The sequence below is a fragment of the Sarcophilus harrisii genome, chromosome 4 (genome assembly GCF_902635505.1).
Source record: "Sarcophilus harrisii chromosome 4, mSarHar1.11, whole genome shotgun sequence".
NCBI classification, from domain to species: Eukaryota; Metazoa; Chordata; class Mammalia; order Dasyuromorphia; family Dasyuridae; genus Sarcophilus; species Sarcophilus harrisii.
In genome coordinates, this window is record NC_045429.1 from 259,947,882 (window position 1) to 260,092,060 (window position 144,179).

At 34.6% G+C, this 144,179-nt stretch overlaps 1 protein-coding gene across 1 annotated transcript; it reads right to left on the bottom strand.

Moving 5' to 3' along the window:
- Positions 1–20,013: 20,013 nt before the first annotated feature.
- On the bottom strand, positions 20,014–97,695 carry TFAP2D (transcription factor AP-2 delta). Its single transcript, XM_031964733.1, has 7 exons — positions 97,190–97,695; positions 93,789–93,849; positions 81,477–81,642; positions 81,166–81,284; positions 57,105–57,246; positions 47,131–47,244; positions 20,014–21,742 (listed from the first exon to the last, which is right to left on the bottom strand). The coding sequence occupies exons 1-7, from the start codon at positions 97,652–97,654 to the stop codon at positions 21,523–21,525; spliced, it is 1,287 nt and encodes a 428-aa protein (XP_031820593.1). The 5' UTR covers positions 97,655–97,695; the 3' UTR covers positions 20,014–21,522.
- Between the last annotated feature and the right edge of the window lie 46,484 nt (positions 97,696–144,179).

Sequence of the window (144,179 nt, forward strand, 5' to 3'; positions counted from 1 at the left end):
GGCATTTCTCTGATTGAATTAAACCTTAAATCACTGGAGAATCTCCTGGGAAATATTTGTAACCATTTCCTAATTGATAAATGGTATACAGATATAAACAAATAATTCTCAAGGGAAAAGACCCAGCCTATCTATAGTCATATGAAAGCAAACTCCAAATTGTTATGAATTTGAGGAATACAAAGTAAAGCAATTCTGAGATTCTACTTAATAACTATGAGTGACAATTGTAACAAAAAAGGAAACAAAAAATGGTGTGGAGCTGTAAGGAAACAGGCTTATTGATACATTGTTAGTGAACTTGTGAATGGGTACAATCATTTCAGAATAACTATTTGGAATTATACATTAGAAGTTTCTAAATAGTGCATACTCTTTGACCCAGCCATACTACTAATAGGCTCTTATACCCAAAAGAGATCAAAGAAAGAGGAAAAAGAAATTTGTGCATAAAAAACATTTCTTTTCATGTTTTCAGAATTCCCCTGGAAACTAAAGTGATGCCTATCAATTGAGGAATGGCCAAATTAGTTGTGTTATGTTATTGCAATAAAGTACTGTTAAAATGAGGAAAGATGATTTCAAAAAGACATGAACATATTTAAATGAATTGATGCAGAAGAAAATAAAATCAGAGCAATTTGTACTAAAACATCAATGTTATAAGTGAATAATTAAAGGACTTTTATAAACTGATGAAGAATAAAATGAGAACCAAGAAAAGCATTTAAGTAATAAGAATAACATTGTGAAAACTTGGAAAATAGTAAGAAATATGATCAGTACAATGATCGTTCATTATTCTAGAATTGATGATGAAATGTGTATCCATTACTGATAGGTGATAGATTTGGTGTGTAAAACGAGATATAGAGATTTTGTATATTGGCGTATATAATATTATGATATTTTAGTTCAATTTAGGGAATTTCTTTTGCTTGGCTATGCATATTTATTAAAATAATTTAATATTATTAAAGAGACACACATTACTAAAGAGAGAGAAAGACACACAGAGGGGAGGAAGGGAGGGAAGAGGCAGAGAAGGAGAGAGGGAGGGAGAGATGGAAGATATTACAGATGTGAAATGTTTCTTGTACTTTCAGATGAGATTGGTCTGTTAGTCTTATATAGCTGCTTCATCTTGTTCCCCAATATTTCTTTCAAAGTGAGAGTAATCTGTAAATGTTTAATAATATAAAAATGAAACACACCAACATTTTTAATAGTTTGGCTTAAACATTTATAGAAAAGACCATATAGATGGAAAATGTTGAGGCTTCAGTTAATGACATGCATTTGGATGGACAACAAATAGTTTATCTATCAGTATGTACATATGGGACAGCAATGTACATGTAGGCCCAGAGTTAAGCAGAAAGATAGTAAGCTTGGTTGCTTCCAAAAATGGTAAATCTCCATTTAATAACCTTAGTTTTTTGAGGATCTTTTTTGCTTTAAAAAAAATACTGCTATTCAATGAATCTTATTTCATGACTTTGAGGCACTGAACAAATAATATTCAAAGAATTAAAAATGAATATAATACAAAAAGACAATAAAAATACATAGGATGAACCTAAGTGGGATATAGAATATAAATAATGAGGATCTTCAAAGGACAAGGGTCCTTCAAAGGACAAGAGTTCTTTGGACTTGTCCAAAGGACAAGTCATTATCAAGGAATAGACTGGTCAATTTGGAATAAAATTTTAAGGCATAAAAATTTAGCTAACTGTTTTTCCTTTTCTTTTTTTTCTAGATTTTATTCTGTTTTGAATAGAAAGTACCATGTGGGTTACAATGTCAAGCTGAATAATATAATTCTTTCCATGGAAATTGGACCAAAATTCATAGGATTATAGATTTCAAGGTGAATGAAAATTCTCTTAAATTCCAATTTAGTGTTAAAAATGAGTGAGTTACCAAAGAGTTCAACCATATACCATGAAATCTTATGGCTCACAAGTAAAGGATACTAAAAATGTTTTCTTCTGAAAAATGGAAATTTTTTAGGGGGAGGAGGAACTGGTTTTTGTTCAGACACTTTGAATCAAAAGTTTCAGGGGGAAACAGCTAAAGAAAAAAAAAAGTATTATTTTGTAGGATCTCATTAAATGGTGGCTTACAACCAAGGATGCAAACATTTTGTAGAAGGAAATGTGGTTGAAATATTATAACAGAAAGTTCAGAAGCAATGAAAATAGCTGAAATTGACCAGAAGATTATCTATAGCAAAAAGAATTAAATTTACATTTCTTCTTTCTCCCCACTCCCACTCAGGTTCAAGTGAAGAGAAAGGGTTAATATTTTACTTGTCTTAAGCCTTTAGCTGGAAATACGAAAAACTTTAGATTGTATATCCCAGAGGTAGCTAAGAACTACCTTTTTGCAAATAGTTGTTAATCATATGTTTAAAATTGTGGTAAATTTTCTTGAATGAATAAAAGAGAAAGAAGGAAGAAAAAAGGGAAAGAAACAGATAAACGAGAGAGAGAAAAGATAGCGACAGACAGAGACAAAGAGACAGAAAAAAACCAAGACAGCAAGAGAAAAAAAGAGTAACTCAGTTCCAAAGATTGCATATCATATCAAAAATTTCCCTGAGATCTCACAGATGCCAGAACTAGAATTTCATTCACTGTCCTTCTCAAATCCCAATTTCCCTTCATCATTTCAGGTTTCTGCTGATCTTTGAGACCTGGATATTTTTTTTTTTTTGGTATCTGTTCCTTCTCTATGAAGAGAATATTTGTGGACAGTCTGCTGACTATAGTTTTTGACAGAACATCAAGGACAGAGAAAGGATTAAAGCAAAGAATGTGGGAGTGAAGTAATAGTACTGTACTTTTTTAAAAAATGTCCTTCCTTTTCTTCAGATTGGATTGGATTGTGTGATCAGTGGGAGTGGGGATGTGAATTTTTTTACACTTTTCCTATTTCTATGTGTAGAGGGATTTATTTGAGATTACTTTTGGTGAGTACAAACATTGCCCACTACTTAGTACAGTTGTTAGAAGGGAATAAAGAAGGGTGAGAATAATGAGCAAAGTGATTTCAGCTCTTCTTAATGAATATTATATTATAGAAATATCAAGCATGGCCCAGAACTCATGCACTTCCCAACAGTTTAAAATACTGCTCCAATTAAATTAAAATGTAATTGGGCAATATTTAACAAAATAAAAATACAGTAAAACATAGATGACACTAATATGTGGTTTTCTAAGTCAATTTAACACCCGCAAAATCAGTATTTATGGTTTAGTAGCTCCCATTATGGTACTGAATTGGGAGTTTAAAAAAAAATATGAGTTTTAATCTCCTCTTGTATGTCTGCTGTGTGACCCTGGGCATTAAGATGTATGTTTCTTAAATAAAAGGCTATTAAATAAAAAAAAAAAAGATGTATGTTTCTTTCCTCATCTGTAAAATGAGGATAACAACACTTTTAGGATCTACTTCATAGAGTTGTTGTGAAACTTAAATGAGTCACATGAAACATTTGGAAAATTTTTTTTGTGGAATGCTCCATGGAAAGGGCCCTAGATTTGGACATGAAAGACATAGACTCAAATCTCAGTCATGATCCTTGGTACCCAACTAAGATTGGGCAAGTCATTTATGTTTTCCAGGCCTGTTTCTTATCTGTAAGATTAAGTGACCAGTCTCAATGACCTTAAATATCCCTTTCCATTCTAGAGATATGAGCCTAGTCCTTCAAACTGTGGAGAAAGCCAGGCGGCAGTTACTTCCTGACAGTGCTCCATGAGTCAGCTATAAATATTTCCCATTGAGTAAAATAAGCTTCCCCCCTTTTTATGTTTAAAGGTTTCTATTTATTCTGGAATTTAGCAGTGAAATAAAAAGCAATGAGAACTATGGCAGAAAAGCAAAATAACATAATATACATTTAGGCTATTGCTGAAATTCTCTCTCCAGGGATAAATTACATTTTTCTAAAAATCTGAACTTATCAAACACCAAATATAATGAGCATTTCTGTGTACAAAAAAGATGGGAAAAAAGATTTTTGCATGAAACCATGAATTATTATCATTCATCTTGCTGCTTCTTTTCAGTTTATAGTAAATTACCCAGCTATGCCACTACTAGGAGTATGTGCCAGAGAAATCAAAGAGAGAGGAAAAGGGTCTATTTATAAAATAATATTCATAAAAGTTCTTTTCATACTAATCAAAATTCAAAACTAAAGGAGCATCTTTATTGCTCCCCCACCTTTAGTGAGGGTTGGCTAAATAATTGGTATATATGAATATAATTGACTCTTATCATGTCAAAAGAAATTACAAAATGGACAGTTTCAAAGGAAACTGGAAAGACCTCTACAAACTAATGAGTGAATCAAACAGAGCTAGGAAAAATTTATTGGATGACAACATCGTAGAGAAAAACAACTTTAAAATACTTTAGAATTCTGATCAATGCAAATAACTGAAGATGAAATAGGCCACTCATCTCTTATTAGTGAATCGGGATAATGGAGAAATATGTTTTATTGAATTATGTATATTTATTATGAGGGTTATTATTATTTAACAGGGGATATGGTGAGAGGAAGATATAATAAATTCCATAAAGTGGAATAAATAAATATGGAAATTAAATATATAACTTTCCAAACTGTCTTGCTTTTCTGGTTTTTTTCCTGGTATTCCTCTCTTCTCTTTTATGATTTTAAATTATGTGTTAATGTCCCTCTTTTATTTTATTTTATTTGGTGGGGGGGGCAGTAACCCTATCACTAAATCCTGAACTCTTTACCTTTAGGAGGAAGGAAGGAAGGAAGGAAGGAAGGAAGGAAGGAAGGAAGGAAGGAAGGAAGGAAGGAAAGGAAGGAAGGAAGGAAAGGAAGGAAGGAAGGAAGAAGAAAAGGAAGGAAGCAAAAACAAAGAAAAAATAAGAGAGAAAAGAAAGGAAGAAAACAAAAAGAAGGAAGGAAGGCAGGAAGGAAGAAAGAAAAAAGGAAGAATAAAAAAAGAAAGAAAAGAAGGAAGGAAGGAAGACAGAAGGAAGGAAAGAAAAAACAAGCCTTGTATAATGGAATATATGTCAAGGAGACTTTAATCCTGGGAACAAATGGATGTTTGAGGATCACCTGTTTGCCAACAAGATTCATAATGCAAGGCTTTGCTCATTAATTCCCCTGTTCCTCAGTTTCCTTATCTATAAAATGAGCAGAATGGACTAGATAATCTCCATGAATCCTTCCACCTTTTGTATTAAGATCCTACATTTCCTTAATTTAGTGAAAGCCAGTTAGTACATCGGATAAAATATTGGACCTGGAGTCAGAAAGATCTGAGATCAAATCTGGCGTCAGACACTTATTAGCCCTGATCCTTGACCAAATTACTTAACTCTTTTTGCCTCAGTTTCCTCATCTGTAAAATAAGCTGAAAAAGAAAATGGTAAATCACTCTAATAACTGTCAAGAAAACACTAATTTAGGTCATAGAAGAATTAGACATGACTGAAATATGATTGAACTACTTTCCTCAGTTTAATAAGGGTATTAATCCTTTCCCAAAGTAATATCAAGATAAGAACTAGTCCTTACAAAAGGAGACATGATTCAGAAAATTTTGAAAGGATATTAGGCAGCAACTTTCCATCCTTGCCTTTTCCTCTGAGATATTAGATACTTCCTTAGGTTTGTTTTTTTTTTTTTAATTAATTTTGCTGAGGCAATTGGGGTTAAGTGATTTGCCCAGGGTCACACAGCTAGGAAGTGTTAAGTGTCTGAGATCACATTTGAACTCAGGTCCTTCTGACTTCAGAGCTGGTGCTCTATCCAGAGCTGGATGTACCACCTAACTGCGCCTAAAAAAATTTATTAAAAGAAAAAAATTATATTCACAAACTCCAGGTCTCTTCTGGACTGGGAAGAAGGGGGATGATTGGACTGGATGTTGGGACTGATTCTGCTATTAAATAGCTGAGTGACCTTGACCCAGACACTACACCTCTCTCAGCTTCCTCTGTAATAATCAATAAATATTTATTAAGTGCCAAACTATGTGCCAAACTGTATGCTGTGTGCTGATAATGTAAATAAAAAGAAAGACCTCTTGGAGTTTACAATTTGATGTAGGTAGAAAGTACACAAAAAGAAACTTAAAAATATGTGTGTGTTGATTCAGATTGAATATAAATAGCAATCATTTCTGCTCAGGCCAGAAACTCTAAGGGTTTTCCCCTTTCAAATCTATTTATTTATTTATATATTAAAAAAAAAAAAAGAAACTAGGGAATAGAGGAGATTCTTTGCCTCAATTGCTAGCTAGCCTTAATCACTGAATGAGTGTGACTTCAGTCTAACTGAGACTAGTGAAAGACCTTAATTTCAAAACGCCAAAGTCTCCCATTGCATCCAGGGCCATCTCCAGTCGTCCAGATCTATTATCTGGCCACTGGACCCAGATGGCTCTGGAGGGGAAAGTGAGGCAGGTGACCTTTTACAGCCCTCCCTCACCTAAGTCCAATTCACTTGCACATTATGGCATCACCTCCCTGATGTTATCGCATCACCTCCCATGGTTCTCTTCCATAACGAAGGACAAATAACAATCTCTAGGTGCAGAGGGAGTTACCAAAGAGTACCCAGTATCAGGGCATGATGTTTATGGAGTTGAAATCAATCTGTGCAGCTAATGAGAAATAATGAGCTATCTGGAAAATTCTTTGTCTTTTACAAAGTGAGGTTTTGGAAGAATTAATTTCTCCACCTTCCAGTCCTCCAATCAGATGGTAGAGACAACTGAAGTAATGATGAATCAGTCTCCAGTATGAGGACACTTTAGGTGGTGAGCTTATTCTGAAGGAGTCATGATGTCTTCCTTGACTAGGAAACAAACAGGACAGGTGATGAGAAATTAAAATAAATAGAATAATATATGGACCTAAGAGCAGTTCACTTTAAGAGCTATAAAATCCTTTGATTCTATTCTCCATGTAAGGAAAGATCAATGATACTATGACTGGGTCAAAACAACTATATTTATCACAGATTTAAATCTAGAAAGGACTTTATAAAACATCTACTGCAGATGAGAAACTGGAGCCCTGTACAAATGAAGTGACCCACCAGGATCTTACAAATAGAAGGCAGCAGACTTGGCATTTGAACTCAAAGCCTCTGACTTTGCTACTACATAATTCTGCCTCTCCTTGTTTCATAAATCTGAGAACATTAAGAACAGTGTCTTCCTCTTAGCACAGTGCCTGACACATAATAGGCATTTAATAAATGCTTATTGAATTGAAAGCAGGGGGAAGGTGATATAAAATTGAAATTCTTGTTTTTCCTCTTGGCTGCCACTGAAATTTGTTTATGTATGACCATAGGTTTCCCCTTTCTAGAATTCAGGTTCATCAATTGTAAAATGTGAAGATTGTCTTAGATCTTCCATAAGGTTGTTTCTAACTTGAAATTATCAGATTCTTTACTGCATTTTGGAAGGAGGAGAATCTTAATACAACTTCTTTGCCTCCAGTTTCAACTGGGGGTTTGGAAGGAAAGTCCTCTTGAGAGTCCATCTAATCACTTAGTCATAGAGAGGGGGACACATAGGGAAATACAGTGGTTGCAAAATCTATCATCCATGCTTCTGCTTTCTATTTTCTCAGCCTCAGCCTCTTCTGTTTTCTCACTCTTCCCCCTCCTTCAATCATGGGACTCCATTCTTTATCAGCTATATATCATCTCCAGTACTTCTTCTTTACTGCTAGGCCCTCCTCACTCTAGAGCAAAAGTTGAGGTATATTTCTTTATTCCCAGGTTTATATCCTCAATTTTAAAGAGCATTGGCCAGAAGGAGTGCTTTTTTCCAAGTGCTTTCTTCTGGGAAGTCTCTTATTTCATTTACCCTCTTTCACTGGTGCCACATGTTTGTTTATTTAAATGTTCTAAGGATAAGGTCCTTTTGAGAGTTGCTCTGCTAAAAACAAATTACAGCTCTCAAATTGAAATAGAATGTAGGGTCATATAATCTAACCCGTTTTGTTTTATAAAAGAGAAAACAGAGGCCCATTATGGTTAAATAGTTTGTCGAAAATCACACAGTTAATAAACATTAGAGGTCACATTTTATTCCAGGTTCTCTGACTGTAGACCAGTTGTCTTTCCAGTAACATACTATGTTATATTTAGCTACTATAGCTTGGTCCTTGAACAAGAAACAGCCAGATCATTTTTGCCCTGTACTTGAAACCTTTCCAGCTTGATAGTATATGCTAGGGCTTATGTTCATCTGGCAAAACCTCCAAGAACCCAGTGTCACCTTCATGCCTGCATGAGTCATTTTAGAAGGATGTTAGTAGAAAAAAAATGTGTATTATTAATCGGGGGGGGGGGGAACCTGATGTTTCCATGGATATTTCTTTACCTTAAGTCCAGGCAGGAGTTATAAACTGGGATTCTAAAATGTCATGTCTCAAATTAAGGCAGCAGAATGAGTCACTCTTCCTTAAAAAATTGCATGGTAATGTAATAACATAAATACTCTAGAAATGGAGTAGGAAAAAAAAAAAGAAAAGGAGGAAAAAGGGGAGGGGAGAGAGGAAAGAGGGAGGGGAGAGAGAGAGAGAGAGAGAGAGAGAGAGAGAGAGAGAGAGAGAGAGAGAGAGAGAGAGAGAGATCGGAGAAGGAATTAGATGGAGATACAGATAGAAATATAATTCTCATTGGAAATGCTGGCTTTAGAATTATCCTTTGCTGCCATCTATCCACCTTTGCTCTTTGCTCTGAGTTTCAGGGTAGTTTTCTTCAAAACAAACAAACAGGAAAGAGAAAATTGGAGTTAGTTCTCTTAGAAACAGGAAATCAAAATAATTGATGAATAAAGGAGAATGACAGGTTGCTGCCTGTACTTACCTGACTTTGAGGTATAATAAAAGTATAAGAAAACAGTTCTCTTCCTCACCACTTAGAGTTGTTGAAAACCAGGATGGGTATTTCTTTTTTCCTCTAAGACTTATTATTTTTTTTATTAGTTATTGTTGTTGTGTAAGAATAAGACATCTTGATTAGGGGATCGGGACTTACTAAATAGTGAATGAAACTATTTGGGATTTGACTCAAACTGGAGAAGTTTTAGCTTTCTGCTGAGAAAGGCTATATCTACAAAAGAGACTTTTTGAAAATATTCATTTGGAAGCATAATGGCTTTCCCTTCTTTGCTAATGTGTGTGGTGGGATTATGGATGTGGGGATCCTGTCAGATTTTATTGATATATGTTTTAGTTTTGCAGAACTTTTTTCTCTCTCCCTCTGGTTTGTGTTTGTTTTGTTTCACAAGGCTGCTTAGTGAATAAGGAATTAGAAAGGATATATTTGGACATAAATGTGATGTAAAATGAATAAATATCAAGTAAAAATTAAAGATCAAATCCACCAAAATTTGGTGGAATGGTGGGCATGAAAATCATACTGAAGAAGTTAAAATGGGTAAATCAATATCTGGCATGGGCTAAACAAATCAGGGACAATTTCTAAGCCATTCATATTTTATAGAAAACATTGACAAAACTGAGAATATATTCATCATCTAAATATGATATAAAATCATATAGAGATCCTACATTTTAAGAAATTCTAGAGTTCACTTATTCCCCCATTTTTCTCCAAGAATTTCTCTCTAAAGAAATAGAAATTTTTAGTTTATCAGGTAGAAAACTGAGGCATAGATTCATGAAATACTTTACTCAAGATGGTATCCAGGAACTAGTCACTAGTTCTCTTATCTTCTTATCTAACATTTTTTATACTAAACTGTGAGACTTCCATTTTTCTATGTAGTTTGAGAATAGTGAGAATGACTGGATTTGTGATTTCATTGATATATGCAGGAAGTCCTGTATATGAAAATTCCCTGAATAAATGCATATTGACATCTCTGTAATTTATAGTCTTAGAGAATTATAGTACTGAGAAATTAAAAGGCTTTCCCATCTTACAGATAGTATTTATTAGAAAAGGGACTTGAATCCAACCATTCCTGACTCCAGAGCCAAAAGTGAGAGAAAGAGAAGCACGCAGAGACAGAGAGACAAATATAGAAAAAGATACAAAAAACAGAGACTGCCATTTAAAGGAAAAGCTTGAAAAACAGAAAGAAACAGATTGAGACAGAAACAAAGAGAGAGCCAGGAACAAAGAGGTTTTTTTGGTGGGGGGGGGAGGTACAGGAAATGAAATAATACATTACTGTTTATTCTAGATCTGTTTTCAATTGTAGAAAAGTTTAAATTAACTTTGTAATTAGTCCCTTTCTTGCTACTGAATAGATGAACTAAACTTCAGATAACTTTCTGTATGTTAAAATGCAGCATCGTGACTCTCTCCCTCCCTGAAATGAAAGGCCTGTATTTACTATACAGTGCCTTCTTCACAAAAGATCCAGAGTACCATTAAAAAAAAAAAAAATTGTTCTGCAGAATTTCTTGCACAAGTTGGTCTGACATTCATGATATTCCAGTAGAGGGCAGTAGAATACACAATGTCCTTGACCAACTTGTTATAAATACACATTTCATGTCTTGAAAGGAAATCTCTGCATTTTCAGAGAAAAGCATTAAAAAAAAAAGTTGCAATGTTAGATTTTTATAGAATTTAATAGAAAGAAAGAAGGAAAGAAGGAAAGGAAGGAAGGAAGGAAAGAAGGAAGGGGAGAAGGAAGGAAGAAAAGAAAGAAAGAAAGAAAGATAAAAAATTTTCACCTAAACTCTGCTTAAGTAAAGTTTAATATTCTTTTGTTTCTCTCTAATAGTTTGGATTTTTTTTTCTCATGGAATTAAAATATTTCTACCTGTAGCTACAATCTTCTGTCTAGTTTCAATGGGGGGGGAGGGAGTAATGAGAGGAGGAGGGTGTCAAACAAGCTAAGTCTAACTATTCTTCCATATGACAGCTCTTCATATAATTGAAAATAAGGGTGATACGTGTATACCATTCTCACTTTGTCCTATTTCTCTCCAGTTCTCTAGACATGCTTTTTCAAAGCCATTCCCCAGTCCTTCAACATTGTCTGTTAGGTGAAGGTATAGCTTTGAGTAATTTTTGTTTTGTTAATTGTTTGGATTTTTTGGGAGGGGATCTATTGATTTGGATTCCTATTTTAATTTGGGTGGCAAAAATTTTCATTTTAGGGTTTCCTCCCTCAGAGAATTTAAAAGAAAGGAGAAAAAAAAGGAAAACTGAGGAAAAAAAAGAAAAAGAGAGAGACAGAGACAGAGACACAGAGAGAGAGACAAAGACAGAGAGACAGAGACAAAGAGAGACAGAGACAGAGAGAAAGAGAGACAGAGAGAGACAGAGAGAGAGAAGGGAAGAAGAGAAAGGGAAAGGAAAGAGGAAGGGAGGAAGGAAAGAAAGGGAAGGAGAGAGGGAGGGAAGGAAGAAGTGCGGTTACTATATAATTATAATTTCTGTGTCCCCAATTGCAAAGCACTATGCCTGGAACATAGAAGATACTTATTAAATACCTGAATGATTGAATTGAATCTTTTCTTCACCCTTAACATTTGTTAGATGAGAGAAAGGCCAAAGGTCTTTTTTGCCTGATTAGGAATGGAATGATAGGACAAAGATTGGATCTACTGCCAGTAAAGCAATGTTTCCCAATACTCCCAATAATACGACATCTTTATAGACTCATCAGGACTTTTAAAGAGTTTTTTCAACTCCCTAATCACCCAAACAGCCATTCAATTCAAGGAAGATTCATTAAACACTAAGTACTGAAAGTTTTGCCTGGAGGCTCCATTGATTATTCCACCCACTTAAAAGGAATTACCTTTGTTAGGTAAGAACATATTCTACATTGATTGAATTTATCAAAACCAAGTGTGAATGGGATCAGTATACCTCCTTGAATCAATCAAAGTGCTTTAGTGAAAGACTTGGTCATTCTCTAAGAAATAAAATGGAGGACCTATATCCAGGTCATATAGAATTCCAAGGGTCAGAAAGTGAGCTAAGTGAAGGAGCTGAAGAACCTCTATGAAAAGAAGAAAGAGAAGTGCAGGAGCGAATTATAGTAAAGAAATGAGATATCTCATTTGTTCTTTCCATTTGCACTGATTTAATTTAGTCTTCCTGTATCACTTTGTAACAGATCATGCCTCCTTGAATTATTCACTTTACTTTTTAATCTAATTTTAACAAACACTAAAAAAGAATATTTTCCCATATAAAAGAACAGAAATTCAGATTAAATGTGAGAATTCAAATGTTATACAAAAAAATATACACACATATAAAACACATATAACACATTCAACAAATTATTTTCTAAAGATATCCTACTTGCTTGTTTTTCCTCCTAAACTTACTTCTATTACTTTCTATGAATTTGCCAGTTACTAGGGGAGTGAAAGAAGGTTGTGTGCTTACTCCCAAGGCATATTTTTAGCAATGTTGGCAGACACCTTCAATGAGAACGAACACAGTATCAAGGTCAGCTACTGTACTGATGGAAAATTATTTAACTTCAATAAGCTACAAACCAAGACCAAAGTGGAGGGAGAGTTAATGCATGATTTTTTTGTTTGAAAATGATTACGTTCTTAATCCCAGTTTCCAAAGAGGAAATAAAACAAAGTATTCTAATTTAGGCTGCTTGTGCTAATTTTGGCCAGACAATTAACATCAAGAAAACACAAGTACTCCTCCAGCTAGCACCACAACATTCTTATGTGGATCCATCAGTTACAGCAAATGGAGAACTTTTGAATACTGTGGATAAGTCTGCTTACCTTGGTAACACACTTTCCAGGGATGTATTCATAGATGATGAGGTTGTTGCATACATTGCCAAAACTAGTTCAGAGTTTGGATGGTTCCAAAGGAAAGAATGGCAGAGAAATATTAGACTGATTCCCAAACTGAAGGTCTACGGAGCCATTATGATGAACTAATTTTTGTATGTCTATAAAACTTGCACAGCATACCATGCCAGGAAACTGAATCATTTCTATCTGAATTGTCTTAGGAAGATTCTGAAGATCACCTGGCAGGATAAGGTTCCAGACACTGAGGCCCTTTCTAGAACTAAACTGCCAAGCATTAAACTTTACTTCAGAACCTGCAACCCTGATGGGCTGGACACATTGTTGGGTTGCTGAATGTATCCTCGCCTAAAAGGTTATTTTGTGAAGAATTCACAAAAGTTAAGTGTTCACATAGTCAGAAGAAATGATACAAAGACACTCTCAAGGTCTCTTATGAAGAACTTTGGAATTTATACAGTGATATGGAAGACACCAACAAAGGACCACCCAGCATAGTATGTTCACATCAAAGAAAGATCTCTGCTCCATGAGCAAAGCAGAATTGAAGTAGTTCAAAAGAAACATGAGATACACAAATTTAGAGAATATGCTCCAAATGTTCACATGTGCTTTTTATGCTCAACTGTGGCAAAAATAGTCCACAAACAAAAAAGGAAAAGTCTGGGTGGAGTTAAGGGTAAGAAATTACAAAGGTAATGGGAGAAATTGGAGCCAAGGAAGAAGAGGGAAAAGGAACAGAAGAGAGGTAAGAGGAAAACCAGGACAGGGCATTTTCATTGAATCCCAAAGATCAAAAAGTATCAAGAAATAAGTAGTGATTAATAGTATCAAAAGTTATTAATGACTGGAAAAAAATTTGGTGCAATGGTGGGCATGAAAATCATACTGAAGGACTTAAAACGGGCATTTTAGAGGTTGAGTTGGAGATTCTTTCTAAGGAATTTAGGAACAAGGGGAGAAAATACAAGAGGATAAAGGGGAAAACAGGATAAAGGAAAGGTATATATGTGTGTCTATGTATACATATGTGCCTATATGTGTGTAGATAGAGAAATAGATATATAGGTAAGTAGATGTAGGTAAAAAGAATATCTGAACATATTGTAGACAAAAATAAAGGAGTCAAAAGAGAGGAAACTATTGGAGATAAGAAAAAGGTCCTATGATGTGAAGGATTTGGTTGAACAGAAGAGGATTTCATCCTGCAAGAAGTACCTTCTATTTTTTCGCATCTTTTGAGGATCATGGACTTGTGAAATGTTAAGACCTGAACGGGATCTTTGAGATTGTTTAACCCAGCTTTGTAATTTTACATATTAAACAAAACCCTGAGATCCATGTTTGGGACAAAAAAGACCTACCCAAATTGACTACTACTGAAATCACTCATAGAAAGCAGAATTATTTATTAGCATCTTGAGAAGCGGACCCCATCCTGGTGTGTGAGCCTAATTCACAGCAGAATAACGCCAGAGCCTTGAAAATGCTTGCAGCTTTTTTACATTTCAGACAAAGAACCTCCAAAATCCCACCCTCTATATTTTGTGATTGGTCACATAATTCTACTGTTCCCCTATTTGGTCAGTGGAATGTACTAGACAAAGTGATATACAGCCTCTTCAGCCACGTAATCCCTTTGTTGGACAATGGAATGTAGTCTAGGCCTTATCTAAAATCACGTAACTCCGGAAAAGCCGAAACTGAGGCCTATAAGGCTTGATCTACTTTAGCTAACAGTCTCTGATCAATAAATGCTTAATCTGTAAGTTCTTCACCTTTCCACACATCCAGATAAGCAGAAAAGAAGTGGGGTCAGTTCTTAAATAGACAACCCTATTGGTGCATATCTTTTCTCCAACACTCATTTAAAGTCACACATCTATACTTATACAAGAACATCATATTATAGATACAAAAATCTTTACCTTGAATTCTATTAATTAAATTAGAAAGATGTTAAAGATTATCTATTTATTTGTTATATTCCAAAGTCTCTCTTTGATATGGTCAGAAAAGAGCTTCTCAGATAGAATACTGGTTATCAATAATTAGTCAGATACTTTTAGGTCTTACAGAAAGTAAGGGAGCTGTTGGGTGGTGGGGAGGGTGGGAAGAAATGATTGACAGAAAGGACTGAAAAGAGCTGGGACTCAGTCTAAGTTCAGGTTTAAAATAAATTTTAAGAAGCTCTCTGAGTAAGAATTTGGTGTATGATATTTATCTAATCTGTACCTTTAGTATGATATTGCATAGCACTTTATCTTTGAGAAAGTAAATGAATTTCAGGAGTTTGGATTATTTAACTTGCAAAGAACACTCCATAAAGTCTTCCATATAGGTTGTAATTTTGTAATGTATACATTTTTTTGAGGGATAGTGTCCAGGGAGGATTTTCTCTCCAGAAAGATGCTGTGGGTAAATTTTACAGGGGCCATTTTAAATAAGTTTTGTTGTTTTAGGTAGAAATGTAACTAGATTGGAATGACCAAGGTTTGATTGCAGAGTGCAGAAATTTAGAAGTTGCTGAAAACATTTTTACTCTTTCTCAGTTCTTTAAATAACTCTTTAAAGAATGAGTTGTGAAACAGGTATCAATACCTGATCTGAATTAGTAGAAGCAATTACCTCAAAAGGATTTGTCTATACCAATGAATCCTAGTGAGAGAAAGGGAAAGAGAAGGAAGGGAAAGGAGGTGGAATGGAAAGGAAGCGGGAGGGAGGAAAGGAAAGAGAATTGCTACTAGTTTTTGGCATTATCTTAGAAAAATGTTGACTTTTGACTATGTTCATGAATAGAATTCAAAAGAAGTAAGTAAGCACAGTCACTCATTTTAGTGTTCTAGTTAGCATACTTGAAGATTTAGTTATCTGTATTTTAATTGAATAAGAGTATATATAGTAGGTAATCAATCTTGTCTTGTAGTTAGGAAGAGCTGGTTTCCCATCCTGCCTCTGTACCAAGCTGGCCTTGTGTCTGAACAGATGAAAGTCATTCAAACCTCTCACTGTCAGTACCTTGATCTTAAAGCAATTATCTAAGTTATAAAGAATTAACAATTTGCAACTGTCAAATGAGTGAGACACTTGCAACTTCCTGTGATGAAATCACCTATTTGAACCAAGAAAAATCTTCTTTAACCGAATCTATAATGGTGATTTTTAGGCTATAGATTAGAAGTTCCACAATCTCTTTTATACTTCAATTACAAACAAATAAGCATACACATACATGCACACAGGGCTGCTTATCTACCTTTGGTGTCCAACCTTTTACTCAACTTTCATTTGTGGATCCAAGAAGCTATAGCATGCACAGAAGCCACATTCCAGTAAAACTGTCTCAGCAGATTAGGGCTAAGCCAGGTTGAGGGTAACCAACAGATCTCAAATGCATCAGTGAGTTACGGGGATGTGAATGTGAAGCATGTAAAGACTTCTTCCAGCATACTGGATGGATGAGAACAATTCATTCCAATGGCCATGAAGGAGGCTGAAATAGGTGGTGAAGAATGCTTAGAGCTTGGTTATACCTTTAAAATGCCAAGGTCCTCTCCAGTTGTCTTAACTTTACTATTGGATTTTGATGCTTCTGAAGAGTGGAATGACTTTGTGCAAATCTACCTCACTTAACACTCAAGTTAAAACCATTCTGTGATGTCATTAGTCTGCTTTGAAAATAAAAGACAAACAACATTTTTGTGTGTATGTGTATTTGTGTGTGTGTGTATGTGATGCCATTGTATAGCAATTTATTCAAAGAACTGACACACTGGGAATCAAACTTCTAAAGGTTTTCTATGTCAATGAAGGAAAATTCCTCTTGCTACCTTTTACTTTACTACAATTAAAAAAAAACACACACACACAGAATTTCTAATATGTATAGGACTTTAATGTGCAAGAGACAGTCCCAGGAAGATCATGATAATAATGGTAACAGCTCTGAAACATGAAATAGCCTAATTCCAGTTTGAAATAACCGTTTTCTAGCAGTGTAAATCTTTTCCAATGCTCTCTACTGTCATCAATATGGTGAGACTCTGGAGACAGGAATGGGATGGCAAGGGGTGCTACCAGATTGCCTAAGGAGTGTTATATGGACCTAAATCAGAAATGAAGCAGGTCCAAGCTTCTGCTCCAATCAGCAATGGGATCAGCCTCATTAGTAATCCCTGCACTTCATTTTGGGTGATCTCCTTAGATTAGTCTTAAAAATGCCTTCATGATAATAGATAGAGACATAGCTATATGATATGGATATGATATATACTGTGCATGCATGTGTGTGTTTGTGTCTGTGTATCTATCTACTTATAGATAGACACACAGATCTATATGTATATATGTGCAATGTGTGTATAGGTTTTTTTTTTCTCTGTGGAAGAAGTAATTAGTTTTATCATCTGTAGGTGAACTAGATAGTGAATATGGCACCTTGAAGGTTCTAGGAATTGATTTTTATCAGTCAAAAATTTAAACAAATACAAAGAAAAGACAAATGGGCAAATGTTGAATATATTTCAGGAATTTTTTTATCTCAAAATATTCTTGCAGTCAATGAATGGGAGGAAAGAATTCAGGGAAATATTTTATTAATTCAATTATTCATAATAATGATTGTTATTGATACAAATGCACATGACCATTTGATCTTCAAATATACAGGGTAACAAACAGTCAATTTCACACCTTGAGCAGAAATCTTACTGCTATTAATGAGACAAAAGTCTCAGTCCATGTTTGGTGAAGAAAACTTATTCCTAAAGGAGAAGAAAAGGAAAAGGAATCAGGATGCCAGGTGAAATTGTCTTTATTATTATTATTATTATTAAGGCATTTGAAGGAAGGGAGATGTATAGACTGGTCCTCTGTCTAGACCCCTGCTTGTTTCCAACCAAGAACAAATATTTAATAATTTTAAAATTTAGGTTTTCTTTTCTTTCACCAAGCATGTCAAAATGTATCAATGCAGAGTACCTGGGACAGTGATTTCTAAAATGAGTACTGAAGTATTCTTAGAATAAGCCACCACCATAGATATTCCTACACATAAACATATAACTAAGGAATATTTCTTGACTTTTGAAATAAGTAATTTAGATGAAGTGATATTCATTTTTTTGTATTAAGTTCACGTAAGTATGATTAGATATCTTTTTTGATGGACAAATGATAATTGACCTTGCAAAAATTTACTTAATGTTTATATTAATAAAATATTTTTTAAATTGCCTAATGCAACTATGAGTAGAATTTTATGTTTTTAAATCTTTTTTCTTTTCTATTTTCATTTGTAGCCTAGTGCCAGAATCTGTTCCTTTACTTCTGCTAGTATCTGTCTGTATATTTCTCTGTGTGTATGTGTATTTCTTTTTGTTGGTCTTCCTTGAAGTCTACTTGCAATTAATGTGCTATATTTCCTTACTGAAGAAAATTAATTAAATAAATTATACATATATATGTGTGTGTGTATGTATATATATATATATATATATATACTTATATATGTATAATGGAATAAGCAGGTTAGATATATTGAAACTATAAAGACTTATAGAGTTAAAGAATCTTTTAGTTGTTGTAGGATAGGAATATGACACAAATAATTGCCCAAATGTGAAAAAAAAAAAGAATAAAAACATCATGGCTCAAATTCATCAAACAACATATTTCACTGGTTTGCATGGCTAATTAATAATTCCTGTCCCATTAGGTATTGTCAGCAAAAATGTCTGACAGGTAGATCTGTATTTATATTTACTCTTTTGTACCAAGGCTAATACTTTTTTTGTTCTTTGAAATGCTAAGAAAGGGTAAGAGCAGTAACCTATAAGTTCATTAAAGAAAGCATTACTGAAAACACATGTACCATCATAAGTATAATCTGTTAATTTATTGTCTGTTAACGTATAATTGGTGGATATTTTAAATATGATATACCTATCAGAAATTTTCTTTGTATTAATAATACCAAATGCCTACAAAAAAAAATTAACAGAGTGAGCAAGAAAGGGAATTAATATATGTAATGATACTTAGCAATCTACTTTATACATATTACACTGCATCATTTATAATTTTTGCTTCACGTGGGAATTGTACATTTTTGGAATGCCTTTTCTGCATGGGAAAAAAATGATAGTCTTTACTTTTGGATTGAAATTTAGGACGGCAATAAAATGTATTTACTTTTTTCCATTTAATTGGGAAAAAAATAATTCTTCTTAAAGTCATAACGTTTTTTAAGCCACAAAATTAAAGAAAAAGATGAGAGTGAGAATGGGCAAAAGAACAAAATAGAATTATACTTAGTGGAGTCACACAAATATTTATTTTAGCATTTCTATATTTCAAACTCCCCCTTTTTTGTATGACTCTTGGGGCAATTGGGGATAACAAGATTTCATTTTGTTGTGTGGCCTATTTTCAATTCAAGACTTGAATGTAAAGGGCTAAATATTTTTAAGAATTATTTGTGTGTTCCTGATGTTAAAAATGCTGATCAGTTTTTTCCTAAATTATGTCAAGAACTACTGGTGTGGTAAAAAGATCATGAATTTTTGGAGGGAGCTGGGAAGTGGACAAGTAGAATGAAAAAGGCTCTGACTTGGAAAACAGAAGCCCTGATATTTGTTAGTCAATGAGCAAAGTGTTTGGCACATAATAGATGCTTAATGAAATGCTTGTTCCCCTCTCCCAAATCTGAGCCTTACCTGTATCATTAATTAGATATCTGACCTTGGTAAATGACTTCCTCTGAGTCCCCAGCTGCTATGTTTCTAAGTCTTCTTTCTTTTCTATTAAATATACTTTTTTTTTTTTTTTTTTTTTTTTTTTTTTTGGTGCCCAATCTATTCTGTATTTTTGGCTAGGAATAAATGTTCCCTTCGTAAGCTTACCTTAATTAAATGGCAGGGGCAGGGGCAGGGGCAGATAAAAAATCATGTAATCTCATCTTTAAAATGGGTATAATACTTTTTTTACCTACCTGACAGAATTGTTGAGAAAAATCAAGTGAGATAACATGTAATGGTAAAGTGTTGTTTAATTATTCTACTTAAAAGATGTCCTTGGAACAGCTAGGCAGTGCAGTGGATAGAGCATCAGCCCTGAAGTCAGAAGAACCTGAGTTCAAATCTGATCTCAGACACTTAATATTTCCTAGCTGTGTGACCCTCTGCAAGTTACTTAACCCTAATTGCCTCAGGAGGAAAAAAAAAAGATGTCCTATTTTTTTAATATTCTGTATGCACTGAAATAGATATATTTGCTGATATAAAAAATACCCTCCATACTCATTAGACTGGAAATCTCCAAAATGTTCACAGCAGAAGAGCAAATATATTATTAGATTTTTCTAAAACCTGGTTTTATCTAAACTAGATTTTCTTTCTATTAGGTGAAAGATCCTATCATTGCTTTTTGGTGTTGAATTGATTGAGGAATTCAGTTCTGAGTTTTGTTTTGTTTTGTTTTTAATTAAAGGACAATGAAGATTTAGAAACAAACTGTGAAAAAGAAGGAAACATCTTAAAAGTAAAAGATCTCTCTAATCATTTTGTTTTTTACTTTTCTGAACACAGACATGAATATTTCTGTTCTTATGAAAGCTGGGCAATGTTGGAGCTCAGGTATTAGGATGGAGGTTAGAAGGGTGGAGGTTAAAAAAAGATGAATTCTCATCTTGATTGTATGATTTAAAGTTACTAGGTTCTAAGAGATTTCCAAAGGTGACCTTTTGTCACTTGCATTCTCCTATCTGTCAGGAGTTGCCTCTGCATGTTTCTTTATTATCTATTACATTCCTGAATATTTCTGGAGAAGGGGAGGCCAGGACTTTCCACTTCATTGTATATTAACTCTTGAGTATAGATAGGGTCTGTGTTATCCTTTATCCCAATCCTAATAGCCAAGAATTTTCTTGACTTCTTAGGTGCTGATATGAAGTAGTGTGGGAGAGAGGTTCTTTTTTCACTTCAGTGTTACATTGTGGGATTCTCATGTTAAACCATTAGAAACTCAACCTGACTTTGGGGCAAGAGATAAAAGGGACTAGATTTCTGGAATTTAAAAATACCACCAAGGCACTGATTGCTGGAGGTAACCACACTTTTCGAAAATATACTATTATTACACAGGACAGAAAACGGCATGACTTTTCCTTTTTCAGGTTTCCAAAACATTTATTGATGGATTGATTGCTGGCTTGGTTTGTTTAGTGGAATGAGGCACTCTTTTGTTACAAGATTAAAGTCAAGAGAATTGGTGGAGCCATAAAGCTGGTGGTGGTTCCCATTTTGTACATGCTTCCTGATCCCTAACTACACATTTGATTGAGAAAGTGCATCAGTTACCTTGTGAAAAAGCACATGTTGCCTCTCCAAAGTCCAGAAGTGCTTGCAATTGTGATGAGGATAATTTGGAACAATAAAATACGTGCACAAAAGGAGTTTATTGCAACATAAAATTAAAAAAAAAAAAGGTGACAATTTCATCACACGATTACACTGCTGTTTTCCTTTTTTTGTTGTTTTTTTGTTTTGTTTTGTTTTGTCCTTTTTTTTGTTTTGTTTCATTTCCTTTTTTTTTTTCAGAGGGGTAAGGGAGGGAAGAGATTTGGTCCACTGAAGATTAGTCACCTTCAATGATATATATATTAGAAAAAAATATCAGCAGCAAGACTCTGGAAATAGATTCTGTTTGATGTAGCTAGTCTGTCTTTTCTGTTTTGCCCTCTTTCACGGCAGCCTCTGAAGTTTTCCGCAGGGGGGCTTTCTCCGAGTTGGCATGTCCTTGGCCAGAATCCGCTGCTCCACCATTTTTGTGTGCCGTGTGTTTTTCCAGGTAGTTCAGCATTTCACTAAGGACAGTTTGGAAAGTGCTTAGGGCTGCACATATTGCTGGAGTCCCAAAGCCATGAGTGATCAAGCTACAAATGAAAAGAAGGGAAGAAGAAGTAAGCGTTTCATTAGGATAGTGGATAATAGGTCTCCCTTTTAAATTTAACACATCCAAATTAATAAATATTTATTAGTCAATTTACTTATTTTTCTTTTAGCACTCATTAGTGACTGTGATAAATAGAAAAATTCTGAGACTGCACCCTGTTCTTGAGAAGTGTATGATCTATTTAGACAATAGGAGAGCAGCTATATTTAACACAAAAATGCAATTTTTATCTGGCTACATATTTATCTTTTTTTTTTTTATTTGAGAAGATACTAACAACAACAACAAAATAAAACCCTTTCAGACATGGAAAAAGTGAAAACTCTCCCTTAAACTTGGACAATACATTGATCTTTTCTATATGAATAATGCTTAAATATACAATACACACAGAGCAGTAAAAATATTAAAACTATTAGTGGACATTCTTTGGAGGATTTATGGAAGCATAAGACAAGAATTATACTAGTTAAGATATGGATATATTGTAATCTGCTATGATAAAAGGAATATACACATTGAGAAGAACATGGACTCAAGGAAATATATGAATGCAGATATGACTACATGTATGTATGTGCCTATGTGTGTATACATACAACACACACAGACACTCACATACATAATATACATATAAATATGTTTTATATAGAGATATTTAAACTTGTGTATATGTATATATGGGGCAATGAGGTGATGCACTGGTTAAAGTTCTGGGCCTAGAGTCCAGAAGACCGCTCTTTAAGAATTTAAATCTGGCCTCTAACACTAACTAGTCATGTGACCTTGAGCAAGTACCTTAACTATATTTGCCTCAGTTCCTTATTTTCAAAATAAGATAAAGAAGGAAATAGCAAGGTACTTTGGTATTTTTGCAAAGAAAACCCCAAATGGGGTCATGAAGAGTCAGCCACAACTGAAAAACAACTCAACAACAATATTTATCCATGTGTGTATATGTATATATGTATGTGTGTGCATGGTTGGGAGCTTATTTCTCATTTCTGTTGAATACTTTTTTAAATTTAGGAACCTGAAATATTCACATAGTATATTATATAACCAAAGGGCTAATCTGTTACTTCCTTCACTGATTCTCAATTTGGTTATTTGGACTCTAGGCCAAATGGTAAAATAGGTAAATTCTGGCTTTGATACTCATTCTTTCTTTATTCATTTGCCTCCTTTTTTTCTGGTCATTTTTCTCCTTCAACTCCTATTGCCCTTTCTTTGGCTGCTTCAGGCTTCCTTTTGGAAGGAAAGGATCTTACCAATCCTCCATTAGAATGTAAACTCTTTAAGGACAGCAGCCCTATTTCTGCCTTTCTTTGTATCACCAGTGCTTAGCACAGTACCAGACATAGACTATGTGCCTAAAACATACATGTTAAGCAGTGAGGAAGCTAGATGGTATACAGATTAGATGAATGAACTTCTTTAGTTCAACTTAAGCCCCAGATGCTTCTTAACTTTGTGACCAAGTCACAAAGGCAAGTCATAAAACTTCTGCCTGCTTCAGTTTCCTTAAATATTTAAAAAAAAAAAAGGATAATAGCACCTTCCTGCCAGGGCTCTTGACATTTCTAAAGCTCTTAGCCCACTGTCTAGTATATTATAAGTGCTTTAAAAATTCTTGGACAGCTAAGTGGTACAGTGGATAAACTGCTGGGCCTGTAATTCAGGAAGACTCCTTTTCCTGAATTTCAAATCTGGTCTCAAGCATTTATTAGTAACTAGTCACTAATGTGACCCTGGGCAAGTCACTCAACTCTGTTTGCCTCAGTTTCTTCATCTGTAAAAATGAGCTGGTAAGGAAATGACAAACTGCACTAATATTTTTGCTAAGAAAACCCCAAATGGGGTCATAAAGAGTTGTACTGGACTGATCAACAAGATAAATTCTTGTTCTCCCTTTCCCCAGATTTATTATTGACTAATTGATCTAACCTCCTTATCTACCTTATTCTCTAAATCATGATTTATCTGCTAAATTGCAATAAATCATAATGGTTTTTCAGGAGATAATCTAACCCCTTTCTAAAAGTTAGCTAGCTAATTTGTTAATACTTTCTCCTTAAATAATGTTAAAAAATCAATTTTTTAAGGAGAAGCCCGTAAGCTAAGAATTTTAAACACTTCAGTGCATAAGATATTTTTGGTCAAGATACATAAAAACGTCTCCTCTCCTAAGACCCTACACACAAACACAGAGCACATAGATAGCAATCTGTATTTTAGGCTCTCTCTGAATCAAATCTAGAACATGCTTATTCTATACATACATCTCTATATAACCTCCCAGTTTCAGAAAGTAAGGATGTCATAGATGTATTATACTTCTTCCCCTTAGAAAACAATGATAGTGAGATATTTGGGGTTACACAGAGCAGAGATTAGTGAAATACTTCAGAGCTGAATCGGACATGTTTTTTTCAAAATGTGGGAGAACTGGCCCCAACCACATTTACAGTTTGGGATAGTGAGTCTAGAATTCCTAATATAGTAAGTGGTGAACCTAGACACCAAATAGATTAGTCAGATTTCATGAGCTTCAGAGGAACAAACTTCATGATGTGTTGTCTGTTTCACCCTTCAGACTTAGATCTAGTTCTCCACATTAAATGCAGCCCAGAATCAAAATGTTACTCTCTGGAAATGTTTATTTTCCTTTTTCCTCCACCTCTCCATTTCTTCTTCTAGTTGTGGAACAGTAAGCAATCAGTACTGCCACTATTGGGAAGTACAAGTCAGTCATTTGCTTTATGGCTCCTTTCACCATCTCTATGACTTCTCAGAACAACTTCTCAACAACTCAACAACTTCTCAGGGAGGGTAGTTATCCCTGACTACCACTTTTGTATATGTGTTGCCTTGCTCTATTACAAGCATTTTTAGCCCTTGTATGTTGACAGTTTAATGAAGAAATAGAACCCTTCTCCGAATAATGTTTTCTAAATAAAGAGAGTGGATAAGATGTTATTATTTTCTCATTTAAATTCACAGACCTTTCTGAAATCTATCCATAGATTCCTTTCAAGCCTATTGTCTCCTAGATTATTAGAACATAAGCTCCTTGAGGACAAGGACTGTTTTGATTTTCTGCTTTTAACTCTAGTGCTTAGCACAGAACCTGGGAAATGATGTTTAATTAATATTTTTCATTCATTTATTCATTCATTCAAGAAAGGACGCTGGATGATGGTGGCATATAGCTCTTTAAGATTGGCAATGTCCTTTTACATATGTTGTCTCACTTGATTCTTGCAACAGCCTTCTGAGGTAGGTGCTATTAATATCCCTGTTTTACAAATGAGGCAGAGGGATTTTAAAATGACTTGGCTAGGGCTATGCAACTCATTAAGTGTCTGAAGCAGGCTTTGAAATCGTGTTCCTATTTCCAAATTCAGCACTCTAGTCAGTGAATCATCAATCTGTCTTTTTTTTTTTTTTTCTATTATGGTGAATTTTCTTTCCTTCTAGGTGGTACAGTACATCTAGCAGTCAGGGAACCCTGAGTTCAAATCCAATCTCAGATTCTTACTACCTTTGTCTGCCTCTATTTCTTTATCTGTAAAAATGAGGATAATAATAGCACCTACCTTCCAGGGTTTTTGTGAACGTCAAAGAAGATAAAAATTCTAAAGCACTTAGTCAGTACTTGGGACATAGTAAGTGCCATATAAATGCTGTCATTATCACCATCATCATCATGATTATGTGATCCCTTTAGTATCTTATAGTTGGAACACTAAAATATTACTCTTCTTATTAATGCATCGTGTTTATATTTTCATTTTAAGGAATTTTTAAGGAATCTTTTACTCAGCACTGTCATCTCCTTCCCTTCCCCCGGTTTTTATACCTCCTGTTCCCAGAACCACCTTGCAATTCTACCACACAGTAATTTCAGTCTGGCCCCACTGATTTCACCTGGTTCTGAGGACAGCTTCTAAGAATTCGCATAATATTTGGGAGGGCATAAAATTGTTATATAATTGGTGTGAAAACTTCTGTCAAGGCACTCCTTTTATCAATACAGAATTGAAACTGCTTTTCAATTTATATAGTATTAGAGATTTGCCAGGAGGCAGTATCAAGTCACACACATTCAATTCTGGGCAACCAGTATTGGTCAGAGATGGCACTTGAATTGGGGTATTCCTAATGTCATGCCTACTCTGTGACTACTACATTGTGCTGCCTTACTTATTTCCCCCTTGTATTCATTGTTAAGTCTGGCATCATATTGGACTTATCAATGAATATTAATGATATTCTGGCATTCAGAATCTAAGATAACTAACAAGGAATAGGGCTTGTAATCACAGTTTACATGATCTTGGCCCATTTTTCCATTTTGTTTTAATATTGTGGGTCTAATCTTGAAGTACAACTTTGATTTTCAGATAGGTAAATCTTGCTATGTGGAAGTTACAATTACTGAGAGTTATAGTTGTCAAATTAATGATACGTGCAACTCTGTATTTGTTACTAATGCAACGGCTTGGAAGCTGGCTTCTATTTTCTATATTCCTGCTGACTAAAAGGGTACAATCCATTTCACACACTTGGGTCTCAATTTCCTCATCTGTACAATGAAACTCCTTTCTAATTTGTTCCTTTTGAATAAGATGAAGTCTTTTTGTGTCATATTCCATTCATGAATTTCATACTACCAAATTTAGAGGCTTCTTGCATTAAGATTTAAGATTGACACTCTTTATTAACTATCCCCTTTATTAGAAACATTATGCCATATTAGATAGAGAGCTGTCCTCAGGATCAAGAAAACCTGGGATTAACTTCCACTTCTGACATAATGGTTGTATGAACCTGGGTAGGTCACTACTTTCTGGTGCTCTAGGTAGTCCCTCTCCAAGATTTTAGATTGCACATCAGTTGCTGATTTCTATTGGTAAGGGAAATTGCCACAATATATCATACAGCAGTGATGTTACTGAAGTCAGCATGATATATAAATAATTAAATAATCAAATGAATGAATAAATAAATAAATAATCAAATAAATGAATGAATGAGCAAACAAATAAATAAAAGGAGATAACATTCCTACTGAAGGATCAGCCAGCCTCTACTTAGACACTTCCAATGACTGGAAATTTCACTGACAAAAGCAATTCATTCCATTATTACACAACTGAAATTATTAAGAGGTTCTTATATTAAACTGAAACCTACTTCTCTAACTTCCATGTAGTTCAAGCTTTTTTCTCTGGAGTCATGGGAGAGAAATCTCATTACTCTTGATAGCTTTCCAGATATTTGAAGATGGTAATCTTGTGTCTTTGCTCTGATATTTCCTATCCATCTGGGCAAATCAGTAGATCTCTCTGCCCCTCAGTTTCCTTTCCTATATAGTGAGGATAACAATTGTTCTATGTATCTAACAGGGCTATTTGGAAGGAGAGTTTTTAATGGGCCTGTAATACTTTAGAAATATGGTGTGTGTTATGATTATAAGTGATTCTTATATATTCCCACTAAATCTTCTCTTTTCCAAGCTAAAGATAACCAGTTATTTTTAGTTTCTATTCATACAATATGGCTTTGAATCTCCCTATTTTTGGTCTCCATTCTCTTAACACATTTCAGTTTGTTAATGTCCTTGCTAAAATGTGGCACCCAGAATTGATAGTATTCTAAGAGAATTCTGAAAAGTCTAAGAAGAAAAATGGGATTATTTTTCCATTTGGGGGGACATTTTTCTATTAATAAAGAATACATCATAAGGATACATCATAAAGTGAACAGAGTCAAGAGAACAACTTATACCATACAAACACTTTTAAAGACCTCTGACCAATACAATAACAGCCCACTAAAAAAGTTATTAACCTCCTGGAAGAGAGGTAATGGATTCAAGATGCAAAATCAGATATACATTGTTAGACAGGCATAATAAAGAGGTTTCCTTTATTTGAATATTATGTACATTTTTCCAGAGTTTTGTTTTTCTTTTTTTCCATCTTATTGGGAATAATGGTGAGAGAAATAAAAAATAATTTCTAATTTTAAAAAGTTCAGAAGAAAACAAAACTGAAATCAGAAGTTTGCCTTAGTTTCTTTTGATTGATTTAGTACACTGTTATGCCTATATTGATATTATAGCCATTTAAAGAAAGAGCCATGTGGCTCTTTCACATGAATTGATGCCTAGTTATGACTTCCCACTCTTATATTTCTTCTGTTGAGAGTTTTTTTTTTAAAACCCAAGCAAATAACTTTATAGTCACCTGCTTTAGATTTCATTTTGTTAGTTCTATTCCATAATTTCAGTCCAAATAATTTAGGATCATCATTCTGTCATCCAATGTCTCCTTCCCAATTTTCTCTCTTCTACAGATTAGTTAAACCTGTTTAAGTTCCTGATTTTTTTAAAAGGTGAAAACTTAGCCCCCAAAACAGAATCCTAACCAGGGAAAATAACATAGTATATAGAAGAAAACAAACAAACAAACGATAGATTCAGTGCCAAAGATCGGTTTGAATCCAAGCTCTGTCTAGCTGTCTGCATGTGACACTGGGCAAGTTACTGTTAGATTCTTTGGAAGGTCCTAGTTTCCTTATGTGAACAATCAAGGGATAGATTGAGATAGCCTCTGAGATCCCTTTCAATGTTAAAATATTAAAATCCCTATTTTAATAAAGACTTCTTTGCAGGTTGATATTAATCCATCAATATTTTGGGTCATTCTAACAGTAGTAAATCTCTCTCTTGAGTGTGTATTTATATAGCATATACACACAGATATTAATATAAATGTATGTGTATACAAATGTGTCTGAATCTATGTATATGTATTTGTATATATCTGTATTGGTGTTGAGTTGTTTCAGTCATATCCAACTTTTTGTGACCTTACTGAGATTTTCTTGGCAAAGATATTAGAATCTTTTGCCATTTCCTTCTCCAGCTTATTTTTACAGAAGAGGAACAGGGTTGTGATATGCCCAGGATCACACAGCTAATAAATGTCTAAGATCAGATTTTAGGTCAGATTTTCCTTTCCCCAGGCCTAATAAGCCACCAAACTGCACAGACACACTACATGAACATACATATACACACATATGTGCACATACTTGTATATTTATATGTAAACATATGTGCACAAATATGTGTGCAAATACATGTGTGTGTGTGTGTGTGTGTGTGTATAAACACACACATATATATGTATACACAAACACAAAAATACTATAAACCTTGGTAAAACTCAAGACATATGACGTTTGCAACATTTCTCTGTTCTGCTAATCTAGTATTATTTTTTTTTAAAGAAATTTAAAGTGGCTTGTCATGATGTTTTTAATTAACCCATGTGTCCATTTTTTTCCTTTCAGTCCTCAAAGGTTTTAATAATAAGGAATGTATATAAAACTTATAAATCTCATATTAATCAATACATTTACCTATCTTCAGTCTTCTAGCACTTTTCTTGTTCCTTTCTTAAAGAATATCAACAGTAATAAATAATATCTGTATGTTTTTTAATACACTAGAATGTAATCCATCAAAGTCAGGGGAGGACTTCTTAGTTCCTAAATCTTCTCTTCCTTTTTTCCTCACTCACTTTCAATTTTTAATTCCCTCTTAAATCATATTTATTCTACCCTTTTCAGTCTGATAGTCATTAGCTTTGGCAAAGGGACTATCTTTTGCATGTCTTTGTATTCTTAGCCTTTAACACATTACCTGGCACATAGTGGATGCTAAATAAATGCTTTTTGACTGATTGCCAGAGAAGACAGAAGCAAGATATGAGTTGAACCATATCGACTCTAAAGGCCCTATACAAAAAATCCTATGAAATATAAATGGACTTGCAGAGATTTTTTTTAGACATCATGTATATGGAACATGGACAAAAAGATTATATGGATTTTCAAACATATCTGTATAAAATACTTTATCTTGGACTTATTAAATAACTAAGTTGTAATACATAGTTATGTACAAAGAAGTAAGTCTGGTCTTGAAGTGATAAAGATTTTTATTCATAATCTAACTCAACACACACTGGACATGTCACCATGGGCAAATCTCTTCACTTTCTAATATCTTAAGAATTTAATTAAAGAATTGCATTTCTAAGAATTTAAGTTGAAGAGGTGCTGATCTTTACTAATAGGAGGGCTTCCTTGCCAGGAGTTCCCTACATTAAAAAAAATTAAGTCTAGACCAAAAAACAGTTGACCATGGAATATCCTGTACAGATTCACACATGTAGTAATATCTTTGAATCTGAAGGGACAGGGACTGGGCCAGTGATTTTACTGATACAGGAAATTCTCATGATAACATTCCCTCTATTAATTTTGGAAAGTTCCCTGATACATTGAGAAATTATGGAATTTGCTCAATGTCACATAGGAAATATGGTCCAGGGCAGAAATTGAAATCAGGTCATTCTAGTTCTGAGGTCAACTCTTTATCCTTGATGGTACACAGCAGTTATATTTGAAATATGTTATATGAATTCAGCCAGTTTTTTCTTCTTAGTTACTTATGTTGTATACTCTGATGTCTTATTGGGGAACTAAAAGTGATTCTAATTTCTACAAGATTGTGGAGGAGAGTGCTAGCTCTGGCATAAATTAATCTTCAAGTCCAGATCCAGGTTTAATGATGTTTTTTGTTTCTGTTTATTAGTTTTTGCCTTGATAATTTGGGAAATCATCACATTTCTAAAGCATTTGGAAATCATCATCATTGGAAAGTTGTCCAGGGGGAAATGAATTATTTGGTTATATTATGGAATGATGAAATGTAACTGTGGAGAGAGTCAGTCCGATGTAATGGATAGAGCACCATGCCTGAAATCAGTATCACAGATATTAGGCTAGAAAGGTTCCTAAAAATCATCAGCTCTCATCATTTTTACAAGGGAAGAAACTACAAATGAGCATATTAGACACATAAGATCTTTTGTAGCATTTCTGTATAAAATTAAATAATACTAAATGTACTGAAATAAGGGAAGAGAATTATAGAAATTATTATTAAACATCCTCTTAGGAAAGAGGATAACTTATATGGGCATCTCCTAACTTCCACAGTAAAGCCAGCTCTCAGATAGTATCAAGTATTGAGGTGAACATTAGCACAGATAATCACATTTCTGTCTGATATTGACTACCTCAAGGACTTTGAACAAATTATTTAAACATTCATATTTGTGTAGCTCAGTTTTCTCATCTATAAAAATGAGGGGGGTTACACAAGATGCTCTTAATTCCCTTCCATATCCTTCTCTGCCTCCATTTTTTAACATCAACATTTTCCTGGTAATGAAACAATGCTTTATGATTTCTACAAATATGTATCTTCCCTTTTCAAATCTCCATTAATTCATACCCCGGATGTATATATAGATTATTTTCTTAAAAACATGTCCACTTTTTGTAACTTCCTATGACATTCTCCCGCACAATTCTTCATGTCAATACGTTGTAGCCTATCCATGTCAAACCTGTACCTCTCTGTTGCCTTTCAGGATAACTTCAACTTTAATTTTTAGAGACTGTGATATTCTATGACTTGGCAATGTTTCATTGCTGGGAAAATGCTGATTTTAAAAATAAGAATCTATGTTTCAGAGAAAAGCTTAGCTTCATTAAAAAGCTTTGCAATCACACAATCAAGCTCTCTCTCTTCCTAATCATGTCTAGACTCAGCTCATTGCCCATACGTGATATTTGCCCAAGATATATAATATATAATTCATATTCATTCTCTCTCTCTCTCTCTCTCTCTCTCTCTCTCTCTCTCTCTGTCTCTCTCTGTCTCTCTCTATCTCTGTCTCTGTCTGTCTCTGCCTCTCTCTGTTTCTCTCTGTGTCTCTGTCTGTTCCTATATCTTTCTCTATTTCTTTCTCTCTATCTCTATATTTGTCTATCTGTCTTTCTTCCCAGATGGTTGTTTCTTCATGTAAGTGAACTGTTTCACACACTTGAAGCAAATTTTTACCAAATGTAAAATTGCCCTTGGGTGGGAAAAGAGAAGCAAGAAGGAAGGGAGGAAAAAAGAGAGGAAGGAAGCTGGCAGGAAGTACAAGGAAATATAAGTACCAAGAAAAGAGAAAAATTATAGGAGGAAGAACTCCTGGAGGCATGTGGACAAACACCCAAGTTCAATCCAAGGGAAGGCAGACCCACTGAGTAGCCAGATGGGCACAGTGGGGTAAAGATCTCCTCTCTTAGAGCTCCCAGCCACTGGGAAGAAAATCTTTGCCCTAGCCTGATCTTCTTTCACTTGTAGAGAGTTTTTATAGGGTTGTTTTTGGAAGGAGGGGGAATTGCAGAGCACCTAGTTGAAGAAGAGAAGCAGAGAGGGGAGAAGAAAAAGAGAATACAGTACTGTACCATAAACATAGGTTTTTTGGGGGGTGAGATGTGTTTAAGGTTAGTCAAATCTTGCTTGTAATATGAAAAAGCATTGCCTTTCTGTTCTCTCTGTGTACTTCTGAATTCTAGCTCATTAATTTCATTTTCTTATGATTAATGTCACACCAAAGAGCAGGAAAGCTCTGACAAATTATGGAAAGCAATAAAATCATCTGCTGAGAAATTCCAGATGAACTATAATTTATGACATCTGATAATTTTACAGAAAATTTGATTTAGATTTTAACAGGTTTTTTTTTTCTTTAGTCATTACTTCTATAACTATTATGGTACTTATCCATTTAATTTGTATTCCCTGTGCTTCATTGGCCTATTCAGAGATAGCTACAACCTATTGTAGAATCAAGAATATTTCTTCTAATTTCTGTGTTATTTTAGAAGAGTGATAGTGTACTTTTTCCTACGTTGCTGGTGAAAAGAATGTCAGAGGGAGGTGACTAAATCAGAAGCTTCTGTCTAAATTATTAAGCAACCCTGTATTCTTGCTTTTTTTTTAAACCCTTACAGCATTTCTTTTTTTGTGTGTGAAATGAATTTTTAACCTCTTTCAGACCACTTATATTAATTAAAGAAATAGTCATAACACTTTTGATTTTTTTAAGGGAAAGTATCATAATGGTACAAAGCATATATAACATATATTGTTTCAGAAAGGCTTTCATCAGCTACTGTTATGTGGAAGTAAATAGATACCCAGATTTAAGTTATTAAGAGAATCTGTGACTGTTTCCTATAGTGAAAAGGCTTTGTAATCAGTATATACATTCACTTTGTAAATTTTCTTCATGTATAAAGTACTTTGAAACTGTACAAATGCTACATTGAGTAATAATAACCAATTTCAGTGATGAGTGTACTATTCATTAGATAACAGTACTTTTGACATTTATTTTGATTAAAGGAAAACAAGTCTATTTTAAAGATATTTGAAAAACAGCTTTTAAAAAAAGTAATCCCTTGTATGAAAACTTGTGGAGTTTCTATTTTTTGAGAGGCTGGATACAGCTGTCTCTTTTTAAGTAGGTCTATATGTGGATGTACATTAGTGAGACCAGTGAAACAACTAACTTTGGTTTCTTTGGTGGGTGATTCTCATCTTTCAGAACTAATCAATTGATTGTTCTTATGCAACATGATGAATATGGAAATATGTTTAGAAGAATTGCACATGCCTAACATATCAAATTGCTTGCTCTCTAGGGGAAGGGGGAAGGGGAGGGAGGGAGAAAAATTTGGAACACAAGATTTTGCAAAGGTGAATGTTGAAAATTTTCTTTGCATGTATTTGGGAAAATAAAAAGCTATTTATAAAAGAACTAATGAACTGAGTGTCGAACCTTGTCACCTGTTTAGATGGAGTGACCAAATGAAGAGAATAGTACTTATAAATTTGATAGAGGCATAAATCATTTACTTCCATCTCCTTATTTTACAAAAAAGCAAACTGAGATCCAGAGGGGGGGCGGAGAATTTTGTTTATATAGGTAGCAAGTTTATACAGGAGGCACAGCTGAGATTTGAACCTAAGTCCTTTCTATTCAAAATTCAACATGCCTTCAGCTAATTACATCATGTTGCCTCCTTGAATTGGTGTTGGAGTCAGAACTGTTTTAATACTTAGTACTTTATGGATACAGTACTTTGAAAATTGTCAAGGTATTATACATGTGTATGCTACATTGAGTTTATACCTAATTTGAATTATTCATGTATTAGATAAGGGTACTTTTGACTTCTACTTGGCATTCAAGAAAAACAAGCCTATTCTTAAAAATACTTTTAACCATATTGTTTACACGGATGCAACTGCTATACCTCACATTCTCAGTGGAATTAGAAAGAATGGAAAGAAGAAGATTATATCTTCAGGAGAAGGAAATTAATAATGACATACCAGTGTGCCATAGAATGTAAAGAGGCTGTGCCCTGATGAACCAATCAATCTTGGAGAGAACATTACTATTCTATTGAAAAGAAGATGAATGTGTTGAGCTTTGAAGTAATGGGATTCTTATCCATAAAATAAAGAGATTGGACTAATTGACCTTTGAGATCCCTTCCAGATCTAAATCTATAATCTTGTGAAAGTTGATGAGGCACTACTTTTATCTTAAAGCAATGGCACAATTTTGGAATAGTGAGTTAAAATAATCTATGTGGAACAAGAGGTCTTACCCTTTTTTTTTTTTTTGGATTTCATGAAGTCTAAGGTTTCATTCTCAGATTGTTGTCTACATTAGCAATTGAAAGAAATAACAAATTTCAATTAGATGTTATTGAAAATCAAGATTTATTTTTTTTCTACCCAAGTTTATGGACCCTCTGAAATCTGACCATAGACACTTTATGGTTTGAGGGATCTACGGTTAAAAATTCTTGACATGGCAAAAATTCCCATCAACAAGAGAAAGGACAAATGCTAATCCTTGCCTCCAGGGAATGCTGGTATATCTGATCTCTAAGTATATCCATGAATGTAGATTCTTTTCCCTTTTCCCCCCCATACTTTCTTGCAAATAAGAGTTCTATAATTCTGTTCTTTAAATTCAGATACTAGGTAACGAGTAAAACATCTATGTTTTTGTAGCATACCTTAAATTTATTCCATCACATTGTCCAACTTTCATTTAAAAACAATTTATAATTTTAGACACTGTAGTTTTTAATTTAGGGTTTTTGGGAATACTTACTTTTTTAATCAACCAAAAACTTAAAGAATCTGTGACCCAGAACTGATGTGTTTAAATATAAGCCTAAACCTCCTAGTCAGTACATAATTTATCTGATATAATGAAAGGATCTTCCCTTTGGCAGAAGATGCCAAAATTATCATTCCTTTTCCCTAGTTTATACTTTTTTTTTCTTTTTTTTTTTTTTTTTTGCCTTTAATGAGCTTTGTTAAAGGATCACGGCATGCTGCTATAAAGCTATTTCAAGCACATTGCTGATTTGTCTTGTTGGGATAAGTTTTATAACCCACCTAAGTATTCTCTATTAGCTCTTTAAATTAAATTATGAAAACTATTGAATTAACTTTCTGCAGCATGTCAGCCAGCAAACTCCTGTGGTTGCTCAGCACATCTGCATTTCTTTCATATTGATCTGGCAGAGGTACATTGTTCCTTTGCCATATCCATTAGAAAGGAAATGAAAGTTCTTATGTCATGCTATATTTGGCTATATTTGTTGAATCTGGTTGGATTTTTTAGACCATCTTTTGGAGGTCATGGTGTTAATGGACTGAGAAAAGAACTTATAAAATGAAGAAACAATAAGAGCATGTGGTTCACTTTTTTTTTAACATTTGTGGCAATTTATCTTGCAAAGTATCTAGTTGCTGTTGGTAAATGCTTTAAAATAATCTCTATCTATCTTTCAATTAGATGAACATGCACCAATAAAATCCTGTTATAGTATTATAGCTATTTTTGCATTAATCTAATGAATTTTTGTCACAAGCCATCTTTCACTTATAAGTACTGTGTAATCATGCAGTGCCATTAGAGTCATCCTCTATTTCGCTAATGGATTAGTTGGTTATATGTCCAGTTATAACTGGAGGCTCAAGTCATACAGCTTTAAATGACTGTCAGCAAAATGGTTACTACAAAATTCAAGGGAAAGAAAAAGCAAACAATGCACTAGTGCAAAAAAAGGAAGCTATGATAGGTGCTCTGGGAATGCAGACAGCAGCTCCTATCAGTTCAAACTGTTTTAGAACCAATATCATGGGGATTTGTTTAGGTCCCTCATCACTGAGAAGATGTACAGTACTTAGGAATAAATCAGCAAGACATGTTCTCTATCCTGTGGAAAAGTGTTAAGAATCTACCTTCCTTCCTTGCTACTTCCCCAGCCTTATCACAGTCTGTGCTGGTAGATTGGATAGGTGAAGGGAGAAAAACAGATTAAAGAGAAAATAGGTTAAGTAATGTTTACAGATTTCTATGAAGATAGTTAGATGGGTTGATAGTGTGCCAGACATGGAGTCAGGGAGATTTCTCTTCATGAGTTCAAATCTGACCTCAGACATTTATTAGCTGTGTGATACTGGACCAGTCACTTAACTCCAAGTTTCCTCATCTGTAAAATGATCTGGAGAAGGAAATGGCAAACCACTTTAGTAACTGCCAAGAAAAATCCAATGGAGTCAGGAAGAGTCAGATTCAAGTGCAAAACTGGCTGAACAACAGATTTCAAAATGCAATACTTGTCTATTAGAAAAAGCAGTGACTAGTTAAATTCAAAGAGACAAAGATTTGGAGCTAGAGGGAACCTGAGAGGTCATCTAGTGAAATCCAACCCCTTCATTTTACAAATTTAGAAACTGTTCCTTCACGACCCAACACCCCTTCTCCCAAGAAAAAGGGCCAGTGGGAACGCTCACTCCCAGACCAAGTATTATACCTGTATTATTTGTTCTCCTCTAACCCCTTTCTATTTCCCTCCTTTCTATTCCTTTATAAACTCAATGAGATACCGAGGTAGCAGTCACATCGACATATGTAAATTGATTAGAAATTTTCATTGCCAATGCAAGGGGGAAGCATGGAATAACTAACAAAAAAATTAAAAAACAAAACAAAACAAAAAACAAATACTGGATTGGAAGTTTGAGGACATAGGTTCAAATATCAGCTCAGTTGCTTGTTTCATCCATTTAGCCTAATGTCTCATTGTATGGGACATTAAGTGACTTGACTAGGATACAGTAAATACCAGGGGTGGAATTTGAATAAAATATGCTGACTCTATTCATTCTACACATTTTGATATCATCTAGGTATGAAGCTTTAGTCATCAAAGTAAAAATGACAGTTTAAAAAATCTGTTTTCATCAATGCCAATTTAAGCCAGATTTTCTAGTCCATTCTGCCTCTTTACAAGTAATTTTTCCTCTATGGTGCTCTCTCCCTGCAGTCTCTTCTCCACTAAAGAGCCCCAGTTATTTCTTATTTAATTAGATGAGTAATACAACTATTTAATTAAACCAAAGAAGATAAAGGTTAATTTAATCAAAGATCCTTTTTCATTTATTGGCCTATTATCCCAGACTTGTGAGTCCTGATTTTACAACAAAGTAATGGAGCCTTAAAAATAAATAGTCCCCCAAATTAGGTCCTATATACAGAACCTATTATCTGACCCAATCTGATCCTTTTAGGATCATTTCTCTTTCTGACACTTCAGTGATCTTTTACCTGCCATATCAAATAGCCTTTTCTCAATTCTTACCCTGTTTGGCTTTCTGAAGAAAGTGATCAACTGTTGACGACCCTTACCTCCATGATAATTCCTTTCCCCTTGGGTTCCATTAATAGTATGATTTTCTCCAAGTTTTTCTGAATAACTGCTTCTGTTTGACTCTTTTCACTAAGTGAAATCTTCCTTGCCTACTAACTGAAGTTACTCACTGAAGCTTTGTCCTTAGTCTACTCCTTAACTATATATATATACTTTTGGTGATCTCATATACTCTCTCAGCTTCAATTATTATCTCTATGCACTTGACTCACAATATAGTCATTTTGACTATTATAAATAAACAAATTAAAAAGTAAAGAGCATATGAATAAAGATGCTATCGTATCCAGAGAAAGAACTGATAAAAAGAAGCATGTATGGAACAATTGTACATAAATATACCCATTTATGTCTAATAGTAGCATCTCTAGGGTGGGAAGGGAGGGAAGAAGAGTAAAATGAAAACAAAATTAAGTAACTCGTATATTTGAAGGGAATAGCAAATTATATATGGTAAATTTGCAGTTTTATATGCAATCATTCTATTTGTTGTAATATGTTATGAAAATGTGAGCTTGTCATTTTCTACTAAGGCTTCTCCTCTCAAGTTCCCTATTTTTTGATGGCATCACTATAGTGTTAATCACCTAGTTTCAAATCTTTGAAGTCATCTCTGACCTTTTCTCTTTCTCTGACCAGTCCCATCAAATCAGCTGTCAATTCTTATTTATTCCATATCTAATATATAATTATTCCTTCCACACTGAGACTTTCTCCATTATGTTTTCATTATATCATGAGTTGACATTAAAAAAAAAAAATAAGAATTTTGAGGGAGTTCTGCAGAAACCACAGATGACCCCTGAAGGCCAGCACACAACATAGAACCTATGCCCAAATACTTAATTCCAATTTTATAATAAAGTATTCTAAACACCCCATAAAAGAAAAAGAAAAAAAAAAAGAAAACTTTTTTTCTGGTGTGAAAGGAGGTTCCAAAAATTTTACATGGATTTTCCAGATGGCCAGGGCTCTGTGCTTCTCACCCCTGTGGTGTGGTAGAGATAACTGAATAGCTTATAATTATCTCCTGCTCTCTACTTACACCACTAAATACACACTAGTTCAGGCCTTTATCATCATTTTTGCATGGATTGTAGGAATAGCTTCCTCCCTGACCTCTCTGATTCTAGACTTTCACCTATCTAATCCATCTATAACAGAATTTACAAAGCTATCTTCATAATCCCTAGGTGTCACTAAAAACTTTCATCAACTCTCCATTGCCTATGGTATCAGAAGCAAATTCCTTAGCCTGGCCTTCAAGGATTTCCAAAATCTGTCTCCATTTATCTCCCAATTTGTATTCTATTTCTCTTCATGTTTTCTCTGTTCCAGTGAAAATAGATTACTACCACTATCTAGTCTCATTTTGGATCTCATTCTGCCCTCTCCTGTTTCTGTGCATTTGACTAGGACACATTCAACCAACATTTTCAATACTTTTTTATGAATTACTTTTTTTTTCCCTGAGGCAATTGAGGTTAAGTGACTTGCTCAGGGTCACACAGCTAGGAAGTATTAAGTGTCTGAGGCTAGATTTGAACTCATGTCCTCCAGACTTCAGGGCTGGTGCTCTATCCATTGGGCCACCTAGCTGCCCCACATTTTCACTTCTTGAAATATTCTGTTCCTTAAAGGTCTAGCACTTCCTTGAAACCTTTCATGTTTCTTGCAGCTGAAGATAATCATGTTATTCTCGTATTTTTGCATCAACTTTTGTCTAGACAGCTTTATTCTCCCATTTTTATATTCTGCCTTGTAGTATTCTTATTTTTAATACATCTTATTATTCCAGTAGATTTTAAACTTGAAAGCTATGTCATTTTTCATCTTTGCATTCTCATAAATATAAAAATACAAATAAATTGCTTAATAAAGGCAAAACTCTGAGATTAAAAATTCAGAAAAGATGTCAACCTACATTGATAAAAACAGTTTCTTCATGTGGGAGTTCTCTATCAATGAAATCATAGGTCTGGGTTTCTATCTCTGTCTAATACATGTTTATTGATTTGAATTTAAGGACTGTCTTTTTTTTGCTTCATAGTTTTAATTTTAATATCTATTTTATATATTTATGAAGTCTTCCTTCATTTTGAGGGAAGTTGTGAGCAATTTATCAGATAATTTATATAATTTGTAAACCTGAAATTACTATATAATTGTTAGGTGGTGATAATTGTGATAATGATAAAAAAGATCATGATGACATAGTTAATAACTTTCTTTAGCAGAAGGAATAGTATAGGAAAATTGCTATTTTGTTGACACCTACAGAATGCACTTCTAGAGATTGTCTACTATTCAATTTATAGAGGGAAAAACTAAGGTTCAGAGAGATAAAAGGTTAGAACTTGGATATAAACCTAGATTTTTGACTACAGAACCAGTGCTATTTTCCCTAATTTCACAATATTTTCCCTGATCAAATATAGGGCTCCTGAGGGCTGAGATAATTTAATTTTTGTTGTATCCCCCAAATCTAGCACAGATTCTGGTATATAATAGGCACTAATATAGTAAACACTTAATAAATTCTTGTAGATTGTTTGGGCCTGGCTTTCCAGACTTCTGAGCCAATATTTGTCCTTTCTACTAAACTGCCTCTCTAAGTAGCTTTACTAAAATACAAGGTGGAGGAAACATGAAAATTATGTGAAAAAATTATTAGCCATATCTGTGCCCAGTTTTTACATTTCATAAAATAAAATTTTCATGTCTAGCTATAATAGGGTGTGAAGTATGTCAACATTTTATAGGACTAGGTTTGCGCCTGGAATTGGACAAAACTGCCACCAGGTTTAGATCTATTGAGATGAAAGAGCCTTTTGAGGACTGACCTCACAAATCAAAACCAATAAATGGGTGTTGCACTGAGGGGATATCATATTTCTATTGTATTTTCCCTAGGCCATGCTGTATCTCATGTATGTAGTAGTCACTCTATATTCTTGAATTACTGCCATGCATTCTTTCTCAACATATCCTTTTACAGTGTTAAGATGTCATTTAAAATTGGTGGAAGGTAGTTTCCTTATTCCTAATGACAAAATATTCCTCTCTCAGACGGCCGTTGGTTATAAATCTAACGACAGTCATATTTTTTACTTTTTGGGAAATGGTCTTATTTTGAATTTGGATAGAACCATCACTTTTAGGCATTTTTTTTTAAAGAAAAAAATTCTCACGAAGCCTGTAAGGTAGATTTTTCCTAACATTTAATAATTTAGCTTTTTCATAATCTATATCTATTTTATTTTGTGAGTCCCACTTGCTGTGGCAACTCACCCTACCAATACAACTCATCAACTAATCTCTAATTTATCATCTTAGAGTTTGTATCATGGATCTCCTTGGTGAAGCCTCTGAATCCCTTTTCAAAATACTATTTGTCAGGTGGGCTGGAATATGATGATGTCCTGTCCAATGCAATACTGACACAATTTTATTATTCAATATAGTTAAGACTTAAGGTCGAATCTAGAAAGCACTTAATAAAATGCTAAACTGTAGCCCATTTTGGAGGGTGGGTGGGGAGGAGGATTATATTAGGTGATGATGAATTTTTTTCCTGTGAAACAATCAACCAACAAGAATTTAAGTACTTATTATATAACAGGTAAAATGATATATACTAGGTACACAAAGACAAAGTCATTGTTTTCAAGGAACTTATATCATTCATTCATTTGTTCAATAAATACTTATCAAACAGCCACATTGTGCAAGGCACTTAGCTAAGCACTAGAGTTGTTTTTTTTTTTTTTTGGGGGGGGGGGGTTGGGGTGGTGGTGGTGGTGAGGGTTTGGGTTTATCTTGGTCTATGATTTCAGATCTTCATTGAAGCTAATAAGTAACTGGTTTTTAACAGAGGCTTAGAGAATTTCCTGGGAGTAAGAAGCTTTTTCTGATCTCTCCAAATCCTAGTGCTCTTGCACCCAAACTACTTTGTATTTGTTAATTCTCTATTTATGCCTTACATATTTCATACATATTATTTCCTCCATTTCAACATAAACCCATTGTTATCAGGCATTATTTATTTATTCATTTGTTTATTATTTATTTGTTGGGTACTTGCTAGGCAGCGCCTAGACATAATAAGTGTTTAATAGACTTGTTGAATTATTGATTGATGTGGCAATCATAGTTTCACAGCTAATTCATCAGAGATAAGACTCTGATTTCCTACTTTAAATCCAATTCTGTATTTAATATAATCAATGGGCATTAGAAAGAGGGATTGGATTGGAGTTATGATTTCAATGATATAAAGAATTCCCAGGTGGGGTAACAACTTCTACCAGAGTACATTATCAGCTTTGAGACACCTGCCTGGAGCTCTGAGAAGTTAAATAAACAGGATCTCACAGCCAGCATAATAAACTAGAGGAAGCCCTTTAACAGGATCTTCCTGACTTTGACTCAAACTATCCATTCACTAGTCAAGCTGCCTACAGATTCAAATAAAACAAAAACACAGTTATTAACCCTGAAAGATCTACAATATAATAAGGGAAATAATACTTACATACAAATGATTAAAATAAAAATTAGAAAGTGAGAAATGAAAAGGAAGGTACAACACACTTTAAGAAAGTGAGAGAGTTCACTCAGAGTCACCAGTAAATTTCTTAAGTAGGCAGAACTACCCTCACTTTTAAGAGGAATGGTGGATACAACTACTTTGGCAACCAGCCAAGTTGTTTGGGATTGTGAAAGCATAGAACCAGAGACTTCCTTTATTTAAAAAGAGGAACTGAGCACATCAATTAACTCTTTCCTTTCATTCAATTTCACTCCTCCCTTATTAAGCACCAGAAGTATAGATTTGGGATTGTAAATGCAGAAAGGTGGCAGGATATAGCTATTTCACCCACAGTACAGAAGGGAAGACATGGCTTCATCAGTTTTTCATGGTCTACTCTAACATCAAGCTTATATAGAAGATTTACTGCTGTTCCTTGATCCCAGAAGAAATGAGTACAATCTTCACTTCTGACTTTAGCTGAGTGATCTTGGGCAATTTATTAATCAGTATTGAACCTCCATTTCTTACCTGTGGAATAGGAATAATATTGCCTCTAGGCCAGAACTTTTAGGATTGTTTGTGACAAATAATGGTTTAAAACTTCACAAACTTTGTTGTTATTCAGTTGTTTTAGTCCTGTCTGACTCTCTGTGACATAATTTGGGGTTTTCTTGACAAAGATACAGGAGTGATTTACCATTTCCTTCTCTAGATGAAAAAAAAAAACTGAGGCAAACAGGGTTAAGTGACTTGCCCAGATAATAAATATCTAAAGCTAGATTTGAACCCATGAAGATGAGTCTTTCTGATTCCATGTCCAGTGTTCTATCCGCTGTACTATCTAGCTGCTATACAGCTGCATTTATAGCTGCCTTAAAGTACTATAAAAGATGTCCCAAAAGTTTTAGTGTAATTTTTAATCTCTAGTAACTTAAAACTAGTTTTGAAAGTAGTTTTGCTGTGCTTCAAATAATTTTAATAGTGGTTAGCTAAATGTTTAGTAAATGTCTACTAAAAATAATTTTACATTCTAGTGGCTTAACACTGAACTAAGATTTTTGGGACACTATAAATGTTCATTTTAATATTCTTTCTGTCAGGGGAGAGAAAACTAAGTCTAGAATTCCCAACTCTCTTCTTAAGATGTTTTAGCTCATTTTACTAAGCTAGTTCTGAATATATATTTGGGAGGAATCCTAGAAACTATTGAATTTAATCCCTTTATTTTAGAGATGAGGAAACTGAGGCCCATGGAGGTTTGGTGACTTTCAAAAGATTGCTGTTAGCATCAGAGAAAAGATTTAAACTCAGGTCATCTGACTCTAGAAGAGGCAATATACTTTTCTGTGTACCACATTGCCTTCTCCCTAACTTTACTTGTTCTAGGCCTCAAAAAGTGAACATGAGCCATAACAATAATAACTCACATGTATATAGAACTCAAAACTTTGCAAAACACTTTACCTATATCATCTTATTTGATTTTCAGAACAATGAGGCTGAGTGCTAATGTTATCTTCATTTTTCAGATGAGGAAACTGAGGCTCAGGAAGATCAAATAATTTGATCAGTGTCACCCAGCTAGGTAAGGTCTAAGGCAGCATTCAAAACCAGATTTTCCAGGATTACAATTCAACATTCTGGTTCACCACGTAGTTTCTCAGTCAACTCCTCCCCAGGAGACTGGAGAAAAATGGAGGGGGTGGTGGTGGAATAATTTGATTATTTTATAGAATTTTCAAAAGCTATATACAGAAAATAAAGCCTGTGTGTTTCCTCTATGTGTCTGTTCCATTTTTGGTGTTCTAATACTTTCTCCATCTAAGTACTATTACTTCTGAAATTTTGGAACTTGTGATATTTTCTGTATATTTCAATCCAGTCAGTTTCCTTTTGCATAAGTGTGATTTTCTGCATTTTGGAGAGTAATATGTAATTTTTTAACCATGCTCAGCAAATTATAAATAACGGATATCTGCTTCTTGTCATTTTGATTGAGATAAGCAGCTTTTTGTGTTATCTATGGATCATCAGGGGTTCACTGTGATACATGTTATTTCCATTAGCACGCTGTGATGGCAATTGGCATGCCCAACTGGAAGTAATATTGGTGGCTTGTCAGATCCAATCTTTCCTAAGCTGTGAAACCACAGGGTGTAGTGATCCAAGCCCTGGATTTGGAATTACAATATCTGAACTGTTATACTGATAGTGACATTTGCTAGCTTCATGGAAGGAATGACAGAAGAAAGCAAGCATTTATTAAGCACCTAATATATACCAGGCACTTGTGCTAAATGCTTTAAAGATAACTATCTCATTTGATCCTTACAAATCCCTGTTGCATAGGTACTGTTATTGTCCTTATTTTCTGGTTGAGGAAACTGAAGCAGACAGTGGTTGAGTAATTTACTTAATATCATACAGCTGATAAGTGTCAAGGTCATATTTAAACTCAGGCTTTCCTAACTCTAGATGCAATACTCTATCCCCTTGTCATCTAGTTGCATGGCTTTGGAAAAAAAAATCTAAGTTTCCTCATTTGTGAAATGAGAATAATGATATTTATTTCTGACACAGTAGAAAAGAGCCCAAGATATGGTGGCAGAGAAACTAGATTCAAATACTGCATTTGCTATTTATATCTCCATAACTGAGCAAGTTACTTCAACAATCTAGGCTGCAGTTTTCTTGGATCTGAAAGAAAGGAAGGAGTTGGACAAAATGACTATTTCCTTCTTCCTCCAAGTCTATTTACTTCTTTTTTTTTTTTTTTAAGTTGATAGTATAACCTAACTGTTTGTTGTTGTTCAGTCATGTCTGACTCTCTGTGACTATTTGGGGTCTTCTTGGTAAAGATACTGAAGTGGTTTGCCATTTCCTCCATCACTTCATTTTATAGATGAGGAAATTAAGGCAACAGAGTTAAGTGAATCACAGAGTAAATGTCTGAGACTGTATTATTTGAACTCAGGAAATTGAGTCTTCCTGACTCTAGGCCCAATACTCTATTCACTATGTTACCTGGTTGCCCTTTTTGCCTAAATTATTAGCAACATGTAAGCCTCAGAACGTTTTTTTTAATACTACTGTTCAAAATAGAAAGAATTTTGCTCGTTGTCTAATGATAGCATTATAATGCATGTAATTGAAGGCACCTAGTCTTCCCCCTAGCAGCAGTGATGTAACACATGGCTTCCAAATTTTGCAGCATTCAACAGAATCAGGTTGTATCCATGGCTCCAAAACTTAATTTAAAAATTCTTCTAGTACACTGTTGAACTGAAATTTGTCAATTATAATTTGTATAAAATGTCTATCATGAACTTACAAGCAAATATATATATATACAGCTTGAATTTTAACTAACCTAAATGTAGTGTGATAATAGATATTAGTTATTGGCTATCTGTGGCTCCATCAGCTATCTCAAAATCATCACAAAGAATTGATCAATGGTGAAAGAAATAGCTTTTTAATCAGAAATCTTGGGTTCAAATTCTGGCTTTATTACTTATTAAAGGTGTGTTATTTAGGCAAAATACTTAATCTTTGTGGGCCTAAGTTTTCTTATTTGTAAAATGAGGAATTTGGACTACCTGATCTCTAAGCTTCTTTCAAGCTCTCAATCTATAATCCTATGAATATTCATCCCTAGTTTGCCTTATTAGTTATCAATTCAATATTTCATTCAATATATCTATCTTCTCTTGATTTCTTGACAGAATTTTTAAAAAAGTAATTTCAATCCCGAGGGCTAAAATTCATATTGTAATAAGTATCACAAAAAGCATTACCAGTTATGTGACACATTAGAAAATAATAATAATTATTATGATTTATAATAATAATAATAGCTCTGACTTGTTTATATAGGACTTTAAAGCATACAAGTACTTCTTCCACAACTCTAGTAGGTAGTAAAGAATTATTAGCTCCATTTTACAAATGAGGAAAATGAAATTCAGAGAAGGTAAATTAATTATAAGAGGCCACAGACCTAGCAAATAGTAAAACTGAGTTTGAAATCAGGTCGTCAGTACTCTTTCCATTAAATCACACTGCCTTTCATGAAAGATTCTAATTTATATCTATGCATAACAATTGGTATGGGGAAATTAAGTCTTAGTATCTTTTTCATTTTATAAAAGGAGATATATTGCTCACCTACTTCATAGGCTACTAAGGAAGATAGAAAGCTCTCCTGATAAAATAAGTCACCAGTCTTTACCACCAATTTTATTTTAAAAATTATAAAATTAATGTTTTAATGGAATAGTTCTTTCTTCCATTGATAAGAACCATTATATTTGATTTGTTTACCTTGGAAATCAAGATTACCGATTGTCTGTAAGACTGGAAGTTATTCAAATTGATCAATGGAGAAAAATCAAAAGGGAATTCTATTTTATTTTATTTTTTGTGAATCTTAATACAAAGAAATACTAATTTTTCCAATAAGCCACCTCAAGGTCTATAAAGTCTAATGGTCAGGAATTCTTTTTGGTGTCTAAGTTAATGGTGTCTGATGCATCCATTGCCTTTGATGCATGATGCATGAATATATTATGGTTTTCTGTGACCATATTATTGGAGGAAAATTTGGGTATTCTTGTAATGTTAGGGTCTTAAATATCTTGTGAGATATGATTGAACTAAAATCAGAATACTCTTCTGCTTTATTATTTCTCAACAAAACAACAACAGCAAAATGGAGTTTGTTAAATGGTCCAAGATCATGAATAGAAAAATGCTAAGTGCCCTTGGAAATTTTTCTATTAACTTTCACAAGCATTGTCATCATCAACTATGCTAATATCCAAAATGAAGTAATTTTCACTTTTCCAGCTAAAATTATTAGTTATGCTCCCAATTTGACCTTAGACAAATGGAATTTTAAAAATGTAGCTACCATGACAATAAACAAATAATGCAACTAAAGAGAAAGTAGTTATTGAAATGGAATTACCTGATTTTATCATCAATAGCAGGAGACAAATTGATGGGTTATCAAGAAGCAATTAACAATTTAGAAAGACACCTGTAGAACATCTAACTATACCAACATTATCACTCCAAAGGAAAAGAAAATAAGATCATACCTGAAGTGTGTTAAATGTCTCTGGATATCGAGGTCTAAAATTGGAGTAGGTCTGGATGATCCAAGCGGTGATCTATCTTGGCTCAAAAGATCCTGGAATTCTTTACAAATTTGTCTAAAACAAAAAGAACAAGAATTGGAAATCAGATTCCAGTGAGAAAAGCTTTAATTTATCTGTCTGAGCTCAAATGATTTAGCTCCTTGCAAAGACATCATATTAATTCTATGAATTCTTCGATTTTTATACATATGCTTTTATACATTTACTAAATGGAATATTAAGTACAAAACTTGGCCTCTGTAATAGATGAGAAACTGATTCTGTTTTTTTTTAATCATTGTTATATTCAATCTATAACAAATCTAGACTGTCTATGAACTGAATCCTATTCTTCAGTGTCATCATTGATTTGACTTATGACTATGGTAATAATTAGGTCTAGAACACCACTAGAATCTATCACCAAAACATTTGAAGATTACCAAAACATGTGGATTTGTGAACTATGATGCAGTATTGGGAGCTATGACCAATACTATCCAGAATATTGAAGAACAGAACAGATCACTATAAGCAAGTGCTGCAATGTAGATTTGGATATGGTTGTGGACCTAGCCCACCATTTTAAAGTGAAATAATATTTTTATTCATGTATCAAGGAGCTAACCAATTATTTATCATCATTATTTGTAAATAGGTAGTAAGTACAGAGAGTAGAAATGGAAAAAATAGTCCTTATCTAATGTAATGTGTAGAGGACCACAGATATTGGGGAACTTTGAGAAAAGTATACTTAAAGCAAAAATACTTACAACAGGGTGTTAACTCATTGTGATTGATGAGATAATGGTTCTCTAGTTCATATATACTTAGTACTTAGTATGGTGATATAATGGTTTTCTAGTTCACCCATATTTAGTGTTCTGTAATGATGTAATTATACTGAGGTATTTAAGGGCTGAGAGGACTGGAAATAGAGACATTCCATCTTTGCCCATCCTCCTGAGGGCTCTCCTGCCTCCTACTAAGATCAAGGCTGGTCCTGAGATCCTCTAGAAAGCTAGCCTGAACATTACAGTAATGGAAGTTAGATATATTTTTTTTTTCCATTGCCAAGTGTCTGTTTAGCATGCTACATTTTCATTTCTAAATTCACATTTCCTGGAAATGGAGATAGATTTTTTCCCCCTAGTAGATATCAATTTTAAACTAATTACTCACTTTGTTATTATTGACAAGGTAGAACTTAAACCTAAAATCTTGGGATATTATAAAGATTAAACTTTTTTTTTTCTAGTTGTTTTGTACATGTTGATTCAGCCAGTTACATGATTGTTGCAGATCCTCAAATACATGGCCAAAAAGAAATCAGCCTCTCAGCAACAGAGAACTCCTGTGAAAATGAAAAATCTGACTCTCAAGACATAAGACTTATTTTTCAGTCTACCAATTTTATTGCCCTCAGATCTCAGAAAGAGAATATTTTGGAAAAATCACATAAAGAGATCTCCTCAACTGATAACTCTAAGAAATTTATCCTTGATATAAAACAAGCTGGAATGAGCAAGTTGTTCAGTCATTTTTAGTCATGTCCAACCCTTTGTGAACCCATTTGGAATTTTCTTGGCAAAGATACTAAAGTGGTTTGCCATTTCCTTCTTTGGTTCATTATAGACAAAACAAACAGTTAAATGGTTACACAGCTAGGTAAGTGTCTTGGATCAAATTTGAATTCATATTTTCCTGACTCTAGACCTAGTGCTTTATCCACTGTGTCACCTACACGACACTTTTGATGCTTTAGTTTGATACTCAATCCACTGAACTATGTCCTTTTTTTTCCTTGATTATACAACAACTATCTTAGTAAATTATTGTGAATTTACTGCAGTATTTAAAAATCATTGAACATTAGGAAAATTTATAATGCTGACAGATTTATTTTTACCACATGTGAAATTCCTCCTTTTTTTCTTTTTGTTTTCATTTCTTCTTCTTGTTCTTTGTTCTTTTTTTTTTTTTTTTTTTTTTTTTTTTTTTTTTTTTTTTTTTTTTTTTTTTTTTTTTTTTTTTTTTTTTTTTTTTTTTTTGGCTAGCTGAAACATTCCTTTGTGAAATATTGTGGATAAAGATGTCTTTATGAAACTACAAATTTAAATGTTACTGTTTCTAACTCTGTCTTTATGGATAAAAACATTTCAGCAAGTCTTAAGATTATGCAACAAACAAATCTTTGAAATGGATCCTAGCTGATGTTTGAACTGAAAATTTGATCTGTTTCTTTGGTCTGTGATACCATGCTGTCATTTAATGAAGGGTCATGAATACAATTTAATTACTCCACGTTCCTTTGTTATAAGAACAAAATCACAGTGATCTAAATGGAGAAGAGGCCATTACTGTACCTCACACAGTTATATATTCTCATCAAGACATAAACTAAATTGAACTCCTGTGCAATTTTGTATACAAATGTATCCTTACTTAGAAGCATTTTTAGAACTTAAAAAAAAATAACTCAGCTTCTATCTCCCTCCTAAAAGTGTGTCTTAATTACACCAAAATATTTATTTCATCAACAACACATTGGAAACAAAATGGAAATACAAGACTAACTGCACAAATCAATGGGCCTTAAATACAATCATATACTTGGCAATATAACTGTATAAAACTGAATCTGCTATTCACTGAGGTGAAAAATAAATATGTGATTCAATCTGCTACCAATGCAAATCAGCAGTTGAATCTGTAAGCCAATGAATTTGGGAGATAGTTCTTTAGATTTGAATGCCCCAGTCTTACAAACAGAGGTGAGATAAATGCTAGAATTCAGACTCCTAATTTCAACTTTGAGTGTCTGAATTGACAAAATATCCATTGATATTTATATTCCTACCTTTGAAGAACTTTGAAAACTACTCCTAATAGAATATTTCAGAGAACAAATGCTGAGTCTATGAATGTTATGCTTTAATACATTGCAAAAAAAAAAAAAATTCATGTTACTTTTACATACATTCATAAATTTATTATGTATTTCTGTTGTTTTATTATGCAGTTTATGTTGATTGTATCTATTGAATGGATGACCTCCGGCTCTATGATCCCTATATCTCCTATTTCCCTTTTAGTCATATTGTGAGCATTCAAATCATACGCACACACCCTTAACTCCTGGCAGAAAATGACACTTGATTTTTAATAGTGCTTTTAAATAAAAGCCTGGGGTTATCTAAAAATGAGAGAAGGAAGGAACCTGAGTAAGATTGGGAGACATAAGAAATACACTATTCAGTGTATCTTTACTAAGGAATAATTTAGGGCCTTTCCTCTAGCAGTATTCAGAAACTTAAGCAGTGTAAATTTTATACTAATAATATCCTTCATACCTTCAATCTTTAAAAAAAAAAATAGTCATTGTGGTCTACAGGAATTTGTGTGTCCCTTTCTACATGGAGAAGAAAGGAACTTGGCAAAGCCCTCTTCAAACCCTAAGTTAAATGTCCAAATTAAAATTTCCCCTTAAGAAAAAAAATCAAACCTTGGTTGGGACTGAAGACCATATAATTATGTTTTTGCATATTTAACTGGAAACTGAAGATCATTTACTATGGCCCAAGAAGAACTAAAAATAAATATAGCTTTCCATTATTAGACATCTCCATCTTGAGTGACCTTACCCTGAATATCTTTGCCAATTTCTTGAAAATAATTTCTTAATCTTCTTCAACATCCACCTGTCCTTTAATGACCTTCTTATCAACCTGAATGGACTCTTTATTACCAAGTCCTCATGACGTCCCCTTCCTCCAGTACAAATGAAGACATCTACACATATATACAATGATTCATCTTTCCTTAACCGATTGGAATACTTGGAACAGAGTGGCAGTTTCATAGTACTTCAGTAGGGACTGAGGTTAATAAAACAAGAAAAGTACTTGGGGAAACTATGGGTCACCAATATACTGCATTCATTTCAGATGTTCTACCCAAATGGGTTAGGCCTTGCCTTCTTATTTAGCTTTTGCTCTGCTCTTTGTCATGCATTTTAAGAGGATTATGACTGGTAGCCCATTTTCCTTTCTTTCAGCACTTGTCCAGGGAACTAAATATCTGGAAGTTATTTGTAGAAGAGAAGATTAGCTGTTTAATTCATTTGATTGCTCAGATTCTTTGATTCTGTGTTTTGGGATTAAAAAGGCTGGGCATAATGCAGATACAGTAGTACTGTGGAAAAAGTCATATACATATAGTCCTATGATGAGAGTTAAACATTATATTTCTCCCACTACTTTGAGCTAGTCATTTTACCTCATTGGACATCAGTATCTTAATTTATACAATAGAAATGGCCTAAATGACCTCTGAGTTCCCGTCTACCTCTAAAACTATGTTCTGTTTTCATTTTTAAAATGACCAGGTCTTTTTAAGGGCTATATAAAATCACATTCTTCAGCATTCAACATAATATTGGCTCTAAAGAAATGTTAAATAATCATCAAAAAGAAAAACCCATTGGCTATAGAGCTATTTCCCTGACTATCTCTATCTTAATATATAATATGAAGTACTCAACTATAAAATGTAAATAAAATTACTCTTTACTACATATATACTTAGATATTTATTTCTATCTTGGTATAGTAACTGCAATTTCTTTTCTAATGACATTATGTATACTGAAATCTCTTGCACATGTTTATTTCCTGAAGGAACTCAATTTTATTTCCTGAAGAATCATCATAATGTTTTTACTATTTTATCTGATTAATGAGATTTTGAGCAATTAGATAATAAGTCACTTTTAAAGTTTTTCTTAGGAGTTCTGATTAATTCCAAGGTGATGCAGAAGGGAACATTAAAGAAAGAAACCAGTTGGATTGGCAGAATATACCTAACATCTTCTCCCTGCCATTATTTTAGAATTAGAACTTCTTGGAGGAGTAAGATTGTTAAAGAGTCACCTCTCATCCCTCCATAGAGGTCCTGTGGGTTGATAAGTAGTCTCAGTCCAGAGAATACCTTCTGAGGTATTTTCTAGAATGAGAGTTAGGAGGCAGCTGGGCATTAGCAGGTATTTCATAGGCCATATTACTCCTAGGTGACTTAGATTATTTTTTAAAACTCTTATGGGAGGAAAGTTAATATAATAGTATTCACATGATAGTGATGGATCTGGATTTTCCCTCTAGCTTGATCAGTGATTTCCTTTTAGGTTCTTTAATAAATCTAACTTAAATACATTGTTTCTCCTTTTCTTGAAAGTAGGATAACAGTATCTGTAATTATTTTTTTCTAATAACATTATGAACAAATCACTTGCACATATGCTTAGTTCCTGGAGGAAGGAAGCTGATATGTAATATCTGATGATCCTTCCAGTAGGCGACCAGAAGGATTGTTTAAAAATGAGAAGAAACCAGGCATAGTGGTGGACTATGTGATGGTACACACCTGTCAACCTAAGTATTGGAGAGGCTGGAAATGATGGATTGCTTGAGTTTGAGAGTTCTGGGTTTTCGAAGAATGGGCTAATTGCCTATCCAAAATAAGTTTTGCATTAATATGGGAAGCCCTTGGGCAAAAGTTTGGGAGGAGTATCAGCTTGTCTGTAGTGGGGTGAACCAGCTCAGGTTAGAAATGGAACCAGTCAAACTGTCAGACTGATCAATAGATCAGCCCCTAAATAGCTTCTGCATTTCCAGCCTTGGGAAGATAGGAAGATTTTATATATATATATATATATATATATTTTTTTTTTTTTGATGAGAAAAGGAAATAAAGCAGAATTAAGTTAAATGGAGGTGTTATTATATAATATTCAAACCATTAAAGTATCTTTACTAAGGAATTGTTTAGGTCCTTCTCCTAACACATTTTCAGAACCTTTAACAATAATTTTGTCTCAACAATGTAAGCTCAGACATTATATCTTCTTTTTTTCCTTTCTCTCTTTTCTTGTCTCTTCTTTTTTTTCTTTTTCCAAAACCTATCAAACTGTTTCTTTCCTTCTTTGTTCCTGTGACATTTTTTAAAAGTTGAGAAATATAATTTCTGGATTATTAATAGTTTTATTAATAATATTACCATATGACCAATAAAACAATTCAGTGACACTTTTGAAAGCCAAAAGCCCCTCATGGAATCCATTCAAAGCTTATATGCCCAGGGAAAGGTAGGTGTTCCTAGGGAAGACAATGACTCTGATAAGAAAGAAGAAATATTACAATGAGAGGTGGACTTATTCTAATGATGGGTTGGAGATATGCGTTTACTTCCAAATCACCTCCACTCAGGGGAAATCTAGACAAAGGATCTAGATCCCCTATCCAAGACTAAACAGAAGACTATTGGCTGGAATTTCACCTTAGATTAAATTGCTTATAAAGTTGAGTGGGTTAGCAATGCCTAGATTGAGGAGAATGTTAATCTTCTCTGATAGCTGTTCAATTCTTCAGAGGCTGAGCCTTGAAATGAGGAATTTAGAAAAAAGGGGAACTCTGGATTTTTCCAAATCATTGTTATTAATAATTGTTTCTCTCACTCCCATTCCTCATCTTTTTATTCTTTGGTTCCTGTTTTTCCTTTGCTTCTCTCTGAGATGAGGTGGCAGTTTGGTTAGGGAAAAAAGTTTATTCCATTGACTTAAACTGTATATGGTTAAGTCATATATGGTATAAAAGTCTGTATATGGTATAAAAAACAATAGTTCCTCCAGCCAAACAGTGCCTTGCCTAAAAACATCACATGTACCAGTCAAAGAAATGAGGAAAAAGCACTCAATTTGAATTCAAGACTTTGGCTCAGATATTTACAAGTTGTGTGAATTTACACAGTTAAAACTCTCTGAGACTTTGTTTTTTCACCAATAAAATGAGGAAGTTGGACCAGATAATCATTAAAAAGTGTCTAAAGTGATGAGTTTCTTTTATATCGTGGCAAGATCTTCAGAGTCACCTTATAACTCTTCTTACAGCTATTTAAGATATTATTTGATAGATAATTTTGATTACATTAAGTTAAGAAGTATTTTTTAAATAAAAAAAACCAATGCAAACAAGATTAGAAGGGAAGCAATAAACTAGAAAAAAATGTTTTACATTCAAGGATTCTGATACATGCCTCATTTCTCCAATTGATAAATGGTTAAAGGATATGAATAGACAATTTCCAGATAAAGAAATCAAAAACATTTCTAGTCATATAAAAAGGTGTTCTAAATCACTATTGATCAGAGTAACAAGGTAACAGAAAGATTATACAATAATCAATTCTGATAGATGTAGCTTTTTTCAATAATGAGATGATTCAGGCCAAGTCTTGTGATGAAGAGAGCCATCTGCACCAAGAGAGGACAATGGGAATGGAGTGTGGAAAACAACATGGTATTTTCACTCTTTTTGTTGTTTTCTTGCATTTAGTTTTTTTTAGGGTTTTTTTTTTTTTTTCCTTTCCTTTCTGATTTTTCTTGGGTAGCATGATAATTGTGGAAATATGTATTGAAGAATTGCATTGTAACATACATTGGATTACTTGCCATCTTGGGGAAGGAGTGGGGAGAAAGAAGAGAAAAAATTTGGAACACAAGGTTTTATAAGGGTGAATGTTGAAAATTATCCATGCAAACTATGCTCAAAAAGTTATCAAACTGTGCATACCCTTTGATCCAGCAGTGTTATTACTGGGCTTATATCCCAAAGAGATCATAAAGAAGGGAAAGGGATCTGTATGTGCACGAATGTTTGTGGCAGCCCTCTTTGTAGTGGCTAGAAACTGGAAACTGAGTGGATGCCCATCAGTTGGAGAATGGCTGAATAAATTGTGGTATATGAATATTATGGAATATTATTGTTCTGTTAGAAATGACCAACAGGATGATTTCAGAAAGGCCTGGAGAGACTTACGCGAACTGATGCTGAGTGAAATGAGCAGGGCCAAGAGATCATTGTATGCTTCAACAATAATACTAGATGATGACCAGTTGTGATGGACCTGGCCATCCTCAGCAATGAGATCAACCAAATCATTTCCAATGGAGCAGTAATTAACTGAACCAGCTACGCCCAGCAAAAGAACTCTGCAAGATGACTAAAAACCATTACATTGAATTCCCAATCCCTATATTTTTGCCCACCTGCATTTTTTATTTCCTTCACAAGCTAATTGTACAATATTTCAGAGTCTGATTCTACTTGTACAGCAAAATAACGCTTTGGTCATGAATACTTATTGTGTATCTAATTTATATTTTAATATATTTAACATCTACTGGTCATCCTGACATCTGGGGGAGGGGGTGGGGGGATAAGAGGGGAAAAATTGGAACAAGAGGTTTGGCAGTTGTCAATGCTGTAAAGTTATCCATACATATAACCTGTAAATAAAAGGCTATTAAAAAAAATTATCCATGCATATGTTTTGAAAATAAAAAGAGAAAATAAATAAAACATTTGAGGAATAGCTGGAATTCTATTTAAGGGCCAACATTTTCATCTACATCATATACCCAAATTATTTTAAGTGAATGATAATATTCATATTCAAAAGCATATTAAAGTTTAATATAAATATAGACCAAATGTGAATATACTCCAAGTAATTCATATTCATTTTTATATATTCTCTCTTTCATTTTAAAATAGAAAAATTCATTTGTAAATTCTAACAGTCATGGAGAGGCAAATATAAAGTAGGAAATTTGTATGAATGTTATTATTTCAAAATGTCAAGAAGAGGGCCTGAACCTGAAGGTCCTATCTTTACATCTTCTTTTTCTTTAATTGTTAATAACATTCTTGGCTATCCCAGACTACCTGGAAATGAATTGCCTTCCACTGGTTTATTTTCATAATTTTTTTTCATTCTAAATCAGAAAGGAAGGAATCAAATCCCAATATTTTGCCTTTGCATAGCAATTTTTTCCTTCAAACGTTTGCACATCTATTAACCCTTTCTTGAAACTAATAGAATAGTCATTATCAGCCCTATTTGGCAGATGAAGTAGAGATTTTTAGCAATTATCATATCGCAGGTCATGTAACTAATTAGTAGCAAAATTACTAATCCTGTTCCTTATGTGTATTACCTCTAATTTAACTGCATCTTGCTAATAATAATAGCAGCTAGTGTTTAATGCTTTAAGGTTTGCAAAGAGCTTATAAATGTCATCTTATTTTATCCTCACAATAATCCTGGGAAGTTGATATTATGAAGAGTTCCATTTTGTAGATGAAAGAAAACTAAGGTACAGAGAGGTTAAGTGACTTATCCAGAGTCATCTAGCTAATAAATGCTTGATATATAGTATAAAAGATTCAAAATGAAGATTTTCCTGAATTTAAGTGGGGCACTCTATCTCATGCACCACCTAGCTACTTAGTTGTTTGCATGTTATCTCCCCATTAGATTGTAAAATCCTTAAAAGAAGGGTATTTTTTGCCTTTATATCTCTAGCATTTACTACTGTGTCTAGTAAATAGGTGCTTAATAAATGCTTGTTGACTTGACTCTTAGTGTGATGCTCTTTTCATTTTAACACATTGCCTCTGGGTCTTGATCACCTTCAAAAATCTCTGAGAATCATATCAGCATTTATTAAATAACTGGCTGAATCATACAATAAACAGTGGCATAATTTTCAGAATTTAGCTCACCTAAAATTACTTTCTTTAACATATTCTGCATGCTTAAGAAACATCTTTCCTGAAACTTCTATTAATAGTAATGGTAGTTAAACAGCTCACTGAAAGCAATTAATAACACTGCTATATTGTCTATGTTGTCAAGGGGACATTTCTTCTTTTATTTTCCCTATCTTTTATGCTTGAATGCTGCTTTTCAATCCCTACTTGATCCCACAAAGATCTCTTTTAAAATAGTTGATGCATCCCTAGCATGTTTTCCTTCGTTCAAATACACTAAAATAAATGATTATGAAAATGCCAGGTGTCTCCCCACATTAGACTTACTTTGTAGCTAGAATCATCTTTTTCCTTGCTGTCTGTTCTTTCTGTTCCATATGCTGTCTGGCAAGATGTTCTCCTACTGCCTTGGCAGGAAATTCTGTTTCACAAGTGTAGCCAAAATCCCGAGCCAAATGTAAAGCTTCTCCTGTTAAAAGAAAAAAAAATCAATCCTCATATAAATTCTTAACAGAAGTATCACATATTTTAAAAATATATATAGTATGCATCTTGAGGTATGACCAAGTGGGAATTCTTATATTTGTTCCCATAAATTCCTTATGAGAAGAGAGGGAGATATTATATTCTAATTTGGAAACAGATAAATTAATAATTAATAATAATAATAATAGATAACATTTACATAACACTTGCTACTTGCTAAGCACTTAACAAATTTTAATCTCACTTGATCCTCACAATAACCCTGGGATATGGGTGTTATTATTAACCTTACTTTGAAAAAGAGGAAACAGAGGTCAAGTGACTTGCCTAACAACAGACAGCTGCTAAGTATCTGAGATCAAATTTGAACTCAGATCATTTTGATTCCAGATTCCAGAATTCTAATTGCCAGACTGTCTAGTTGCCTAATTACTCAGAAAATTGGTAAAAGAATCAGGAATAGAAGCCAAGCATTATCAGTTTCCCATTGAAAGTTCTAGCCACTGAACCATATTATTTTCTTCATATACTCATCAGAAGTTCAACATATGAATATCCTGGGAAGAAGTCTATTAATCTATTAATGCTATTTGATGAATATATTAATGGACTTATGCAAGAATTTGATGCATTTAGGAAAGTTTAATAAATGAAGTTATTTTCAGCTTGTTTACATTGTTAAAGAAAGAACATATATATATGTAAACTATGAAACTATATATATAAACTATGAAAGCTTTTATCAAGTTTATTACAAACTTCCAAAGTAATAAAATATAAAATTTTTCTTCTTTAAATAAAATAAAAATGAAATGTTCAAAAGACACAATATAAGAGAACATTTTTAGAAGACATATCATGTTTATAAAATATGATCAAATGAAACATTTTCTGGTAATGTTGTTGAATAATTACCAACCATTGCCTGTATAAATCACAGTACTTGGAACTCTGGGTGATATAAGTATCATTAATATAAGTATCATTATCCTTGACCACAAGAAGCTTAAGGTCTATGAATTCTTGCTGGTGATTGGCAATCATATGAAAAGGTAATTAACTCCATAATAAGAAAATAATAGTGCAGAGAGTTTGGGTTAAAAGAGTTGGGAAAGAAAATGTTACCATTGGAGGCTTCATATAATAACATGATCTACCAGTTTTGATTATTAAGAAAAGCAAATAGTTGCACCATGGCTAACAGCTAAATCTATTCAATCACATGTAATAAATCAATTATTGGGTGATCATCTCATGCATTTTTAAAAAATTAATCCTTCTTGTCATAAAGAAAAATTGAAACAAAGGGTGATTTTAGGGATGAAACAGAGAACACAATAAACTTTACTAAGAAAGCAGAGGAGGTATAAGATAGAAATAAGAGATATTACAGAGCAGTAAATGTTTTAAAACAAATTTTGGAACAAATTTCATAAATAAATGAACAACTAAACCAAAAATCTCACAGTTTCAGACTGAGATGAGTAGTATTTGATAAATTTCTATGCAGAATGATGAAGTTAACTACAGAAAACACCAAATGAGAAAAACAGCTTAAGATCCAAGAAAAGATAATTTGGAAGTAGATTTTTTTCCCTTTTATAAGTTCTTGATTATCTCATTTTCTTTTCTACAGCTCATCTTAATATTTTAAAAATTGATGTCCTTGTAACTTTAGCTTTATTTAATTTTTTCCCTGTATATCCAAAATAACTTAAATGTCAGTACTTAAGTAAAGTTTTTATTAATTCTTCTGAAAAGTGAAGGATTTAGTCAGAAGATGTGAATTCAAGACTTGCTTCTGAAACTGTTATAAGACTGTCATCACTTCATTTTCTTAAGTCTTGGTTTCCCTTTATGCAAAATGGAAGTGATACTTCAAAAGTGATACTTTCTCTTGTGAGGAAAAATTTTTGTAATTTATTATTATTGTTGCATCATAATTATATATTGTATGATTAATACCTACAGAAAAAAAAATGAAAATTTGTGAATTTGGTTTCCCTTTGTCAGTGTACAATGGCAACAATCATTCAAGCTTAGATATTTTGCTCTGTTCTTAAGTAAGATTTGATTTTTAAATATGTGAAATTGTTAAGTGAACTTGATTCTCTGGAGTAAAATTTGAGGATAAATTCATATAATTCATACAAATTCATAAAAGTTATCATTTACTGACATATAGTGATTTCAATGTGACAAAAATGAATATAAGCAAATTAAAGGAAATAAGAATAACAACTGGGCCCTAATTTATGAATTTGATAATTGTTTTTTCATGCTAGGATTTAGCAGCAGGTTTTTAGATTTAATAAATAAGAAATATTATGTGAAATGCTCCCCTCCCCATTTTACTTAAAAGGGAAGATTGTAAAATGGAATTATTTACAATAAATTAATCTGAGACATTTAAACTTTGTGATAAAGCTGCCATTTTGATATATTGATTTAAAAAGAAATTACTTTCCCTAGAATCTTGTGAAAATGTTTTGGAATTAAAGTGTATTAGCGTATACCTGGCAGAAGAAATAGAACAAGGTCACTATCAAGCACACTTAGAATCTATGTGTGGAGTAGCCAGTGATGCTGGGCAGTGACATAAAACAAATTACTCTTATATGAAGTCATTGGAAAGGGGCTAGTTTAATGTGAGCCAAGAGGATTGGCAGCTTCCAAAGAAAAGAGGAAGAGACATAACTGGCAAATTTATAAAAAGCCACAGTCACTGACACAGTTCTAAGACATTCAGTTCTCTTCTGCGCATCCTCCACTCAACTGTCAAACTGATTTTCCTAAATCACAGGGTCTGACTATATCATCCCTTCCCCTAATTCAACAAACTCCAGTGGCTCCCTGTTACTTCCAGGATCATATAGAAAATCATCTGCTTAGCTTTTAAAACACCTAATAACCTTGCCCTTCCTACCTTTCCAGTCTTCTTATACTTTACACCTTTCCACAAACTTTTTGATCTAGTCACATTGTCCTCCTTGTTGTTCTTCAAACAAGTCACTCCATCTTCTGACTCCAGGCTTTCTCAGTAATAGTCCCCAATACCTTTTGTTCTTTTTCCTTATTTCTGCCTCCTGGTTTCCTTTAAACTCCAGCTAAAATCCCTCCTTCTCAAAAATGCTTTTGCTATCTCCCTTAATCCTAATGCCTTGTGTCTAAATTTATTTTCAGTTATTCTCTATAAGTTTGTTTATATGAAGTTGTTAGCACGCTGCTTCACCATTAGATAATAAATTACTTGAGTGCAGAGAAGGTATTTTTCCTCCTCTTTTATTTGTATGCTCAGCATTTAGCACAATATTGGAAATAAAGTACTGTTGTTCAGTTAATCCCACTGTGTCTGACCCATTCAAATTATTATTATTATTATTTTTGCAAAGATACTGAAATGGCTTATTATTTCCTTTTTCAACTTATTTTGCAGATGAGTAAACTGAGGCAAACAGATTTAAGTAATTTGTCCTGGGTTACACAGTCAATAATTGTTTGAGACTCTATTTGAACTCATGGCTCTAGATCCAACACTCTGTTCTCTGTGTCATCTAGCTGCCCTAACTTAGTAGGTTAGTAGTAATATTATTGTTGTTATTGTTATTGTTGTTGTTATTATTATTGTTATAGTAATAGTAGTATTAGTAGTGGTATATATATATTATAGTGTATATATAGTGGTATATATATATTATAGTAGTGGTACTATAATAATAATTATTATTATTATAGTAGTAGTAGTAGTAATGGAAAGAGTTCTAATGGAAAGAGTTCCAAATTTGGAATGATAAGTTCTGGGTTCAAATGGTTCTGCCATTTTGTACCTATGTGACTTAATCACCTGACTTCATTTCCTTATCTATAAAATGACAGGGTTTGACTAAACTCTAAAATGATGATCTGATTTAACCTAAAAGGAAAATTATCCTTATAACTCTTATGGACTTCAAGTTTCACATTGGTCTTTTAGATCACAAAATAGTTCCATTAATATTGTTATCTTTCAATAGAAAGTTTAATTTTTTTACATATGCATAGCTACATATCCTATGAGTTACATGAGAAAAAAAAAAACTAGGAGTGTTTAAGGGAAGGGTTGCAATAGGATTGTTAGATATGTCTTTAGTATTTATCCTTATTCTAATTTGTTCAATAGTGAAAGAAGGAAAATGGTGCAAACAGGAGGATGGCAGCATTTTTAAAAATTATTAAATCTCATGCTAAAATCTGCTTTCTGGAGATCTGGTCTATTTTATGCAACAATCTCACCGTGAGGTAGCTCTTAAAACAGTCTGAACAGAACAGCTGCTATTTACATTTACACTGACAGCCAGATCTTTCCCTCCCCCAATTATGTTTACTGCTTTCTGTGCTTGTGAGATAACATTGTTATAGGATGTTCAGCAATGCTACATCAAATGGAATGGCAAGTGAAGACATACTGATATGTAGTTAAAATGTGTATATCAATCCACATAAGCTTCAGATATAAGAACCCAGAAATGAAAGAAGGGAAGTGGGAGGGGGGAAGAGGAAAGGAAAAATAGATGGATGGATGGATAAGTGAATGAATGAATGAAAATTATCCATGATATTCAAGATAAAGATATGATTAAACCATTGCTATCAGTTTTTAAAAGACTGGCCCAGAGATTTAGAAAATAGTTCTTCTAAGGCAAGAAGCAAAATTAATAATTTGCTGGAAGAGTTGATTTGTATGATGACATGGAGAACTTGTATCTTAGTTATTTCATAACCTTACATCATGATTCAAATGAGTTAAGTTCATTGCCTTGTGGGTAAAGAATGGTAATAAAGGAAAAATGAATGAAATAAGGATTTATTAAGTGCTACAATGTGTCTGATAATGTGCTAAACTATTTACAAATATTATTTCATATTATCTCATAACAACCTCAAAATAACCCAGAGACCTAGGTCGTCTTATTATTCCCATTTTACAGTTTAGAAAACTAAAGTAGGCAAGTTAAGTTACTTGCCCAGGGTACATAACTACTATTTGAAAACAGATATGAATTGAGATTTTCTTGATTCCAGGCCTAGCACTCCATCTACTCTGCCATCTAGCTTCCTCTTAAGAAGGAAAATCTGCTTATTTTCATGGAGAAGAGAGAATGCTTCTCTTTATATATGCTCAAGGAAATAAGTTTGGATGCATAGACTAGTTTGGAAGGGATGAAGTGGAGTATCACTTCCACTTTTTAAGAAAGGCTAATAGTACATGTTGATCAAAAGCTCTGCCTGATGATAAGCCATCTCACTTTCTAAAATCTTCCATTCATGCACTATACAACTCAACTTACTGTCTTTTTTCCTCTTTTCAAATATGAGCATTTGGAAGGTAGAATGAATAGATGTGTGTAAAGTTACTTATTTTTTGGCCACATACCTGCAAATTCAATAAACAGATGCCTGTAATTTCAGGTGAGGGATTAATATTTTGTAAGCCCTCCAAGCTTTGCAGAAGGGACAGCTTAGTGGTACAGTGGATAGAACACGGGGCTTGGAGGCAAGACTTACTAGCTGTAATTTGGCCTAGTCACTTAATCTTCTTTGCCTCAGTTTTGGAGAAGGAAATGACAAATTACTGCAGTATTTTTTTGCCAAGAAAATCCTACATGGAATCTCAAAGAATCAGACATCACTGAAATGACTGAACAAGTTTTGCAGAATATTTTACTCAAAACCTGTGAGGCAGGCAGTAGAAGTATAATTCATCTCTATTTTAGGAATGAGGAATCAGCCTCTAAGGTTAAGTGACTTGGTTTTTAGGGCTGGTAAGTAATTGAAAGGGGATTTCAACCCATGGCTTTTGGATACAGTTCTAGGAATCTTTACTGTTCTGATTATTTATGATCCTATTTGGGATTTTCTTGGCAAAGATACTGGAGCAGTTACTATTTCCTTCTTCAGTTGAGGAAATTGAGGCAAACAGGGTTAACTGACTTGCTCAGGGTCACTGAGCTAGTAAGTTTCACAGGCCAAATTTGAATTCAGGAAGAGGAGTCTTTCTGACTTCAAACCCACACTCTATACACTGTGCCACCTAGTTTCTCCTTCCAGTCCTCTTGACATAATATGGTGCCTTTCAATAATCGTTGACATTTATATAGTAATTAAGATTTTCAAAGAGCTTTATACACATTATCTTATATTCTGTGTTCTAGATGGGTAGAATCCAGGGCTTTTATCTGAAAACACAATGTGAAAAATTTGGTAAATGATTGATTACATATAGAATTTTAGATTTTTCATTTAATTAGGAATTAATGTACTATAGTAAGATAAGTAAGGTAATAGTAAGGTATCTAAGATACTATAACTAGATTAAATGGAAGGAAATAGAGGCAAAGAAATGGAACTAAAGATAAATAATTCTGGATATCAGCAATCTTTATATTATTTCACAGACTAAATTGTAAATTTTTATTTGATTGTCAAAATTTTAAATCACTTAGGGTTTTTCTTAAAGCAGGGTATTGTTTTTATATGTCATATTAAGTACTGAGAGAAAAGAGTAGTATGAATGTTTCCCAGAGTTGTCAAATACATTGGAAGACCAATTTTAATTGATATCTGTATGGCCTTAGACAAATCACTTAACCAAATTAGCCCTCAGTTTCTTCATCTGTAAAAAGAGGGAATTTGACTAGATGTTGTTCAGGTCCCTTTCAATTTTATTGATCCTATAACACTATAAGGGCATCCCTAAGCAATAATTACAGGATAATTGACAATTGTCATAGTAACAATGTTACTTTATAAAGACAATTTTAGCAGGTTTTTTTTATTGCTACCTTAGTACAAATTTATATGTGTTTAAAATCCCCAAGTTCATTTAAAAATTTGTTTTAAAAATCACATGTTTATGACCTTAAATTTTAAAGGACTTAAATGAGAAATAACAATTCCTATTTACATAGCTGATTGTTTTTGAAGTGAACAATAAAAAGTCAGAAGTGTAAGTAAAATTTTAGTCTTGATATGCTATTATCTCAAATGACATAAAAAATGACAATTTTTAAAACTTAGCCTTAGTCATATTGCTATATAAACGAATTAGTTTAATCAAATCTGTATTTTATCAAAAAAGTTATCCATACTTCCAAACATTTAAAATATATTTTAATAGTTAATTTAAATTTCTTTTTCAGAGAAACAGTATAAAAATCAAAAGGGACCTCTGAGACTATTTATTCCAACTTATACCGGAACAAAACCATTTCAGTGACATCTTCAAGTGGTCATTCCATTTTTGCCTGAAGATTCCTAATGAAAACTGCCTCCTGAGGGATCCCATTCTGTAACTCTGTTAGCAAATTTCCTTTACATTGAGCCTAACTCTATCTTTCTACAACTTTTACCTACTACACCTAGTTCTGCTGTCTGGAAATGAGTCTAATAAAACTAATTCTGTTTTCATATAAGTCTTTCAAATACTTGAAATCAGCTGTCTTCTCTCATCCAGTCTAAAAATTTCTAGTTTGTTCTTTGTTTTTCATATATCATTTTATCATGGCCCTTCAAAATCTTGTTCACTTATCTCCAATTTGTCAATGTCTTTCCTGAACTGTAATTCTTTGAAGCAAACACAAAACTCTATATGTATTGTGACCAAAGTTTAGTGAGATCATTATCTTCCCCATTCTGAACATTCTTCTCCTAACTCAGACAAAGATTGTATTAACTTCTTTAGTTGCATCATTACAACTCTATTATAGAGGATATTCAACTTGAAGTTCAAATTGGTTCCTCATAAATGGTTAAGACTTTCAGATGCTCCTAATTGAAAATGACAGTATAGATTGCATTAAGCTCAAGAAGGCCACAGAGACTTCTAAGAGATTCATAACCATCATCGAATCCAGGCTGTTGGCTCATCAGTATATAGACAGACATTGAAGGGAGATGATAAACTGAGTCCAAAATTAAATAGAAGGAAAGAGGGAAATCTCATTTGGAAAAGTAGATAGCACTTTTGGATAATCCCATGTTTCCCTTGAAACCAAACCTCATTTTATTAACACCCATCTTCTCTTAGGGATGTTCTATGATTATGAATCACAAAATCAACAATCTTCTAAAGATTCAAATTTGTGACTCACCCAAAGGGCAGTAGATAAAAATGTATGGTGGTTATAAATATACTATAGCAAATTACCAGTAAAATTTATGCTCAATAAATGGCATAAAAGACACCATCAAAGAGATGCATGATCAGAAAAGGAGGTGGACTTGACATATGTCAATGGACAAACAAAATGTACGTTGGCACTATCCAATCTTTCTTGTGAGCTCCCTATGAAAATTTGTAGAGGGACATGAGAGGGAGATATGCTACCTGCAACAATGAAGGGTTTACCTTCATTAACATAATTCCATATCCTTTTGATGAGGATTATATTTGTGATTTTTATTGAGCTCACAATTCGTTAAGATTCCCAGACCTTTTTCAGACTAATTCCTGTTTAGGCACCTGACTCTTCCATTTTGTATTGGTGAGGTTGATTTGTAACACAAGTATAAAGATTTACACTATCCAGGGGATAGAACATTGGGCATGGAGTCAGAAAGACTAATCTTCCTAAGTTCAAATCTGGTTTCAGACATTTATTGACTATGTGATCCTGGACAAGCTACATAAGCTGTTTGCCTCAGTTTCTCATCTGTAAAATGAACTGAGAAGGAAATGACATTTAGTATATTTGTTAAGAAAACCCCAAATGACATGATTAAAAATAATTGAACAATCACAAAATACTTGTTTAAGGAGTAGATTTGTTGAAGTATAAACTGAATGAAAAGAATTAAGGAAAATGCAAGCATCTTTGTCCCTAAGAGATTAAAGAAGACGTATTTTGAATAGTATTTTATAGTAAATCAATAGCCTTCAATGATAGGCAATATGTTAGGAACAATAGTGATCAATACATTAGTCCTTGGTCTATTACTAATATCTTCAATTCCAACTTCTTAAACTGTGATTTATGACCTCAAATAGGGTCTCATAACTGAATGTGAAGGTCATGAAATGATGATTGTTCATCAGTAAATATTTGATTTTTTTATCTATTTTATATATCTATATTCCTGGGGTCATATGAAAATTTCTTGGGCAAAAAAGGGTTGAGAGTGGAAAAAGTTTAAGAATGCCTATGTTAAATGATTTCATACACATTTATCTTTGTGACTCAGGCACTCATAAACAGGATTTTAAAATATTCATTCAGATGGAAATACCTTTAGAAGAATTGCACATGTTTATAACCTATATGGCATTGCTTGCTGTCTAGAAGAGCATGAAGGGTGAAATGAGGAAGAAAAATTTGGAATGCAAAGTTTTGCAAAGGTGAGTGTTGGAAACTAATTTTGCATATAATTTGGGAAAATAAAATACTATTGAAAATAAAATATTACTTCAAGGCCACCTAGAAGGCAAAATGAAGTTAGGAGGACTTGAGTTCAAATGTGACCAGATACTTATTAGCTGTGTGATCATAGGCAAGTCACTTAACCTCAATTGCTTTAAAAAGAGAGAGATTCATTCAATTACTTCTCTATTCCTTCAGTGAAGCAAAATGAGAAGAGTATTGACTCTAGTGTCATAGGACCAGGGTTTAAAAAAATATCATCTTCGACACTATCTATGTGACCTTAGACAAAAGATTCAGTTTTCCTGCATCTCACTTTCTTCAATTATAACATAAGAAGTTTGCTTCCAACTCTAGGTCTATGATCCTGTGAACACTCATTTATTTGCAAAGACAAGGATTAAACACTGTTTTCAGCCTATGCCTCATTATTAGTATCGCTAATATGCCACAAAGTATTCATACCACTTTCCTCCCTCCGCTTCCCCTCCTTCCTGGAAGAAGCAAATCAGCCAAGTACATGTTAAAATAACTTGTCAGGGAAAAAAAAAACAGGAATGCAATCATGCTTTGCCCACTTTTGTTTTAGGAGCAATGGCATGCCTAGGAATGCCATTCAAATGGAACTATATTAAGTAAGATTTTTTTTTCTTATAAATTATAAGGAAAGGGTTTGATAAACTCATTTATGGAGCAACTAGTATCTGCAAGGTGCTGTTAGAAAAACAAAGATATATAAAATATGATTTCTGCCCCTGAGTTTGTCATTCAATTTATCTAGTTCTGAGAGAACAAGGTTGAGATCCCCCACTAGTGTAATTTTGCTGTCTAATTGTTCTTGCAGTTCTCTTAACTTCTCCTCTAGGAATTTGGACGCTATACCACTTAGTGCATATATGTTTAGAACTGATATTCCTTCATTATCTATGATACCTTTAAGGAGGATGTAGTTTCCTTTCTTATCTCTTTTAATTAGAATTATTTTTTTTTTTTTTTTTTTTTTTTTTTTTTTTTGCCGTCCAGTTGTTTCAGTCACGTCCAACTCTTTGTAAACTCATTTGGGGTTTTCTTTGCAAAGGTACTGTAATGATTTTCCATTTCCTTCTCCAACTCATTTTACAGATGAAGGAACTAGGACAAACTTATTCACACAGCTAGCAAGTATTTAAGATTTGAACTCGAGTCTTCTTAACCTCAAGCCTGGCTCTCTATCTAATATACCACTTAGCTGCCCTAAGAAACTTCTATATTTCTACACACACAGACACAGACACACACACACACACACACATACACATACCTATAACATAAAACATGGTTAAATACCATAGAATGACAGGTTATGAGAGTTTGAAGGTTAGAGAGAATACTTTGGCTAGAGGAATCAGTGAAGGCGTTATGAATGAAGTGGGTTTTAAAAGAAGTGGGTATTGACACATATGAGAACACTATGAAGATGAATATAAATAATGGTCAAGTATAAAGATGTAAGTTGCTATGGCAAATGGAGAAAAAAAAATCTCAGAGTAAGTATTATCTCCCAAATTCCGCTCCAGGTAGCTAGGTGATATAGCAGAACTTTGAGTCAATAAAACCTGAGTTCAATTCCTTCCTCAGACATTTACAAACTTGTGAATCTGTCACAGAGTAATGACTTAATAGTACTATTTATTGATTGACTGACCCTGAGTGAATGATTGAACTTGAGTCTCATCTTCTGAAAAATGTAGCAAACTTCCTTATAAAGTTGTGAAGATAAAATGGGATAATATGGGTAAGACACTTTGCAAACATTCAAGTACTTTATAGATATTAGGTGTATAACATTAGCTGTATATTAATACCAATTGTGTGATCATTGGTAAGTCACTTAAACTCTTAATGCTGCAGATAACTTGAGATTTTTAAGTTTTATTATAGTAGAGAGAGGTTTTTTTTAAAGGAAACATCTTATATCAGTGAAATTGTAGGACTGAATCCCTCTCCCCTCAAAAGGTAAAGTAATTCATGGAGTTATGATGTCAGATCATAAGTTCATGAATTTAAAATGGGTTAAAATATGGAAACAGAAAATGCAGGCAATTGTACAACAAATCAGATACTGTCCTTATACTCAACAAATGTCAAAAGACCTTGAGGAAGGCCCCCAATTTTGTGTGAGTTCCTTATGAAGAATTTGTGGAAAGTCATGAGCAAGAATTATGCTAGATAATAAGCTGTAGGAGAGTTGCTGTCTGCAACTGGGTTTGACAGGTTATCCAGACTGACTGGAAAATATGCAACTGAAAATGAAATTTAGGATCTGATTTTTGTGGCCTTTCTCACTGCCATATAATCATAGGCATTTCAACCCCTTTACCTATAAGAAAGAACAAAACCAATAAAGTAAGATCATATTTGGGATGGAGGATGGAAAGTAGGAGGAGAGAAGGAAGATAAAAAAGTTAACTACAGAATGCTATAAAATAGCATCTATTTTTGTCCATAACACAGTGGGCATAAGCCATCTCTTGAAGGCATTATGAAAATATATTTCATGATAATATTAATAAAGCATTTTATGCAGGAAAAATATTGTAGTAAGATCAGTCAGATTATTTGAATTTTCACCCTAATGGAAAAACCATTAGACTCCAATGCATAAAAGCATAGATTAAAAAGAGTCAGATGACCTAGATTTCAGTCTTGATTCTTGTACATATGAGATATATGAATTTGGGGGAATCATATAATCCCCCTAAATTGTTTTCTTATAACACAATAATGAAATGATCATATTTTCATTTTTGCTATAGTTGTTCATGTTTTCAATTCTATGTGACCCCATTCTGGGTTTTCTTGACAAAAATACTGGAATGGTTCAGCTTTTCCTTTTCCAGCTCATTTTACAGATGAAGAAACTGAGGCAAAAAGGCTAAGTTACTTGCCCAGGGTCATACAGCTAATAAATATCTGAAGTTGGATTTGAACTCAGGAAGATGAGTGTTCCTGACTTCAAGTCCAAAAATCCATCCACTATGCCATCTAGCTGCATATTTTCACTGTCTCAAAATTGAGGACATCATTTTGTAAATCGTAAATTTCTTTATCTCTATTAACAATAACAGGATTGTTATTGATGATAAAAGACATTTCTTTTTTTGATCTGGATCTGAACACAGGTCCTGTATCTCCAGAGTTAGTTCTATTTTTGTGATGCTGCATTTTATATTTTCCCTGGATAGAGAAGCTTCATCTTAGAACAAAGATGCTTCTTTGCATCTTTGCTTCCTGATCCCCAAAATACCCTGTTTTGTATTAAATACAGAGATAATGTAAGGCTCAATAAGAGCCTTTCCCTGAGCCTTCTATTCTATACTTGCTGAGTTCAAACAAAATTGATCTTGGGTAAGCATTGTCTCCTAGGAAACAAACAACTCCTCCCTCAAAAAAAAAAAAAAAAAAAAGTTAGTTCCAGAAGCAGCTAGGTGGTACAGTGGATAAAGCACCAGCACTGAAGTTAGGAGGACCTGAGTTCAAATTCTACTTCAGACACTTAGTACTTTCTAGTTGTGTGGCCCTGGATAAACCACTTAACTCCAATTGCCTCAGCAGGAAAAAAAAAAGAAAGAAAGAAAGAAAGAAAGAAAGAAAGAAAGAAAGAAAGAAAGAAAGAAAGAAAGAAAGAAAGAAAGAAAGAAAGAAAGAAAAGGAAAGGGAAAAAAAACCATTCCTGGTAGGAGAATTAAAGGAGCATAACTCTTTCTCCTTAGACAAGGCTGACTTTAGGCAATTTAAACAAAATTCATCATTCTCCCTTCTCTGAGGTCCTTAGTGTTTTTCAGAAAGACCCTACCCATACTAGGTGCATCATTCAAGTCTTTCCTCCTGGGTATCATGCTCTCTTGGCCCCAACAAGTAATTATCAATTCATTCCACTCTCTTAGAGCCCTTCAAGAAAATCTGCTAAAATGAAAATTTAATTACAGTATCCCTTCCACATTGAGAGAGGTTAGGCATGTGGCATCCCACAATCTGGAAAATCTGAGTAACATTTTTGAGCACTCCATTCGTACTAGAGAAGTCTTATTTATTATTGTATTGTGTAATATATTGATATATAATGCTGTATGTATATATATTTATATATATGTATGTATATGTATATATTTTATGTATTTCTGAGTTTCTACACTTTTTCTGTGTCATTTGCTGGCATTTGTTGCCTGTGCTTTCTGCAAAAATTCCCTCAAATTCCCATTTAATTTTTTATATTAACTATATGGACACATATGTGTGTGTGCATGTATATATATATATATACATATGTATATATATATACATACACACACACACATATAAATTGAGATGAAGGAAGTTTCAATATGGAAGGGATAATTCTACACTCAAGATGTTAATGGTGACTATAGTCCTCTGTTTTACTCCTCCCCTTCCCCACATACAACACCTTCATTTTAATATGCTAATTAAGGTAAGAGTTTCAGAAATTAGAGAATGGGAGTGAGGGGAGTTGAAATTTTTGAACAGTAGGATTTATAACATATCCAAATTCTTATTAATCTTAATAGCTGATATTAATGTGGTGCACTGCTTTACAAATATTATCTTATTTTATCCTTATAACCGTCCTCAGTAGTAGGTATTATCCCCATTTTACAGATGAGAAAAATGAAGCAGACAGAAGCTGATTGCCCAGAGCTATATAATTAGGAAGTATCTGAGGCCAGATTTGAATTCAGATTTTCATGAAGACAGGTGTAGAGCTCTCTACCCTCTACACCCCAGCTTTTTAAACTATGGCTCATGACTCCATTTAGCATTTCATAACTGAATGTAGGGGTCATGAAATTATGATTTATTATCAGTAACTGATTTATATATCTATATACATATCTATATACTTTGAATCTTGTTTAAAAATTTTTAGGTAAAAGGGGTCCAGAGTGGAAAAAGTTTAAGAAGAAGTTCTGTACCACTTAGATGCCCATTAGCTGACAAATCATCCTAAACACAACCCTGGAGGACATAAAATCCTTTATAATCTGGCCACTTTGTACCTTTCTAGTTTTTGTATACTCTTCTCTACATAACCAACTCTGCTATACAGTTACTATGACATATTTCCTGTTCCTTATGTACCATGCTGCATCTCTCATTTCTGTTGCTTGACTGTCCCCTGTTCTGAAATGTATTTCTTCCTCATCTCTCCCTCTTAAAATCCTTGGTTGCCTTTTTAGGCCAGCTCAAGTATTATCTTGTAAGGAAAACTTTTCCTGATTTCCTCAAATCCTAGTGCCTTTCCTGGAAAATCTACTTTATATTCATCCCTTTCAACATATGTGATTTTTCCTGTTAAGCTCTTATAGTTTCTTGAGGAAAGGCTCTGTTTCACTGCTAATCTTGTACCTGTAGCACCTACCATGAGTGAGTCATGTAATGGCCACTTAATATTTGTCAACTGATTTTGGTACCCCAAAGAATGCATTGCATATGCACTTATCACTGCAAAGGAGAATAATATCTTCAGCACATGTAATACCAGTCACATGATAAAAAACACCAGGCCTTTGAGCCATATCATGGTCTGTAGCAAAGAGCAGGTCTGAACTAGATTAAAATCTAATTGGAACTAACAACATAAATAAAAAAATAAAATATAAAATATAACACAGATGATGGTAACATGAGATCTTCTAAGTCATTATTGTGTTACAGAAATTCTTAGGTATTTTTAGTGGGTTCTCATTTCTACTTGAGTTTATAGGTTCATAAGCTACTAATATTATATATTTAGTGTGTATGAAATTTTCAATATAAAACTTATAGTAAAATCATTTTTTTAAATCTCTAGAAATCTGGAAGAAGAGGCTTATTAAAAAATAAATTCAATTTTGTGTTAAGCAATTTTCTCTTGCATCTGTTACTAGTTACCTTTCCTAAAGGAGATTTTTATGGCAATAATGAAGTCTGCATCCAATCAATGAGTATCATTTAGAGAGGTACCCTGGCAGGAATAGATAAAATGCTTAAGTTGGAAGCAGGAAGACCTTAATTTAAAGTGTGATGGGTTTTTGTTTTGCTGAGTCTTTTAATTTTCTGAATCTTAATTTCTTCATCTGTAAAATTGGAATAGTAATTATCAGATATGCTTTTCTCATAGGATTATTGTGAGAATTAAATAAGATTTTAAAAATAATCATTTTAAAATAATTTAAGATAATTTTATAATAAATATTTTAAAACCTTAAAGTGTTGTATAAAATATTATTATTATTAAAATGTTTAGAACAGCGGCACCTACAACTATTAATTTGTATAAACGTAAATTTCCTGCCTTATTTAATTTAGAATCTACTTTATTTCTCATCTGGAGGAAAGAGAAAAGATTTGAAGTCATTTTCTTTTCTTCTTGCAAAACCTAAAACTCAGCTTACAGGGGTAAGATTTATAAAGCAGAGCAAACAGTATTGAATGACTGTTCTCCCTCTCCAGGTTGTCTGAGAACTGACTGAGACACTTTGCTTGATTGAAAGGGACAGTGTCTGGGAGTGAGTGGATGGATGTAGATCTGGAGAAGCCCACTGAACAAAGTAGTTTGCTTACCTACACAGCCATTTGCTGGAAGGAGCAAAAAAGGCATCTAACACCTCTCCTGGGTTTTCTGATGATATAGTGTGATCCAGAACAAAGGCAGAGATTATGTCTCAAGCACTAACCTTTTCCTCTCCACCTAGCTTTTCCCTTGATCAAATTCTGCAACCCAGAAATGCTAATATGCTGTCATCTAGAAATGCTATTTAAAGTAAATATCAGTGATGCCTGTCAGTTGCTATTTCCTCTGTAAGCTTTTCACTGACACACCTACTCCAAATGAAATGCTCTAGTTTTCTCAGAATCTAATTAAGATTTTAAATGCAATATTGAAAATATTCTTAAGAAATTTTTATAAATACTTAACCATTCTATGATGTCATAGTTAGAAGATATTATTTTTAAAATGTTTGAAGTATATAAAATTATGAATATTACAATTTCTGTATTAATTTAGACATTTATTCTATCTGGAGGAAGAGAAAGGCCTGAAGTATTTCTTACTTCTTGAGCTAAAATAGTACAGGTAAGAGATTTATATACTCAACAACATATAATGATGATCCTTCAGGTCTGTCGATGAGCATCCTAGCATAGTATCAACAAGTGCATTTCTAATGGGAGGTAATGACTGAACTAACTATACCCAGAAAAGATAGTCTGTGATGACCTACAACCATTACATTAATTCCAAGTCACATAATGATTATACACCCTGGTTTCGATATGTTGTCCTTAAACAAGAGACATTAATTGTCAATAATTCAAGTCTGATTCCTTTTGTACAGCAACTAATAATGTTTGTCATGTAAATGCTATATTGTATCTAAGTATATTTAATATAATTATCATCTACGTCATCTGCATTTAGGAGGAAGGTTAATGGTGAAACATTGGAACAATGAAGGTTGACTTTTATTGTTAAATTACCATTATATTCCATGTAAATAAAAGGTATTAATAAAAAAAAAAAAAAACTTCTACCATTCTAGTGCCCCCAAAATGACCATTCATTTATTTTTTATATATTTTCTAAATATTTATGTGAATACATATTCTCTTCCCTGATCTAATATAAACTCCTTGTGGGCATGGACTATTTTATTTTTGTCATTGTATAGACAATACTTGGCTCAGGAATAGATACTTACTAAATTTATGTTGATTAGTTCTCAAATATTTCTTATAGAACTTTGGATATCTCCTTTGTCTCTTTCTACCTTAAGTCATACTTATTTGTACATGTTTGTTCCCCCTTTTTACCTTTTATTTCCCAAAGGGCAAGTACTTCCTAAATTTTAACATTTATTTCATCTCTAGCACTTAGCATAATTCCTTGTACATAATGGGCACTTAATAATGATTTGTCATATCGCAATGAAACAATCCAGAAATGGAGCAACTAGGTGGTGAAGTGAATAGAGTGCCAGGTCTGGATAGATTCAGTAGGATTTGAGTTCAAATTTGGTCTCAAACACTTCCTAGCTATGTGATCTTTGGCAAGCTACTTAACTTTGTTTTCCCCAGTTGCCTCATCTGAGCTGGATGAAAAATGAGCTGGAGAAGTAAATGACAAATCACTCCAGTATCTTTGTAAAAAAAAATCCAAATGGGATCATGAAGATTCAGGCCCAATTGAAAATTGACTCAACAAAACATATTGTATTTCTCTAACAGAAAGATTATAGGCAGTAGAGTTTTATGCTTCAAAAATTAAGAGTGGGATGGGAGGTAGTGAGGGAACAATTCATTAAAGAGTATACTTTCAGATCATAGAGGTGGAGGGAGTTAGCTAAGGCAGTTTTGAGGAATTTGGTACTTAGTCTAAGGAAACAAACACACAATTGACCAATTTAAAAAAAAAAAAAAAGATCACAAATACTGTTCTCAGCTAGTTATACACTTTCAGGGCTGGGCTGGTAAATGTTTAATGATGGGATCTCAGGGTAAACTATGTGCATATTTTTTAAAAGATTCATTATTAACATTTTCTCCACTATTTAAGTCTAGAATTCAATAAAACCATAAACAATAAATAAAATAAATTATACTAAGTTAGAACTAGCAGTTGTAGACATTGACAAAGTAGAACCACATGGACATCACTATACTACCACCAAACTGCAAATGTCATCTACATGCTTTGAATCCTATCAGGAATAGATGGGAAGACACAAGTTCTCTGGGTTGGAAGAAGATACTAAATAGATACTGATCCCCATGGATGATCAGTTTCCTTAAGGGATTCAGGTTAAGGAATCTGATCGGTTATGTTCAAGTGAGACAATCAAGTACTTCTCCAATCTCTTTCTTATTCCCTTAAAAAAATTAATTAAAACACTTTCACAAAGTTTGAATTTTGAGCTTTACCAATATCTTTGTCCTATTTTTGTTACTTCTCTATTTTTGCAATTGCTCTTTGGCCTTCCTTCTGACTTTGGCCCTACAATTTCTGATCTTTTAATCTCCATGTTGGAAAAGGTGAGTCAGTAGAATAAAATTGATGGAAGAAGAAAGAGGCCAAAAGATAGAAACTTCAAGGTAATAGAAGAACAATTATTGAAAGTGCTCTCTGCCCTGTTTCAATAGTTAAAAGTGCTTAAACACTGTTTGCCAGATAGAATCAATTTGTCAACAAGGCAGGTTACAGGGCATTCTAAGCATATGAGGCACATTTGGCATATTAGAAGAGGATTCAGATGACTGTAGGCATTAGGATCTAGTGATTAACATAGTGCCTCAATAGCTGCTTAATAAGTGACTTTTGATTAATCCATTGATTGATTATTCTCCTTAATGTTGTTTATGAAGTTTAGTTTATTTTATTAATTCAGTCAAGTAACTTGACAATTTCATGAAATAGTAAGTTAAAGTAGTTATTTTGCATTATATAGACCCCTCTCCCAAACTCTCCTTTCCTCAAAAAAAAAAAAAAAAAAAAACTATTACCAAAATCTACAAAGCAGTTTTTACAGATTCCTCCATTTTCAACCACACATTTGAGCAGCCTGATGGTATAGTGGATAGTGCAATAGAATTAGAATCAAAACATATTGAGTTCAAATCTTGCTTCAGGAACATAGTAGCTGTCTGACCCTGGATAAATTTCAACCTTGATTAACCTCAGGTTCCTTATCTGTAAAAAGGGAAAATAATAACGACCTATGTGGTGAGGATCAAATGAAATATATGTAAAGTACTTTGCAAATCTTAAACAAATACACATGCATTTTATTATTATAAATAATAATTATCATTATTATTCATTATATGTGTATATTTGTTAGAATATATACAGATCTAAGCTAAATGAGGAAAAAGTAAGTCCCTTTCCATTCAACTGAATTTAACAAATTCAGATACTGAGTTGAATCAGATAAAAATATTTATTGACCACAGTAGGATCTATTAGATGGTTTTAAAGACATAGCCTTGGGACTCAGTATTTATTGATTTAGGAAGTGCAAAAATACTATACAGGGTATCCCAAAAATCTTAGTGCAATTTAATTTACCCGAATTCAAAACTACATCAAGATTTTGGGGCCATGTTTTTTATAGAGACAGTGTGAATTTTCTTAATGCACTCCAAAAATGCTTTACAAGAACTTTTGGAGAACTTAAAAATATTTTAGGAAATAACTGGAAAATATATTATTACTTGATAAGAATACCAATAGAGTAGAACTTAGTGATAAAGAATCCCACTTAAGTAATTAAAACTTAATAAGTAAATATACTGACAGAAGAAATCTGACAAAATTTATAGCAAATGTGAAAGCTGAGAAACATTAAAGTAAAGCTAATTCTTATCTTAGCAACTAGAAAGATTTTAGGGATTTTTGACATCATATGGAAATGGATATGTATCCTGCCTGAGTACCAGTTGTTCTTCCAACAACAGATTTCCTAAGTGGAACTGCTCTGCTATAATGGATTAAGACTAAGTTGATGTGAATTAGGTTTGCAGTTTGTGGAGGGATTGATTTGGACTAGATGTGTGATTTTATTTGTGAATGGTTCTTCAATGAGATAATTCTCTTCACCAACACAGATCAACACCTTTTCTGTGATTTTTATTCTTGAAGAGTTGTCTGGGTATTATGAAATTAAATGACTTGTCCAGGTCACACAGTCATTAGGTGCCAGAGGTGGGGCTTGAACCCAGGTCTTCCTTACTCCCTTCTATGCTACTCAATTTCTCAGATAATGTGTAAAATGATAAAAATTAATGAATTTGCTTATGAAGTATTTTGCTATTCTATGGATCAAATAGTATCTCGTGCAAAATAGATGAGCTCTCCCACTTTATCATGTAAGTCTGTTCTTATTATTCACATACAAATGTTATAATGTTCTTCTGACACAATAGCAAGGACAATAAACGTGTAGCAAAATTTTACCTATGGAAGTAGGTATAGTGATAAGCTTATGGAGGGATAAAAAAACATAGTACTAAGGGTGAGGGTCAGGTCATCTATGTTCTTTAATGAAGGATCAAGTTAGCAAATGGTCAGAATTGGCAGGGAATATGAAGCTGAGTATTTGCAAAATATACAATAACTCACTTCTTTTAAATAATATAGAAAATTTGCATTACTTACTAGCATTAACTCCTAGGTAATGCTCTCCCCCCAATCTACCCCTATCCCTACACCCCACCCACAATTAGTAAAAACCAAGAGGGAGGATATATGGGGAGCATTTTATTTAATAATGGGTATTGCTTTCTCTAAGACAAAAGTGCTTTAAAGAAGAGGATAATGAATGCTTTTGAGCTGCTATGCTAATAAATCTCTTAATAACATCCTTGAGGGAAAAATATTTTCCCCAATGCTGTTACACTTGAGTTTTCAAAAGTTGCTAAAAAATTGGTATTTTAAGTAGTAAAATTCACTTTATAACTCAAGCCCAAAACAAGTGCTTAAGACTCTATGAATTATAATGGAACCATCCAGGTCTTAAGGAAAATAAAAACAAAAAAAAATAATATAATATTCTCACATCTTGAATTTTGTCAACTTTCTAAATTTGGACAAGTGTAAATCCTGGCCATAATCATAAAGCTATGGAAGAACTACCAGTTTCATTATTGATCCTAGCATTCCTTTGAATATTTTAGATACTGTGATTTTAAGGAGATGTGATCATAAGCAAGCCAAGATAATTGCAACAATTATGTCTCTAGATGTTATGTCTTTGGATGTCTTTAGCATTCAAAAGATATATGTGAAAACAGAGAATAAGTATAAAAGTTTTTAGAAATCTTACAGACACAATTTAAAGACATCTGATTTAGGCCTGTTTTCAACTCAGAAAAGACCTAAGTCTTAGCCACATAACAAAGAGAGAGATTGACAATTCCAACTTTTTAGAAGAAAAGTAAAACATGTCCATTTAATTGTTATCCTATATATATTCAAAGTCATATGTAGGAATTGTGCTACAGTAGATACAGTGCTGGATCTGGAGTTAGGAAAAACTCAGATACTCCCTAGCTATGTGACCCTAGGCAATTCCCTTAAACCTGTTTGCTTTAGTTTTCTCATCTGTAAAATGTAAAAAGGAAATGGCAAACTATTCCAGTCGTTTTCTTTGCCAAGGTAACCCCAGATGGGGTTATGAAGAATGGAACAGAACTGAAAATGACTGAACAACAGCAAAAAAGCATAAGGTAGTAGAAGGAGTACCTTTTTTTTTTTTTTTTTCGGAAAGAAGCAATCACTGTCACAATCAATGAACCCCAACCCAGGGATTTAAAAAAAAAAAATTACAAAAGAGTATATTTAATAACAATGAAGGAGAATTTTTCCCTAATCTATTTTCAAATTTGAGCCTATTTTCCTTTGTCATCTCCTTGCTCTTCTCATGTAAAACATTCTAATTTTCCTAAGATGCCCCATAGAAAGCATAAAGTTCTGGTCTTAGATATAGGTGATTGCTTGTAGGCTAGAATAGGAAGAGTAAAAAAAAAAAAAAAAAAGATCCCCTTATCATCAGGATCTCCTGATGACCAATCTTGGCTAACCTAAGGCCTGGCAGCTCGTAGTTACTGCTTTGCATCCTTAAGTTTTTCATTTGAAATTCATTTCATTTGTTCCATGAGGAGTACCACTCTCAACTTTAACACCTAGGACTTATTTGATAAATAATTAAGAAAAAATCTTGAGCCAGGACCCAAAGTAGGAATATGAAACCTGAAGTACCTTGAAATGGAAGGTGGGAGAGCGACAAAGGCAAAAATCTGAATGTTAATTTGAGTTTGGGTGGTACAAGTCAATACTTCACAAACAACATTGAAGAATATTTTGATGTCATATATATACAAATATATATAAAGATATAAGTTATTTGTATATATATACATATATATTTATTAAGAGCTATATACACATATTTATAAGAATAGCCATAGAACATCCCTTTCATGTCTGAAAGTCTCTAGACAGTCTGCCATGGACAGCAACAAAAATAGGTCCTGTTTCTATGCTTTTCCCTCAATTTTCACTCTTAAATCCTTTTGTATGGGAATTACCTTTACTATTTCAGTTCAGTATACACACATGTACACAGAACATTTTCCTTGAGCATGAGTTGATATGTTTCTGACAACAAAATATCCTGATGCCAAAAACGCCAAGGAAACATGATTCATAATTGTTCTCTAACAATTTCTTTTTACATAATATGATCAGTCTTGCTCATTGGTATTTGAAATAAACTAAGGTGTCATTAAAAAGTAAATTTTGTGTGCTTACAATAAAAGTTTATAAACAATTGATTTAGGTTTCTCCCCATGTACTGATTCTAGTAGGAATTCTCAAAACTACTTAACATGCAAAAAATAATAATTAGTTTACATTAGTTTTGGGGAAAAGACCTGAGCCACTATTATATTCTATATATTTTTGGTAATCTTTCAAGAATACAACATAGAACAAGAATATGACATTGCGGCAACATTATTCTTTGAAACTCCAAAGTAGTAGAATCAAGAGTAAGGAATTTTTTTTTCTTTGTTTCTAATTGTTTCAATGTTTTTATGAGAATGAAATAGACATCAAGGTAATAAGTAGAAAATAAATTTTCTGTCTACCCTCCTCTCCCCACCACAAAGACGATTCAAGATAAAAAATTGTTGCCCAGAAGGGCTAAAATAGTTACTGGATGATAGAATGAGGGAGTCACTATGTGGTTATAATTATTATTGTTGTTATTGTTTTTCTGTCTCTGCCAAGAATCAAGATCTTTGTATTGGAAAAGAAGAATAAAAATAGGGGATAATTGAAACCCAAGTAAAGTAATAGGAAGAAAGTTTCTAACTGCCTTTAATGAATTCAAATTATCAGGCCTCAACAAATTACATCCCAGGGCACTGAAAATTTTGTCGAATGAGATTCTATTATTTTATTACTGAATTCCCCTAATATAACACTTAACTAATTAAACACTTGTTTATTTCCATTTACAAGTCCATAACATCATAAGATTCAACTATGCCACAAGAGTTATCTGCTGAAATTTAAGAAAAATCTTTTTGCAATGCATAGATAATTCTTTAGAAGGCATTACTTTTATCATATGAATTACTTACTTGTAATGAAAATAAATTAAAATCAGTTTTATCTGGACTATCAAATAATCTGCAATCAAATGAATTATGTAGGGAGCTCAATATATATTGACCTTTTAATGTCTTCTCCCTCTATCTTACTAACTGAAGGGAATATTAGCCCTAAATGGCAAATTCACCCTAATTAAGTTAAAAGATAATGGGATATAGAATTAAATGACACTTAACTGATAGTAAAATAACCCAAAAAACACACAAATAAATGTATAATAACATGTTGCCAAAAATTGTCAATCACCATTCCTCTAGCAAACCCCATTAACTTTTAGAACCCTAAATCCTACCTTCTACTAAGGAAGTTAGGAGGGTGACATTGGCCGCTTTCCTTCTCCCTGCTGGCAAATTCAAGCCCAGCCTATCCAATTTTTCTCTCAAGCACCGTCCCCCGTTCTTGGATTTTGCTCTGTTGGGAAACAAAACAAAACTAATATATGGAAACTCATCTGAGTTAATCCATAGAAAGCACTGATCACAAACAATTTTTCCCAGGAAGAATCTCATCCATCAAGTGTCCATAAATTGGAGAGATGGGGTATACAGATGGGACTGAAGATTCTGAATACTATGAAATAGCCACCAAATAACTTTGTCTTACCTTCTCAAAATGCCACCCAGGAGGGAAGCATTGAGGCATTCAGGAGGTGAGAGGCGTCTCTTGACCTCTGCTATGGTCACTTTGTATTTGGAAGTGGAACTCAGTAGTGACAATCGACCAGGGACAGAGCAAAATAAATCTGTGGGGTTAACCACACAAGTGCCACCTTGGAAAGAAAGAAAGAAAAAAAAAAAAGACATCCACATATTAGTGATGAAGATGAAGGGCACATAAGTGATATGAATACTTTTTGTTAGACACAGTGGAGGTCATAGCTACAAGTTATATTGGTCATTTTTAAACAAAATTAATGTCTCAAGGACAACCCAGATGACCAGAAAGAAATACTTTCTCAAATTTTATACTTGCAAACTTTTCTATTTTTTAAATAAAACCCCAACATTCCACCAATTAATCTTAGCTTTCTATTCATGACTAAATAATGACTAAGTACACACCTTATTGCCCTTCACCTAGTCTAGTTTTCCATCTTGGCCTCTTTTTTGTTCCACCATATCATCTCCCAATTCTGAATATTGTCACTATCTGTTTCCCATTCTCCCCCCTCATTGCCTCCTGACTTCTCTGATTTCCTTCAAATCTCAGCTAAAGTCCTACCATATTTAGGAAACCTTTTCCAGTTATTTTTAATCTTAGTGTCTTCCCTCAAACACTACCCCATATCATGTATAATACTTTGATTCTAGATCATTCTTACAGGACATTATATGCTTTCCTAAAGTAACTGATGAGTCAGTGGATTCTAGGTCAGGAAGACTTGAATTCAAATCATTTCAGAAGCTCACAAGATGTGTGATCCAGGGCAAGTTATTTAACCTCATTTTCCTCAGTTAGGAAATGAGGATAATGATAACACTTACTTGAGAGGGTTGTTGTGAGGCTCAGATGAAATAATACTCATAAAACGAGCCTGATATATGATGACTTAACAAATACTTATTACTTTCCTCCTTGAAAGCAGCATTTTTCTTTTGTTTTTTTTTTTTTCTTCTATTCTCAGCACTTAGCAGCATATCTTGTACACAATAGGAGATTAATAAATGCGTGTTGGCTCACTTCATCTCCCACTCTTTTCAGGTTTTTGAGGCTATAGTTCTCTTGAGGAACCAATTGCTCATTTTTAGGCACAACACAAATCTGATTTCTCCTCCTTCTCCCTCCTCCCTCTCTTCTTTCCTCCCTCTCTTCTCACTTTTCTTCTTTTCTCTCCTTTTATTTTTTTCTCTTCTCTTTTCTTCTTTTTTCCCTCCTTCTTCTTCCTTTCCCCTCCCCTTCCTGGTAGCTAGGAACTAATTCTACTAATCACTAATTAGTAGAATTGCTAATTAGTGCTAATTTATTTTAAACTGTCCAAAGGATCTTTTTTTGGATTCAAAGCCGATCTCTTTCAAGATTTACAAAATCAGCTCTTCAGGTTAGTTTTTCCTTAGCCACTGACCGAAATACCTAGCCCCTGACAAACGTTCAGTAGATTATGTAAAAGAGCAAAGCAATGGGTCCTTATTACAACTCTGTCCTCATGTCCATTCGAAATAGAAGAGTTAGAAGATGAGGCTGGCAAAGAAAAAGAAAATTCAAAGGGCTCAGACCATTGCTGTGATCCTTGGTTATTCTAATCACTATGGGGCAAAACGTTATTACCTGAGAGCAGTGTTTAGGGATTATTCGGATTTAAATTCTGCATGCAAGATCCTGAGAATGTGTCTCCTTTCAGAGTCAATGAGGTTCTTTACATCCTATAACATCATTTTCTCAGATGGACAGGGGAGGAAGGAAGAGAGACCAGATAAAAAAAATTGGAAAGACAAGAGAAAGAGCATTGCAACAGTAGCAAAGATAACAGATTTATGACTGATCAAGCCCTTAGATATCACTCAGTCCAATTCTCTTAATTTAAGGAAGAAGAAACTGAAGTCCAGAAAGTTGACTTATTTATTAAAGTCTGAGCTAATACATGTCAGGGCTGGTCTTTGAAACAGAGCTCTCTAACTCCAAATACTGGATTCTTTCACTACCCCCAGTCTCTCTCTTTTCAATACTTCCCAATAATATGATGAAATAAATGAGGATGCAATGACTAGATCTGTTGATGGTTGAGGATGTGGAAAAGTGCTTGATAAGAGGTCTCTGGACAAATTAATCACCCTCTTTACAACCTGGGATAAGGAAATCATATTGACAGTGAATAATCTAACCCGGAACTCTGGAAGACTATTTTCAAGAATTCAGAAATGAGTATCCTGAGCCCTGCTCAGGTGCTCACAGCAAGATGTTTCCTAGTAAAGGAGGAAGGTTAAGGAATCATTAGTGATAAGGACTGAGAGAATGCCCAAAATGAAAGCCAGCTGAGTGCAGTAGAACACCAGACAGTGTGAAGGCGCACAATGGGGACTTACTACATACAACTTCCTCTTCAGACCAAAGTACTATTATTTCCATTTTAAAATGTACACCTGTGAATCCTGTTTCAGGATCATTTATGGAGATCTTCCCTTAGTTTTCAATCGTAGATGCCTTTTTTTTCAAAAATTAGTTTAGAATAGAACCTTCGGAATAACACAATGCCTTTTCTATTTGTCTCACCTGCCTTGAAAAGTTTTCATTCTTTCCTTACAAAATATAATTAAAAATGAAAGGATGAAAATCAGTCCAACATTTTTTTTGGGGGAAAATTTGTTCCTTGAGTCTTTATTCTGTTCTCTCACTCAACAGTGTCACTATAGAACAACAACAATAAATATATTTTGTGGGGTTATTTTTTTAAAGTGACTCCAGAAAGAATCAAAACGAAAAGCGACTAAACTCATTTCTGTCGAGTCTTCCTTCTAATTATTCCTGGATATGAGTATTTAGTTATTAAATGGACATGTTTTCTTGTTTAAAAATCTAATAATCTTAAAGACACAAATACAATCTGTTTGTCTCTCTGCCTTGCCTCCGTTTACCTATCTTTTCCTTCTCTTTCTGTCACCCTTGCCTCTTCCCTTTCCCTTTCTTAATGTTTCCTCTGTTCTCTTTCCTTTATTGTCTCCCCACCTACCATTCTCCACTTACTTTTTTCTCTCTCTCTTCCTTTTCTCTTCTCCATATCATAATAATAGCTATACCTGACATTTACATAGTGCTTTAAAAATCAGTAAATCTATTTACATGCATCACGTACTTGTACACATCAAAAGAAACACAGCCTAAGAGCATATATACAGGAAAGTATTATAGGCACATACCCTTTTTCATTCTCTTTGGCACTTATTTGTATGTGCAGAATTGTGAACACAACTAATAAGACTGTTCATTTTAAGTTTAATGTGTTCTGGGGAAGGATAAATTTGTATGAAACTTCCCAGCCATCATCTAAGAAAAGGCAATTTGTCTCAAGCATTTTCTCCAAATTTCTGTGGGTTATTAATACAGTTTTAGAAGGTCAAATAATTCTCTTGTCTATCCTTTCAAATGAAAAAAAAGCATTAATTTTTTTTGTGTGTAGAGAATGCATATTTCTACTGGAAGTTTATTTTGTGGGGCAGTCTGAACTCTATTAAATAAAATTCTGATACCTAATAAGCATGTTACTAGGCATATAAAAGCCAACATTTTACAGATTTCTATAATTTATGTTTACCTTATTCCCCAACCAGGATGCAGTGACAACTTGAGTTTGCATACTATAACTTCAATTCAATGTAGCTCAGCAAGTATTTGTTAAGTATCTGTTATGTGCCAGGCACTGTGTTAAGTCCTGGAGATAAAAGACCATACCAGTTGCAGCCTTGTAGAAGCTTCATCATAGTAAGACTATTTATTGGGTGGGCCATATATTTATGATAAGATTATACTTTTAAACATACATTTATTACCTGAGAATTTACTTTGTATTCAGTATTAGCATCAACTTGAATTTCTTTTCTTTTCTTTTTTTAATGTTTCAGCATCTTTAAAGGGAATTCCTGTTGCTTTAATACTTGGCACTCTTGAAGTCTTTGGGGATCCCTTCTACTCTCACTGAAGATTTGGCAACTTATAGAGTTTACAGCAACATGGAAAATTCAAAATCTCCCCTTCCAACAATTTTCAGGGTGCTAGAAGAAATTAGCTTGTTGGTTTGCTTTAAAAAAAAAAAAATCTTTGTCTTAAGACTTATTATTATCTAGAATACCTGGGGTAGGACTCCTTCCTAAGTGATAATTAAAAGTGAAGATTTGCAGACCAGTGCTTACTTATCCAGGATATTAACAAAATGACTCATCAGCATTATATGTAATTGAATTCCTTAGCAGAAATAACTACATTCTGGGTATATACAATAATTCTTCACTAATAATAAATAGGGATTGGATCTATGAACTAATTCATTATTACAAAGGAACTCCGAAGTGAGGAAATTTCCTCTATCACTTTGAGTTGGCATAAAAGTCTTTGCAATTTACAGTCTTAGAATTATGAAAGAATAAGTGAATTGCTCAGAGTCATAAGCCAATATTTTAGAAGTAGGATCTGAACCAATATTTTTCTGACTTTAAGTTCAGCTTTCTAGGCAGAGCTACATACAGTCTCTTTGAAAAAGACCATACATAGACATAAATGAATCTCATTTCACTCTCTAATGCACAACAATGTTAAATTTTAGATATAGAGAACTTAGACATAGATAGGAACAGGAGATTATAGATTTTTCAATGGAAGGGAACTTAGAGTGACGATATATTTCAATTATCCCAAGTGACTCTACATAAGAGAGGTAAAGCAGTATAGGCCATGGGAAAGATCACTTGAATTTGTAATTAGAACTGCTTTTCATCCTGCTGCTTTCTAGCTAAGCACATCATTTAAACTCCTGGAGACTTGGTTTCCTCATCTGTAAAACCAAAATAATAAAATTTGCATTACCTACTACACAGTCATGGATTTATTTCAAAGAAAGCATTGTGAATCGTAAAGTGATATGTAAATGTGAGTATATTATAACATAATAACTACTCACATTTATGCAGGGCTTTAATATTTGTAAATTGTTTTACTTGCAATCTTGTGAGATAATATACTATTTCCATTTGTGAAAAGTGGAAACAAGTTAAGCAGGACTGACTTCATATTGAAAAGACTCTCAACCAACTCATTTTTCATATGACAAAACCTGGCACAGATAATGAACTAGCTATATCTAGTGTCTCACAAATGGAGTCAACATTAAGATTCTGATCCAAATCTCCTGGTTTCAAGTACAGTCTTCTTTTCACTGTGTCCTTTGTAAGTAAGGCTAAGCCCGATTGCCAAATAGATAATCTCAATAATTACATTAAATACTCTCAAGTATAGCTTTAAGGAAACACAAAATGTTCAAAACTTGTGGCGAATCCCACCTGTTTCGTACACACCGTCTCATTTTCTCCTTCCCTTGACTAGTTACTGCGAGTCTTATCATCTTTGGCCCTCCTTGCTCGGTTGAAATACACACACTACAACCTTCCAATAGCTGAGGGAAGACCTGCGTTACGGGAATAACTGGGAACATGCAGCCAAAGGCTAGAATTAAGATCCCAGCGAGCCCACTTAATATCCTGGAGGCTGGAAAAGGTTTTAGGGGAGATGGAGTCTGCCACGGTGATTGAGCCTTTGAAATGGAAAAAGCTAGAAATCTAGAGCTATCAGCTAGGAATTTGTGGTGGTGTACAGATAAGGTTGTCCTTTTAGAAGAATGTGGGAATGTAAATTGGGTCTGGAATTGGGCTGAATGTATTGCTAAATACATTCTGTGTTAAATTCTAACAGTGGTGCCCTATCTTTCTCAGTCTGTCTTAGCCTCAGCCCCACCTTCTAGAGCTTTGGCCCCAGAGGAAAGCTGATGCTGTCCTATAAATCTCCCCTCCCTCCAACATTTAAGGTTCAGGAAACTGCTTGCCTTCCTTTCCAGAAGTGGTAACCCAGCTCTCCTGAAACTTCTTCTAAGCTACACGGGTTTCGATTCTCCCTACCTCTAAGGAAAACTCCCCAACAAATAGCCCCGCTCTTTGCCCTTTCCAAGACAAGATCAATATTTCCTTCGAAGCTCTAGTGAGCTTGGGTCTCCGTTCAGCGTTTGCAGAGAAAAAGCGCCCCGCTCCCAAGTCTGTGCCGCGGTGGCGTCGGTGTTGACATAATTAGAGAAAAATCTTGAGAGCAAAATAAATGTTCTGTTCGCCTTACAGCCAAACAGATGTTTACAATTCAAATGAAAGAAATACAAACGGCAGGGATTTTAGTTCTCCTCCCCCCCCCCCCCCCCCCCCCCCCCCCCCCCCCTTCATCTCCAGTGATAGCTCGTTTTCTGACACATTAAAAATGTGTAAGCGATTACTGGAGTTTCCTGTCCCTGTTTGTTATACAGTTGGATTGCAGGAGGTTCATCTTTATGAACTGGATCTCCAAATGAGCTTCTTCCCTGTTTCTCTTTCCCTCCAGCTTTGCACTCTCTCCTCCTCTCCCACTAACCCTCCCCCCTCTTCGCGCGCGCGCCTATCCCCCTCCTCACAGAGCCACCATTCCCCTTGAAACTGAAGCAGTTATTAATCGTAATTAAAAAGTAATTGGGGGATATTTAATTGGATTCCAATGGGCCTTTGGAGAAGCGACAGTAATCTGAATTGCGCTACATTGGTGCGCAAAAGTATTGTGGAATTAAGAGCGCTAGACTTGTTTGCGCGTAAATAGGCTTCTCCTCATTAAAGAAGATGGGTAAAAGACAGAACAAAAGAAACAGAGACGGAACTCTTCCGGGCGGAGTCCGTAGATTGTTGAAATCTCCCCACCATTTTGGGGGAAAGCCCAGAAAGGAGAGCCACTCCAGAATGGAGAGTATGTTGTCTATGCTACCATTCATTGGTGTGATCTAAGGCCTGAACAGAGTTTGAGAGAGGATGTGCCAGCAAACCTTAACCCATGAAGTTCATGGTCTACACACACACCTATGGGATGTGAATCTTTTTGTTGCACAGGGAAATTGAGAAGGAAGAACCTGGGAAGAATTAGTCATAGGATTCCAAAGCGGGAGAGGAATTTAAAGACTATCTAAAACAACCTACTTAAATGACAAGTGTGAAAACCGGTCTCCTGAAAGAAGTGAATGGCCCCAGATCATACAATGAGTTTATTTAACCTGTGATAAAGAGTAGAAAACAAAGCATATTGGAGCCCTTGGATCACGTATATTAGGCGCCTTAGAAAAGAGCAACCATCCCTATGGATTTCTAATCTAGATACAATTGTCTTCCATTATGTTACGTCCTTTATTTTGTAAGGTGACTGGGAATTTAATGTAAAGATGTTTTGGGTTGGGTTTTTTTTTTTTTCCCCGAAGTTTGACAGATTTCTAAGGATACAAAAGAAGGAAAAGTTTCTTCCTCTTTTCTTTTTTTCACTCCCCTCCCCATCCCCTGTTGCAGTGTACATTAAAACCTCACCTCTTTCCCCATCCTCATTTCCACTTTCGTCCAGCCTGGAGTTGCATACACCAGAGTTTTCCAAGAGCAGAATTAGAGAGGGTTTAGAAAGTGGAAAACTATGGACCGCCCCCTAAGCCCATCCTCTCTAGCTCCACTAGTCAACGCGCTAAAAAAAAAAAAAAAAAAAAAAAAAAAAAGTCAAGGAGGCTAGCGGCCTGGGCCACGACGTTATTGGCAGACTTTTGGCGACTGAAGTTGAACTGCTTTTAAGAAAGCATTTTTTTTTTTTTAATTAAATAAGATCTGACAATGTTTGTACCAGAGTATTAACGCCTCAGCCTTGGCATGTCAGTCACCTTTAAGCGATTTGACAAACTCAAGAGCCTTAAAACGTGCAGAGTTCAGATCATATTAATTCCCCAAAAATGTTTTGATTCAAAGTAGTTTGTATTTTATGTTGCCAAGGGCAATCGAGAAAGAGATATTGCCGGTAGTCTGGGCCCTCTCTCTTCGTGGCCCAGAGGCTATAGCGGTATTTAAGCTTCTGAAATTAGCCTGGGGCAGGAAGGCACAAGGATCACAAAGTGAAACAAGAGCTCTTCCCCCACCTTTTCCCTCCCCCCCCCTCTCAATTTTGCCAGCTGAGTTTTATAAAGAGATACATGGACCAAATGTCATCGTATTTGCCTTTAAAAATTCAAATATCTATAGGTAAGACTACATTTCTCCAAGTACCTCCATTTCAGCCAGAAACTCCTCAAATGAGGAGGCTCCCTTACCTTACTTACTATTCAAATGAAAGAACCCATCATGATCACTACAGTTATTGTTAGGATTATTATAGTTCTTTTATTATTAAATGCGTCTACTGGGGGATGAAAGGTGAGATTTTTTTTTAACAAAGAAAAGAAAGGGAGAAAGCGAGAAGATTCTAGGAGAAAAAAGATTCAAATTTTTTTTTTTTTTTATGATTAAAAACACAGACGACTCCTGTAAATAGGAGCTTCATTTCTTCAAGAGCTGTCTTTTGAAACTGGGAATCTGAATATTCAACTAAGGCAAAGCCCCACTCTGTATGTACAACATTAATATGATCTCTGCAGAGTTTGGTACTCAGAAATATTAACATATCAAAGCAGACGCCCGAGGCTAGAGAAGCTATCGATACGAGAGCGCCCGAGTAAAGTAAAGATTATTGGTTGTGATGGTTAGAATGGCGGAGCTCCGGGCGAAATCTTGCACACCATTAACTGAAAGTGATAGCACAGGGATAGCTGCATTAGATTCGGTGGCAAATATTTTATCTAGATAGTAATTACTTCACTACTGCCTCTGTCTTCTTGTACATTCTTTTACTTTCCGACCCTCATTAAAGGCAAACACAAACTAATTGCCCCGTCTATCAGCTAGACCCTGAAATGTCATTCTTTTTCTTGGGGAATAGAGAAAGGGGGGGGGGGGAGATAGAGATAGACAGACCTAAACATAGACAGAGACAGAGAAAGACAGAGAGACAGAGACAGGCAGAAGAAGAGGAACGTAGAGATAGAGATAGACAGATAAAGAGAGGCAGGGATAGAGAACAGAGACAGAAAGAGACAGAGGCAGATTAGAAAAAGACTCAGGCAGAGAGAGACAAAAACACTGACACAATTACAGAGACAAAGACCGACAGACACAGACATGTTAAAAAAAAAAAGACATTTAGAGATGGACACAGAGATAAACACAAACGGAAGAAAGCAGAGACAGATGGGAAGGGAATGAAAAACTAAATACAACTGCTGAATCTGGTGAGCTCAGAAATGGCACTTAGATTTTACAGAAACAATAGATGCATGATTAGGCTCCGAGAGACAAATGATAGATATTTTGGCGTCCTTTGTAAAGAAATCTAGCTTTAAAAAAATTATTATTCCTTTAACTTAGAAAAGAAGAGTTTCAGATGATTTCGGAGGACTTAATGGGCGACGAGGACGAATCAAGAAAAAGTAGCGCCTTTTTACGCATCCCGAATTCATGTCACCCTTAAATTACATGTGAAAAGTAACACGAAAGTATGTGATGAAAGAAGAGGAGTTTAAATATGAACTGTAACCCAAATCGTAAAGTATCTACCCCACTTTTAGTTAGCATCTGTCACCTGATCTATGAGAAGAAAAAACAAAACAAAACACGTTAACCTACTGTTTGACATGGGGCTCTCTTGTAGAGCCTCAGTGACAGGAGGAAAAGGCTGCTTTTTAAATCCAGAAAACAAGAAATATAATTTCTTCTCTCTGTTAGACTTAAAGCAAGGACTCATAAAGCACCAGCTCTAAGATAAAAACTATTTGAATGAGGCACGAAAAGCTTGTTATTTTTGAGCTGCATTTTTTTTGGGGGGGGCAATCTTTAAATCCTCGAAAATTTTAATTGCTATAAAGGAAAATACATATGCCAGCACGCACACACCCTGGCTAAAATCTATTATGGCAATAATCAGAACGGGTTTACCAGCGCTTCAGAAATGGAATAAACTCTTCAAGAGAAAACTCGGAATCCTCTCTCAACTGGGAGATCAATCTTAGTGTAATAATCCCAAAGTATATTCTTCTTCTCTTTTTGTTAATGACTGAAGTGTTTCAAATCAGGGTTCATAATTTCAGGCTCGACAACCTTTACCAGGTGTAATTAATAGTACCATATTCAAACAGGAGAGAAACAATTACGCACCCATGAAAACAATTTTCTTTACATAAAACTTTAAGAGCCAGCGCTCAGATTTTCTACTCCAAGAACGAAATTCTCTAGCAGGAAGACGATCCTGGATCCCATATATCAAAACTTATGGAATCCAAATTAATCACAGACCTTTCTCACGTCCTTTCTCCTCACCCTTTCCAGTAACTTTTCTAATTTTTCTTCACTCACTTTTTCTTTCCAGTAACTTTTCCTAACTACTACAGGAGATAATCTCTTTAATTACAATTCCATTTAAAGCATTTAAAAATGATTTTTAGGGGGAAAAAGAGTAGAGAAGAAAACTTAAATATACTAGCAAAGACAAAATGTCCTCCAAGAACAGAGTACAAGCGTCTAATTAGTGGCGCTGTCCTTCAGCACCATCTGCACCCTTAAAAATATGGTTGGGTCTCTGAATTGACTCCTTTACTTTTAATGATCTAGTCTATGTTGGTTTCATTCCTAACACGTTACCTGTTTGTAAATCCTAATGCTTTTTCCTTTAAATTGTCATTATCTGCAGGCCTATTCCAGGTTTTATGCACTACTAAATCTATAAAGGAGTTTGCCTAGTTAACAAATTTGTGTTTAAATGTTGACCTACAGTTTCTTCCATCTCTCATCCTCACATCTTTTGCTTAGTGACCACGACATGTTTTTAAAAAGAAAGTATCCTTGGGAACAATGAGCAGGCCTGTCTGAAGTTCCAAACTTCATCCTTGGCGTTAACCTATTCAGTTATGTTGTCTGTAGTTCAAACAGTGAAGGCCCCACTCATTTCCACCAATTCATTTCCCTTTCACAATAAAAGTATTCAGTCTTTCAATGAGCATTAAAGGGTTAGTAAGTGAGTTAAGTACATTTAATGGCAGTTGGAAAAATGACTTAGTCTTTGGCATAGCCAGCACATAATAACGATTCGGTTTACTAAAGAGAGCTGCAACACGAAGCGGAATTAGTCTTGGTGAATAGACTATGTCTTATTAATTCTTATGAAGTTGGATAACAGCTGGTCCCCTTTCCCTGGTCTGTGGCTTGGGTTATTCAGATCATTGGAAGAATAAGCTCAGACCACTAGTATAGTCAGCTATGATCTTTGACTATCAAATCCTAAGGGTCTCAAGAAAACCCAGGTTTGTATGGCTTTCCTTTGTTGTGATGCAGAGATATGAACTCATAATAATGTATGAAGGGCACATTCAACCCTACCCCTCCTTTTCTCTCCCCTTCCATCACCCCATTCCTTTTTGAACTGAGTAACTCTGGATTCAGATGTTTTTGTTAACAGATGGGAACAAGAAAGCTTTATCCGGTACAGTTAACACCACCCCCTCCTTTCTTTCTCCCCCCCTTAAAGAAAGAAATATTCAGAACATTTAGGAAAATAGGGATGGCTACAATATTGGCGTTTTATTACCCTCCCCTGCAGTTTTCCTGGACACCTTTTATACAAGCCCTCAAAGCTTCAACTTAACACCATTGCTTGAAATCTTACAGGCGGTGGCTGGCACATTTGGGAGTAAATGAAACCCGAAATTCTGCTTGGGGAGGTGGTATTTCAGAGGGGCGGAGGGTGTGAGAAGTTTTTTCGCCTTGAACTTCGATTCTAGTCATTGTGACATGCGTTATTGGCAAACTATTAGGACATCATGATTGGTTTTTCTACCCTCCCTTTCCAGTCTCAGTCTTAATGTTACTTCTGCAGATTGTATTTTGTCTGTTAATTTCAGAGAGGGAGAGCAGCTGAAATTTATGGGAGCGTATGCACCTCCTGACAAGGAGGTGAAGGATTAAGTACAGAATGAGACATACTTCTTTTAGACAAAGCCAATGTGGAATTTGTTTTATTTGATTATACATATTAGTTAGCGGAGTTTTGTTTTATTTTCTTTCTCAAATTGGGAAGGAGTGTTGAAGTGGGAGGGAGAGAAGTAGAATTTTTGTTGATTGAGTAAAATACAAAATTTAAAAGTAATACATAGGAGATTTTTAAAGTGTTAATTCCTCTGGGGGTGATGAGGCTTCTAATTTCAGAAACATCAGAAACAAAGTGGAATTCTTTTTAAAAAAAAATAAATAAATAATTTAATCTGATATAAAAGAGCCACCTAAAATAACTGGAAATCATGAAAGAGTGACTTATCCTTACCTCTTCTTATCACCCCACCTTGGCCATTGAGAACAAGCCCGCACTGGGCATCCACTGATCCCTTAAAAATAAAGAAAAGAAAAGAAAAATAAATCAAATACAGACACAAATAGATACTGGTTTGTCAGCCCTCACCAATCACCATTCTCCTCCCTCCTAGAGGAGGAGAGAACATTTAGCAGTAGAAGCAAAAGAGTAGCAAAATCACCGATGTCAGCAAACATGTTTTAAAAGGAAGGAAAATGACCTGACAATTCTTTAAAACTCAAGGAATGCATTTCATGATTCTATTTATGCTAAGGCTTGTAAGAGCAATACCTCCTTTTATCTCAACACTGAGGACGTTTTTATTTGAATTCCCTAGCTATGCATACATCATGTACACAACACCTACTAATAACTTGTATGTTAAGCACCTACTGTATTCAACAAATGATACAGGCAATTCCAGCCCTAATAATGCACACCCATATTGGGGAGCTCAAAGGAAAATATCACATGCAGATCATTCAGAACATATTGGTTCTGTCGCCCCAGAGGCAGGAAAGCCTTTAGAAGCAACAGAAGTGTATCTCTGGAAGAAGGCACAGACACATGCTCCAGAGCTGCCCATTTGTCTGGGATCCCTTCCTGATTGAGAAACCTTTTGCGTTGGGAATGAGGAAAGGGGTTCTCCCCCCCTCATTTTAGGTTCAGAATAAAATAAAAACTTTTGCTCAATGGAAATGTGTTAAAAGCTCATTTTCCTTTACAAACAAACGAGGTATTGGACATGAAAGAGACCTTGAAGGGTGTTAACCTACCCAACAGCCCGTGAAGAGTTAAGTAAATGCGGAGAGAGTCGGTGCATAATAAAAACCCACTTTACAAAACAACCTTTACAGTCCTGGCTCCCTCTTTGCCTTCCCATTTTCACCATATTGAAGCAAGCCTGTAAGACCCCCTTTTCAACCCACTGCTGGGCTCTTTCTTATTTTAAATGTTCTGCCTTAAAGTGATTATCAAATCAATATGAAAAAAAAAACTTGGAGACTGAGCATAAATTAAAGCGGTGATGGGAAAAGGTGTGACAGTTTCCTTTGTTGGCCATAGCAAATCTTTTTAGGGGACTCAAAGATGGAACTGAAGCCCCAAGACTGTTTGCATCTGTTAGGCAGACTTAAACCGCCCTCCAAACTATTGGACTTTCACTTAAAATTCTGTTCAGGGAAAAGTATATTTACATTTGTTGCATTTGAAATGAGGCATATGCTGATGAACGTTTTAAAAAGGAAGAATTAAAAAGAGACTGGGTCTCCCCCCCCCCTTCCCTTTCTCTTTTTAAAACTAGCTATGACTCTTTTTCTCTCTCTCTTTCCATTCTGTCAACAAAGTCCAAGAGGGTGGAAGGAAAGAGACAGATTGCACAAACGTGCTTCCATGGGAACAGGGAAATATAGGTTATGCTTCCTTTAGTATCTCTGTGTTTGCCCCAGTTGGAGTAGAAATGAGTAAAGGAAGATTAAGGATATTAAAAAAAAAAAAAAAAAAAAAAAAAAAAAAGGTGTGTGTGTGTGTGGGGGGGAGAGTACATGCCGAAGTATATGAAACGTGCAAGGTAATATGGTATAGACTCTCTCCAACAGAACCTTTTAAGATGTTTATTTTCTTAGAAGAAATGAATCTGGAACCCTCAGCTTTACAAACTTTCCCCCCCTCCTTCCCTTCCCCCCAGTAAAACATGTTGTTTGGTCGGATGACATTGCATAAATGACCAGTTGAATGGCACTAAGTCGAAAATTGGATAAACTACGGTGTCCTTTTGCACAGGATTCGCTCTTTGTCTGGTGCTTGCAAATGTTCTAATCCCCTCTTTTGAAAAATGCCAGGCTTTGTGCCTCTCACAGAAAAAAAATTTGTACAGATACAAAAAAATCAGCAGCAGACGTGGTTATAAAAAGAAGTAAATAGGTTTTAGTTGAGCTAAGCATTGAATGGCAGATTTTTTTTCCTCCCTGAGACATAAGGGGATCCTTGTGGAAAATGTAAAAAACGCCCTGAGCGTATAAAATTATTTAGTGAATTTAAATGTAGAAAGTCAATGTTTATGAAGCCAAATCTTTTCTCCTTCGTGCTGATCCTAGGGCTAACATTCTTTTGTTATGACAGCAAGGGCTTTTTCTTTAATTTTAAAATATTCCCTTGCTCGGAGGTAAATGAGGGGAAAAGCTTTTCAGTGCGTAACAAGGGATCTCCTACGTCTCCAAAATTCTGCTCTTACAATCTTTGAGCCCACAGAGTGGATATGGAAACCTTGGAGAGCTTTGTGAGGATGAAAGAAAAAAATCAGTTGTTTAAAAAGAGAAAGAACAGTTACAATCATTAAAAGATGTTGAAATTGTAGGTTTCTTGCTGTTGAATATTTTAATGTATTCATGAATTATGTATAAATATATATAGATAGATGATATGCGTTCAAGTGTATATAAAATATCATATGTCATATGAGTGTGAATAAAAGAAAGAAGGGAAGAATAATCCAGTATTATGATACTATGATACCCATCAAAATATTGTCTTAATTATATATATATTGAAACTGACATCTGTCTAGAACAAAATAAAACCAATTATTCGTATCTAGTCCAGCAAGACAGTCCTTTCCCCCGGTGATGGAATAGAAAGAATGGTTATAGCTGTACAAACTTGTGAAAGGCTTATGTAACATTAAAAATAAGTCCTGTGTCTTATAGTATACTTTGTGAAATTTGAGTTTTCAGAGCAATTTAGAATGTTTGACCAAAGTTTCAATAGAGGTGAAAGTCACAGTATATACCCTTTTCTGGCCTATATTTTCAGAGTATTTGTGTCTCCAAATAAATCTCAAGGCTTCCAGAGACTAGAGTAAGACACACAGTTACACACACGAAATGAAAGATATTGGGGCTTGGATGGCTGCCGATTAATTTTAGTTTTACTTCAGGGATTGTTGGAGGAAGGGGGGTGGAACCTTTTAATCCAACCTGCCCCTGCTTCGGAGTAAATGTAGGTTCACAAATAAGTCCTATTTAAACTGAAGGGGCACCCAGTGTTAATTGGGCACAAATTCAGGTGAGATGTCTTGTTCCAACGAAGAGGACTGGAAGGGCTTACTTCTTTGAGAACTGTTTGTCTAAAAGTTTCCACAAGTTGGTTTGTGTGTGTGTGTGTGTGTGTGTGTGTGTGTGTGAGAGAGAGAGAGAGAGAGAGAGAGAGAGAGAGAGAGAGAGAGAGAGAGAGAGAAACAGAGACAGAGACAGAGACAGAGACAGAGAGACAGAGAGAGTTATTGAAGAGGCATCAATGGGAGTTGGGGAGGGGAAGTAGGGAGAGGGTGGGAGTAAGGGGGGAGGGGAAAGAAAATCCGCTGCATGCGTATTTACCTGCAAATCATCTGCTCCCGAGGCGGCCAGCCCCAGGCTGGGTCCTGGCAGGAGTCTTTGATCTGGATGCATCCCATACTGGGATCCATGGCTCATAAGAGACAGGTCGTGGCGGCGGTAAGCATCGAGGCAGCCCAGCTCTCTCCTCTGCTCGTCCAAGCAAGAGGACTTGAGCGCCCGAGCATTGTGCAGATTAATAAAATCGGTGGGCTCCCCGTGGTGGATCTGCTGATAGTACTGTTGCGAGTGGTGGAGCGAATTCAGAGAGTAGGCGTCGGGGTTCACAGCCGGGTGACTGTGCTGGAACTCGTAGTGAAAGGACTGGTGATGGAGCGGGGTGTACTGGTGGTTAGTGGAGAAGTACGGGGAAGCAAACTCAGTGCCAGTGGTGGAGTAAGTTAGAGGAGAGGAGGAGGAATAGGCGACAGTGGAATTGGCTACGGACTCCAGACACCCGAGCTGCATCAAACGGTAGCTGTTTGATCCGTCGTGACGTATCTGGAAGGAAGAGGGGGAAAAAGGAGAGCAAAAAAACTTGAGGTTTGTCATTTTCAACCAAAGCGCAACTCTCCCTTAGCCCCGCTCTCCATCCATCTAAATCTAGATGTAATTATGGAGCTAGAGAGATATCTATATAGCCATCTAGCCAACGATTAGGAGGAGAGCCAGGGCAAGGCGACTGTGCCACCGAACCCATGAAAGCTGGAGAACTGAGGGTGGGCGGCCACGTCCTCAGTTGAAAGGGAAACACACACACACACACACACACCGCAGACACACACATACACACACACACATACACACAGAGACATACCACCCTATATAGGTGCGGGTGACACACGCGCACAGCCCCTTCTAAATGCGCTCTGTCTTGAGTGCCGCAAAGTCGGGCTTCTGGAACTAGTTCATTTTATGGCCTCCGCAAGCGAGGTTGACCAGCCCTAAACGATTTGATCTAGCCAGCAGATCACCTTTCCTGCCCAGACTCAAAGACAAAAGCCTTTACAGACCCCTAAGGCCATTTGGCTAGTGGTTCTCAAAAAATCACCGTTTATGTATATACCCTAAAAAAAAAAAATAGAAAAAAACCCCAAAACAACAACAACAACAACAAAAACTATGCAAAATGCTTAACTTTCTAAGCCTTCTTCTTTTTTTTTTCTATGTGTGTGTGTGTGTGTGGGGGGGGGCCGTGGAGGAGAAAACCAGTCCCCTCGTTTCTGTCTTCCCCTACTTGAAAAACCCATTCCAAAGGGGATCGTTCTTCCCACCCCTTGTCCACCTACCGCCCCCTCCCCCCTTCCCAGTCTTTTTTACTTTGCCTTTCTGGCTATCCGTTATCTCTATCTCGTTCTCCTCCACCCCTCCTCCTCGTTCTTTTATTATTAGGATTATTTTTCCCCCTTCCTTCTCATTATGACAACTGTTTCTTAACGTGTCCGTGAGTTGCCCTTCCTGGCGACAGATGTCATAACGAACTTTCTCCCGTTTCCTTCTTTAAGTCCCCCCAAAGCCAGATTATAATTAAACTTAACGGTCCAATATAGATTAGAGATAGGGGAAGCTGCCACCACCGCTGCCACCGCCCGCCGCAGCAGCCACACACACGCGCGCAAAAGGAGGGGAAAAAAAAAAAAGTAATAATACCTCGGCATCGTGGACTAGTCCCGGAAAGGTAGTTGACATGTTGGGTTTCTCCGAAAGCTTACGATGCAATTTCCCCCTCCAAAAAAGAATCAGGAAAAAAATCCAAACTTCTTGTATTTTCCAAATTTTTTTAAAGGAAAAACATGATCTATAGATAGAGTTCTAAATTGTAATGGCTTTGCCCGGATCAGATATCTCCTTGCCTTGTACCCACTTAAAAACCTGTAGGAACAAAATTTTCCCTCTGCACAAAAGCAGCTCCCTGGAACAGATTTTGTACTTGCTGAGTATTTCTTTGGCTGATGTCGTAGGTCCCTTGGTAATATAGAAGTTTTGAAAATTAAGCATCAGCACTGAGTACTGGGAGGACAATAGGCAGAAGAGATTTATCCCAGGAGACAAGGAATAAATATTGTATCTTCGCCTAATAAGGAACTGTAGGTTCTTTCAACATTTTTATCCATTTTTTCCAACCTTTATCATGCTTTTCTATACAGTCTATGGTGGGGACTCATCTCTGCGAAGAGAATTTGCACACATTTTATTGTGAAGATAACAGATCTAGCCCAGAGACGCGAATATTAGAGACAGAAGTATATATGTATATATATATATATATATATATATATATATATATATTAATTAAAGCGTCCTTTTACATAGGTAAGTGTTCGTTCCGATTGGTTATACTCCATGGGAGCTAGAAAGCTCCCTTTTCCAACCTGCACCCAAACCAATATTACACACTTTGGGGTGGCTGGCTCTGCCTAAGTGGAGACAATGTTGGTATTTCCTTATTTACATCGAATTTGGGTGGTTTCCCCCCTTTTGAAAGGCAACGTAGTACAGTGGCTTACACTTTGAAGCAGCTTTTAAAATAAATAGCCCTGATGGACAGTCCCAAGTTCTCATCATAAAGAAATAGTGTAACCGGTGAGATCTATCTATATATATTTAATACAAGCAGAATAGAGACATATGACAAGAGCTTGAATTTAGGTAAAACGTTATCTTCCACTCCCCACCCAACCCATTTTCTTCCTTTCTTTTGTGTTCTCTTTTTTTTTTTTTTTTGCCTTTTTAAAAAAAATATCGCTGAATTGGGGGGTTCGTGGAGACCATTTAACGCTGACACTCGGTGTGTGAACATCATTAACCAAAATAACCTTTAAGCTTCTGGAAGTTACATTTTTCAAAGAGGGGGCAAGGAGGAGAGGATACACGTCCACATCCATCTTCTAGATGGATTTATCTGTTTTCAAACAACACCGGAACTCAAGTTCGTTCAAAACTCGGTTTCTCTTCCCCCTAACTTCTCTTCTACTTAGTTATCTAGTACCCCTGGGGGGTGGGGGGTGGGGAAAGAGATCATCATAGGGGAAATCTATCCAAACTATATACTGGGAACCAGTTCTCTCTGCCTCTCCGCCCTAGTTTAACTGATAAGAGCTGGCTATCTCCAAATTCTAATCTGGTAGATAGGAAAGGGTTTAGCACTCTCTTAATTGCCATTTAATTTGGTTTGCTTTTAAGTGTTTAAGCTGTGAAGGTGTCTTAATAATAAGCCGCAGGCAAGCAGGCATGTGGCTTTTTTTTTTTTTAAAGGTCCAGGTTGGGGAGGGTTTATTGGTATCTGTTCATGCAGGCTAACCCGAGCTGTCACTCAGCACTCCTTTCTTTATACAGATGGACAAAGGCACACGGCAAGAATTGAAACGCATTGTCTGAAATGGAAAACTGCTATTATCCAGCCATGCACAGGGGTCAGCAGCAAACACTTGCCACCTCTTATCATGGCAGAGTTTCTCCTTCCCTTCCTTCTCCTGGTTTCTACTCCACTTCATTTTGGCCTAATAAAGACAGAGAAGTGTGTGTGTGTGTGTGTGTGTTGGAGAGGAGGGAACCCTATTTTTTAAAAAAAGGAATAGAGTGAAGAGCATTTTTAAAATGGAAAGGGGGAGTTGTAAAACTGAAGGGAGGGTTAGTAAAGATTATGGGCTAAACAGTGATCAGATGATTTCTGAAATATCTGCAAAAGGAGCCTTTGTTTGCCAGGGCCCGATTGTATTCCAGGAGTGGTTCCGAGCTCTTCTGCTGATTACATTTGGTTGTCACATAAATACCTTGCTTGAAGCCATCAAGCAAAGAGATAAATAAATAAATAAATAAATGAACCAAAACCATAGCAGATTCTGTGAAGGTTCCTGTCATTACTATTCAGGAGAATTCTAAGCCCATTAAAACCATTTAAAAGAAGATAGATGTCCTGGTTAACTTTTTCACCTCTCCAAAGGTAGAAAGAACCAAAAGAAGATAAGTGATATTTCCTCTTGGCTTTTAGCCTTTTCTAAGGTGTATAAAATAAATCTCTAGATAATTAACATCATTATATTCAACAAAAACTTATTAAGGATCTAATAAAATATTTCCCGTAAGGGAGCTTTCTGGAAGCCATCAGATTAAACCAAAGTAAATCCTCTTCCTTGACTCACCTTCATCTCTCTCTCTCTCTCTCTCTCTCTCTCTCTCTCTCTCTCTCTCCATATATATATATATATATATATATATATATATGTCTTGAATGTATAAACAAATTTATACTCATGTTTTTTAAATTCTCATGACAAATCCTTGTGATAGTTGTTATACATGTTTCCATTTAACAGATGATGAAACTGAGGATCAAACAGGTTAAGTTCAGTGTCACATGGCTACTTCCTGACTAAAGAAGTGATTCAAACTCAGGACTTCTTGACACCAGACACAACACATTACATCAGACTGCTCCTCAGACTTACTGCCACTGAGGGCCCCGGGAGACCATCTTACTCCTAGCATATAGTACTTTAGATTGAACCACCCCTTAAGAAATCTTTAGTCCAACACTGCAAAAGAGGAAATGAGATGATTTAGCAATGGTCACACACTTAGTGAAGGAATCAGTATTGCAACTCAAATTTGTTATGTTTCAATCTAATACTATTCACACTACAATACAATCCTTTGATATTAAAATATTTACAGGGATTATAAAAAAAATCCAAGAAGCATGGAGTTCTTTTGGATTCAGTTTATTTGATTCAATAAAATTCAATTTATTTCAAGAGCTAAGGACCTAGTACATATTTATTGTCTCACATTGAATGTTTGTCTTTTGTTATGGAACTAGAACTTTTATTGATATTCTTGGAATTAAGTTCTGATCTTCATGACTTTTGTCTGGGCCAAGGGAGACTAAAGTCAAATTGCCTCTACTGGCATAATTTGAAGGGGAAAACTTTTAGAATGAGTGTTCAGATAGGAAGGCAAACTGTATCCATTTACTTTTGATTTTCCTAAGATTCTCTTTCTCTATTGATCCTAGATCCGGAACCCTTTGATTACCAAGGAGGATGGAAAAGAATCTGGGGTCCTGGGAGTACCAAAGGTAAACATAAACAATAGCTTGGATTCATACTTTGGGAATGGAAAGCAGGAAAGAAGGTCAGATGGACAGGGAGATCATGAAGCTATAACTGAAATTGGGAACACAGTTATATAAGGACTTCTTTTTGCTAGGTCACCCACAATTCATTTGCACATCACTTCCCTCACCTGCCCCCATCTTCCCGGCCAGCTCCAGAGGGATAGAAAGACTGAAAATGAGAGGAAACAGGATCTAATCACCAACAACTCCTCCCTCCCCATTACACACCGACTTAAAAAAAAAAAAAAAAAGCTGTTTCTGTCTGAAGCAAAGTTGAGGAAATCAGCCATGCCATATGCACATACTGGTCAGTTCTCCTTTCCATCTGTCGTTATGTTTGTTTAGGTCTCCCTCCTCCCCCCACCCTACCCCCCCAAAAGCATCTAGACAGTTGTGTGTGTGTGTGTGTGTGTATGTGTGTGTGTGTGTGTGTGTGTGTGTGTCTTTCAGCTCCCCCCTCCCCCCACTTAATAGCCTGAGTCAATCTGGGTTGCACTTATTAATTAATCCAAAGGTCTGTCTTTTCAGCAGTTAATTCCTATTTCTCTTTCCTCCCACTCCCTGTGAAAGATTGGCCACACATATGGGAGGGGACACATGGAGTAACTGAATCCACTAGGTAAATCATTTGATAACCTTCCTGCCCCAAGGTTAACAACTCTTTCAGACATTCTCCTCTTCTTGGCTAACCTTTGACTAATTCAGGAGCAATGGCTCTTATGCTGTGGCTGGTGGCTTTTTGATGAGATGGTAAGAGCTGGGCTGAAGCTCCTTCTAGTCTGAGATGGTCTGTTAACAGCACCTCCTGAAAGAGGGTACCTCCCATAAGGAGAGAAGATTCAGGTTATTGGAAAAACTTACACACCTTGTAGTCAATGGAGTTAATGGGTGACTTATATTGATCACTTGGGGGAATCAGGATTTGTTGTTAGAAGGTACTTTGGAGAAAACAGCAAGACTTTAGTCCTCTGCCTATTTCCACACTTTCTTTCAGGAAGGATCAAGTCTAACCATTTTAGGCAGGCCTAATGCTATCTTTAAGATATCCACATCTTCTTTATCAGAAACAATATCTTCCACCTTTATTCAGGGATAACTGTACCATCCATTTTGCTTTTTTTTTTTTCTAGTCACTTCTCCATTTATATATGCTCCTCCTCCTAGTTACTTTTCCTTCTCCAAATGTTTTCCAACTTAGTTTAAATACACACATTTCATCCAGTCCATGGTTATGAGAAGCATGCAAAATGAAACAGGGATTATTGTATATAAAATGTAAGAATATACAATAAATATATGGAACAGGAAAAAACAGTACCTCACCCCAATCCCCCTACACCTTCCTCTGAAATATACAAATAAAAGATTAAACTACTTCTCAAAATTCCTTTTGAAATTCTTGGATGATTTCCGCATGTGTCTTCACTTTACATGAGCATAAAGTCTGTCATTTGTGAAAATTTGATGCATTTGGGTGAATGTGTGGTCACTTGAATTTAAGCAATGAGATTTTTTTTTCACAAAAATCTAACATTAGTGATATATTTAGGAGACCAGTGAGACCTTAGAAATATAAACTCCAGAATATTAGCCCTAGTTGTTTCATATTCACATCATCAAATGAGGAACAGGCATATCAAATGAGATTCCAAATACATTTTTCAGCATCTTTCTTTTTCTCTTCATATGTAAATAAATATGTGTTTCAACAGATTTTTAATCTTAGGAATTTATGTATAATCTGGAACACATCTCACAATCCATCCAGGTATAGCAAAGCAAATACAAGCATGCAAAATTAACAAATCGTTGAAAGAATTATTTTTCCCCTTAACTAAAGTAGTTTCGCAGAAAGAGCAATACTACTTCGTTCTAAAATGTATTGAGCACCTACTACGTGCAAGGACACTGTGCTAGTACTGAAGTAGCTTTCAAAGGTGAGTGGCAATGCAGTCCCTGCCCTCAAGGAATTTGTGTACAGGCTAAAGAGATATCAATTGCTCAAATACATTATCTGGCTGGAAGTTCAGAGTCCAGTGGAGAGATACAAACAAAAGAGAATATTAGAAAAGAGAAATCCTTGGGGAGAAATGTTCCTGAAGAAGCAGGAGTTTGTTTCTGGGGCCAGAATGAGAAGAATATTTTCCCTCCCATTTGTCTTGGCCTTTGATGATTCCAAGGCAGCGATTCCAACTTCCACTCCCTCAGCTAGGCTTCGTATAAGTTCCCAAAGGCCTCCAAATAACTCAGCACTCTTCCAAGAGTGAGAACTCAATCTCTCTCCACTTTTAAAAATCAACCCTCAAGAAACTAACGGGGCATGCAGGGGCTTTTACTCCAACCCTCGCCCACCTCCGCGCCAACTCCAGGCCGGAAGCCTTTTGTTTGTAACTAAACCTGCTTCTCTAGGCAAGATACTTACTGGAATCTAATACACAAATATCTTAATCTTTCTTAATACTAGAATTTTCCCATAAGTTTTAGAAAACTAAATTTGGGCTAGAGATCTAGAAATTAACTGGGTTCCCCGGGCCAAGGAGTTTAGAATAAGAGGAAGTGTAGACATTTATTTGCTTAATATGTAAGCGCTGGATTGGGGAAAGGCTCATCTCACTTCTAACAGACGGGAAACTTTAAACAAAAGCTGACTTCAAGTCTCTTTCAAAGATGCTCACCTTCCCTTAGTATGAAGGGATGTTGACGATCGATCTCCCATGGGTAATGTCTTTTTTTTCCCCTCCCTTTTTTTTTTTTTTTTGAAGCCCCCCCCACCCAGCCGGATTCTTCTACAACAGGCGTAGAACTTTGCAGGGAAACAGAATATCACCTATTGCTAATAGAAGAATGTAGTCGGCTTTTTTCCTTTTTCTTCCTTCCTTCCTTCCTTTCTTTCTTTCTTTCTTTCTTTCTTTCTTTCTTTCTTTCTTTCTTTCTTTCTTTCTTTTTTTTATGAGAGCTTTGGGGTATTTAGTGCAAATTAACATTTCTGACAGACTTTCCAGTCATTTCTGTTTAAGAGTTGTCATTGATTTTTTAAATTCCTCTTTCCTTTTTTTTTTTTTTTTTTTTCCACCGCCTCCCCTTCCAAAAAGCGTGTCTGCTCTGTCCAATGCTGCTTTCCAGCCTGGCTGTCAGAAGCCTCACTTAGATCTGTATTCCGCTTCAGCGCTGCAGCCGAGAGGCAACACGGGTTCGGTAATGGTCCAAAGAAAATGCATTTGCAACCAATTAAAAAGAGCTACGAATATATTAGTAGAAAATTAAAGGGGGGGCGGCAGATTCGTGTCTGAAATAATTTCTTTGATAACCGTAGAACTTTTAGGCGCCGAGACCCAGCGTAAGCCTGCGGTGCCAGAGCAAAACTGGTTGGTTCTAAAAGGGGCCGGCAGACCTAGCTTAGAGTAGGGCCTGGCTCTGTGGCCGGCCTGCGTGGATGTTGGAAAGGCTCAGAGAACTGATGGCCAACCTCCCTTCCCTTCCAGTCAGCATGTGCGCATCCCACTCTCACTTAGATGTAGGCTAAAAGAAAGACACGGAGTATGAAGCCCAATAACCATCTTTCGGGAATCCAATTTAATTAGGTTAGCCCTGTTTTGGAGTATTCTCTATGGGAAAATCCTATAGGCATCTGTCTGTAAATAGATACTTCGAACTAATGATTCTCCTTCTCCCTCTTTCCCTACGTCTTCTTTAAATTCTTTGCCCTTTTAGAAGATTCTTTGGCATAGACAGGTCAGCTAGTTGGTCCTCTAGCCTCTAGAAAAAACTCTCTCTCTCTCTCTCTCTCTCTCTCTCTCTCTCTCTCTCTCTCTCTCTCTCTCTCTCCTCTCTCCCTCCTCCCTCACCCCCACCCCCATATTACACCTCCAGAAAGCCATTTCTTCCAAGACTTACGTTGAGAACCATCTGGACTCCCACGGTCTTTTCCCTTAATACTATACAAATCCAGTCTCCTGGGTCCAGGATTCATTTCCCTTCTTGCTTCCAGAGCACGACTATTAAGAGGAAAGCAAGTAGCTTCAGAGCTTTATTTTTCAGACCTTGCTTTTTTGGTGTCCAGACCTGCATTTGAGGCAGACTTTAGTTAGTTTGGTTTTAATTGCCCTAATTATAATGGGATCTTCCTTTTTGCTTCTCCTGGATGGTCTGGTGGGGAGGGGAATTCAACACAATAGAAGTTTATTAAAAGCCTACTATGTGCAACGCACACTGGTAGATGTTGAGAAACACATAGGTAACTAAGACACTATCCTTTCCCAACTCCCCCCTTCTCTATTAGGGGAAACCAAAATGTGTAATTCTTTGGAATGCTAAGGAGTGGGGCAGGTAGGTGTATATATTGCATTCAAATTCTGGCTTCTCTTCTTAGAATTTTTGAGAAAGGTTCATAGGTCCATAAATCTTAGGATCATATGTTGACTTAAAATTGGAAAGGATCTCAGACTCCCCTCTCCTCACCTTTCCATTTGCAGGTGAAAGAATTGTGACCCAAGGTCAAAAGGCTAGTAAAGGTCTGAAACACATGTCAACCTGAGCCCTGACTGTTCTAGTGTTCTATACTGCTTCATATATTCCTCTAGTTCTTTCCTTATTTGCAAAAGGAAAAGACTGTATCTAGTTGATTTCTAATATAAGATATGCAACTGGAAGTCCAGAAAGAAACTCAGTGGTCTTTCTGGGGATCAAACTTGTGGTCTTGATGCATAGCTAAACCTGGAAAAACTATTGAAAGTCACCTGCTTCACAGGTTTTGGGTTTTTATTGTCTTCATTTTGGAAAGTGGTAAGGTAAATAAGCATTGCCCTCTCCCTAGTTAGTAGAAGTCTGTTTTAGCATTTCAAGTGAATGTAATTACATTGGAATGATGTTTCCAAGTCCCATTTCCATCCTTTACACACATCCTTTCCCTTTTCTCTCCATCCTTTGTGCCTTAGCATGCCCTATGTATATAATTAGTTCTTCTTGTGACTTTTTCTTACCCTGAAGTAGTAGAGTTCCTTATCCTGAATTGAACTTTAAATCAGATGAACCAAATAATTTCTTCACCCTTTATCTCTTTTGTTTCAGGACACCTGGAAATGTCTCAAGTAACCATGGAAAGCGTGTGTGTGTGTGTGTGTGTGTGTGTGTGTGTGTGTGTTGTGTGTGATGCTTTTCTCACCAATTCTCCATTTTGGTGGCACCAAAATGGGAGATAGTGAACACATAAAATGAAAGATGGAGCCAACCTAAATTAAAAGGGAGTGTTTGGAGGTTCTTGACTTGGGAATCTGCAGGGATACATGTAGCAAGGAAAGCAAGAGGAAGCAAGGTATCAAAAGAAAGTTTCCATGAGGTAACTGCTACATACTCAACACAGAGCACTTTTGTTATTGGTATGAGAAAATTTTCTCTTTACTTCACTCCTAAAACAGCTTGTCTCTATGATTAGGGCCTTGAAATAGTCTTTAAGACATCCTCTAATTTTCTTTTGTTCTTGGTTTGAGGACCTGACCAATATTTCAAATATATTTATATTTTAAATGCTCTTCCTGACTTTCCAGTCAATTATCTCAGTAGTGTCTCAAATTCTCTCTTTATTTTTTCATTGACTTCATCTTCCCTTGTACTGGTACAACATCTTATCATTTTATTTGTCTTATTCTCTGGTGCAATCACCCTTTCATTCTTCAACTTGGCTGTGCTGGTGTTTTCTTTTACACTCTCTTGACTTCATTATGTAACCTTGCTGAGTCTTCACTCTCTGAGAATGTTGTTTAGACCTTACACCTGTCTTTCTTACCCTTGAATAGTTGTGTTTTGAGATTTTCTGGTCCATTTATTTTAATCTTTTTTTAGGTCTCTTCAGCTCTGTTTCTACCCCGAATGCCTCTGAATATACTGATCTTTTTTTTAAAAAAATCATTCTTTTTTATTCTGATTTATCTAATAGCCCATCATATCTCATACCTCAATTATTGCCCCTCCTCTTCTGCTAAAATATCTCCCACTTGAGTCTCACCACAGAATTATACAGTGCTAGAAATGGATGAGGTCTTAATATCATCTGGTCCAATCTTGCTTGGCTTGTGAAAAAACCAAGATTAAGTGAAACAACTTGACCAAGGTCACAGAGTCAGTGGCAGATTCAAGGCCAAAGCCTAATTCTCTAGACTTTCAGTGCAGTTGTCTATACTACTTTGTCGCTTGTTTAAATATCATTTAATAGGGCATTTTCGATAGGCTACCAAGTTAGTCTCCTGGGTGGTTATGTGACTCAAATGAAATAATGGGATGAATCTCTTTGTCTACTCATGAAGAAAACATTTCAGCTGAGAGATGGAGCTGGAGAAATAAAGCAGGCACTCTCAAGAGAACCTCCACTTGACTTTTAGACTCTTTTCAAATTGGGTTTACCTTAAAACATGTTGAAGTTATAGAATGGACTATACAAATTTACTTTTTTAGGGGGGAAGAGAGGTGTGGGGGTGTACCTCCCTCCAAGGCATTTCTTAGATGTGGGGGGAAAAGACTTTCTCTGTCTCCTTTGGATTTGAGACAGAATCTAGTGCAGAGACTTCTCTTGTATGAGGAAACTAGAAACATCTGTAGGCTGTGATGTATTAAAGAAATACTTCATATTAGAATTATCTATAATAAATGGAGACATTCTGATAAATAATAAAGTATGATTGAACACAATCTACTCTTCATCTATTTATGCCTTAGCAGTTAGAATGAGCAGCTTCTTTCTTTAGTTAAATATAGGAGGCCCACCTTGAAACAGCATTCAGATTGACTCTCTTACTGAAAAAAAGATTTACAATTTAGAAAAAACATAAATACCTAAACACAACTGAGAAGGGGGGAGTCCTGCTCAATACATTTAAATTTTTTTTTGTTGAGGTTGAAGGTGAGATTGGAAGAATAACATTTACTTGACTTAACCACATAAATGGGATAAGGAAAGATATTGTTTTAATAGCTTTTTGTGCTGACAAGGTCAGTAGCATCTCAGGTAATGAAATACCACATAAGAAGCAAATAAAAAGTCAGGAATAAAATTCAAGAGAGCCACCATGATGTAATTGGAAGAATTAGGAGACAGTAGATCTAGTAATTTTTAAAAATGCTACTTACTACTTATAAGTGTAAGTTATTTTGCTTTTTTGTGATTCAATTTTCTGTAAAATAAGAAGGTTGAATTAGGTGAATTGCAAAGATCCCTTCAGTTCTAAAAGTTCAAAGAATGACCTCTGATTTCTAAATACTAGATGGAGTCATATTTTCTTCTTCTTTCTTTTTATTGACAGGATGAAGGCATGTCAACTATTCTTGGGCAATGTGGAATCAAATCTCTTATATAGCCCTTATAAAGAAATAGAATATCCAGTAAGGTTCAAAAGGAAGAATTCATTAAAATTAAGACACATAGAATTTCTTGCACTGAAACAGGTTGAATGCCGTATTTCATTTTTAGGATACAACAATGTGAATTTGGTTTCAACCTAGTCAATAATTTGGCAGAGACCTAAAAGGAACAATAATTGGAATGACATTAAATAATTGGATTTCTGATGGAACCACAAAGTCTAGTTCTGTAAAGATAGGTTAAGCTTTTCACAGGATCAGGACTTAAAGAGAATCATTTACTAGATTAGGCATTAGAAACAGAAACAGAGGGAATAGTGAAAGGTGGAGGTAGAGAAGTAAATATATAAATAGACTAAGTTTTTGCTTGGTTTTACCCATGTCCTTTGATGCCAGATTCTTGATGGCTCTTAATGAAACATCTAAAACTTCCATCTCTTAGTCAAGTAAAGTTGTGTCAAAATCACTTTTTCAAGTTTCAGTGAACCGATGAGGGAGAAAAGTAACACCTATGTTTTTATCATTATCAGAATTTCTAACTTTTGTCCAGGGTGAGAAATTGGCCATTTATTTATTAATACTTTCAGACCTTCATCAATGTCCCAAGTAAGTGCAATAAATAGATTTCAGACTATCTGAAGCTTGAGTTTTTCCTTATAGAAAGGATCACATCTAAATTGAAATGCTTTTTTGGGGGCTGAGAGAGAATACACATGTAATTCATTTAATATAAACCTAGAATTTTCCCCTAAAAATATCCTGAATCAGATAAGTATTTAGAACTCAAGAGCAGTGTAGAAAATGCCCAAGTGAAACTGACATTTTCAGATCCCTAAAATAACTACTTAGAATTTTCAAACACTCCAAATAGAATATTTTATGGCCAGGTGTCCAGTTATCCCTTATGCCTACTTCTTAGATCAAAACTAACTTCACAACTAAGTTCCAAATGCTGGAAGACCCTATGTAACTGCATTAAGTAGAAACAAAGTTTTTTTTTAGAAGTCCACTGATAATTTTGGTTTCTCGATCAAGCAGAATGTGTATGTGTGTGTGTGTGTGTGTGTGTGTGTGTGTGTGTGTGTTTGTGTGTGTATGTGTGCATATACACATACTTGAATATATACACATAAACATCTATAGTGCCTTTCTGACTACAGAACGAAAAAGATTCATAACATTAAAAAGAGTGGTCCTTAAGGTTTCAATAGTTTGGGACCCACTGATCTGCAGGAGGGATTCCCAAAATGTAGGCTTACTTATCTTTCTCATCTTCAAAGGTCTCCCCCTAGCATTAAGAAAGTTGTTTGTAGTAAGCCCAAGGGAGGAACAAAGAGTCTGACAAGCTTTCTCCTCCCCTCTGTGACTGAATTGAGCAGGCTGCTAGTTTGACTAATTCCTTCAATAAAGATCAGTAGGTTAATTTCTGAAGGAGGCAAGCTGATGGCTGCATGGGACTTAGGGAATGGACTCATTTCCTTTCTTTCTCCTCATCCTTGTTCCCTTCCTTCTTGGTCTGATTTTGCCCTCTGTAGCCTGCTCTCCCTTAGAGAACAGTCCTAGCTAAAAGGAGCTGTCCATTCAGTACCAAGTAGCCACGTGCAACTGGCCCGCCAAAACACAAAGAACTGAAATATTAATTAAAAAAAAAAACCAATCTGCTCAATCCTCTGCCTGCAGGCAGGCTCTAATGGAAAACTGCATATGCTTTTCTTTTCTCCTCAATAAATCTTCATTTGGGCATTAAAATACCTAAAAGGATTAGTCATTAAATACTTGTACATTTCATTTAATTCACTTGAAACTGTATGTCACAGGGTTACATCAGAACTGCAATTTAATCTAATTTGTAGTATTTACGTAAATGCCTTATTTCTTTTGCTGTTTGTTACAGGGGATAATATTAATATCCCAAGTGTCCAGAGGGAGGTTAAAACACAATTTCACACACACACACACACACACACACACACACACAAGAATAATGGCTGCAGGTATAAAAGTATCAAAGAACCTTTCAAGGTAAAAATAAAGAAAGAATGAATAGAAGTCTGGATTTCCCTACTTCTGCTCTTATTTTTATTATTATTAGGTTTTTTGATCCTGTTGTAATAAGGAAAGGGCTTTTTAATAAAGGATTGGTTTGATTTTGTTTTGTACTTCACTAGGATGTACTCTTCCAAATAGTTCAGTCAAAGGCAGTCTATAGGAAGACCTATGATACATTTTTTCAAAGGATTTAATTGCAGTACCATTCTTATTTCTTTTTGATACTCTTCCTTTGTAGCAACAGCATTTAGTTACATGACTCTTGAGCATTTCTCCCTCTTCTGAACACTTCTTATCTGAAATATTCCTATGGTATTTATCATTTTTTGCTTTGTACTGTAACTGTTTATGTACATGTCATAAAGAGATAAAATTGAAAGAGTTTTTTTAGAGATAATTTAATCCATGCCTAACTAGATAGCAAACTTGTTGAGGGCAGGGATTTTGCTTAATATTTTCCTATATCCTTAATAGTTTCTAGAATATTGTCTTGTGCATAACAAAAATTCAAATATTGATTAGTTAAACGATCCATTTTAAAAGGTTTCTTTTCTTTAACTGGAACAATTCTTGCCATAATTTGTAATAGTCATGAAGAAGGTGAAATTCAATTTAATTGTTTCAAAAATGTGGGAATTTGAAAGTGATATTTTGATTCTTTTTGTGGAATTGACTAAAGAAATCCATAAGCAATATTTTAACATGAAGTCAAGAAACTGCCAACACTGGCAATTTCAGAAAACATGTTGCATGTTTTAGAATGTTGTAGAAGTTTCAAATCTTATCATTGCAAGAGACTGGGTCTTCTTTCTGAGGACCAAATAAGAAAAAACAGAGGGATTTGTCACCCTGTAAGAGAGATACCTGTTTATGTATAATTGTATCATCACAATCTATGAACCCAAGAAAAATACTAAATGATTCCCAGTTCTAGATGATCCTTTCAGTTTCTTCAGTGATAGTGACAAAGTGGTAGAAAAGAAAGCAAAAAATCCTAAGAATCACACAATTTAGAGGACAATTATTATTTTTTTAAATAATTAAGTTGCTAGAATTTTAATTGTGATATTATTGTCCAATGACCAATAAGTGAACATAATGCTGGAGGCACTAAATCAAATCACTATAGTATAAATATCTAGGTAGCACAGTGGATAATGTATTAGACTGAAAGTTAGGAACACCTATTTTAAATTTTATCTTACACACTTAAATATTAAAATTAAATTCCAGGAAACTACCTAATCTGGCTAAGTTCAGAGAAACATCACCAGGTTGACAAAAAGTATTCATGGGCAGTCTAGCAATATCAGGCTTGAGAGTTAAATGTAATGAGGCATTCGTTGATTTGAAAATTCAATCAAAACCAACTTTATTTAACAAGTGATTAATATACTAATTTAAAAGGGTAGAAAGATGATAATGAAACAATGGATTTCTCTTCCACTTCTTTTTCTTCTTCCTTTCTTTTTCTTTCTCCAGAATCAGCTCAATATTCTCCCAAGGGATAGAAGAGTTTGAGTGAAATTTTTGACTCTTGTTTTTACTCATCTGGATATTTTGTATCTAAAAACATTCAAAAACCTCCTCTAAAGAACCATTCTGAGACAGCTTCTCATTATTTCTAAAGCCCTTTCTGATGTGTATACTCAGGAGAAGTATTGAGACAGAAAAACAAGTAGATTAATGGAAGGAGGAAAAGACTCCAACAGGATTGACATTAGGGTCCCAGAATCACTAATAGGAAATGTACACCTGACACATCTAACTAAAGTAATAACAAAATGAATGAAATAATAGATATTTCAGACAATCTCCTGCCACAGTGAAGGACTCCTGAAGACCATCTAGTAAGTCATAAGTGAATTATGGAGAAAAAAAATCATGGACCCTTGAATTTTTGAAGCATTAGTCAGAATTGTTCAGGAAAATACAAATTCCCCTTGGCCACACATGGATGGACTAAAAGACTATGCAACAGTACTAAAAGTGACTCTAGTTAGCTTATGACTGATCTAGAACACCACTAAATTGAATTCTTAATAGGTATTTGAAAGATTGAAGAGAATAATTACTGAAAAACAGAATGGTAGAACCTACTGCTTCATGTTCCAGTTTTAGGCTCCATTTATACTAGGATTTAGCCTTATCAATTTTAGGAATTAGTTTGTTTACTTTAATATTTTTTAAGATTCCTCTTTTATGTCCAAAGCTGTTTTAGGTAATTTGAAATGTGAGAGAGTTGTTTAAAATGTGTTTTTTGGTCTCTGAGTAACTTGCAAGCTTGTCAAGTAAGAAGGAATGACTCATATTTTTAAAAAATGTGAATCAGATGCCAAAACTCATGGCAAAAGCAAAAAGGACAATGTTAAATCAAAATTAACAATTCCCCTTCTAAGCTGATGGAAACAATTGAGGCAAAATTCATGCATTTATTTCTCTTTTCTTTGCTCTTACTTTTGTCCATACTTCATAGTCCAGCCCTATTATCTCCTTTATGAAGCTTTTCCTGATCCTCTTAGTTTAATGTGGCCTCTTTCTTTAGAGCTTATATATTTTTCTCTGTGCTTCTATACATATAGCACTTTTTATTGTTTTCTTCATAAATATATATATATATATATATACATCTATATATATATATATATATATATGTGTGTGTGTGTGTGTGTGTGTGTGTGTGTGTTTTGGTCTCCCACTAGACTATAATCACTTCAAGAGCAGAGATTCTTTCTTATTCTTCTTTCTGTCCTGGTGCTTCTTTGCACATAATAATAGGTGCTTAATAAGTTTGTTGAGTTGAATTATTTGAAGGGGATAAGACTTTTGCTAGGCTTTGAAGCGTAATAGTGCTTTCATCAGTGCTAAAGAAAATAATATTCAGCCAATTCTCCATTAACTTTCCTTTTACAAATGTTTATTTAATATGTTTGTATATTTGGCAACTTGGTGGTACATTGGGTAAAGAACTGATATTGGAGGCAGAAAAGACTTGAAATCTGACCTCAGACACTTAGTAGCTGTGTGATCTTGGACAAGCCACTTAACTTTTATCCACCTCAGTTTCATCCATTATAAAATAGGAACAATAGTTGTGAAGACTGTGTATTTTTAAATCAGCAGGAGTCAGGAATTCAGGTTAGGGGAAAATCGTCAGTCTTTATTCTCAGTGAAGAAGGATCAGAGGTGGAAGATAATTGGCGATAGCAACGTGTGCAGCTGAGTCAAGAAGCTAGCTAGATCAGCGGCCACACGACCAGCAGCTAGGAGTATGGAACCCAGGCCCAATCTCTCCCAGCTTCTCTTCCTGTCTCTCTCTGCCTCCACCCACCAAAATTGTCATTTCCTATACAACACATCAGGACTTGCACGGAGAGTGGGCAGGGACCATTCTTTATCCAATCATGTATATTAATAGAGTATAGCCCCATTACTATTTAGCCTCACGTACTTGGGACCTCAGTGCATCAACTCAAACTTCAGCCCATTACAAATAGTAGCACCTACGTTTCAACACATGATTATCACCTTGTCCCTGACTGGAGACTTTTTCTTTCCAGGAAAGTTTGGTTGTTTCTTTCTTTCTTTCTTTTTTTTTTACAAAAAAGGAAATGGTTCTCACATTCAAAGCAAAAACCTGAACTGCCTCTGGGACTGCTTGGATGATAACCAGATAAGGGAATTATGTTAGGGCAGAAATTCAGGTCATAGTACATCAAACCACAAGCAAGAAGTCAAAGTCAAGTTTGGTGTATATTTTTGTACCTAGTCATTTTCAAGTTAACCTGATAATTTAGGAAACTTCTAAATAAGGAAGATTTTCTTTTCACCTTGTAGTAGCTACCATCTCTTATAATAAAGGGATGATTATATATGTCCACAGTTTCAGAAATGAGAAAAATCAGACTTTGTTTATAATAAATTAATCTTTGGGAAACTAGTAAATGGGAAAAAAAGATAAAAATATAATGTATAGCTCATATTCAGTTGGATTTTTAGTCCAAGGCTGTTTCCTGCCATCAGGTGTGTTACTCCTAAAACATTGGCAAATGTGGGCAGAGACATTTTGGGGGAAGTTATCTACAAGGCTGTTTAATATCATCTGTTGTATACAAAAATATACTACATTTACATCTCATTTGTATTTTTAACAATTATTTTGAGAAAGTTCCTGATATGCTAAACACTTTTTGCTAATATATTCTGTCTGTTACATTTGAAACATATTTGCAAACTCTGAAAACAGAATTTAGGGCAAAGAATGCCATTACTGTATAAAACAGATATATAGCATGTGCCATATAGTATCTTGGATGATTTTTTCAGCTGTTCATCAGCATGCAAGGTACTCACTATCACTAACAGAAAAGAGAAATAGATGAAAGCTTGAGTTTGAGCAAAGCATACATTACTATTTAGACATAACAGACAAAAAACAGCAGGTGATATCCTTGGTCATAAGAATTTTTTCATAAGTTAGAGAAAAAGAAAGAAAACAGCACAGACTATGTTGTAAAATAATGTGTGGGGTATAACACTTTTTTTGACTATTCAAGGTAAAGATTCAACAGGTTATAGTAGGTAAGACCTTATAAAGTTAACATGGCACAGTTTTCTATCATGATTTATCCTCTGGGTTATTTTGCCTCCACATACATTTCATCCCATTGAATTTATGTTGAATTAATTATCATGGACTATAATTGGGAATATGAAACACTTAAGATACTAAAAACACAGGATTAAAGGGGACATTGGAAGCCATTTTATCCATACTCTTTACAAATGAGGAAAGCAAGCGGTCATGTGAGGATCAATAATTTGCTAAAGTATTATGTAAGATAGGCATGATATGAAAGCAGGTTCTGTGATTTCAAAGCTAGAAATCTTTCTAACTGTATCAAAGTGACACCAAATAGAAAGCCCTATAATTCTTATCTTCAATACTTACTGTTTGAACATGGGGAGACATGAGAAAGAAATAAAACATCATCAAGAAATTTTATGATAGGAAAAGAAAATGTGACAAAAATGAGGGATGATGTGGATAGTTGAAGTACTACACTAGTATTATTGTGATATTAAAAGTAAATAATGAAGGTTTCCTGTGTATTAGATGGACTCTCTATTGCTAACTTAAAAGAGGAAATGGAAAATGGTCACAAAGATGGGCAGGCATGGATGGGTTGCCATTTGCATGTTGGAGAGAAATTATGAATCAATGACCATTTGACAGGATCATTTGAGCATAACACACTTTGATATGCTTTCTGGATTGTATTTTTGAGAATGTGGGTACTCTTTACCTATATGGACTACATCCCTTGTAATTACTTTGTGTGTGTGTGTGTGTGTGTGTGTGTGTGTACAAGTGTGCACACAGCTTTGTAGTTGCTTTGGTTAAAAAACAATCAACATCTTGAAGTCAACTTGGTGATAAACTTCTTTCAACATAGCTAGACCTATTTTTGAACAACAAACCTATATACCTATATATATTATATGTGTGTATGTGTATATCTATACACATACACACATATAATATATATGTTTAATCAACAAGCCAGATAATTTTTTTAAATGAACCTTAAAACACATTCTTGTCCTTTACAACTGTTAATGCTCATTCCTTTAATCTTGCCTTGTATTTGATTTATAGAGATTTGTACAATATACTAATAATTAAAATATAAGTTCCTAGAGGACACAAAACTTTTGCTTTTCTTTTTATGTTCCCAGTGTCCAACACTGCTCCTGGCATATATTGAGTATTTAATGTAAGCTTTATTGGCAGTATCTAATGAAGAAATTTCAAGAATAATAATGAGTATCTATAGCAGATAATTTTATAGAGTAGTAGCCTTTTGATGTCCTTAAAGCCATAGTTTATATACAGAACTGGTTCTGAAATGAGGTGATGCACTTTTGGCACAATATACTAAAAATTAACTTTAACTGATAGACAAAATACATTCCATTTCGTGTTGATCTTGGTAAAATACATCATAAATGTGTGTGTGTGTGTGTGTGTGTGTGTGTATGGTAAGAAGGAGATAGAGACAGAGAGAGAATATAGAAAATTAATTTCTCCTGGAGAAGCTAAATTATCTTCACAGAAAAATGATTCATTTTAAAGGGGGTGAAAATGTCTTAATTAGTTAACAATGTTAACTTGATGGTTAAAGTAGTTTTAGAATTGTGATTCCTAAGATTCCTTTTGTAATTAAAGTGAGTGTCCAGATTAACAAAAGAAGAAATAAAACACTTAAAAATCGTATCTTAAAAAAAAAAAAAGAAATTGGACAAGCCATAAATGGACTGCCCAAGGAAAAAAAATCACTAGGTTTAGATAGATTTGTAAATGAATTCTACAAAACATTTAAGGACCAATCAATCCCAATAGTATATAAAACTATTGGGGAAAATTGGTAAAGTAGATCTACAAAGTTCCTTGTATGACATAAATATTGGTTTTGATATTTAAACCAGAACTCTCTCTGGTTTATTATTTCAGCAAAACAGAGAAAGGAAATTATAGTTCAATTTCTCTAATGTATGTTGATGCAATTTAAAAAAATAAAATACTAGCAATGTTATTACATTATATCACAAAAATCACACACTGATCAGTTGAGATTTATGACAGGAACATATAGGGCTGGTTCAATATTAGGGAAACTATCAGTATAATAGACTATATCATTAAGAAAAGTAATAGGAAATCTATGATTGTCCAATAGATGCAGAAAAGGCTTTTGACAAAATAGAGCAACCATTCCTATTATAAACACTAGTGAAAATTGAAATAAATAGAATTTTCCTTAAACTGATAAGCAAAATCTATCTCTAACCATATAATCAGCAGCATTATATGTAATGGGGAGAAGCTAGAAGCCTTTCCAATAAGATCAGACATGTAACAAGGATACCTATTGTCACCATTATTATTCAATATAGTACTAGAAAAGTTAGCAATAAGAGAAAAAAAGAAATTGAAGAAATCAGATTAGTCAATAAGGAAACAAAACTACCATTTTTTTTTTTTTTGATATTATACTGGTATACTTAGGGAATCTTAGAGAATCCACTAAAGAACTACTTCAAACAATTAACAACTTTAGCAAAGTTGCAGGATAAAATAAATGCACATTTATTATCAACATTTCTATGTCTTACCAACAAAGTTCAACAGCAAGAAATAGAAAGAAAAATTCATTTAAAATAACTGTAGACAATATAAAATATCTGGGATCCTACCTGCCAAGACAAACCCAGGAAGTATATGAAAAAAAAATGACACTTCATACAAATAAAGTTCTTTGTACAACAATTGAAAAAATATTAATTGTTCATGGGTAGGCAGAGCTAATGTAATAAAAATGCAACTCTACCTAAATTAAATTACTTTTTTAATGCCATAACAATTAAGCTACCAAAATTATTTTATAAAGCTAGAAAAAATAATAAAATTCCTCTAGAAGACCAAAACATCAAGAATTTCAAGGGAATTAATTATAATTTTTTTTTAATTTTAAATTAAAAAATTTTAAATACAAAGGAAGTTGGCTCAATTGTGGCCAATAAAACTATATTAGAAAGTAGCAAATATCAAAACCATTGGTTTAAGAAATCAGTGGATCAGTACAATAGATTAAGTACACAAGACACAGTAGTTAATGACTGATAAACCCAAAGTCCCCAGCTTCTTGGAAAAGCACTCACTACTTGACAAAAACTGTTGGGAAAACTAAAAACTAGTATGATAGAAATTATGCAGAGACCAACATCTCACACCCTATACCAATATGAGATCAAAATGAGTTCATGCTTTGAGCAAAAGCAGCTTTTATCTATTGGATCTACAAAGAAGGGGAGAATTTATGACCCAACCAGAGATAGAGTATATTATGAAATGCAAAATGGATACTTTTGGTTTCATTAATTTAAAATGTTTTTTCCACAAACAAAGTCAATGCAATTAAGATTAAAAGAAGAGAGTTTGGAAACAACTTTTTACAGCCAATGTTTCTGATAAAGGCATAATTTCTAAAATATGTAGAGAACAAAATCAAATTTATAAGAAAACAAATAATTCCTTAATTGATAAATGCTCAAATGATATAAACAGGAAATTTTCAGATGAAGAAATTAAAGCTATTTATAAACATATGCAAAAAATTATCTAAATCATTATTGATTAGAGAAATGCAAATTAAAATACCAGATATCTATTAGATTAGTGAATGACAGAAAAGAAAAATGATAAATGTTGAAAAAAATGTGAAAAAGTTGAAATACTAATGCATTGTTGATGGAGTTGTGAAGTGATACAACCATTCTAGAGAACAATTTGGAACTATACCCAAAGGGCTTTGAAACTGTACATATCTTTTTATCTAGCAATACTGCTACTAGGCCTATATCCCAAAGAGAGCATAAAAAGAGAAAATGATGCATATGTATGTAAATATTTATAGCAGCTCTTTTTGTGGTAGCAAAGAATTGGGAACTGAGTGAGATCCATAAATTAGAGAATGGCTGAACAAATTGTGGTATATGAATGTATTAGAATATTATTGTTCTATATGCAATAATAAGCAAGCAGATTTACTAATTCTGAGTGAAATGAGCAGACCAGAAGAACATTATATAAGTAACTACAAAAGTGAGTGTTGAACAATGATGATAGATATAGTTCTTTTCAGAAATGCAATGATCTAAGACAATTGCAAAGGACTTTTGATGGAAAATCCTTTATGTAGATAAAATTTGAATGAAGATTGAAACACACTAGTTTCACTTTTTTGTGCTTTTTGTTTTATTTTCCTTTCTTGTGGTGTTCTCCTTTTGCTTTGATTCTTCTTTCACAATGTGGCTAATATGGAAATATGTTTAATATGATTGTACATGTATAACCTATATAAGATTGCTTGTTGTTTTGGGAAGGAGGGGAGAGAAGAAAAAATCTGGAACTCAAAAGCTTACAAAGAAGAATGTTGAAATTTGTACTTACACATAGTTAGAAAAAAATACTATTAAGCAAAACAAACAAATAAATAAATAATTGAGATGAAGCAAGAGTGTTTATTATCACCATTATTATTCATTATTGTGTTAGAATTTCTAGCTATAGTAGTGAAAAAAAGAATGAATATACATAATGAGAAAATACTATTCTTTACAAACTATATAATGATTAACTTAGAAAACTAAAGAATTTGCTAAAAATAGTTGAAAAAGTAATTTCAGCAAAAATGTAGAATTTAAAGTAGATCCACACAAATAATCAGGATTTCTACATGTTATCAACAAAACATGTCAGGAAAATTGAGAATGAGAAATTCAACAAAAACCCATTTGAATACAGTTACAAAACATTTTCCATACAAATAAATGCAGATCTAATTAATTGGAGAAATATTCAATATAAATAAAAATAAATATTTTAAATATTACAAAGCAGCAATCATCAAAACAATCTAGTACTGATTAAGAAATTGAATCAATGGTGAGTCAATGAAATAGATTAAGTAGGCAATGTACAATAGTATATAAACACAGTAATCTAGTGCTTGACAAACCCAAAGATCCAAGCTTTGAGAGCAAGAAGTTATCATTTGATGAAGTTGCCCAAAAAGGAAAACAGCTTGACAGAAACTAGATGTAAATCAACATATAGCTGATAATACTGAGTAGAATTCTGAAATAACATTCTGTTCTTTTTGGTGTAGTAGAAGGAGCATTGAACTTGTAGATCAAAAATCTGTATTTGAGTCTATCTGTCACTTCATTTCTGGGCTCCACTTTCCTGATCCATATAGAGAGGCATTTAGACTGCATCTTTAAGATTCTTGCCAACTATGACATTCTGTGATTCATAAATATGTCACATACACACATAATTTTAGAGCTAGGCATAACATTGATGGTCATCTAATCAAACTCCTCATTTTTACAGAAGAAACAAGATCCCATAGATTTTAAGTGACCTAATTTCACTTGGATTTAAACTCTACTCCTCTGCTTCCAATTCAGTACTCTTTCCCACTGGTGCTTCTTATTTCCAACAGTAGCACATGAACTTAATATTTGTTTAAAGATAGGATTTTGCTCTGAATTATTTGCTTTCTTCTGCATAGCTCTATTTGTGATCAAGTACACCTTTGTGAATTGGCTAAGTTTAATGGGCCACTGTGTGGTTTGCAAAAGATTTTCTAAGAGAGAAACAAACTGATTCTTATAGACTTCAAATTTATGACTTAGGTTTTATTAGCATTATGTTTTAATTGAGCTGACTGGCAGTGAGAATTTTTCTAAAATCTTGCAAACTAAAATTATACAAATTTATTTCCTTTTGCCAGAAAAACACAAAATCTTTACAATGTCTTCTTTTGCAATAAATTTTAATTATTATAGTACTACTGCACAGTAGGTGATTAGAAAAAAAAATGACTTTTTTTTGTTTTTAGAATGCAAATATTTCCAAAATGCCCTCATTCTTTGAGAGGTCTCATAACAAAGTAAAGTGATTAAGTAAAACTAATAATACAATGATCTCAATCTTAATCTCAAATATGCAATATTTCATATTTAAAGCATCTTTCCTATCTCGCTATTTTTTAATTAACAGAAATCTATTTTTTCCCTCCCCAATCCATATCACATTAGCAACAAAAAAGTCTTTATAACAAATATTCATAGTTAAACAAGATAAATTTGTTCCTGTATGTATGTATATCCTTATCCAGTACCTTAAATTTATCACAACTGTCAAAAAGTAAACAGTATGTTTTATTAATTGTTCTCTGGGAGGTGAGGTGGAGCAAAGATGGAGTGGTGAAAGTAGGCACTTGCCTAGCTTTTTCCTTAAACCCCTCCAAATTCTTTAAATAATGACTTTAAACAAATTTTAGAGGAGCAGAGCCCACAAAAAGATGAAGTGAAAGAATTTTCCAACTTCGGTCAACAGGAAAGGTCTGTTGCACCAGAGTGAAGGAAGCACAGTCTAGCACAAGTATTACCACTGCAGATCAAGCCCCAGCAAAGTAGGAGCAGGCATCAGATGATTGAATTAGTGGGGGCTTTGAGTGTTTTCAAACCTCTTAGCCCACAGACATCAAAGACAACTTATAAGGTGTAGTGGAGCACAGTTCAGTGCAGGCTATGCCAGCACAAGTCCAGCCACAGCAAATCAGGAGCAAGCCTTGGAGCCACTGGATTAGCATTAGCTGCTTCTGAAACTCTTAGCCCACAAATAGTAAGGGATCTCAAAAATGCTAAGGTCTGAAAGAGATTATAAGGATCTATTTGCTAGCACTGAGGCAGGATTCTGTTGCTTTGCCCATACTCAGACCTGGGTGGCAGTCTTAGGTGGCAGTCCCAGGGTGAGAAGAAACACTAGCACACTAGAACTTGTGGCCACAGTAGATCATGGTTCCTTTTCATAGTTCCAGGGTAGAACTGTGGTCACTCACAGATCAGAACACAAAGCAGGAGAGAGGTAAACAACTGTCCTTAGAAAATATCACCTTGGAGGAACTGAAAACTTATCTATCTCTCCAAGTTTCTCTTAAAACAATGGCACAAAACTTCCTGAAACTTGGAACAATTTGCCCTCCACACTGGAGGTAGAGCCCTACTTCAACAAAGAATTAAAAATCAAGAAATAATCTGGGAAAATGAACAAACATCAGAAAAAAATATGACCATAGAAAATTATCATGACAAGGAATACAAAACACATATTCAGAAGATGTCAAAGTTCATTTATTCAAAGTCTCTAAGAAAAATGTAAATTGAACTCAAAGCCAATAGAAGACCTCAGAGAAGTAGAGGGAAAAGTCAGAAGAGAAATGAGAGTGAAGGAAAAAAATCATGAAGAACAAGTCAATTGCTTAGTAAAAAAGACATACAAAAATACTAAAGAAAATAAAAACTTAAACAACAGACTGGGACAAATGATAAGAGTACAAAAAGTCAAAGAGGAAAAGAATGATTGACTAGCAGAATTGGCCAAATGGAAAGAGAGGCACAAAAATTCACTGAAAATAAATAATCCTTAAAAAATAGGATCATCCAAGTGGAAAAAGAGGTACAAAACCTCTTTGAAGAAAATAATTCCTTAAAAATTAGAGTTGAGCAAATAGAAGCTATTGACTTTATGAAAAATCAAGAAATAATCCAACAAAACCAGAAAAAAGAAAAGAAAGACAACGTAAAATATCTCATTAAAAAAAAAAAAAAAAAACAACTGACCTGGAAAATAGATTCAGGAAAGATAATCTTAAAACAATTGATATAAGAGAGAAGACAGATTAGGGAGGGGATAGTCAGAAGCAAAGCATTTTTGAGGAGGGACAGGGTGAAAGAAGACAGAATAGAATAATTGGGAGGAAGAATAGGATTAGAGAGAAATATGGTTACCAATTTAAACAATTTAAAAACAATATCATGATATGTAAAAAAGATGCTAGACATCATCTTTTAAGAGATTATAAAAGAAAACTTCCCTGAAATTCTAGGACTAAAGGGTAAAATAGAAATTGAAAAAGTCATTGACCACCTTTTGAAAGAAATCCCCAAATGAAAACTCCCAGGAATATTTTAGTCAAATTCCAGAGCTCCTAGATCAAGTAGAAAATATTGCAAGCCATCAGAAAGAAAAAAAAAATCAAGTATTGGATGTATGTGGAGCCACATTCAAGATAACCTAAGAGTTAACAGCTTCTACATTAAAGGATTGGAGGGCCTGGAATATGATATTTTGGAGGCCAAGAGCTAAATTACAACTAAGAACAATTTACTCAGCAAAACTGAATCATTCAGGGGAAAAGTGGATATTTAATGAAATAGAGGATCTTTAAGCATTTTTGATGAAAAGACCAGAGGTGAAAATTTGGCTTTCAAAGACTCAAGAGGAACATAAAGAAGTAAGCAGGAAAGGAAAATCATAAGAGACTTGATTAAACTGTTTTCCTACATAGATGATCTTAAAAAATAAAAATTTTCTCATTGTTAGAGAAGTTAGGAGGGTATATAGATAGAATATATAGGTGTTAATTGAATATGAAGGGATGATATCTGAAAAAAAATTAAGGGTTAAGAGAGGAATGTACTAGGAGAAAGGGAAAAGGAGAAATAGAGTTAGGTAAATTATCTCACATAGAAGAGGCAAGAAAAAGTTTTTATAGTGAAGGGAGTGAGTGAACCTTACTCTCATCAGAATTGACTCAGAGGGAATAACATACTCACTCAATTAGATAGAGAAACCTCTTACCCTACAGAAAAGTAGGAGGGGAAGAAGACAAAAGCAGAGGGGAGTGATATAAGAAAGAGGGCAGATTAGAGAAGGGATAGTCAGAAGCAAAACATTTTTGAGGAGAGACAAGGTGAAAGAAGACAGAATAGAATAATTGCGAGGAAGAATAGGATTAGAGGGAAATATAGTTAACAAAAGTAAATGTGAAAAAAATTTTAAACCAAGTTTCTCTGATAAAGGCCTCATTTTTCAAACAGATAGAGAGTGGAGTCAAATTTATAAAAAATAAAGGCCATAATCCAACTGAAAAATGAAGGGAAGGAAGAAGGAGGAAGAAAAGGAAAGAACTGGTTGTTTCGTATCTCATGCTACTAACTCAATCTTGAATCTTCTTTCCTCCCACAGCCACCTCTCTCCTCTGGCTGGAAGGTAGAATGTTCAACTCTTCCCAAAGCTATACTTTATAGAGGGCAGTACTTAGACTTTGAAACTCACTCCTCTTCCCATCTGCAGCTCTATGCTATTTTAGCTATGTAGTACACAACATTTCTCTGTGCCAAACAATGCTTTCACTTTCTTTCCTTTCCATACTCTTTATGTGTTGTCTCTCCCCATTATATTCCAATCTTCTTGAAGAGTGGACTGTCTTTCTCTTATTTCTATCCCAAGTGCTTGGCACATAGTAGGTATCATATTTTACAATAGATTGTATTATAGAGTATAAATTGTTCTAGTTTTGTGTCTCTTTGAAACAATTTACTTTCTCATTTCTTACAACATAGTAGCATTCTCTCATTCATATACTACAATTTATTCAGTATTTTCTCAGTTGATAGAGTTTTTTTTTTTTGAAGCTACAAAAAGCTACAATTTTTTTATACATAAATGAAATTTCCTCTTTTGATCTCCTGCCTAGTGGTGGCATAGCTGGATCAAAGGACATGCACTGCTTAACATCTTTTATTTTTCAGAATAATTGTACCCGTTCACTGATCTGTGCCTGTTTTTCCAGTCCCTCCACCACTTATCATTTTATTTTTATTTTTATCATTTTCCCCTGAATCAGAGGAATTTGAGCTAAAATCTCAAAACTGTGTTCATTTATTTTTTTAAATTAGTAGCAACTTGAAACTTTTGTTCATATAGTTATGAGTTGAGTTTCTTCACTTACAACTGTTTATCTTCAGATTATTTACTAATTGGGAAATAGGCATTATTTTTAGCATTATCAGAGAAATTCACTGCAAATCTTTTTTCACTTAATTATTTTCCTTGAAGTCGTTGCTTAATTGGATTTGTGCAAAAATACTTTTATATAACCAAAATTATACATTTTATCCTTTATGCTTTTACTTATTTCTTGTTTGGTCATGAACTTTTCTTTTAGCCAAAGATCTTATAAGTATTTCCTCTCTCCCTCAAGTTTCTTTTATTTGTTTACCATGTGATCTTTTCTATCTAGGTTATGTACTCATTTGAACCTTGCCTCTCTATAAGAAGTGTAGCACTGGCCTAAATTTATTTTATTCCATTCTGATTCCAACTTTCATAATTTTTTTTGGATAAAATATGAATTCTTATCTCAGAACCTGGGCTTTTTGTGATTTCTAAATACTATGTCAGTAGATGCTTTTGCCTTTGTATAATATACATGTAATTGGTTCCACTGATTAATCTGTTTTTAAAAAAACAACATTGAGCATGCCCAGTGATTCAGAGGAGTTATTTTATATTTAGTTGTCAGTAATAGCTTTTCTGAACTAGAAAATACCTTTGTTTTGACAGATTCTCAATAATTTCTAATAGTATAAAGATACTGAGAACAAGAATTTGAGAACAATAGATCTATAGTATAGCAATTGGAAAATGCTTTTGTGATCTATTTATTCATGCCAACCAAGTAAGGGATGGGAGCAGATGGAAGTGCTATTAATGGTATAAGGAGGGAACAGATTAAGGACATAGTGGAGTAATATTGAATATCAGAAAAGCATAACCATGTGAGACATTTTTGCTGTACACAAAAAATAATCAACAATGATAGAAACTCAAAATATTCTCATATATATTTAAAAAACCAAGATTTTAGAGAGGTAGAATACCTAGAGGATTAGGCTTTCACTGTGAATTTCAAGAATTGGAGTTTGAATCTGATTTTCCTTTTCTAAGATAAGGTCTGGGAAAAGCACTATTTATCATCAAAAGCACTATTTGTTATCAATGACTGGGTTCAAATTCAAGTCCTTTCATTTTTCAGCTTGTGAGAGCTATTCTTCTTCTCAGAATAGGATTTTCCTATCTGTAAAAATCAGAAACTAGGCTATAGGTCAATAAAACCCCTTATAATTCAAAAATCTCTATTCTAGATTTTTCAAGATCTACATATTTTGCTCATGTCACATACCTAGAATGCCCTAATTTCATCTGTCCCAGTCATAGTCCTAAAATCTAAACATCAAGGCAGAGATCAAATGTCATCCTATTCATGAGTTCTGTTTTCTTCATTGAACTAGCATGACACATCATCTATACGTCTCTTGTTTTACTTTTTACTTCTGCCAGGTACTATAGCTATCTGTAAATGTTTTATCTTTGATGTTTCTATTTCTTAGTCTTTTTCAGTTTTGTCCTATTCTTCATGATCTTCTCCTCATTTATTTTTGCAAGGAAGTTGTGGTTTAGTGACTCGTACAGAGTTACACAGCTAGTAAGTGTCAAGTGTCTGAGGATGGATTTGAATTCTGATGCTCCTTATTCCAGGACCAAGACTTTATCTTTGTGCCACTTAGCTGCCTTTTTTTTTTAATGAAGAAACTGAAGTGGTTTTTCAATTCCTTCTCCAGCTCATTTATAAATAAGGAAACTGAGGCAAACAGTTTACCTTGTTCTTTCCTTTTGGATGGCTTTAATTATTGAAAAATTTTTACTTATATTGAGTAAAAATCTGTGCTTGTACTATTAATTACTGAGTCATAGTCTTCGAGTTACAAAAAGTAGTATCATCCCTTTTGCCTATGACTCTGAATAGGTGAAGGAATAATAGTTGCCTTCATAATAATAATAAAATTAATAATAAGTAAATAAAAACAAAATAATAAAATTATGTCTTCACTGGCTCTTCTTTTTCTTTCAGCCTAACCGTCTAGCTCTGGTTTCTTACGTTGATTCCTGTATGATGTGGTATGTACTCTTGTTCTATGAGGCCAGTGTGTTATAGTGTAAAGGAAATTTGATCAGAAACCAATAGAACATGGTTTTTGGTATAGATTCTATCACTAATTCACAGCATAACATTGGAAATGTCACTTAATCTATGGATCCTAGATTTCCTCATCTATAAAATGAAGCAATTGAATCTTCAAAACTAATTTATTTGACCCATTATAAATCAATTAATTGAGATCAGGAGACATTGTCAAGTAACTTGAACAAGGTTACATTTCTAATAAGAAGCTCCCCTATTTTTGAGTCCAGGTATTCTATCTCTAAAATAGGTGTCCTTAATCTGTGATTTATGAACTTGTTAAATATACACATTGATTTATTTTTATTTTTTATTTCGCTATAATCAATATCCTTTGTAATACTGTTAAATTTATTTTTTATAATTACAAATACTATTTTGAGAAAGGGTCCATAGACTTCACCAGATAATGAAAGAGGTCCATGAAACAAATGTCTAAATCCAATGCTTGCTCTACTATATTATATTCCTTTTAATGTTCCCTTTCATTTATAAGGTTCAATATTCCTATGTACCCTAAATAATTTTTCAATGCCCTATAATTACCACAATGTCTCTAATTATGTTGAACTTCAGAACAAAATAAAATGCTGTAAACAATGTAGAGGAAGACAGTATATAGAGTGTTGGATTTGGAACTAGGTGGATCTAAATTTAAATCTTTTCTCAGATAATTTGTTAGCTGTGTGACCCTGGGCAAGTAATTTACTTCCTTCTGCCTTACTTTTCCTGTAAAGGGGAAATAAGGATAATCTAGCACCTATGTCACAGGGTTACTGTGAGATTCAAATGTGGTAATAGGTAAAAAAAGAATTTTATAAAATTTAAAATGTTATTTAAATGCTAGCTATGATTAGTGTTAATTATTTCCCCTTGCTCTGGATAGTATCTTTCTATAAATTGGAAGATTGATTTAATCTTAAGCAGCTATAATACATTGATAAACATAATATATTTGAGTAATTAAATCTTAATTACTATTTTTTGAAGACCTATAAATTTTATTAATCTTAGACTTTTGGAGGAGGGGTGACTAGAAGGACCACCTCAGCTACCTCTTACTCTAGATACCTGAGCAAGGTAGTAAGTTCATGAAAGGGGTTAGGGTACTTAGAAATTTGGGGATATATCTATGTCTTCAGACCCCAGATCAGAGAGAGAATACTAGTGTTGAATTTGACTTACATCTTAGTTATTTAGACATTAAGAGGCCACTGTTAACTCTCAGTTTCTACATCTGTCAAAATTCCAGCATATGGTCTTATTATTAAAAAGGTCCTTTCCAGATTTGCTATTTCAGAGTTTAAAAATTCTTTCCATCTCTAAATCCTTCTGATTCCCTTTCCATGTATCTAAATTCAGAGTAGAGATGGGGCTAGGAAATCTGAATTGTGCAAGTCCATCATTGAGAAGTCAGGATGCTAAGTCCTGTCCTTGGGGGAGGTCAATTGAATTGGTCAGAAAGATCATGGACCTTTGCAGGATGTGGAGCTTTAATTTCAAGCCATGGGATCATGGCTTATGTCTAAGAAAATGAAATCTAAAAGGGATAAATGAAAAATCCTGCACTTATTAACTTCCTGAGGGCAGGAAGGGGATAGTTTATACTGGTCAATCTTCTTGAGTGGGTGGGAAGAGTATGTCAAGGCTTCTTTTGTATTCCATTTAGTTTCAAGGTCCAGTAACAGCACAGGTTGGTATAAACACCAGAAAACTTTGACAGTGTTCATTGTTCCATGCCAAGACACAAGATCCTGGGTGAGATACCAACAAACTTCTGGAGTCACCCTGGTAGATGTCCTTCTCGCCTTTGGGGTCCCCAGCACAGATCATGCTTGGAATGATGGCTTTTGGATAAGCATTTCTGCATTTTTCATCAGCTAAGATTTTGATAGTCAAACTGATATCTTACAAAAAGACTAGAAATGAATCCTTAGCTGGATACCATGCAGGAGCTCCCAGGACTGGCACAGTCATTTGCAAGCTGAATGAACTTAACTTGGGAGGTTAGCTTTACTGGTTTTAGCAAGTAGCATAGGATGAGATCATTGCTTTTGATTCTGGGGGTATATTTGGGATAGGGTAGCTGCTGCTTTATTCTTAGTGCCTGCCTTGAGGACTCCAGGAACTGGAGATTATATTTCCTTTAGAGGTCCAATGGGTACAGGGGTCATCTGTGAGCACCTAACAATTAGGCTGGAGGACATTGCCACAGTGGGAATATTGAGAGGCAAACAGCACAGCCTGCCAGGACTGGGAGTAGGAAATGAATGCTTGACCACCAACGATCTTTTCCTCATTCCCCTTGGCTCTGACTGAGTCAGTGTCCCACAGAAGAAGCAGGAGTATTAACAGGGGCCACATCTGAAGGGTTGTCAAAGCAGAATGGGGGAGGTCACAAGTGGAGATAGTACCCCAAATAGAAGACATAGCCAGGGTCCTAAAAGGCGGGCTATAGAGGCTGGGAGAAAGAGAAAGAGTAAGGTGCCCCTCCCCCACCCTCCAGGTGTCTCACAGAAAATAGCTGGTGCAGAAGATCTCTTCTCTCAATCTTAATTACTATTAAGTCAACTCTCCCTTGTGCCATTGAGAATCACAGGAAGACTGGATCATAGCTTTAGAAAGTACCCTAGAGGTTATCTAGCTCAGCCTCTCAATTATATATGTGGAAATTAAATGATTTGCTCAAGGTTCCACAGGAAACATGGCAGAGTATGGATTTGAAGCCAAAATCTTTGATTTTAAGTCCAGGGTTCTTTTCATTGCATCACATTGAAGTTTATAAGTACAGGATTTTTCATTTATCCCTTTTAGATTTCATTTTCTTAGACATAAGCCATGATCCCACTAGCTACTGGTAGTTTTCCTTGATTATGATTTCAGCCTGCAACATGTTAGTTATGCTTCCTAGCTTCATATCTTTCACAGATTTGATAGATATGTTTCCCATACTTTTTTTGGGACTAGCAAATTGCAAATTATCTCTCTCTTAACTGTCTTATAACTAGAGTTTTGGTGCTTCTTTTTTTCTCTGCAGCAAAAGAGTGTTGGTCTAACTACACAGCATCCAAATAGTAGATCTCCTGTGTCATGACCATGGAATTATGAGAAAATCTAGTTTTGTATGAATAAAGCAAACCTTGCTTAGAGGTTTTTTTTCCCATCTTGAATTGATAATGAAATATCCATGCATGAGCTGATGTTGAAGCATAGCATTGTCAGAACCATTTCTTGGTTCATTTTTGCTTATGTCTAACAATGATCCCTGCTTTTGAATAGAGACTCAAAAGTGATTTGCTAGCTGCAGAAACGATATGCTTTAAACATGTGTTATTCAGTATTGCTACAATTTTTCAGAGTCCAGGCTTAAATTATTTCTAAGGATGTCCTGTGGAAGGAAAACGAATCAGAAAAGGATGTGGTAAAGAAACTTCATTTGCATCTCCTGTGTAGCAGAGAACCTGTTGAATGACATTTAAAAGAGGATTAAAGCTGATTTCTTACAAGCTGCAGGATGATCAGATTTCTAAGCTATATAACAGATTTAAGGTCCTACAATTCATCTGTGTAGCTGACTGAAGTGGAATCATGGCTTGGTAATTTACACGTCATTGACAGGGGCACTTGTTGTGCTTTTAACACTATAAATATGATCCCAACAGCTTTTGATCTTCTTCAGTGTGTTTGCAGGAACACATTATTGTTTCTGAGATTAAAAACAAAACAAAACAAAACAAAACAAAAAGACTGAGGTTTATACTAGAACTGCAAAACTCTTTTACAATGTCAGAACCAATATGACAACCAAGGAGTACAGTGGGGGCTTGTTCTTCTTAACTGAGCACCATGATCTCTAGCTTCATTGAGAGTTTGCCAAAGAATTGCTGTTTCATGGAATCAAGCACATTGCTGTGTGCCATTCATTATAAAGAAAGGACAACACTTTTTTGAGGAGTGGGGTGGGATAAGGACTCAGTAAAATGTAAAAGAGGGAGAAGAGATGTTCTTTACTTTGGTTCTTTCAGATCATGGTGCTCACTATTCATCTTAGGGAGAGGCTGACATTGTCATGAAAGTTCCAGATTTTATTATATAGCCTAAAGTATAAAATTATCTTGTTCTCCTCTCTTCGGTAAGATACTTCTGAAGACCCTTTTAAAAATTATATTCTATCTAGTCTTCTGCTCACTTCTATGTTCTCAAATAGCTAAAATTCATTGAAAAAAATATTGCATAGTAATAATGACAGGTGCCATTTAAGTGTTTTGAGGCATCTTATGTACATTGTTATTTTCTTCTCACAACAATGTTATTATTATCCCTATATTGTTATAGTTATTACCTCTATTTCATAGATGGAAATGCTGAGGCTTAGAGAGGTCAAGTGAATTGCTCGGTGTCATATCAATAATAAGTGTCTGAGATATGAATCAAATGCATTTCTGCTATAGATCCCAGATCGTAGATTTAGAATTGAAAGGGGTTTTAGAAATCATAGAATCCAACTCACTCATTTTGTAGATGAGGAAATGGGTTATGGAAAAGTTAAAAGACTTTGCAAGAGTCACAGAGTCTCAGGCAGAATTCCAAATAAATTCTTCCTATAATTCAAGTATACTTTTCTAACTATTATTCCACCTAGCTATATTCTCCTTCCATCAAAAAAACCAACCAAACAAAAAGGTTATAGCACCCATTATTGCCAGTCTTCCATGTAAGTACTAAAACATTTGATCTCACTTAGCTTCTGAGATTAAATGATTAAATTGGGTTCTTATTGTTCACATTTGAGAAGGTTGATTTTTTTCCCCCTAAGTCAAATTCTCTTAAATATATTAGGAAGAAACAGCATCATATAATGGAAAGAGCAACTGGGAAGAGAATTACAGACATAAGCCACCTGGAAGTCTTTCTGTATATTTATAAATACATACATACACAGATATACACATATATTTTGTGTTCTGTATGTATATGTACATATGTACCCATATATACTTATACATGTGTAGAACATGCAAGGTTTAGATATAAATTAGATTATTATAGCCATGTAATAGTTACACCAAGAGTTGGCTTCAATAGATCTTTGATCTCCTTAATATGGATACTATCTCCAGTAATCCCAATCATACCTTTTATTCCTCTATAAGTGAAACTTTCCACCTCTCTAACTTAGAGAGGCAGGCATATTTTATTTTCCTGTGTCCTCTGGAGTTAGTATTGATCTTTGCATTGATCTGAGGTCAGATATGTTATTGTGTTTTCCTTTACAAAAATCATGGCTATTGTTCTATTGGTTCTGTTTAATTAACTTTCTATTAGTTCACATACATATTCTCAAGTTTCTCTGAATTGTCATTTCTTATGGTGCTAGACTATTCTATTATATATAATTACAAGTAGTGGGCTATCCAATCTACAATCAATGGGTACCTTCTTTCTTTCCAGAGTTTTTCTACCATAAAATTTCTATTAACTATGAGTGTCTTCATTTTCTTTTGAATAACCTGTAGTTCTACAGACAGTATGGTAAGAAATACTATCCCTTCAAAATATTATTATTAAAAAGATGGACATTTGTTTCAGGGATAAACTTTTGGGACCCTCACATATTGCAACAAACAATTTAATTCAGCAAATTTTATTGCAAATGCAATGTCTTGAACCAACTTTTCCTTTGATGTCTCATTATGGTGTTGTATAACCCTTGGTTCCATAAGACTTTGCCAATAGAATGCAAATCCTGGCACTTCCTACCAAGTTGGAAGTTGGATAAGATATGTCAATCTGTATGGATGTTGCCAAAGATTAATCAAGCTACGTTTAGACAGATTCATCATTAGGTTGTTTGTAGATGGAATTTTTCAGCTATAGAAATTCAGAGGGACCAGAGGTTGTGCTCTGGGTCAGTAGAGGAAATCACTTGATCAGTCAAGTCAGAAAAATTTAAAGCAGATGTTAAGAGCAGTACCATGTCCTTGATCTGAAGGGGATGAATGAATGGGAGAGATATAGATATGAATGGCACAGATAGTTATATTTATGTTTAAGATTTAGTATTAAACACATAGTTGTTGACAGTGTAAGACAGAATATGATGTCAGAAAAGTGGTAACAGTGTATTTCTGTGAGGACTGCTCATGTGTCATCTAATTGGGGATATTCAGGAAAAATCTTAAGAAAGAGAGGGGCTTGAAAGTGAGGAAGATTCTCAGGTGCAATATGTCTTCTGAAGCAGAGGAGGGAAAACATTAACAAAAGCAGAGACCGGAGAACATAGAACTGCAGGACATGTTTTGAAAAAAGATGATTACTTCAGTTTGTCTGAAGTATAGAAGGATGTGGAAAGAAGAAAGGAGATCAGGCAAGAACGTTGTTTTGTGGCCATATTGTGAACAATTTTAAGTTCTGGGCTGAAGAATTTGAGCACATTTTTTTCTCTCAATAGTACTTTGTTTTTCCAACTACATGTAAAGATAATTTTAAACATTGATTTTTGTTAAGATTTTGAGTTCCAATTTTTTTCTCCCTTCATCCTGCCCCAAACAGCAAGCAATCTCATATAGGTTATACATGTACAATCATTTTAAACATATTTCTATATTTTTTAAGTTGTGAAAGAAAATTCAGAACAAAAGGGAAAAAAACATGAGAAAGAAAAAAAGCAAGGAGACAAAAAAGTGAAAATAGTACTTTCATCTGCATTCCCTCTCCATAGTTTTTCTTCTGCATGTGGATGTCATTTTCTTTTCCAAGTCTATTGGAATTGTTTTGGATCACTGCAATTCTGAGAAAAGCTAAGTCTATCATAATTGATCATCATATAGCCTTTTTTTTATTGAACACAATGTTCTTTGGGTTCTTCTTGCTTTACTCAACATGCAAGTCTTCCCAGGCTTTTCTGAAATCAGTCTGCTCATCATTTCTTATAGAACAATACTATTCTAGTATATTTCATATACCATATTTAGTCATAATGACGAATTTCTTCAATTTCCACTTCCTTGAATTTGGGCCCAATGAAGAACATTTTTTTTTAAAGAGGAGAGTAACATTGTGAATAACTTGTTCTCCTTACCCATATTTCCATTTCAGCACCAATGTGGGGACTCCATTGATACTGAAATTCTAGTATATGACCAGAGGAGGAATAATAATAACTAGCATTTATACCTTAAGGTTTTCAAAACATTTTACATATTTCATTTCATTTGATCCTCATAGCAACCCTTTGAGGTACATGCCTTTATTATTTTTGTTTTACAGATTTGGAAACAGGTAGAGAGTTTAAGAGATTTCCTTAGGGTCACGTAGCAAGTAAATATGATGAAGGATTTAAACTCTTCTTCCTGACTCAAAATCCAACTCTTTCTCTCCACTGTACTACTTGGCTGCCTAGATAGGGCACATAACTGATGTTTAGAAAGTAAATGGTGATAGTCAGCATGATTTGGGTTTTCAGATTGCCCTGAAAATTGGTGGAAGGAATAAAAAATAAAGATTCTCTCTCTCTCTCTCTCTCTCTCTCTCTCTCTCTCTCTCTCTCTCTCTCTCTCTCTCTCTCTTCCTCCCCATCCTCTTCTTCCTCTGTTGAGGGCCACAGATGGTAGAGAGATCCCTGGAAAAGGTATAAGACCCTTTTGTCCTTGCAGAGCTGTGCTAATCAAGTTTGGCTCGGCTTCTCCAACCCCCCTGCAGGTGGCAGGCCTTCTGAGAAGTCAGGAGATTTGTCTAACATTGCTGATTACTAGTACATCTTTGGAGGAAGGCAAGATTACTGACTTCTAAGAAATGCATCTGGAGGATATCTGCCAGACATTCTATTATCTGTTATCTGAATACCTTTGTGTATGATGTTTTGACTATTGTTTAGAATACAGATATAATAGTAAGCTAACTGAACACTTAGGCATTTGTGACCAATTACATAAATTAGTTATATTAACTCTGAGGTACTCTTGAATAAATCAGACTCCTGTTTCACTACTTCTCTTGAGTTTCTCCTCTTGAGAAATTCTTGAGAATTCTTGTCCATGAATCAAGGCATGGGGCTGCTCCCCATAGCTCTCCCGTGAGCAGATCTGGACATTTCTCTTCCTCCTCCTCCTCCTCCTCCTCCTCCTCTCCCTCCTCCTCCTCCTCCTCCTCCTCATCCTCCTCCTCCTCCTTCGCCTCCTCCTCCTCCTCCTCCTCCTCCTCCTCCTCCTCCTCCTTCTCCTCTCCCTCTCCCTCCTCCTCCTCCTCCTCCTCCTTCTCCTCTCCCTCTCCCTCCTCCTCCTCCTCCTCCTCCTTCTCCTCCCCCTCTCCTCCTCCTCCTCCTCCTCCTCCTCCCTTTCCCCCTCTCCCTCCTCCTCCTCCTCTTCCTCCTCTTCTTCCTTCTCCTCCTTCGCATCGTCCTCCTCCTCCTGTTCCTTCTCTTTCTTTCTTTCTTTCTTTCTATCTTTGTCTTCTTTTTCTTCTTTCTTTGTCTATCTTCTTTCTTCTTCTTCTTTGTTCTTCTATCTTCTTCTTTGTTCTTGTTCTTCTTCCTCTTTCTTCTTTTTCTCCCCGCGCTTTGTCTCTCTGTCTCTCTCATTCTTTTGTTGAAGGTTCCATATCTTTGATGTGTATTACTGTGTCAATTCACTGTACCTCACCTTATTTCAATTAACCTTCTGAGCATTCCTGTCAGAAATTATCCTCATATGTAAAATGATGGTTTCATTAGATGTCAGAATAGATGGATCTGAAATCCCTTACAATCTTGACCTATGATACACTGGGGAAGTGAACTTTTATTCTCAACACATTGTAGGGATTAGGGAATAATTATGAAATATAGTATTAGACTATTAGAGTTGAGGGAGTACTTCAAGATTATCAACTTCAACTGTCTCTTATTCAGAAGATGCCTTATGGTATGTAGACAAAAGACTAGGTTTATAAATGGAAAATCTGGGGGCAGCTGGGTGGTGCATTAGACAGCACTATCTATGAAGTCAAGAAGATCTGAGTTCAAATCTACCCTCAGACACTTGCTAATTTTGTGACCCTGAGCAAGTCACTTAACACTGAGTGTTACAAAAACAAAAACAAAAACAAAAGATAAGTAAATCTGGGACACTTTATAATATTTTTCCCCCCATGGCACAAGTTACTTAATTTCCCCTTGCCTTAGTTTTTTTTTTAATATGTAAAATGGAGCTATTAATAATAATAATGTTAGCATTGTGATGATATTTAAAGCATTTTATATAGATTGTCTCATTTATTTGTAATGATAATACTTATAGGATTATTATGATTATCAAATGAAATTTCTTTTTCTTAATTCTGAATTTAAAACCAAATAAAATCAACTTTTTCATGTAGAGAACAGAATACATCAGAAAAGTATATTGTAAATGAAACTTTCCACCACTGTTTTATATACTTTTTTTCCTTTTTGATTATCATATGAGATAATATATATGACAATGCTTTGTATTCTATGTTGTGTTATGTAAATATGAACTATGATTTGAACTATGCTGGCAAGTGTTTAACAACTGAATCTTTAAAAATAAAAGCAAGAAGCACTTGCACATTTAGACTTTATTACCGTCCTTTTCTCCTTCATTTTCTTAAGTCTGGACAATCAATAAAACAATACATCGAGACTTAATTTGTAGCATTTGCTATTTTCTAAAGCAACTAATTGGTTCAATGAATAGATCATCAAGCCTGGAATAAGGAAGACAAGTTCAAATCCAGCTTCAGAACACTTACTAGCTGTGTGATTAGCAAGTCATTTAATCTTGTTTACCTCACTTTTCTCATCATAAAATGAGCTGGAGAAGGCAATGGCAAATCATTACAGTGTCTTTGCAAAGAAAGCCCCAAGTAGGGTTGCAAAGAATAGGATACAACTAAAATGACTGATCCACAAAAAAATATAAATTTTCACATTGAAAAATTATCAGCTTTCACAAAACAGACCCCAGCATACCCCTAGGGTATAATTAATGTAATGCAATTAATGAGGAAACTGTGCATAGCAAATACCTGATATATAAAAGGTGCTTTTTGGCTGACTCCAGAGATGTAAAACTATTTGTCCAAAGTGATAATGGAAGAAGTTATACTAGAGTCCAGTTCTCTGTGTCTCCTAGTCTTTCTTCCTTTTAAATTTACTTAATATTAAACATCAGCATGGTGCCAAGTAGTAGGACCAGGATAACACAAATAGCAGATGAGTAGTTAGCAAGACATCTTCCTACTTCCTGAAAATATCAGTGAGCATTCCACCATGTAAACAGAATAACGGAGTCTTTTGCTTCATCAGTCCTAATATAATATCTCACCTGAAGACAAGAGCATTTTGGCCCACTGCATTGTGAGCTAATTTCACAGATCTTTTAATAGTCACTCTCTTTATATTGCAGATTCCCTCCTGGCTTTGCTGAACTTCAATTGTCTAATGTGGCTCCAGAAGCTTATATTGAGAAACTTCCCTTCAGGCTAAGAAATCATCAGAAAGTGACCAAACTTTCCCCCCCTTCAAAAAACATAATGATTACATTTTCCTTAGTTTTGAGTTTACTTACATTAAATAATGAGATAGTTTCCATCTCTAAAATCTGGGGGATAGTTAAAATTTTGAAATTTTCCCCTCATTGTTTTGGCTGTTATCTCCAGGCTTCTCAATGCACCATTAAAACAGATTGTATGTTTCACAATAATCTCAGAAAACAAGGAATAAAATCATCATTCAGAAAAGAGTGAATAAAAAATTCTAAAACTAATTTGTGCCTAGTGGAGATATGCCATTGTATTATAGTCATAGATAGATTTAGTCTGTGCTAAAATACCTCTGTGTTTACTTCTTGTGATGTGGAGGAAGGTCATCCTAGATTTGTGGAGTCTATGACAGTCACATACAAACTCTTAAAAAATCCTAGCAAGCTAGGAATGCTTTAGGTACAGTTCTGTTCTCAGTTGTCTTCCCTATAATAATTTACAACTTATTAACTACAATCTAGGTATTGGGAAATAAAAAATTAAGTTATTGCATTTTTGAAGAAAATGGTTTTCTGAGAATCAGTCAAGCTAAGTTCAGATAGATATATTACAAGAGAGTTAGACATGAGGTGATGGATTTCCTTGTCCTCACCCCACCCAGTAGCTCAATTTTACTTATATTTTAAATTATTTTTTCAATTTTGTTAATTTTATTTTGATCTTAGTTAGATCTCTATTTTTTTCCTCCTCCCTCTCTCACTTCTTCCCTAATCTCATGGCTAAAAATAAAGAAAAATGTAGAGGGTCACAGGTAGTGGGAAAACTCTGGGTAAGGTATAAGACCCTTTAGTCCAGAGGGAACCTGATGTTTGCTTCTGCTCCCCATCTCCCCTAAGGACTCTCAGCTTTCCTGAGAAGCCAGGGGGCAGTGACAACCTGTGTTGTGAAGCAGAGTGATACCAGGTGGCAAACTACATCTAATAGCAAGTTGTTTTTGTGGGTCCACGTGCCCAGTGTGTACTAGTTGCATGCCCAGTGTTTTTGTTACATAAGGATATGAGGGTATAAAAAGGGGAAAGTCCTTGAAATAAATAGATTCCATTTTCCTACCATCCTTAGGACTCCTACCTCATCACTTCTCCACTAGGAAGGTACATTTTAATCAACTTGGCATGGGGGCTCTAGAAAGCAGGACACAACATTTGGCACCCAAACGTGGGGCTCTAGGTGAGGTCCTATACACATCAGCTCGACTGACTAATCTTAGCCAAGTTCAGTGGAGAAGTCCCTGTGATCCAGAAGGGTAAGTATAGAAATAAGGAAGTGGTAAGGGCTAATCTAGTCACTTTCATTTTTCAACCAAAAGGAGCAAATTCTAAGAAATTAGCTTCTCTTCCAAGGGAATTATGAAGCATGTCTAGTTAGGTTAGCAGAGAAGCAAGATTTGTTAGTAACTCAGAAACAGATCACTGAGTTCTTAGATGTTCTAGAGTGCACATCTCTGTGGCTTTGCAAGAAGGAGAGTTTGGAGCCAGAGATGTGGAAGTGAGTGGGAGAACAACTAACTGAATACAATGAACTAAGGAATCTCACAAGTTTTAAAAAGAGAAAAGATTTTAATTTAGATAGCCAGACAAGAAAGTATGAGGAGAAAAGTAAGCAGAGAGTTGATGCCCATAGCCATGGAGAGTACAACACCTGGGGTGGAGCTAAGAGAGTCCTTTTTCACATTTTACTGATTTATATAGCTTGTTGCTGTTCTAGGAGATCAGCAGTATACTGCCAGTTGAGTGAGAAGAGAGTTAAGTATCTTAAGTGCCATTGCTGTTGGGCAGAAAAGGAATTAAGTATCTTAAGTAACTTGCTGATGAACTTGTTTTTCACCTTCAAAGCTCATTTTCAATTCTGCCTATACCTGAGCATGCATCCTTAGGGTATTCCTTATCTCCTGACCCTCATTCCTCAACTCTACCTTCATGGGTCAGGGGTAGAGGAGGAGGAGTGGAAGGCAATGACATCATTGGTACCACCCATGCAGAAGTTTTGACCACCCCCTATGTCCTCATTATAAGAGGTGGGTGTCTGCTCCAGGGCCCCAAGAAAAAAACACTTGGGACAGAGAGTCTTTAAGCAAACTGGTGGGGGAAGGGGATTGCAATTATGGAGAATAGAGCTGTATGCCACTGGAACTATTGAGATATCCCCTGGAGAGCTAAAACCAGTTCCTGTCTGGCCTATAGACCCCTTGCCTCCACATACTGTAGGCTTGACCATTTCACTCCTAAGAGTCCTTACAAAACAGTGTCTATCCATACACTGATCCAGGAAACTGGGGAATTTGTAGCTAATATCCCAGTCATTGGCTAAAGATTACAGCAAAGATATATATGTCTGGCATAGAAAGATCAACAGCAGCTGAACTTAGTGCCACCCCTTTGGGGTGGAGGTTTAGGGATGGAGCAGGGTTTTTTGTTCCTTTTGTAGTTAAAAAAAAAAAGGGATCCCCATCAATCTATGGGTAAGTGACATCAAGATGTTTCTCTAAAAATAAGAGGGGAGTCACAGGTAATCTTAGAGAATTTCTAAATTTAACTTTATTTTTTTTTATTTTTGATAGGGATACACTGGCTCTGGAAGGCAGGTTTCATAATTTGCTGGAAGAGCAGTATCCAGTGTGAGCAGCTCCAATATCTTTAGATAATCTCCAGGTGATGTGGAAAGATCCAGAAAGTGTTGAACCTTATGGTTGTCAACAAGCTGTATCTGCCTTCTTCATTGGAGAGAGATGGAAAAAGAGAAGACCCAAGAAACATTGGATGCTTCCATCCTGACTATGCCCACCACAGAAAGAGCCTGGCAATTAATCCTTTCTGTATGGCCAATTCAGAACTTGAAAAAAAGTTTGTTTTTTTCCCCCCTGTGCCAAGTATCTGCAACCCCTCCATCACTGATTACTCTCATCATTTGTCATTTTGTCAATTTGTTAGAGAGAAGCTGAAGTTTCAGAGTTTTCTTGATTTGCATTGATCTTTTTATTAGTAATTTGGAAATATTTTTATGTTTGTTAGTAGTTTATGATTCTTTTGAAATATATTCATATTTTTGCCTTAAAGAGCCATTTTAGGTTCTGAATTTAAAATTCATCTGTAGGAAGAATCTTATGGACTCTATGGACAATGAATTTTTTCAAACTGAAAGTATTCAGGAACAGACTTATTAGAGATATTACAGAAGGAATTTATGTATTGAAAAGACATTCACATAGATGAAATCTAGTGTGTCTTCTAATCATGACTGCATATTAACCTGTTTTCAGAGAACTTATTATCCATCAAAAATATAACCATTGAAGTTCTAGATACTGTTATATATGATGAAAAATCTGTTTTTTTCATATATATGAATTTTATTTTTACTTCCATTTAAAATGTAGGTATCCATATATGTGAACAAGCTTGTGCAAGATGTGCAAGATGAAACAACAGCAAAACATCACCAAAAACTGTAAAATTCTTGTCTCAGTGGTTAACTTTCATTGTCCATTGATTATTAATCCCAAGCTTAAAAATAAATATATGTTCCAAAAGCCTTAATGGAGTTTTAACTTTTAATAACTTTAGAAGCATTAGCATGAGAAACTTTTGTTTTGTGGTTGAGTAACTTATTCAGGGTCACACAGATAACAAATGTTAGGTGTCTGAGGTTGGATTTGAAGTCAGGTCCTCCTGTCTCCATGGCTGGTGTTCTATTTACTGCACCATCTAGCTGTCCCATTAATGTGATAAATGTGATTAACATCATCATTTGGAATATAAATTTTTAAACTTTCTTTTATACTTATTTATTTTTCTGAGCCTTGAATTCTTAACTTTAATTTTAAGAAGACATGGCATCCTGTCTCTGTGTGACAGTTTTTGTATCACACTTTTTCAGATCACTGGATATGCAGAAGAGGTCTTCACTTCTGCACTTATCTATATCAGTCACTTAATCTATATTCATTACACTTTTTCTTCTGGGCTTATGTTAAAGCTGTAGATGTATATATTTGCATATACAAAGCTTTATGTGTATGTAAACATGTAAAGCTATGCATCAAAACCTCATCCTTTGGATGAGTTTAAGGCAAGGATTATAAATACAATTCTTCAGTTACTGAATAGTAATTGACAGATGTTTTATAAAGTTTGAAAACTGACTAAAGCAACATAAACCCAAGATGATGGTTGTGTTAGGTTTAAAAAAATTTTAATGATTAAATTTTGAAATATTAGCTTTGTATATTTGTGGCATTTATACTTCTGACATTATTAACTACAATATTATTTATATTGTTCATATTTTTATGATTTGTTTTCCTCATTTTCTTCTGAATTACATGGATTTATTGCTTTTATTGGTGTCTTTCATTATATATATATATATATATATATATATATATATGTCTATATCTCTTTAATTATAGTGATAATCAATATGTGTACCATACTTTGGGTCCTGTTTCTTCATTTAATATTATTTTACATGTTTATTAGTGACAAGAGTCCATAAGAGTCCATTTGAGCACACTTTATTCTCCGCCTTGATTAAAGTCATTCAGTTTCTTTCTTCTGTAGCTTTGTGAAAAGAAAGGTATCCAATTTCTACAGGTGTCCATTTTCTTCCCTATATCTTTCATTGCACAAAGCATATTTACTTTTGGGAAGTGTAACATGAAAGATGATTTCTGTGCTTTTATATCTTGGGAAACTACTTGTTGGGGTATTATATTCTATTCCTCACTTCTGAGTTTCTGTTTTGGACTTTGCTTTAATTTGTGAGAAAATGAGATTCTATCTTTTGTCTTGTTTTTGAAAGTATGACTTGGGTTCTATAGGCATTACAACTGGTCAAAAAAGGGAAAAGCAGAATTGGTTCTTCCTATGACTTATTGGATATAAGGATATTATACACTGAAAACATGAATATGCTATATAGCCTCACAAGTAGCTATCAACTGAAAAAAAGATTCATAAGATTTAGAGACAACAGATAGGCACATATGTGGATATGTGGTGTATATTTATATAATTTGAACATATATCTATTATTCAGCATTTAACAAATGTATATATGCATACATTTATTTTTTTTTTTTACTTAAAATATACTTTACAGGCACATGTTCTTTTGTATATAACATTACAAGTATCTTACTGGAACATATAGCTGAGTTAATACTCATCTGATCCCCCTAATAAAATGTTTTCTTATGTTTCTATAAATTTTTCATATTCATTTTTAATAACCCACTAATAATTTCAGTACCTTAGTTTATCATAATTTGTTTAGCTATTCCCTGCTCAAAGGAAACTTTGTTTCAATAAATAGCTCTCTATATATTCATATAAGTACATATGCAGATATAGATATGTATATGTATATATTTACATACACACTTGTGTGTATATGTATAACAAAATATGCTGTTAGAAATATTTTTGTTTAGATAGGT

What these genes read in the sequence shown, in the direction of transcription:
- TFAP2D (XM_031964733.1), bottom strand. Translation starts at nt 97,654, where the DNA reads ATGCAGCTCGGGTGTCTGGAGTCCGTAGCCAATTCCACTGTCGCCTAT. An exon ending in AGGTGGGGTGATAAGAAGAG is followed by an intron (nt 81,643 to 93,788) that starts GTAAGGATAAGT and finishes TTTCTTTCCAAG; the next exon opens with GTGGCACTTGTGTGGTTAAC. An exon ending in AAGATGATTCTAGCTACAAA is followed by an intron (nt 47,245 to 57,104) that starts GTAAGTCTAATG and finishes TTTTTGTTTTAG; the next exon opens with ACAAATTTGTAAAGAATTCC.